The sequence below is a fragment of the Zea mays genome, chromosome 9, assembly GCF_902167145.1.
Source record: "Zea mays cultivar B73 chromosome 9, Zm-B73-REFERENCE-NAM-5.0, whole genome shotgun sequence".
Classification (NCBI taxonomy): domain Eukaryota; kingdom Viridiplantae; phylum Streptophyta; class Magnoliopsida; order Poales; family Poaceae; genus Zea; species Zea mays.
In genome coordinates this window covers 76,497,743-76,641,921 of record NC_050104.1, presented here as the reverse complement: position 1 = coordinate 76,641,921, position 144,179 = coordinate 76,497,743, and positions in this window count along the sequence as shown.

The following is a 144,179-nucleotide window of genomic DNA, read 5'->3' as shown; positions in this document are numbered from 1 at the left end:
GATGGGTCAGAACCTTTATTTTCTTACTTTTCGGTGCAGCCGACACGACATTGGTGGCCGAAGCGGCAGTTTTTCTCTTCTTCCCTTGCCCTCGTAGCGGGTAATGGTAATCAGGGTATACGAAGCCAATAGCATCAAATACCTTGTTTAATCTTTTCTTGCCCCGACCCCCGAAAGATGCAGACAAAGAATTATCTTCGGCCTTGGCGTATGCCCCAAGTAGCTCATCACTAGTAGCTTTAATACACTTTAGCCAGTCATCGTTTGGCTCATCAAATGTCTCCCTAAATCTGAAGGTATACTTCAATCGGACCAGGCCACCCTCAATGGAATCGGCGGTGGTCTCCTTCGGCATATCACAGCTCTCCACAAACGGCCATACCCTGAAGACTACATGCTCTTGAATCAAATCCCTCGTGCCAATGAAGGCACACACACAGTGATAAAGGCCTTCTGACATGCTTCAACAGTGCCATCAATTTCCACCTTCGGCCTTCGGAGGTCGAAGCGAGACTAAATGGGGCGCTGAATGATTTCTTTGATGTCTTCCCTTGTCATTAAATCATTTTTAACGTAAAACCACTCCTCCATCCAGGCCTCGGGCCATCTTTTCCGGAATGTTGGCACAGGGTGGCTTGCATTGGGGCGAGCAATAAATCCATAACAACCGAAGTTGTTACGGTATTGTTCTTCGCCAGTAGCCTTCGTCTCATATAAAAGCTCGTGCATACTGCAGAAGCACTTCGCGCTCGGCTCTAGCCCCTGACTCCTTACAGCCCAGACAAAAATCCCCATCCTAATTATAGCTTCAGCACTTCAACCACAAACTTGCTCAGTGGGAACCGAAGACCTGCCTTTAAGAAGCTTTGGTATATAACAACTTCGTTTTCCTCTGGAGCAGGGGCAGTACTGTCTCCTCCAACTCTGACAATAGACATGTCGCGAAAATATCTCCCCCTCATGGCATCAATATGACTTTGCTTGGTAGTCGATTTTCCGAAGATAGTATGGCTTGGGCTCCACGGCCGATCCTCAGAGTCTTCATCCCCACTTTCCACGTCATAACTATCACTGTCATCATAATCTTCGGATAAACCCTCCATGATCTCCTTAGTAATTTTCTCTATATTTGTTTTTGCCATGGACTCAATAAATCCAGCAATGTAAGGATCCTCAACCTTTTTCTCTTCAAACAGCTTCATCTCCTCGGTTGTTTTCTTCTCTTCAGTCATCTTCTTCTCTCCACTCATCTTCTTCTCTTCAAATTTGGAGCAAACGTGTCTTTAAACTGAAGCTCTAAAATCTTGAAAATCAGGTGAGAGCTAATGAACAAGAGCTAAAAGTTTGAGAAAATAACACAAATGGCAGAAATGGCGTATCAAATGCTGCCGCTATGGTTCATATTTATACACCCAGTGCTTTGCAACTTGGTGGACCCCGTTTGTCACTAACTGTTGCTATTCTAGCAAAGGGAAGGTGTCGGGGACCATAATTAGGGGTACCCCAATACTCCTAATCTCAGCTGGTAACCCCCATCAGCACAAAGCTGCAAAGGCCTGATGGGCGCGATTAAGGTCAAGGCTCAGTCCACTCAAGGGACACGATCTCGCCTCGCCCGAGCCCAGCCTCGGGCAAAGGCAGCCGACCCCGGAGGATTCACGTCTCGCCCGAGGGTCCCCTCAAGCAACGGACGCACCTTCGACTCGCCCGAGGCCCAGCTCGGGCAGGCTTCGCGGAGAAGCAACCTTGGCCAGATCGCCACGCCGACCGACCGTATCGCAGGAGCATTTAATGCAAGGATCGCCTGACACCTTATCCTGACGCGCGCTCCTCAGTCGACAGAGCCGAAGTGACCGCAGTCACTTCGCCGCTCCACTGACCAACCTGACAGGAAAATAGCTCCACCTGCCCTGCTCCGACTGCTGTGCCACTCGACAGAGTGAGGCTGACAGCAGCTAAGTCCAGCCTCGGGTGTCATAGGAAGCTCCGCCTCGCCCGACCCCAGGGCTTGGGCTCAACCTCGACGCCGGACGACGGACTCCGCCTCACCCGACCCTAGGGCTCGGACTCAACCTCGACCTTGGACGACGGACTCCACCTCGCCCGACCCCAGGGCTCGGACTCAACCTCGACCTCGGACGATGGACTCCGCCTCGCCTGACCCTAGGGCTCGAACTCAACCTCGACCTCGGACGACGGACTCCGCCTCGCCCGACCCCAGGGCTCGGACTCAGCCTCGACTCCGGAAGACGGTCTCCGCCTCGCCCGACCCCCGGGCCCAGACTCGACCTCGACCTTGGAGGAGCCTCCGCCTCGCCCGACCTCAGGCTCGGACCGACCACGTCACAGGGGGGCCATCATTACCCTACCCCTAGCTAGCTCAGGCTACAGGGAACAAGACCGGCGTCCCATCTGGCTCGCCCTGGTAAACAAGTAATGATGGCACCCCGCGTGCTCCATGACGACGGCGGCTCTCAGCCCCTTACGAAAGCAAGGAGACGTCAGCAAGGATCTGACGGCCCCGACAGCTGTCCTTCCACAGGGCTCAAGCGCTCCTCCGACGGCCACGACATCACATGAACAGGGCGCCAAAACCTCTCCGACTGCCATGACGACATGTACTAAGGGCTCTAGCTCCTCTCTGCTATACACGTTAGCACACTGCTACACCCCCCATTGTACACTTGGGCCCTCTCCTTACGCCTATAAATGGAAGGTCCAGGGCTCTCGTACGAAAAGGTTGGCCGCGCGGGAGAACGGGCTGGCGGACAGTCTCTCTCTCACCCTCGCGGACGCTTGTAACCCCCTACTGCAAGCGCACCCGACCTAGGCGTAGGACAACACGGAGGCCGCGGGATTCCCCTTTGATGTTTCTCCCCCCTTTGTGCTCCGTCTCGCGCCGACCCATCTGGGCTGGGACACGCGGCGACAATTTACTCGTCGGTCCAGGGACCCCCTAGGGTCGAAACGCCGACAGAAGGTGTTTTTTCGGACCTCCGGCTTAAGGCCTTCGTTCACGTCACAGTCTAAATTTGTTGTTATAACAAATTAATACTGTGAGGGGCTACTGTTGGGGGCCTTCGTCTTCTGAAGGTCCTCAAAAACATGATTAACAATGTTTCCCAAGTGCAATATATGTACAGGAACCTTTGGACTCGGAATGAAGTTGTACACAATATGAAAAGCATGGTCGGGACGAAGGTTGAACCAGCTCCAAAGCTATGCGCAAGGAAGCTTCGGCTCAGTAGCAGAAAAAGAACCGACTTAAAGAGGAAAAGGCTATCTAGTCCTCGATAGATTGTCCTTAAGTCAATAGTAAACATGAAGGGCATGAATGTAATTTTACCCGGGCTGCGTCCCGTGCCTATAAATAGATGAACAGTACCCCCGTACTGTTCACGCTGACTTGTATTCACTCATGCGTCACGCTTGGACTTTTGCCATCTATCAAGCCAAAGGTACAAATGTAATTCAATATTGTCCATGTTTATTCATGATGTTATAGAAAAGATATATTAATGATGCCATATGATGATTCATGTCATTTCTCATGTTTCATATGCTTCTTCTTTTAATATATACTACGATGATGAAGGTACGTCCTTCATAACCTTCATCTGAAGATCATTATATCCCAAGCGAAATAATGCTTGGAAGGACGAAGGACTTTAACCATTAACATTTTGTGTTGCCTTGTTCTTAACTCATAGCATTGGAGAACAAGTCCCCAACAACAGTACTGGGCTCAATTCAGCCCGAGCCAGCCCAATACAGGCAGAACACGCCCGCGCGCGCATCCGCGCTGCCAGTTTTTCACCAGGGACCCTGGTGATTTGAAAAACCTTTAAAGAGTCCGTAGTACTGTTTCTTGTGTCACTGACAATTATGAATAGACCCCTCCCCTTTCTATTCTTTACAACCCGTGAGCCCCGACGGTGAACGGCGACAGGCCGAGCTCCGGCGAGCTCGTACTGGCCGAAATAGGCAACGACTAATCCTTCCCTTTGCTTGACACCAAATTCAACCCTAAACAACCATTTCCCCTCCCGTAATTGCAAGGTTCGAGCTCTTAATCACACTGCCCACGGTGACAGCGCGAGCAACAGACAAACCGAGATGTTCCCGGTGATCCTACAGGTTCTAACTCAACTGGATGGGTCAGGGAGTATCAAGAGCATATCAGAGTAATTAAACGAGGGAACAAAGGGCATGAACGGACTTGTAGCGCGCTGGCCACGGCGAGCTCACACAGTACGATGTTCTGGACCGATTTGGGGGAAGTCTCAAATTGGGGAGCTGTAGGGGATCATTGGAGGTGAGAGCTGGTTCACTGGATGCACAACTACCTAGCGGAGCTGATGGCACACACAATTTATAGGATTCATGAGCGGTGGAGGCTAATTTGGAGAAGACGCGCGGCGACCGGAGAGGGGGAAGAGTACTGGCGCAAAGGATTCGTGGCGTTCACCGGAGCAATGGCTCAAAGGTTGTACTCTTAAGTGTGCCACGATTACTACCGCACAGTAACAAGCCACGGCGTGGCACAACCGAGGTCATCGGAGTTTCCACGGCAACCCGGCGGTCTGGCCATGTTGCAACGGATACAGGCGCGGTGATAAGCCTCCCATGCGACCACATATGCTCCCCAGCGAGATCTTTTACCTCCCCGTGGATATCCACTGTGTGCCAGGCACGAATCACGGCAACCAGCACGAATCCGGGCACGCGGATCACCGGCGGCGAGGGGGACTGAACCCAGGGATATTTCTGCTACTGTACCATCACAGAGTCATTCAGAGCATCTGACATCACGGTTTGCAGCACCCTAATCTCAGATTTTTGTGTGAGAATGTGTTAACCTCTCTGTAACAAAAATGTAGCCCTATAATCCAGCTAAAATCTTGCTATAGTAACTATACTCAATTGATCAGTAGATCCCACTCCAAATCGACCTCCAAGTACTGCCAATGTCACTCGTAACCATAATTCAGTTATCAGTGCAACTGGCAGCTCAACTTTGTGCTCATTTTACTCCAAACTTTGTATGTGATCATGGCTTAGTTACTTAAGCAAAATTGCACTCCTATTATAGCTCTACAAGTTTGATGTGTTGACCCTAGGCAAATTCCTTGTATTTTTAGAAATACAGAGCTCCAAAGTCAGCCTTATGCAACTGAATTCAGACTTAGACACATGGATGTATGGGGTGTCCTTTTTGCAAATAAGTCCAAACATCATCATTTGGCTTGGAAATCCTCAAATGTGAGGAACACATAGTTTGTGGTGTTGTATTCCTTTGATATTTGCACTTGGGTCCAAAAGTGCACAAAGTTTACACTTAGCCCCCTAGGGTTCCAATTTTAGGGTTTTCCAGGGGTCTTTTCAGGGTTTTTTAGTACTTTAGGGTTTTGATGCCACATAAGTCCTTCCAAGGGGATATCTTGGGGTCATTTCTCATATCTTTTGAAGTTTTCTCATGCTTGGGCTTCCCTTATATCCATAAGCCCAGATTTAGGGTTAAGTACTTTACACTAGAGTTGACCACACATCAAGTCATATCAGTACAACATGTTTGAAATTTTTACCTAGTGAATGCACTCTAGGAGTGACAAACACATGATATGCTAATGCTCATGATGTTATGCTCAAGTTTTAGTGACAGTAACACCAGGGGTGTTATAAAGGTGATCATTCATAGCATCAATATTAACATCTCTACATCTAGTGCAAATAGTGACATGCTCAACAGTAGATGTAGAAACATTGCAAACATTCATTTCTTCTATCTTAGCATTTAAACTAGCATTTTCATCTCTAAGACAGGAAATTGAATCATTGCAAATGTTAAGCTCTTTAGCCAAATTCTCACATTTTTCTATTTCAAGAGCATAAGCATTTTTCAACTTAACAATTTTTTTATTTTCCTTAAAGAGCAAGTCCTCTTGGCATTCCAAGAGATCATCCTTCTCGTTAATGGTCTCTATCAATTCATTTATTTTATTCTTTTGGTCCTTGGTAAGGTTAGCAAAACAGAAGTTAAATCATCATTTTCATCACTAAAGCTACCCTCATCATCGGAAGTGGTATATTTGGGGGTATCTTTAGAATGTACCTTTTTCTTTTTGCCGTCCTTAGCCATGAGGCATTTGTGGCCGACGTTGGGGAAGAGAAGACCTTTGTTGATGGCGATGTTGGCGGTGTCCTCGTCGGAGGAGGAGTCGGTGGAGCTTGCGTTAGAATTCCATTCCCGCCCCATGTGTGCCTCGCCACCCTTCTTCTTGTAGTACCTTTTCTTCTCCATCTTTTCTTCCCCTTCTTGTTGTCGTTCCTGTCACTGTCACTTGTATATGGACATTTGGCAATAAAGTGATAGGACATACCACACCACACCCTCTTGGAATGGGGTTTGTAATCCTTCCCCTTCCTTTGTTTGAAGATTTGCCGAAAGCTCTTAATGATAAGAGCCATCTCCTCGTTGTCGAGCTTAGAGGCGTCAATTTGGAGTCTACTTGGTGTAGACTCTTCCTTTTTCTCTTCTGTTGCTTTGAATGCAACGGGTTGCACCTCAGGCGTGGAGGTGGCACCTTGCTCCAAGTTGACAATGTGTTTGGAGTCTTTGATCATAAGTTCAAAGCTCACAAACTTGCCAATTACCGGGGGGACATCTATTTGTATCTAGGATCTCCACAAATTAGTTGAGCTTGAGTAGGATTACGAAAAACAAGAGATCTTACAATAACCTTGACCATTTCATGGCCATCCCATTTGGTGCTCCTGAGGTTGCGGACTTGGTTGACCATCGTTTTGAGCCGGTTGTACATTGCTTATGGCTCATCTCCTTTGTTGAGGACGAATCGACCAAGCTCTCCCTCGACCATCTCGCGCTTGGTGATTTTGGTCACCTCGCCCCCTTCATGCGCCGTTATGAGGACATCCCAAATTTCTTTGGCATTTTCAACCCTTGCACCTTATTATACACCTCTCGACACAAGGAGGCGAGGAGTATAGAAGTTGCTTGGGAATTAAAATGCCTTATTTGGGCAGCCTCATCGGAGTCATAATCGTTGTCACCCACATGTGGTGCCTGCGCTCCAAACTAAACAATATCCCATATGCTTTCGTTGAGTGAGGTTAGATGGTGCCTCATTTTATCACTCCACATACAATAATCTTCACCATCAAAATATGGTGGTTTTACTAGGGGTACGGAAAGTAAAGGGGCGCATTTAGGAATGTGAGGATAGCGTAGAGGCATCTTACTATACTTCTTGCGCTCTTGGCACTTTGAAGTGGAAGACTTGGCGCCGAATGTGGAAGGTGATGAAGAGTCGGTCTCGTAGTAGACCACCTTATTCATTTTCTTTTTATTCTTGTCACTCTTCCTATGTGACTTGATGGAGGAAGCAGATTCCTCCTTATGCTTGTCGCCGGTCTCCTTTGATGGAGTCTATTCCTCATTCTTCCTTCCCGAGCCTTCGGGCTTTTCACCGGTGACCATCTCCCTCTTGGCGTGTTCTCCCGACATCACTTCGAGTTGTTAGACTCTAATGAAGCACCGGGATCTGATTCCAATTGAAAGTCTCCTAGAGGGGGTGAATAGGTGAAACCTGAAAATTATAAACTTTGAACATGCACTATTCTTTGGGTTAGTGTTAGAAATAATTCAGAGTCCGGAAGATAGTTCTCCTTGCTATGAGTTGCTCAATTAATGCGGATAACCTTGGGAGCAAACTCAAATCAATATGAGCAAGGAAACTTTTAGAGAGAGGAAGGAAAGGGAAACCAATCAAGTGGAGATCAACACAAATGAACACAGTGATTTGTTTTACCGAGGTCTGATTCCAACGAACCTAGTCCCCGTTGAGGAGGCCATAAAGGCTGGGTCTATTCCAACCCTTTCCCTCTCTTGATCGGTCACACAGACCGGTGGAGTGCTTCTCTTTAATAACTTGGGTCACTAAGACCTCGCAAGGATCACCACAGTAGGTGTCTCTTGCTAGCTTTTCAAAGCACTTAGAAGAATTAGAATTATAAGGAGAAAGCAATCCAAGCAACAAGAGCAACAAAAGAAACACAAAACACCCTGTTTCAAGTCACTAAGCAATTGAGTTGATTTTGAGGCTTGGAGAGGATTTGATCTTTTGGATGTGTCTTTGAGTGAATGCTTTTGCTCTTGTATTGAATGTGGAGTTCAGAAAACTTGGATCACTTGAATGGAGGTGGTTGGGGGTATTTATAGCCTCCAACCACTTCCTAGCCGTTGGCTGACTTTGCTGCTGACGGGCACACTAGACAGTCCGGTGGTGCACTGGACATGGCACTGTTCACTGTCCGGTGCATGCCACGTCATCGGACCGTTGGGGTTTGGAGCGGTTGACCGTTGAAGTCCTTTGTCCTCTTGCGGCACCAGACAGTCCGGTGGCACACCGGATAGTCCGGTGCGTTCTGACTTCTGACTTGCACATTGTTCACTTTTATTGTACACCGCAGTCGACCGTTGGGCGCAGTTGACCGTTGCTCCATTGGCTCACCGGACATGTCTGGTGCACACCAGACAGTTCGGTGAATTGTAGCGGAGCGACTCGCAAAAAACCCGAGAGCGGCGAGTTCGCGGGTTGCTCGGCCTGGGCACCGAACAGTGTCCGGTGCGCCACTGGCAGCACCAATGCATGTCTTTGCTCCAAACTTTGTAGAGTTCCCCAACTTATTTTCATTGTTGGTTTACATTGAACTTTATGCACCTGAGATAAATGACAACTAGGCAAACTAGTTAGACCACGTGGTTTGTGATGGACGTCAAACACCAAAATCGATTATAGGAAAAAATTAAGCCCATTTCCCTTTCAGCAATACAAATGAGAAGACTTTTCCTTTCGCCTTGTTTTTGAAGGAATCAACCGAAGGTAGAAAGTAGAGCATGAATGAAATATCATAGCGTCTTGAATACCAGAGAATAGTATAATGAATCATGACGAAAATAACAAGGTAGGACATTTCAAATAATTAACTTAATTTCATCTTTTTTTCCTTACGAATGATTACAGAGATACCTTCAACTTTACAAATGAGAATACAAAGGTAGAATGATAAACCTTCAAACTCGGAGAAATTCCAATGCACTCCATTTCTATCGTGCCCTAATGCACGGCACTATTCCTCTATTTATAGTGATGAGGTACAACTTTGTATGAAATTACAAGCATGCCCATTAGTTCTATGAATATGAGCTACAAAACTTGTAGGGCTAATGTTGACTTTTTCTCTCCCATATCGTGCCAACTAATCTTTTGGATCCTTCTCACCCTTTCTGCTTTGTGCGCTAGCGCTTCGGATCCAAAACTTCTTCTCTTCTTCATTACTATTCACCGGTCAATCTGTCGAGGCTAAAGCTCCATAGCTTCATTGCTTCCTTGCATGTTACTTTAGCTGAAAGTTGATGAAGGTTGCCTAGAGGGGGGTGAAGAGGCAAGCGGAAATATTTTCAACAAAAACTAGAAACAAACTGGTTAAAACCGGTTCAACTGGTGTCAAAACAGGTTCAACCAGTCTGCACGGGTCCAACTAAAGAATGAGATATAAAACTGAATTGATCTCAAAATTCACCCAGTTAACTGTTGGAACTGGCTGACACATGGTCAAGCTAGCTCAAACAGTGGGAGAATGAAAACAATTTGATGCTTGCTAACACAATGTATTAGAGCAACAATGTTTTTTTCGTCCCCCGCAATGGTGTTGTACGGAGGTATTTATAGGTAACCAAGGGACGGTTCCACCCTATCAAATACGATTATGCCCCTGGTTACCTACGTTATCCCTGAAATATTCCACTCCCAGGGGTTATTGCGGGTCATTACAATGTGATTATGTACACCCACAGAAAGACACACTATCAACTCTAGCCACACAGATGCTTACAAGTGGGACCCTATGACACGGGGCGGTTTTACACGGTCCCTATTACAATAACGCGCTGATAACAACACGTAGTCTTCGTGCTAAATATGTCCAGCCTTCGGTAGTCGTGGAGGCCTTTGCCATTCCTGGCTATGACGGGAACCGCCAAGGCCTTCGTCTGTTTCGTACGCTCCCTCTGTCACAGGGCTTTCGCTCTTCTAGTCTTCGTCTGCTCTTGCTTTCCCTCCGACATGTGCCGCTTCTACTATGAAAACTATCAAGCGAGGGGGTGTTATGCCTTCGCCCAAACACTTGCCCTTAGAGGGGCTAGTTCAACTAAGTGAGCTAGTGCCGAAGTCTGTCGAGAGATGGCCGAAACGATGCCCTCGCTCGAAGTGGCCCCACGGGGTTTTTGAAATGTGATTGTTGAAAAGAGACGCTTTACTATGGGACTGTTGAGTTCCTGAGGCATTGTCTCTGGCCTATAAAAAGTCGTGCCTGGGCTGCTGGTTTTTTACCCATCTGCGTGCGGAAAAAACCCTAGCTTCCTTGCTCTCTGCTTGCTTGCCCTCTTTCTCTCTCGTGCCACCGGTGATCTGGCCTGCGTCAAGCAAACTGCTTGTCGCCACCGACGGTACATGATCATGCCGTCTTCTTCCTCATCATCATCCGCCATGACTGCATCCTCGAATGTGCCGTCGTCGGAGAAGATGATTAGTGATCCGACAACGGTTGTGGAGCTACAGCATGGGCATACGGTGGAGTTTGGTACATCATGGATTTACTTGGTGTTGGGTCTATGCTTCGTCGCCGAAGGTCTTATAAGAAGAAGCGGTCTTCGGCTGAAGCTGTTTGTATAAGATGGCCGAAGGTTCCTCTTCGTGAAGCTTCGGTATCACAAACCGACTTAAAGATAGAATGACCTTTTAGTCCATAAAGGTCTGAGTCAATGTTGTAAACTTTTATAAGGGGCATACTTGTAATTCCTCACAGGCTGCGTCCTGTGCCTATAAATAGTGAACAGTATTCCTTTACTGTTCACGCTTTTTGGAAATTGCAATCGCATCTTCCGGGAACCAACCTTTGTCAAGGCAGAGGTATTATTGTGTTCAATGATTCAATATATTAAGTGAATATAATATAATTCGTCTATGATTTATTTACCCTTTTATACCCTTTGTCTTATGTTATCTTATACAATTTATTGAAATTTTATTACGAAGACTTGAGCTTCGTAAATTATATTCTCATCAACCTTCGTCCAAGGCTCATTATCCTTAAGGGAATAATGTTTCATGGACGAAGGACGTTAACATTTAACATTTTATGTTGCCTTGTTCTTAATTCATAGCATTTGAGAACAAGTCCCTAACATTGGCGCCCACCTCCAGTGAACTCACTTCCACTTTTTGAGCTGATGGCTTCGTTCAATGATCAAGCTGGAGCTGCTTCGGACCCGAAGCTGGTGCTCCCGATTATAGGCGGTTCGTCCTCAGAGCCAGCCAACAAGAAACAGAAGAAAGAAGCACAGAGAAGGGTACATCATGTTGGGGTGCAAGGACCCTTCATCAAGTCAAGATGGTCTCACATTCCTATTACCTTCTCCCAAGAGGACCTTCAGCTCAAGGATTACCCACACAACGATGCCATGGTTATCTCTTGTGTTATCAAAGGATTTCTGGTCCACAATGTCTTGATTGACACAGGTAGTGCAGCTGATATCATATTTGCTAAGGCCTTCAGACAAATGCAAGAGCCAGAAGATAAGATTCATGATGCTACACATCCTCTCTGTGGCTTCGAAGGAAGACAAATTGTAGCACTAGGCAAGATCACCATGTCAGTGACCTTCGGGTTCATCAACAACACCAGAACTGAGCAAGTTGTGTTTGACATCGTTGACATGGAATACCCTTACAATGCAATTATTGGTCGTGGCACCCTCAATGCTTTCGAAGCAATTCTTCATCCTGCTTATCTCTGCATGAAGATACCTTCGGATCAAGGACCCATCGCTATTCATGGAAGTTAAGAAGCTGCCAGAAGGGCCGAAGGAAACTGGACTGACTCAAAAGCAATCCATAACATAGATGGAGCTGAAGCTTGTGAACAATACAAATTCAGAAGGGAGAAAGCAGCTTCAGCAGATCAACCGAAGCCCATGCTCTTATGTGAGGACATAGCAGAACAGAAGGTGCTGTTGGGCTCTCAATTATCCGAAGAACAAGAGAAAACCTTGATAAGGTTTTTGTTCAACAACAAAGATGTTTTTGCATGGTCAGCCAATGATCTCTGTGGAGTTAATAGGGATGTTATTGAGCACTCGCTCAATGTTGATCCATCCTTCAGACCCAGAAAGCAGAGGCTTCGGAAAATGTCAGATGATAAGGCCGAAGGTGCTCGTAACGAAGTCAAAAGACTCCTCAGTGCAGGAGTTATCAGAGAAGTAAAGTACCCAGAATGGCTAGCTAACACTGTTATGGTAAAAAAGGCCAATGGCAAGTGGCGAATGTGTATCGACTTCACAGATCTTAACAAGGCTTGTCCGAAGGATGAATTCCCATTGCCAAGGATAGACTCTTTAGTTGATGCAGCAGCTTCTTCAGAGCTCATGAGTCTGTTAGACTGTTATTCAGGCTACCACCAAATCTGGATGAAGAAGGAAGATGAGCCGAAGACTAGCTTCATAACCCCAAGTGGCACATATTGCTATCTTCGGATGCCTGAGGGGCTCAAAAACGCTGGAGGAAGTTTCAGTAGAATGACTGCGAAGGTTCTCCAGTCTCAGATAGGCAGGAATGTGTTAACTTATGTTGATGATATCATTGTAAAAAGCACGAAACAGGAGAATCATATTGCTGATTTGCAGGAGACCTTCGCCAGTTTCAGGCAGGCTGGTTTAAAGTTGAATCCAGAAAAATGCGTCTTTGGAGTAAAGAAGGGGAAATTTCTTGGATGCTTGGTTTCAACAAAGGGAATTGAAGCTAATCCAAGTAAAATTGAAGCTATACTTCGGATGGAGCCACCAACTACAAAAAAGGGGGCTCAAAGATTGACAGGAAGATTGGCATCTCTCAATAGATTCATATCCAGATCAGCAGAGAGAAACTTACCATTCTTCGAAGTGCTGAAGTCAGCCGAAGTCTTTCAATGGGGACCAATCCAGCAGAAGGCCTTTGAAGAGCTGAAACAGTATTTGATAGATCTAACAGCATTAACTCCACCTACGCCAGGGGCTCCTTTGTTATTATATGTGGCAGCTTCGCACTCAGCGGTAAGTGCAGCACTTGTCCAGAAGAAGCTTGATGGCCAAGTCAGGAAGCAGGTCCCAGTGTATTTTGTATCTGAAGTTCTTAGTATATCAAAGAAAAACTACACAGAATTAGAGAAGGTGTTATATGCTGTTTTGATGGCATCCAGGAAGCTTCGGCACTATTTTCAAGCTTACAATATAATTGTTCCTTCTTCACAACCTTTGAAGGATATTATGAGGAACCGAGAAGCTACTGGAAGGATTGGAAAATGGGCTGCAGAGCTCAACGAATTTTGTATTGAATATGTTCATAGATCTTCGATTCAGTCCCAGGCGTTAGCAGACTTCATTGCTGACTGGACGCCAGGGGCTCAGGAGAAAGAAACAAATAAAGACGCCGAAGCATGGACAGTGTTTTGCGATGGGTCTTGGGGAACCTTCGGAGCGGGAGCGGCTGCTGTGTTGGTTTCACCTTCCAAAGTTAAAACTTGCTATGCGGCAAAACTTGATTTTAGTTGCACAAATAACATTGCCGAGTACGAAGCCTTGCTTCTGGGTCTTCGGAAGCTAAAAGCAATGGGAATCAGAAGGGCCATACTTAAAACTGATTCCCAGGTTGTTTCGGGTCATATTGACAAGAGTTGCAAGGCTAAAGATCCGAAGCTTGAAAAATATCTGGATATGGTTTGAAGAGTTGAAGCTTCCTTCGAAGGATTTTCTGTCAAAAATATCCCTCGAGGACAAAATGAGCATGCTGATTTGCTAGCTAAGTCAGCAGCACAGGGGCTGCCCTTACCTTCGGATGTGTTCTTCGAGACAATAAAAGCACCTTCGGTGGAACTTCTTGAAAGAGCAGTCCTCAATATATCTCCTGTTTATAGCGAAGATTGGAGAACTGAGATCATCTCTTACCTTCAGGGTAAATTCCTTTCAGATGACGAAGCTTATAACAGGAGGATAGAGGCAAGAGCTCGTCCATATGTCATGATAGAAGGGGAGTTATACAAGCATGGAGTTTGTGCTCCGCTGCTCAAGTGTTTATCTAGAACCGAAGGCGTAGAGTTGATGAAAGAAATACATGCAGGCCTGTGTGGATCTCACATTGGATCTAGGCCGTTACTTGGAAAAGTTTTCCGTCAGGGGTTTTATTGGCCGAAGGCAGCTTCGGACGCGGCGGAATTAGTTCAAAAGTGCGAAGGTTGTCAGAAATGTGCAAGAGATCAAAAACAACCTTCGTCCTTAACACAGCTCATACAACCCATCTGGCCATTGCAAAGGTGGGGCCTTGACTTGTTAGGTCCGTTACCACCGGCCCAAGGGAACCTAAGATATGTTGTAGTGGCGGTGGAATATTTTTCTAAATGGATTGAGGCAAAGCCTTTAGCCACAATAACTTCGGCCACCGTCCAAAAGTTTTTCTGGCAGAATATTGTTTGTCGTTTCGGGGTACCAAAGGCTATTACTGTGGATAATGGAACACAGTTTGACTCCGAAGCTTTCAGGGATTTCTGTGATCAAATTGGTACGAAGATCCATTTTGCATCAGTCAGACATCCGGAGTCAAATGGACTCGTTGAAAGAGCCAATGGCATTATAATGATAGGAATAATGAAGTTAATCTTCAATCAACCCAGGGGAAAGTGGCCAGATCAGTTAACCAAAGTGGTGTGGAGCCACAATACAACAACATCAAGGTCTACAGGCTTTACTCCATTCAAGTTATTATTCGGTGACGAAGCAATAACTCCGGAGGAAGCTAAAACCGGATCAATAAGAGTAGTAGCTTCGGCAGAATCAGATTCCGAAGCTGCTTATTCTGTGGAAAAAGATGCTTTAGAAGGGATCAGGCTGCAAGCCGTGGAGAACATCAACAAATATCAAGCCGAAACAATCAAATGGCGAGATAGAAAGGTTCGGCTAAAGAATATTGAGCCAGGACACTTGGTGCTTCGGAGAGTGGCCAACCCAGAAACAGTGGGCAAGTTGCAGTTGAAATGGGATGGACCTTTCTTAGTAGCATCTTCGTCAAGACCCGGTTCATACAGATTGAAGGATATGGACGGCAACGACATTCCTAGATCTTGGAATGCGGATGAGCTTCGGCGATATTATGTATAACTCGATGTAATTTTTCATATTTTTTATTTTTCTTTCATGGCACCCTTTTCCTTTCTGAAGGGGGAGAAAGGTTTTTAATGGGGCCATCACATGTAATTTCCTTTTTTAGTTCTATAAGAGCAAAATCCCCCAAGGAATGTAAATGTAAAAGCTGAGAACGCACCATCGAGTGCCGAAAAGTAAAGGCGAAGAAGCTCCAAAGTCGTTCCTAAGGGAATGCAGAGCTTACAGCAAAAAGTCAACGCTGATTCCGCCAAAAGTAAAGGCGAAGAAGCTCCAAAGTCGTTCCTAAGGGAATGCAGAGCTTACAGCGAAAAGTCAACGCTGATTCCGCCAAAAGTAAAGGCGAAGAAGCTCCAAAGTCGTTCCTAACGGAATGCAGAGCTGAGGTGTGATTGTTTTTAAGGAAATAATGGCTATGAGTATGGCTTCGGATATGCGTTTGGACATTCATTTGCACATCACATTACATCATAGCATTTGCATTCATAAACATTCATCCAGGCATATGTAGGATAATCATCATCATGGCATAAGTGTTTACTTCGGCAAAAAGAAAAAAAAAAGAAAGGAAGAAAGAGCTTCGTGTACAAAAGGAGAGCTTCGGAAAGAAGGGAAATGTTGTTTTCTATGCTTCGCTGCGTACGAAAAGAAGGGAAGGTGTTTTTTCGCCTTCGGCTCAAAAAAGAAAATTTCGTCCACATCAAAGCACTTCTCATACATCAATGGAAGGATAAGGATATATTACAAGGTATGCACAGAATTCATTAAAGACAAGTTTTAGTTACATTTACAAAAGTTATCTCAAAAAGTTTCTCAAGTACTGTCTACAGTCTACTATTTAATCTCCAAGGAGCTTCAGCTTCGGCGTCATTTTTTAATCATCGGCTTCGGCTTCGTCATCCTACATGAATAAGGTTGTTGTAAGTCAAAATCGAGCTTGCAGGAAGAGGTAAGCACAAGGTATGGTTTCTTACTGGTTCAAGGTGACTCCGAGCTTCGTCTCCAGCCTTTTCTCGCCCACCTTTTGTCCATATCATTTTTACAAATCTATTAGAGATACTTCGGGCGAGATCAGGAATGTCATCTAGGATTGATGGTGATAAAGTGAAATTTGGCCTATTGACAATCTTTCCATGATCGCAGCCAGCTTTTAGGAAAGCTGCAGCGGTGCCCCGAGAAGCCACCCAGGCACAGAAGTCACCGTGCCCAGCTATGACTTCGTCGAGCTCGTCAATCTCACCCTCAATATGTTCGAAGGTCTTCGGTAGATTTTCAGCTGAGGGGGTGAATTTTTCACTGCTGGCTCCAACTGAGTGAAAAATTTTTCTTAATCGTTGAATGCATTTGTTGCTAAATTCCAAACATTTTTCTTGAAGGCTCGTCAAAAGTTTTCTCAAATCTGAATTTTGTTGAGCTTCGGCTTCAAGTTTTGTATTAAGATCTTGCTTTTCTCGTTCGAACTGCTCAGATTGGCGGAGAAGCTTCGTGTTCAGTTCTGTTATTCTTGCTTCAGCTTCCGCCAATAAACCTTCGGTTGCCTGGAGCTCAAAGTTCTTTTTCTCGATAGCATCTGATTGCTCCTTTATTCTGCTTTCCAAATTTTCAATTATAACTTCGTGCTTCTTATCTTCAAAATCTTGCTGCATTTTCAAGGCTTTGCTCAACAGCATACTCTGCACGAAAACAACCTTCGTCAGACATGTTTTCATTATTAGAAACAATAAAAGTTAAGGGAAAAGTAGTTCACCTTGAAATTGGAATAAAATAAACTACCAACGATATGTTGTCGTCGGTAGCGGCTGATGTCTGTTTCTAGCTTCGGAAAACCGATACTCTTTGACAGAGTACCGATAACTTTGGCTCCTGTTTGATCTCGAATACAATCTAATTTTTCATCATCAATGCCTCCGAAGAGGAGTGCTCCAGGTTTGTATCCGCAGGATTTGGCATACTCTCTAAGCTCTTCTATTTTAGCTTTTGACAGTTTTTCTCCAACTAAATTCTGGAACATGAAGGCTTCGTTTTCTGAAGTTTCATCAGCAATTTCCTTCCCTTTCCCCGACGCTGCAGTCACGGCCTCTTCGGCGGCGATGGTAGCTTCTTCTGCAGCCATATCTAGCAGTATTCTATCAATGTGTTCGATTGTGCTCTCCAGGTTCAAATCTTCAGCTGAGGCAGCTTCGGCAGCCGCGACCTCCGAAGGTGTAATTTCAATATCTGTCCCTTCTGCAGCCGCTGGTGTTTTTTGAGCTGAAGTTCTTGGCGGTGTCTTGTCAATTACCTCTGTCACAGTGATAATTCTTTGTCTCTTTGCTTTGATTGTTTTCTTCGATTTTTCGGGCTCCTTGTCCTTCTGAAAAAACTTTGTCAGTTGAGGCCCCAGTGGACTTAGCTTCGCAGGTAAGGATTCAGTCATTACCTTCAGAATTTCCTCAACGTCAGCGGCAGAGGGTGATGCGGGGGTTTCCTCTTCGTCGGACATTTTTTGCTTCGGAGAAGACGTTTTTCTCTTCTTCGGAATTTTCTTCTTTGATGGTTCTTTCTCATCTTCGTTTAAGGCCTCAGTCATCCTTTTTCTTTTTTGGCCCCCAGCACCTTTGTTCAGATTTTCATAATCAGGGTATTCAAAGCCCAGGGCGTCCAGCACTCGGTTCAGTCTTCGCTTCGGACGGGTGCCGAAGGCCGCAGTCATCAATTGATCTTCTTTTTTGGAGTAGTTCCCAAGTATTTCATTACACATTACTTCAATTGTATCCAGCCACTCTTGGCAAGGTGTTTTAAAGTATTTCTTAAATTTGAAATAGTAAGGTAAACGCACAAGTTCACCTTCTTTCTTTTCCCCCTTCAGCTTCGGCATTTCCCATTCTTTTAAACTAGGAAAAACTTTGAAAGCCAAGAACTCCTGGACCAGGTCTCTTGTACTGATATGTTCTGCAATAATTCTGAATTCATTCATTGCTTATTGTGTTGGACCTTCGGGTGTCATGTTGCAGCGAGGTCGGGTTTCTCCGAATATTAGTTCGAGTGGACTTTGCACAAGCTTCTCCTTGTCATCATCAACCTTGACATAGAACCACTCCGACTTCCAGCCTGCTGCCCATTTGCTTCGATAGCTGATTACAGGAAACTTTGTGGTTTTCCGATAGGCAAAGTTATAGCAACCAAAATTGTCGTGCAATCCATCCTTTCTAGCCTTCGTCTGATAATGCAGCTCATGGACCCGGCAAAAGCTGTCCGCAAATGGCTCCACTGCTTGGCTTCGGAGTGCCCAGATATAAACGCTAAGCCTAACGATAGCATTAGGGGTCAGCTGGTGAAAATAGATACCGAACCTCTTCAGTACCTCTGCAATAATCCCATGTAGGGGGAATCTTAATCCAGCCTTTAGAAAGCTTTTGAAAATAACAATTTCATCCTTCTCCGGCTTTGGAGTAGTCTCTTCTCCCCCGAAGCGTAATAGCTTTTTCTGATTTTCATTAAAAAAGCCCGATTTTACCATCTTGGACAGATCAGCCTTCGAAACAGTAGATTTCCTGAAGTCCAAGTGGCTGGGCTTGCTTGGCATGGCAATGCGATAATCATCTTCGGGATCAGTTTCCTCAATATCTTCTTCTTCTGCTTCAGCGATTGCTTGTTCTGCTTGTTCTGCATCATCACTAGGGATCTTTTCTGAAGTCACCAGCCCGGATCGTTGCATGGCTTCGGAGATGGGAACAGTCTCCGAAGCATCAGTTTCGCCCCCCTCACGCTCAACCCTGGCGGTAGAGCGCACTCTGGCCATTTAATTATGAATTTGTGGAAATTTAATACTTTCTTCTTCCGAAGTTTTTTTTCTGACGAAGCAGGCTTCAAGCTAGAGCTTCGTTCGATTCCGACAGACAAGCTTCGGCGATGGTTAAAAAATTTGGCAGCAAAACAGTGCAAATAGCAATGAATGTTGTGGTAACTTCACACCTACTCGTCTGTTTATATAGTACTGCAGGTAAGAAGGCGAAGCGCCAGGATTTTTACACCAGGCGGACACCCGCTCGCACTCGCTGCGTGGTGGACCGCAGAGACCAAACAGTAACTCTGCAAGGTGGGGCCGCTACACGCTGGGAAATTGAATCGTTTCTCGGCAACGAGCTCAGGGAAGGTGTTTTTTAGACCTTCGGCGCTCCGAAGCTTAAGAGACTTTTTCACGGATCAAGCTCGTTACGAAAAACGATCTAGCACCGCGAAAGGGGCTACTGTTGGGTCTATGCTTCGTCGCCGAAGGTCTTATAAGAAGAAGCGGTCTTCGGCTGAAGCTGTTTGTATAAGATGGCCGAAGGTTCCTCTTCGTGAAGCTTCGGTATCACAAACCGACTTAAAGATAGAATGACCTTTTAGTCCATAAAGGTCTGAGTCAATGTTGTAAACTTTTATAAGGGGCATACTTGTAATTCCTCACAGGCTGCGTCCTGTGCCTATAAATAGTGAACAGTATTCCTTTACTGTTCACGCTTTTTGGAAATTGCAATCGCATCTTCTGGGAACCAACCTTTGTCAAGGCAGAGGTATTATTGTGTTCAATGATTCAATATATTAAGTGAATATAATATAATCCGTCTATGATTTATTTACCCTTTTATACCCTTTGTCTTATGTTATCTTATACAATTTATTGAAATTTTATTACGAAGACTTGAGCTTCGTAAATTATATTCTCATCAACCTTCGTCCAAGGCTCATTATCCTTAAGGGAATAATGTTTCATGGACGAAGGACGTTAACATTTAACATTTTATGTTGCCTTGTTCTTAATTCATAGCATTTGAGAACAAGTCCCCAACACTTGGGCTATGTGTGTGGAGGACAGATATCCCTCGGGTGCACTAGAAGGCGAAAACCCTTGCATGGGGCCACGGACCAGTCGCTCCACAAGGTCGTCTCGTCATGGGCCGGACAAAGACTACAATTGAAATCGGCAAACCAAGAAGGCAATGGGCTCGTGCCCGGATCGTCCACGGATTATGCGTAATCTTAAGGGAGCCGTCCGTTTTTCCATGCTCGGTGCCCTCAAACGCCGGAGATAGATCGGGATGAAGCCGTCGGGTTTTCCTTAAGATAAGCTAAGTTAGTTCGCTATTTGCTAGGAGATAAGCTAGAAGAGTGTGATTAGCGTGTGCGCTGGGAGTGTCCCATAGTCGTGTATATAAGGCCTAGGGAGACCCCATCATTTTCATCTCATTAGCACCTCTCCATCCAGGAAACACCACTTGTAAACACATCACACATACAAAGCCACCCCAGGAAGTAGGGTATTACGCCTCTCAAAGCGGCCCAAACCTGTAGAAAATCACCCGACTTTCTCTCTCTCTCTTTCTCTCTCTCTCCCTCTCATGCTTCTGGCACGAACCATCGAGCTACGATCAACAACACCATCCTACCCAAAAGCACCACGAGGGTACCCCTGGGTGTGAGGTCAGACACTAGACACCCACAGCTGGTGTGCCAGGTAGGGGGTGTGTCGTTGGTCAGAGTTAGCTCAATGGCCGTCACCTTTAAGAACAAGATCACACTCAGCCCAGGGGCTATGTTCCGCTTTGGAACCATCTCATGCACAGCGGACATAGAAGGGACCCTACACCGCGTAGCGGATCCACCCGAGAAGAAACCTTCCTCGGGAATCCTAAGAGAAGCCAAAGCAAGACTGTGGACATCGCCCCAACTCACATCTCGGGGGAAGATGGTCCCTTGCAAACCGAGACTCAGGGGCCCTCGGGAGAAGAAAGACCAATCGGTTGGGGTTTCATTAACCCGAAGAACTCCATTGTCCACCTCGCCCACTAAGGAGTGGACATGAATCACTTGGAAGAAGGAAGTAAATGACCCGAGTCGGGGATGGAGAACACACCGAGCCACCTTTCCGATACCTCCACCCTCAAAGGAGGACGGGAAAAAGAACACCGTTATGCGAGCTCCTTTCTACCCTGACGTCCTCTTCATCCAGGGGAGATTAGAGTCAGCGCCAATCTCCGACGATGAGCCTACCATGAAAGTGGAGGAACCTCCCCATCATGATGCCCGGTGACAAAGAAACAGACGCCGAAATGTGCGGCGACATCATGAAGCCGGGGAACGGGATCTGGCGTAGCCCGTGTCTTGGGACTAAGCCTCAGAAGTGGGAGAAACTCCTGACGAATGAGTACACTGAGAAAGACGTAACTCCCGCCGCTTTGATCACCGATAGGCTCAGGATCGGGAGCGAGAGCTAGCCGAACAAGATGCTAGGCTCCAGCGAGAGAACCCTCTCCTCGCTCGAAACCTATACCCCGATTTTGCTCGAGCACTAAACACGCCGAGTGAAGTTGGAGGAGTACTGGCGCATATAGCCGACGGACTCCCGCGAACCCTAGACACGGAAGGTTACCAGAGGCTGCTTACACAGGCGGCCAATCATCTTCTACCCCTCGCTCATCCTGCAAACGACCTACGTCACGCCATTAACGGCCAACGAGACGCACGAAGCACCATCAGCGCTTTGCGCGACCGACGGCATGAAAATGAGATGAGGCGCTGAGAGGAGTATGACCGAGATAACGGTGTACCGGCGCGAAGTGGTGCCACCCGAATTGAGTCGGCGGTAGCTTCGACTAGTGGTCCATTCAGGGGACGGTCGAGACGGCTTACTACCAACTCCTCTCCCCGGGACCGACGGCACAAACATCGGCAGGAGGATACATGCGGAGTTTCTGCACTTACTCCCCGTCTCCGGGCCATCCAATGGCCTCCTAACTTCAAGGCCTCCAACGTCGACAAGAATGAGCCTAAGCAGGACCTAGGAGGTTAGTTGGCCGTCTATACAACCGCCGCCTGGGCTACTGGGGCAAAGGAGGATGTCATGACAGTGTACTTACCAATTGTCTTGGGACATGATGCGCTGTAGTGGCTCCGACACCTGCCTCGACACTGCATCGACGATTGGGGTGACTTCAGTCGTCGATTTATCGCGAACTTCCAGTCTCTCTCCGATACACCAGCACAACCATGGGACCTCAAATCCATTAGGCGCCAAAATGATGAGACCCTCTGATCGTTCCTCAAAAGATTTCAAACGATGAGGAACCGCATCCCCGATGTTGCTGAGGCGGTTGTGATTGAAGGCTTCTATCGAGGATACAACGACTCAGCCTTCGTTTGAGCCATACTCCAAAAGGCGTCGGCCACCTCCGAACAATTGTTCTGGGAGGCAGACACATCACCGTGGATGAGCGGGCCCAGGACCTCATCAGAGGCACAAAATCTGTGCCACCTGCACCATGGCAGGATACAAACCAGCATCCAGAAAAGCACTGGGAAAAAAGGCCTCGTGAGGAGGTGCACACTATCGGGCCACCTACCGCTCGAGCCCGTGGGGCATCTCACGGAGGAGTGCGGACACTGGATGAAATCCTCGACTCCCAGTGTCCGTATCACAAGGACATGCGCCACACCCTTTGGAACTGCAGAGACTTCAAACACTTCATCGGGCATGGCCGACCATTCTAGCCACTACCAACTTCGCGCCACGAGGAGAGCCTGGCGAGCCTAGGCAGCCTCAGCAGTAGGAAGAGGGGAGGGGTGGAGCTTTCCCACGCGTTGACAGGGAGGTCAATGTCATATTTGGAGGCCATGGGGCACAAGAAAACAGGAGACAACAAAAGCTCAACGATCGGCAGGTCCTGGTGGCCACGACCAGTGCTCCGGCCCCTTACCAATTGTCGGAACACGCGATAACCTTAAGCTGAGCTGATCAATGGCTTAATTTTGATCACCCCAGCAAATATCTGCTACTCATTGATCTGGTGATCCGAGAAAGCCAGGTAAAGAAAGTGTTGGTGGACGGGGGAAGCAGCATCAACGTCACCTTCCCCTGGACGCTCCAGGCCCTAGGGGTCGCCATCGAGGACCTCACTAAGTCGGATACTCCCTTCTTTGGCATTGTGCTGACCAAAGGGGAGTGCCCGCTTGGACACATCTACCTGTCCATCACCTTTGGAACCCTAGAGAACTATAGAACCGAGTTCTTAAGGTTTGAGGTGGCACACTTCAACTGTGGGTATAATGCCATCATTGGAAGACCAGGACTGGCGAAATTCATGACTATCCAACACTACCCGTACATGATACTCAAGATGCCAAGACCTCAGGGCATTATTACCGTGTGCGCCGACTTCCAAGGCGCTGCGAAATGCTTTCGAGGCGCCATCCAAACGGCTCTCACTGCTGAGCCCCCAGAAGCGCTTCCCACACAGGCTGGCAGTAGACTACAAGATGAAAATTTCACGATCCTGAAAGGGAAATAGGGTCAAACCTTTTCCTAAATGATTTTGGTGTTTGAATTGCCCAACACAAATAATTGGACTAACTAGTTTGCTCTAGATTATAAGATCTATAGGTGCCAAAGGTTCAACACAAACCAATAAAAAGTCCAAGAAAGGGTTCAAATAAAAAGGACCAAAAGAAACCGAAGGCAGCCCTGGTCTGGCGCACCGGACTGTCCGCTGTGCCACCGGACAGTGTCCGGTGCACCAGGGTGAATCCACTCGAACTGCTCAGCTTTGGGTTTCTAGAAATGCCACTCCGCTATAATTCACTGGACTGTCCGGTGTAGTACCGGACTGTCCGGTGTGCCAGCGGAGCAACGGTCACCAGCGCAACGGTCGAGTTCATCGGTCGGCTGACAACGGTACAGTGCGCGGACTGCGCGCGCAGAGTTAGAGCAGGCGCAGAAGACGCACCGGACAGTGAACAGTGACTGTCCAGTGCACCACCGGACTGTCCGGTGGTCCCACATGTTAGAGCTTCAACGGTTGAACCCTAACGGTTGGGTGACGTGGCTGGCGCATCGGACAGTGTTCGGTGGTGCACTGGACTGCCCGGTGCGCCCTTCGACAGCAGCCTTCCCCAATGGCCTCTTTGGTGGTTGGGGCTATAAATACCCCCAACCACCACACTTCAAGGCATCCAAGTTTTCAGCCAACACATTCAATATAAGAGCTAGTGTATTCAATACAAGACACAAATAGATTGAATCAAAATCTGTCCAAGTCCCAATTCCACTCAAAGCAATTAGTGACTAGAAGAGAGAGTTTTACCGTGTTCTTTTGAGCTCTTGCGCTTGGATCGCTTTTCTTCTTCCCCATTTCTTGTTCTCAACATCTTTGTAATCAAAGCAAGAGACACCAATTGTGTGGTGGTCCTTGTGGGGACCAAGTGTCCCAATTGATTGAGGAGAAAAGCTCACTCGGTCTAAGTGACCGTTTGAGAGAGGGAAAGGGTTGAAAGAGACCCGGTCTTTGTGACCACCTCAACAGGGAGTAGGTTTGCAAGAACCGAACCTCGGTAAAACAAATCATCGTGTCACTCTCTTCATTTGCTTGTGATTTGTTTTCGCCTCTCTTTCGGACTCGACTTTATTTCTAACGCTAACCCCGGCTTGTAGTTGTGCTTAAAGTTTATAAATTTCAGATTCGCCTATTCACCCCCCCTCTAGGTGACTTTCAATTGGTATCAAAGCCAAGTACTTCATTAGATCCTAACCGCTCGAAGTGATGTCGGGAGCTCACGCAAAGAAGGAGATGGTGACCGGCGAGAATCCTGCCACAAGCCACGGGAAAGCTCCATCGGTGGAGTCCGGCAACAAGAAGACGGAGGAATCACCTCCCCGCGTCAAGTCGCAGCGGAGTGGCGACAAGAAGAAGAAAATGAAGAAAGTGGTCTATTATGAGACCGATTCTTCGTCGCCTTCCACCTCCGGCTCCGACACACCGTCCTTCACTTCTAAGCGCCATGAGCGCAAGAAGTTTAGTAAGATCCCCTTACGCTATCCTCGCATTTCCAAACGCACTCCTTTACTTTCTGTCCCACTAGGCAAACCACCGGTTTTTTACGGTAAAGATTATTGTATGTGGAGTGATAAAATGAGGCACCATCTAACCTCACTCCACGCTAGCATTTGGGACATTATTGAATTTGGAGCGCAGGAACCATCTGTGGGGGATGAAGACTATGATTCGGACGAGGTAGCCCAAATCCGGCACTTCAACTCCCAAGCCACTACTATACTCCTCGCCTCTCTAAGTCGATAGGAGTATAATAAGGTGCAAGGGTTGAAGAGTGCCAAAGAGATTTGAGACGTGCTCAAGACCGCGCACTAAGGAGATGAGGTGACCAAGATCACCAAGCAGGAAATGATCGAGGGGGAGCTCGGTCGATTTATGCTCAACCAAGGAGAGGAGCCACAAGACATGTACAACCGGCTCAAGACCTTGGTGAACCAAGTGCGCAACCTCGGGAGCACAAAATGGGATGACCATGAAATGGTCAAGGTTATTCTAAGATCACTCGTTTTTCTTAATCCTACTCAAGTTCAATTAATTCGTGGTGATCCTAGATATAAGCTAATGTCTCCCAAGGAAGTGATAGGAAAGTTTGTGAGCTTTGAGTTGATGATCAAAGGCTCCAAACAAATCATCGAGCGAGGCGCCACCTCCACACCCGAGGTGCAACTCGTTGCCTTCAAAGCAACAGAGGAGAAGAAAGAAGAGTCTACGTCAAGTAGGCTCCCCATCGACGCCTCCAAGCTCGATAATGAGGAGTTGGCACTAATCATCAAAAGCTTTCGCCAAATCCTCAAGCAAAGGAGGGGGAAGATTACAAACCCCGCTCCAAGAAAGTGTGCTACAAATGTGGTAAGCCCGGTCATTTTATTGCTAAATGTCGATTATCTAGTGATAGTGTCAGGGGTGACGACAAGAGGGGAAAGAAGAAGGAGAAGAAGAGGTACTACAAGAAGAAGGGCGGCGATGCCCATGTATGCCGGGAGTGGGACTCCGATGAAAGCTCCACTGACTCCTACGACGAAGACACCACCAACATCGCCGTCAACAAGGGTCTTCTCTTCCCCAACGTCGGCCACAAGTGCCTCATGGCAAAGGACGACAAAAATAAGGTAAAATCTAGAGCCTCCACTAAATATGCAACATCTAGTGATGAGGATAACTCTAGTGATGATGAAGATAATTTACTTGCCCTTTTTGCCAATCTAAACATGCAATAAAAGGAAAAATTAAATGAATTGATAGGTGCTATTCATGAGAAGGATGAACTCTTGGATAGCCAAGAGGACTTCCTTATTAAGGAGAACAAAAAGCATGTTAAGGTTAAAAATGCTTATGCTCAGGAAGTAGAGAAGTGTGAAAATTTGACTAGTGAGCTAAGCACTTGCCATGATATTATCTCAAACCTTAGAAATGAAAATGCAAAATTAATTGCTAAGGTTGAGAAGTTAGATGTTTGTGATGATTCAATTGTTAGTCTTAGAAATGATAATGCTAGTTTGATTACTAAGATTGACAAGTTAAATGCATCACTCTCTAGCCTTAAAATTGAGAATGAAAATTAATTGCTAAGGCCAAAGATTTAAATGTTTGCAATATTTCTATTTCCAATCTTAGAGATGAGAATGCTATTTTGCATGCTAAGATTGATGAATTAAATGCTTGCAAACCCTCTACATCTACTGTTAGTCATGTCTCTATTTGCACTAGATGTAGAGATGTTAATGTTGATGCTATCGATGATCACATTGCTATGATTAAACAACAAAATGATCATATAGCAAAATTAGATGCTAAAATTGTCGAGCATGAATTAGAGAATGAAAAATTTAAATTTGCTCGTAGTATGCTTTATAGTGGGAGACGCCCTGGCATTAAGGATGGCATTGGCTTCCAACAGGGAGGCAATGTCAAACTCAATGCCCCTAAAAGATTGTCTAATTTTGTTAAGGGCAAGGCTCCCATGCCTCAGGATAACGAGGGCTATATTTTATATCCTGCTGGTTATCCTGAGGATAAGATTAGGAGAATTCATGCTAAGAAGACTCATTCTGTTTCTCACCATGCTTTTATTTATAAGAATGAGGCTTCTAGCTCTAAGCGTTCTACCCATGTTAAAATGCCTAAAAAGAAATCTCCTTTTGCATCAAATGATCATAACATTTCATTTAAGACTTTTGATGCTTCATATGTGCTCACTAACAAATTAGGCAAAATAGTTGCCTAATATGTTTGGGGCAAACACAAGGGGTCAAAGACTTGTGTTTGGGTACCCAAGGTGCTTGTTTCTAATGTGAAAGGACCCAAGACCGTTTGGGTACCTAAGAACAAGGCCTAAATTTGTGTTGTAGGTTTATGCATCCGGGGGCTCAAGTTGGATAATTGATAGCGGGTGCACAAACCACATGACTGGGGAGAAAAGAATGTTCTCGTCAGAAAAACCATGGTCCCCAAAGAGCTATCACATTCGGGGATGGAAATCAAGGTTTGGTCAAAGGACTTGGTAAAATTGCTATATCACTTGACCATTCTATTTCCAATGTTTTTCTTGTAGATTCTTTAGACTACAACTTGCTTTCTGTTTCTCAATTATGCAAAATGGGCTAAAATTGTCTTTTTACGGATATAGGTGTTACTGTCTTTAGAAGAAGTGATGATTCAATAGCATTTAAGGGAGTACTCGAGGGTCAGCTATACTTAGTTGATTTCAATAGAGCTCAACTCGATACTTGCTTAATAGCTAAGACTAATATGGGTTGGCTCTGGCACCGCCGACTAGCCCACGTTGGGATGAAGAATCTTCACAAGCTTCTAAAGGGAGAGCACATTTTGGGACTAACAAATGTTCATTTTGAGAAAAACATGGTTTGTAGCGCATGTCAAGCAGGGAAGCAAGTTGGTGTTCATCATCCACACAAAAACATCATGACGACTGACATGCCACTTGAGCTACTCCACATGGATCTATTTGGCCTGATTGCTTACATAAGCATCGACGGGAGTAAGTACTATCTTGTTATTGTGGATGACTATTCTCGCTTCACTTGGGTGTTCTTTTTGTAGGATAAATCTCAAACCCAAGAGACGGGCTCAAAATGAGTTCAACTTAAGGATCAAAAAGATTTGAAGCGACAATGGGACGGAGTTCAAGAACTCTAAAATTGAAGGCTTTCTTGAGGACGAGGGCATCAAGCATGAGTTCTCTTCTCCCTATACGCCACAACAAAATGGTGTAGTGGAGAGGAAGAATAGAACTTTACTCGACATGGCGAGGACCATGCTTGATGAATACAAGACTTCAGACCAGTTTTGGGCGGAAGCAATCAACACCGCTTGCTACGCCAGCAACCGTCTCTACCTTCACCGAATCCTCAAGAAGACATCATATGAACTCCTCACCGGTAAAAAGCCCAATGTTTCATATTTTAGAGTCTTTGGTAGCAAATGCTTTATTCTTGTTAAGAGAGGTAGAAGATCTAAATTTGCTCCTAAGGCTATAGAAGGCTTTTTACTTGGATATGATTCAAACACAAGGGTATATAGAATCTTTAACAAGCCCACTGGACTAGTTAAAGTTTCTTGTGACATTGTGTTTGATGAGACTAACGGCTCTTAAGTAGAGCAAGTTGATCTTGATGAGCTAGATGATGAAGAGGCTCCATACGTCACGCTAAGGAACATGTCCATTGGGGATGTGTGTCCTAAGGAATTCGAAGAGCCTCCAAAAGCACAAGATCAACCTTCATCTTCCTCCATGCAAGCATCTCCACCAACTCAAGATGAGGATTAAGCTCAAGATGATGAAAATGAAAATCAAGAAGAGCCACCTCAAGAGGATGACAATGATCAAGACAAGGAAGATGATGATGGTCCAAGACCGCCACACCCAAGAGTCCACTAGGCGATACAATGAGATCACCCCGTGAACTCCATCCTCGGCGATATTCATAAGGGGGTAACCACTCGATCTTGTGTCGCTTAGTTTTGTGAACATTACTCCTTTGTGTCTTCTATTGAGCCATACAGGATGGAAGACACATTAAGGGATTCGGATTGGGTGTTGGCAATGCAAGAGGAACTCAACAACTTCAAGAGGAATGAGGTATGACATCTTGTTTCGCGTCCTAACCAAAATGTTGTAGGAACCAAGTGGGTATTCCGCAACAAGCAAGATGAGCATGGTGTGGTGACAAGGAACAAAGCCCGACTTGTGGCCAACACTACAGGAATTCACTTAATTCCCGTCGGCCAGAAACCGACGGGAATAAGCCTAAACCGACGGGAATTACTTATTCCCGTCGGTTTAGGGCTTATTCCCGTCGGTTGTCAGCCGCCAGGCGTCCCTTGTCGGGGATAAGTTTATCCCCGTCGGCGGCTGACGGCAATTATTAATTCCCGTCGGCCAATAACTAGCCGACGGGAATTAAGGCTAACTCCCGTCGGTTCCCCAGGCCGACGGGAGTTATTAATTAATTCCCGTCGGTTCCCCAGGCCGACGGGAGTTATTAGTTAATTCCCGTCGGTTCCCCAGGCCGATGGGAATTAACAGGGTCGACGAGAGTTATTAGTTAATTCCCGTCGGTTCGACCATAGCCGACGGGAATTAACTGGGCCGACGAGAATTACCCTATACTGCTACAAAAACAACAATAAATTAGGTCACTATTTCTGCACACATAACATATATCACACATAACATAAATCACAGATAACAGCCACATTACAAACACATGCATTCATAATAAAATCACGCATTACAAACATAACATCCACCAACATTTCAAATATAAGTTCAACCACCAGATCGAGTCAACGAGTACGACATAGTATTCAAATATAAGTACGACATATGTTCAAGTACGACCAAGAGTCAACGAGTTAAGAAACATGTTCAAGTGTTTAGAGATAACCACCACTTGGGTGGTTAGAGCTTTGACCGCTGCCGCCACCACCACCAGGAGGAGGGAACGCGAAGAGCGAGTCAACAAATCGAGTCCCTGCTGCGGGATCAGACCCACTACCACCCGCTTCGGGCGTAACCTATGCAAGTTAGAAAATATCATCACGTTAAATGCAAATATCAAAAAAGTATACAAGTATATAAATTAATGGAGAGTTATCAAACGTACCCTATCTCCAGGTGCAGGTATATGTGTCGGAGGGGTGGTGAACTGTGGCGGTGGAACTGGTGTGTTTGCAAATTGGCTCCATTGTGGTGGCGGTGGAAAATTTGATGTCATGCCCTGTTGCTGCATTAACTGTTAAACACATATGTGTTACTACCGAAGATGTTGTATTGAAATATAATAATTTAGAGTTCAGATTATGTGTACTCACTTGATACATCGCTTGGTTATGTGCATTGCAAGCCTCCATAAATTCGCGTTGTTGTCTCATCTCTTCACGCATCCTCATAATCTCCAACTCCTGCTCGTTCGGTCGACGAGAGCATGAGCTACGGGAAGATGAACCCGTCCTCTGAGATCTCACCGACGACGAGTCAATGAATCCGTCGAAGAGTGCGTATCTATAAGTTATTCAAAAAATGTGATTACTGTATAATCAATTTAGTGTCAACCATATAATTTCATAAGTTAGAGCTTACCGTCCATGCGCTTTGCCACCACCACTTGCGTACACCACCGAGGGATCCACCGGTTCATGGCGCCAGTCGAAGTCAGGGCCATGGCGACGAACCATCTCCTCCCCATATGCCGCATATACATCATTCACAACCTTACAAATGCAGGAATTTATATACTTTGAACGTTTGAACTTTTGAGCCAAAACTCACCAAGCGATCCGTGGCTGTCTGGCTGCAGAGCTGGTCAGGGTTGTTCGGGTCTGGTTCTTTGTGGCCCTCCTGGTAGACCTCAATGTCACTAGGCTTTTGGCCACTCGTAGCTTCCTGTATAAACAAAAAACATTCATAAGCAATCGTATTATTTGCTGATCGACATAGATAGATCAAACTTACCATTCTTTTAGCTTTTCGTATCATGTCGTCATCGCGAAACTTGTGGTTAGGATTGGTTCCTCGACATTGTCTATGATGCGCTGACGCTTTCTGGAAGCCTTCGGAAGCCCAATATCGACACCAAGCATAGTACGCATCAGGCACGGGCACCATCCATAGAACCATCACCTGCACACACAAAATGTTACATATTATATCAATCACAACAATAAATATAAAGGGTAAAACAAATTGAATACTAACCTCACGATATTGATCCTCAGTCAAATATATCTTTGAGGACCCTTCCTTTTTATTCAAGGGGCCTGCTTCTTCTGGATGCTTTTGAAAATACAGGTTTGTAGCCTGAATTCTCGCAGAGTATATGGCATCCTTCACCAGCTTCTTTGCATTGTTTTGGAAGACACGTTCAGCGTGCCCCATGTAATCCTCTCCGTCAGGCAACCGATATCGAAGCTACAACATAAAGAATACAAATACAATGGTATAAGTCATAGATTTACAATATTAAGAAACATAACAAAAATAATAAAGAATTCATACCCAAAAGTCATTACGCACAAGTCCCTGTCTGTCGGTGTGGTTTCGTTCCTTTTTAAACTTGTACTCGTCCCAGGTACTGACGAGCACCTCATCCTCTGTATCACCATTTGACACCTTCACTATACCAGGGTAGTGAAGGCGGCAAAGAGAACCCAACGTAAGGTTAACCTGAGTGTGGTGTCCCTTGCCGTCAAAGGACAGGTCCTCCCAATTCCTGCATTACACCAAAACATTAACAATACACATAATAGTTATATGAGATAAGTTAATATATTACACTCACTGATCTCCATGTGGCATGATTAAAGTCCTATCAGCCTCTCGCTCTATCGCGTGACGAGGCTTTATGTTGGGACCATGCTTCGTCGCCGAAGGTCCTGCAGAAAGAGACAGCTTCGGCTGAAGCTGCTCGTACGTGACGCCGAAGGCACCATTCATGAAGCTTCGGTATTACAGCATATCCGAAGATGAAGGGTCAAACTGTTGGGACCATGCTTCGTCGCCGAAGGTCCTACAGAAAGAGACAGCTTCGGCTGAAGCTGCTCGTACGTGACGCCAAAGGCACCATTCATGAAGCTTCGGTATTACAGCATATCCGAAGATGAAGGGTCGAACCGACTTAAAGATAGAATGACCTTTTAGTACATAAAGGTCTGAGTCAATGTTGTAAACTTTTTATGAGGGGCATGATTGTAATTCCTCACAGGCTGTGTCCTGTGCCTATAAATAGTGAACAATATTCCTTTACTGTTCACGCATTCCCGTAATTGCTAACGCATCATTCGGGAATTATTGCTTGTCAAGGCAAAGGTATAAATGTACCTAAACATTGTATTCAAATATCTTAAATTCATATAATAAGATATGTGAATGATATCGTTTATTTTCAATGTATTTATCTTTAATGTTTCATGTTTTACCTTACTTTGTATTAACTCTATAAGTTTAATTACGAAGGTGAAACCTTCGTAATATCATGCTCGTGACCTTCGTCCGAAGTTCATTAGATCCTTGTGGAGATAATGCTTCGGTGGACGAAGGGCATTGATATTTAACATTTTATGTTTCCTTGTTCTTAATTCATAGCATTTGAGAACAAGTCCCCAACATTGGCGCCCACCTCCGGTGAACTCACTTCCACTTTTTTGAGCTGATGGCTTCGTTCAACAATCAAGCTGGAGCTGCTTCGGCTTCGAAGCTAGTACTTCCGATAACAGGCGGTTCATGCTCAGAGCCAGTCAACAAGAAGCAGAAGAAGGAGGCATAGAGAAGGGTACAACATGTCGGGGTGCAGGGACCCTTCATCAAGTCAAGATGGTCTCACATTCCAATTACCTTCTCCCAAGAGAATCTTCAACTCAAGGATTACCCACACAACGATGCTATGGTTATCTCTTGTGTGATCAAAGGATTACTGGTCCACAATGTTTTGGTTGATATAGGCAGCGCAGCTGATATCATATTTGCTAAAGCCTTCAGACAGATGCAAGAGCCCAAAGACAAAATTCATGATGCCACACATCCCCTTTGTGGCTTCGGAGGAAGGCAGATTGTAGCACTTGGCAAAATCACAATGCCAGTGACCTTCAGATTTATCAACAACACAAGGACTGAACAAGTTGTGTTTGATATTGTTGACATGGAATACCCTTACAATGCAATCATTGGTCGTGGTACTCTCAATGCCTTCGAAGCAATTCTTCATCCAGCTTATCTTTGCATGAAGATACCTTCGGACCAAGGGCCCATTGCTATTCATGGAAGTCAGGAAGCTGTCAGAAGGGCCGAAGGAAATTGGACAGACTCAAAAGCAATCCATAATATAGATGGAGCTGAAGCTTGTGAGCAATACAAGTTTATAAGGGAGAAAGCTGCTTCGGCTGATTAGCCGAAGCCCATGCTCTTATGTGAGGACATAGCAGAGCAGAAGGTGATATTGGGATCTCAACTGTCCGAAGAACAGGAGAAAACCTCGATAAGGTTTTTGTTCAACAATAAAGATGTTTTTGCTTGGTTAGCTAATGATCTTTGCGGAGTTAACAGGGATGTCATTGAGCACTCGCTCAATGTTGATCCATCCTTCAGACCCAGAAAGCAGAGGCTTCGGAAGATGTCTGATGACAAGGCCGAAGGTGCTCGGAATGAAGTGAAAAGACTCCTCAGTGCCGGAGTTATCAGAGAGGTAAAATACCCAGAATGGTTGGCTAACACTGTTATGGTAAAGAAGGCCAATGGTAAATGGAGAATGTGTATCGATTTTACTGATCTCAATAAGGCCTGTCCAAAGGACGAGTTTCCATTGCCAAGGATAGATTCCCTAGTTGATGCAGCAGCTTCATCAGAGCTTATGAGTCTGCTGGATTGTTATTCAGGCTATCACCAAATTTGGATGAAGAAGGAGGATGAACCGAAAACCAGCTTCATAACCCCTAGTGGAACATATTGTTACCTTCGGATGCCTGAGGGGCTTAAGAATGCTGGAGGAAGCTTCAGTAGAATGACAGTGAAGGTTCTTCATTCCCAGATAGGCAGAAATGTGCTAACTTATGTTGATGATATCATTGTAAAAAGCACGAAGCAAGATAATCACATTGCTAATCTGCAGGAGACCTTCGCTAATTTTAGACAGGCTGGTTTAAAGTTGAACCCAGAAAAATGTGTCTTCGGAGTGAAGAAAGGGAAATTTCTTGGCTGTCTAGTCTCAACAAAAGGGATTGAAGCTAATCCAAACAAAATCGAAGCTATCCTTCGAATGGAGCCACCAAGTACAAAGAAGGGGGCTCAAAGATTGACAGGAAGACTGGCATCTCTCAACAGATTTATATCTAGATCAGCAGAGAGAAACTTACCATTTTTCGAAGTACTGAAATCAGCTGAAGTTTTTCAATGGGGACCAGTTCAGCAGAAAGCCTTCGAAGAGCTGAAGCAATATTTGATAGACCTAACAACACTAACTCCACCAACGCCAGGGGCTCCTCTGTTATTATATGTGGCAGCTTCGCACTCAGCGGTAAGTGCAGCACTCGTCCAGAAGAAGCTTATAGGCCAAGTCAAAAAGCAAGCCCCAATATACTTCGTATCAGAAGTTCTTAGTCTATCAAAGAAAAATTATACGGAATTGGAGAAGGTACTGTATGCTGTTTTGATGGCCTCCAGGAAGCTTCGGCATTATTTTCAAGCGTACAATATAATTGTTCCTTCTTCACAACCATTGAAGGACATCATGAGAAATCGAGAAGCTACTGGAAGGATTGGAAAATGGGCTGTAGAGCTCAATGAATTTTGTATTGATTATGTACATAGGTCTTCGATTCAATCCCAAGCGTTGGCAGACTTCATTGCTGACTGGACGCCAGGGGCTCAAGAGGAAGAAACGAATAAAGATGCCAAAGTATGGACAGTGTTTTGCGATGGGTCTTGGGGAACCTTCGGAGCAGGAGCAGCTGCTGTGTTGGTTTCACCTTCCAAAGTTAAAATTTGTTATGCGACAAGACTTGATTTCAGTTGCACAAACAATATTGCTGAGTACGAAGCTCTGCTCTTGGGTCTTCGGAAGTTAAAGGCAATGGAAATCAGAAGGGCCATTCTTAAAACTGATTCCCAAGTTATTTCTGGTCATATTGACAAAAGCTACAAAGCAAGAGATCCGAAGCTTGAAAAATATTTAGATACAGTCCGAAGGATTGAGGCTTCCTTCGAAGGATTCTCTGTTAAAAATATTCCTCGTGGAGAAAATGAATATGCTGATCTATTAGCCAGGTCAGCAGCACAGGGGCTGCCCTTACCTTCGGAAGTATTTTTCGAAACAATAAAAGCACCTTCGGTCGAGCTTCTTGAAAGAGCAGTCCTCAACATATCCCCTGTTTATAGTGAAGATTGGAGAACTGAGATCATCTCTTTCCTTCAGGGCAATTTTCTTTTAGATGACGAAGCTTATAACAGGAGGATAGAAGGAAGAGCTCGACCATATGTCATAATAGAAGGGGAATTATACAAGCGGGGGGTATGTTCCCCGTTACTCAAGTGTTTATCCAGAGCCGAAGGCATAGAATTGATGAAGGAAATACACGCAGGCCTGTGTGGATCTCACATTGGATCTAAGCCTTTGCTCGGAAAAGTTTTTCGTCAAGGATTTTATTGGCCAAAGGCAGCTTCGGATGCAGCGGATTTAGTTCAAAAGTGCGAAGGTTGTCAGAAATGTGCAAGAGATCAAAAACTACCTTCGTCTTTAACTCAATTAATACAACCCACTTGACCGTTGCAAAGGTGGGGCCTTGATTTGCTAGGTCCATTACCACCAGCACAGAGGAACTTAAGATATGTTGTAGTGGCAGTGGAGTATTTTTCTAAGTGGATTGAGGCAAAACCTTTAGCCACAATAACTTCGGTTACTATTCAAAAGTTTTTCTGGCAAAATATTATTTGTCGCTTCGGAGTGCCGAAGGCCATTACTGTAGATAATGGGACACAGTTTGATTCTGAAGCTTTCAGAGAATTTTGCGATCAAATTGGCACGAAGATCCATTTTGCATCAGTTCGACATCCGGAGTCAAACGGACTTGTTGAAAGAGCTAATGGGATCATAATGACAGGGATAATGAAGCTAATCTTCAATCAGCCCAGGGGAAAGTGGCCAAAAGAATTAATCAAAGTGGTGTGGAGCCATAACACAACAGTGTCAAGATCAACAGGTTTTACGCCATTCAAACTATTGTTTGGTGACGAAGCAATAACCCCGGAAGAAGCTAAAGCAGGATCAATAAGAACAGTAGCTTCGGTAGAAGGCGAAGATGCAGTTGATCACTCTGTGGAAAAAGATGCTATAGAAGGGATAAGGCTTTAAGCTATGGAAAACATCAACAAATATCAAGCTGAAACAATAAAATGGCGTGACAGAAAGGTTAGGCTGAAGAACATTGAGCCAGGACACTTGGTGCTTCGAAGAATAGCCAACCCTGAAACAGTAGGCAAATTACAGCTGAAGTGGGAAGGACCTTTTTTGGTAGCATCTTTGTCAAGGTCCGGTTCCTATAGATTGAAGGATATGGACGGCAACGACATTCCTAGATCATGGAATGCGGATGAGCTTCGGCGATATTATGTTTAGCTTGATGTAATTTTCTTTTTCTATTCTTTTTTGTGGCACCCTTTTCCTTTCCAAAGGGGGATAAAGGTTTTTAATGGGGCCACAACATGTAATTTTCCTTATTTTAATTCTATAAGAGTGATATCCCCCAAAAATGTAAATGTAAATGCGAAGGAAAAAGAAAAGAAAACAGGGAGAAGCTCAAAAGTCGTTCCTAAGGGAATGCAGAGCTTACAGCGAAAAATAAATGCTAATTCCGCCGAAAGTAAAAGGCGAAGAAGCTCCTAAGGGAGGCTTACAGCGAAAAATAAACGCTGATTCCGCTGAAAGTAAAAGGCGAAGAAGCTCCTAAGGGAGGCTTACAGCGAAAAGTCAACGCTGATACACCGAAAAGTAAACGGTGAAGCCGAAAAGTAAACAGCCAAAAGATTTGAATCATTCCCAAGGGGATGAAGGGCTATGATTATGGTTTTTGAATATGTGTTTCGATATTCATTTGCACGATACATTACATCATGTCATTTACATCCATAAACATTCATTTAGACATATATAGAATCATCATCATACCACACAAAAAAGACAGATGCTTCGGCAATGAGGAAAAATTTCGAAGAAAGAGAAATTTTTTCATGCTTCGTTGTGTACGAAAAGAAGGGAAGGTGTTTTTCGCCTTCGGCTCAAAATGAGAAGTTTCGTCCACAACAAAGCAGATTGTACACGGATAAAGGAGACAAAATATATGACAAGGTATGTACAAATTTACATAAGTTTTTTCCATAATTATATTACAAAAGATCCCTTCAGAATTTTTTGTAGGAAAGTCTATTATAGCAACTATCAAGCTTCAGGTCGTCATACTTCAGCTTCGTCATACTTCAGCTTCGTCATCCTGCACATATTAAAGAGTAGAATAAGAAAGGTGCAAATTTCAAGGAGAAGGTAAAAGTAACAAATATAAGTTTCTTACTGGCTTAAGGTGACTTCGAGCTTCGTCACCAGCCATCCTTCGCCCGCCATTTACCCAAATCTGGGTCATAAATCTATTTCCGATGCTTCGGGCTTGGCTCGGGATATCAATCAAGTCTGCTGCTGACAAGCTAAAGTTTGGTCTATTCACAATTTTTCCGTGTGTACAGCCAGCCTTCAGAAAAGCGGCAGCTGTGCCTCGAGAAGCTACTAGGGCGCAGAAATCGGCATGCCCACCAATAACTTCGTCAAGAGCATCAACCTCGCCTTCAATATGTTCCAAGGTGCTGGGCAGGTTTTCGGCTGAAGGTGAAAATTTTTCAGAACTGGCTCCGATAGAGTGAAATACGTCCTTCAGCCGCTGCACGCATCGGCTACCGAAATTTAGGCATTTCTCTTGAAGATCCTTTAATGATTTTTGCAAATTTGAATTTTTCTCGACCTCAGTCTTGAGACTTGCTTCAAGTTTCTCCTTTTCTTGCTCATATTTTTCTGACTTTTTCAGTAGTTCATTCTTTAAACTGTCATTTTCGGCTTGGACCTCAGCCAAGGAGCCTTCCATAGACTGAATAATAAAGTCTTTCTTCTCTAAAGCACCTTCGTGTTCTTTAGCCATAATTTCAAGATCTTGAATGGCGAAGTCTTTCTTCTTCAGAACAGCTTCGTAATTTTCAACTTTTTCTTCTAAATCTTTGATGATAGCTTTGTTCTTCTCCTCTTCAAGATCTTGTTGCATTTTTAGCACTTTACTTAATAATATACTCTGCCAAAACAACCTTCGTCAGAAAAAGACATAAAAAATAATAATAATAATAAAATAATAATAATATTTTTACCTTAAAATTCGCATAGAGCAAGCTGCCGGCGACATGATGTCGCTGGTACCTGCAGAGGTCTGCTTCTATCTTCGACAGGCCAACGCTTTTGGAGAGGGTTCTAACAATTTTGGCCTCGGTGCGATTCCGAAGGCATCTTAGCTTCCCTTCGTTGACCCCACCAAATAGCATAGCCCCTGATTTATATCCGCAAGAAATGGCATATTTTTTCAACTCTTCTTTTTCGGCGTCTGTTAACTCTTGTCCAAGCAAATCTTGAAAGTTAAAATCTCCTTCCTCCGAAATTTCATCAATTTGCTCTTTCCCCTTTTCAGTTGTCGTGTTCACCGCAGCCACATCAGCTTCTTCTTCAGCCATTTTTAGAAGTATATTGTCAATAACTTCCAGTGTGGTTTCCATGTTTGAATCTTCGGTGGCCCCTGCTTCGGCTCCGGTAGCTTCGGCTCCGGTAGTTTCAGCGGCTTCGGCTCCGGTAGCTTCGGCTCCGGCAGTTGCAATTTCAGTGGTTTCAGCCCTGGTAGCTTCGGCTGCGGCGGCTTCAGCTTCGGCGGTCTCGGCAATAACAATTTTTGAAGCTGATGCCGGTGGCGGCGTCTGATGAATTACATCTGTCACTTGGATAATTCTGCGTTTTTTGGCTTTGCAGGACTTTCTGCTGTCGAAGCTTTTTTGTCCTTCTGAAAAAACTTTGTCAGTTCCGGTGCCAGCGGACTTAGCTTGATAGGCAAAGATTCAGTCATTACCTTCAGAATTTCTTCTACTTCGGCAGCAGAAGGTGTCGCAGAAACTTCCTCATCTTGAACCAATCTCTTTGGTTCTGGAGATGCAGGCTTTGGAGATGCACCCTTTCTTTTTCTTGGAGCAACTACCTTCGGTTCAAAATTTTCTTTCTTCTTTTTTGGTTGATCTTCGTCGTCTTTAATAAAAGTGCTAGCCACTCTTTTCCTTTTCTGCCCTTTGGCACCCTTGTCTAGCCGCTCATAGTCAGGGTATTCAAAGCCTATAGCATCAAGCACTCTGTTTAGCCTTCGTTTCGGCCGGGTGCCGAAGGCTGCTGTCATCAATTAATCTTCTTTTTTAGAATAATTCCCAAGAATTTCAGTACTCATTACTTCAATTGTTTCGAGCCATTCTTGGCAGGGTGCTTTAAAATACTTCTTGAACTTATATTGGTAGGGCAGGCGGACAAGTTCCCCCTCCTTCTTCTCTCTTTCGAGCTTCGGCATAGCCCATTCCTTCATAGTTGGAAATATTTTGAACGCCAGAAATTCCTGCACTAGATCTCTAGTGCCAATGTGCTCAGCAACAATCCTGAATTTGGCCAACGCAATTTGCATTGGACCTTCTGGTGTCATACTGCATTGGGGTCTGGTCTCTCCGAAGATCAGTTCAAGCGGACTCTGTACCAGCTTCTCCTTGTCATCGTCAACTTTGACGTAGAACCATTCCGATTTCCAGCCTTCCGGCCACTTGCTTCGGTAGATGATCACAGGAAATTTTGTAGTCTTCCGATAGGCAAAATTGTAACAACCAAAATTTTCATGTAACCCATCCTTTCTGGCTTTAGTTTGGTAATGTAGCTCGTGTACACGGCAGAAACCTTCGGCAAATGGCTCCACCCCCTGGCTTCGGAGAGCCCAAATATAAACACTAAGCCTAACAATAGCATTAGGAGTTAGTTGATGAAGATAGATACCAAACTTCTTTAGCACATCGGCAATCATCCTATTTAAAGGAAATCTCAAACCAGCTTTGAGGAAACTCTTGAAAATCACTATTTCATCTTTCTGAGGCTTCGGGGTAGTTTCTTCTCCACCGAAGCAAATCAGCTTTTTCTCATCTTCGCTAAAGTAGCCCGACTTTACCATCTTCGGAAAATCAGCCTTGGAGATGGTTGACTTTCCGAAATCCAGGTGGCTAGGCTTGCTTGGCACTGCGATATTGTGATCACCTTCAGAATCAGTCTCTTCAATATCTGCTTGTTCTGCTTCGGCAGCAGGGGTGTCTTCTGATGTCACTAACCCAGATCGCCTCATTGTTTCCGAGATAGGGACAGTTTCCGCAGCTTCGGCTTCGTCTCCTTCGCGCTCAGCTCTAGCAGTAGAGCGCACTCTGCCATTTGATTTTGAATTTCTTGAAAATTGCTTGGAAATTAATAACCTTTCTTCCGAAGCTCTTCTTCTGACGAAGCAGACACTAAACTGGAGCTTCGTTTGAATGCGAAAGTCAAGCTTCGGCTATGGTTAAAATTTTTTGCAGCAAAATAGTGCAATAGCAATGAATGCTGTGGTAACTTCACACCTACCCGTCTGTTTATATAGTGCTGCAGGTAAGAAGGTGAATCGTCAGGATTTTTACACCAGGCAAACAGTTGCTCGCACCCGCTGCACGGTGGGCCGCAAAAACCAAAATAGTGAACCTGCATGGTGGGACCGCTACGCGCTCGAAAACTGTATCGTTTCTCGACAACGAGCTCAGGGAAGGTGTTTTTTGGACCTTCGGATTCCTGAAGCCTAAGAGACTTTTTTCACGGATCAAGCTCGTTACGAAAAACGATCTAGCACCACGAAGGGGCTACTGTTGGGACCATGCTTCGTCGCCGAAGGTCCTGCAGAAAGAGACAGCTTCGGCTAAAGCTGCTCGTACGTGACGCCGAAGGCACCATTCATGAAGCTTCGGTATTACAGCATATCCGAAGATGAAGGGTCGAACCGACTTAAAGATAGAATGACCTTTTAGTCCATAAAGGTCTGAGTCAATGTTGTAAACTTTTTATGAGGGGCATGAATGTAATTCCTCACAGGCTGTGTCCTGTGCCTATAAATAGTGAACAGTATTCCTTTACTATTCACGCATTCCTGTAATTGCTAACGCATCATTCAGGAATTATTGCTTGTCAAGGCAAAGGTATAATGTACCTAAACATTGTATTCAAATATCTTAAATTCATATAATAAATATGTGAATGATATCGTTTATTTTCAATGTATTTATCTTTAATGTTTCATGTTTTACTTTACTTTGTATTAACTCTATAAGTTTAATTATGAAGGTGAAACCTTCGTAATATCATGCTCGTGACCTTCGCCCGAAGTTCATTAGATCCTTGTGGAGATAATGCTTCGGCGGATGAAGGGCATTGATATTTAACATTTTATGTTGCCTTGTTCTTAATTTATAGCATTTGAGAACAAGTCCCCAACACTTTACTGAGTGGCTTTTTCTTGAGCGACGTGTGCGTGTCGCTGAAGAGCCTCCCGAGCCAGCATCCATCGGGTTGTCAGCCAGTTCTCCCTGTTGGCCCCACTGGTCCCACGCCTGTTGCTGCTCTCTCTGGTGATCCCACTGGTCCCATGGCTGGTGATGCTGTGCGGCCTGGTCCCATGTCACGTGCTCCACCTCCTCATTGTGCTCCACCTCCTCATTGTGCTGCTCAGCCTCATTGTGCTGCTCCTCAATGTGCTGCTCCTCAGTGTGCTGCTCATCCTGGTACATACAACTCAAGATTTATTTGTAAATATGTAAACAAATTTATTTGTACAAGATATGTTACCTCATCTCCATGTACCGCGCTCAACAGCTCTCGACGTTTGATGCTGCTCGAAGAACTGCCCTGAAAAAGGCCCAGGCCCTTGAACAGCCCCTTCACTGACTTCTTTGATTTTGGCGGCATGCTGCATAAAAAATAAGAAATTATTCATTAGTGCATCAAAAATGACATAATACTTAAAATATAAACAAATGAAATAACAAAACAACTTTACTTGTTAAATATCATCAAAATCAGGATCTATTTGTTCTCTTCTATGCAGAGGTCGCCATGTAACTTTGCTCCTAACAGGTTGTCTTCTCCGTGTCTCGGGAAAAGTTAAGTCGTTAACGTCTTTAACTAGTGAATCTAATGCCGGTGCATGATCAATATGAAAACTAGTTGGCAACTCTTCTTCTTGAAACACCTCATCAACTTGCTCAAGGTGACCAATTTGATATTCGTCCTCACCAGGAGTGTATAGGCGTTCGCGGGGATTTACATTGTACACAACCCTCCATTTAGACAACTTTTTGCATGGATATGTCGAGAAATAAACTTGGTCTGCTTGATGGGCAAGGATATACGTGTCGTGTCCTTGAAGCAATTTTTCAGGTTGGATCTGTGTCATCCCAAATTTGGTCCTATAATACTTCGGGTCATACCATTTACACTCAAAGAAAACTAGCGCTAAAGGCTTATTTCCAGCAAATGTAATCTCGATTATATTTTTGATTTTCCCGTAATAGCAGGCTTCGTGTCCTTCCATGTCGGTTGCCCTAGTAACGACTCCACTATTTTGAGTGGTGGCCATAGGATGACTTGATTCGAAAATGCTTGAACGAAAGCGATATCCATTGACGTCGTAACGTTCATAGCTTTTGGCAGTTATGCTTCCAATAGATAACTGACGTAAGTCATCATTCAAATTCATTTCCTCCCCAAACTGTCAATTATGCCACAAAGCATTAGCAAATTCTGTAATATGAGTTAATTGAAATTAGCACTCGGAGCCACATAATTAATACTTACATGGTCCCGAAGCCACATAATGAAATTAGGTCGCCCATGCATACCATCGCGTCGCAATTTGTCTATGTCTCTCGTTGTTGGCCTACCGAGACACCTCATGTTTTGTTCATCAAACTCGCAGTCAAATATTATTGTATGACATGAGATATTTGATAACATAAACTAATTCACATATGAATAGTTTAAGAAAATAAGTCTTACACAAAGTATTTCTCCACCTCAGGCATATTCGTGAACATGTACAGTAAAGCAGACTTCCGTTCTTCCATACTGAGGTGATATGCCTTGGGTGGACCAACGGCTTTGCCGTTTGTCTGAAAAATCGAAAGATCACTACATGGAGGCATCTCTCGTTCATCATCATGGTACCTTTTCTTTCGAGCAAATACATTATGTTCTTCTGCAATGTAACAACTTGTGAAGTGTGCTACCTCCTTTAGTTTAAATTGTTCCGCAATACATCCTTCAACTCTTGCCTTATTGCCCACCATTGCTCTAAGCTTCTTTAATGCTCTTTCTATATGAAACATCCACCTATACTGAATAGGACCATCGACCTTAGCCTCATATGGAAGATGTATAAAGAGATGCTGCATAGGATTGAAGAAACCCGGTGGAAATATTTTTTCCAGTTTGCACAAAAGCACCGGTGCCTCTTTCTCTAGCTGTTCCATCACATCTCTTCTGATTTCTTTAGCACACAACTGTCTGTAGAAATAGCTAACTTCAGCTAACGTTTTCCACACAGCTTCAGAAATGTACCCACGAAACATTACAGGCATGAGCCTCTCCATAATTATGTGGAAGTCATGGCTCTTCAGTCCATTCATCTTCATTGTCTTCAAGTTCACAGATCTTCTAAAACCAGCAGCATAACCATCGGGGAATTTAATATCCTTCATCCACTTCATCACTTCTTTCTGTTGCTTAGATTTCAGACAATAGTCAGCTTTTGGTTTGCCTCCGTTTTCTCTAAGCACTTGGGTTGGACGATCACATATCACTGCTAAGTCCATGCGTGCCTTGTCATTGTCTTTCATTTTATCAGGGAAATCCATGCATGTATTTATGAGGGCTTGGCAAAAGTTACTCTCTTGATGCATGACGTCGATGTTGTGCATCAAAATCAATGACTTAGCATAAGGAAGCTCCCACAAGCCACATATGTGAGTCCAGTTATGCTCCTCACCAAAACCTTGATACCTTTTCCCACTCTCGTGTAGGACAAGTTTTATATGCTCTTCTATAATTTCTATCCCACTACATCTCTTGGGCGGTCCCTTCGTGACAATGGTGCCCTTCCTAAATTCCTTTCTCTGCCTTCTAAAGGAGTGATTGAAGGGTAGAAAACATCTATGGCAATCAAAGTAACATATCTTGCCACCAGCACTAAGACGAAAACAATCTGTATCTTTAGCACAATAAGGACACGTCAATCTACCATGCACGCTCCATCCAGAGAAAATACCATACGCCACAAAATCATGAACCGAGAACAGATATGCAACACGAAGATTGAATTTCTGCTTCTTGAAGCAGTCATAGGCTTCCACACCTTGCCATAGCTTCTTTAACTCTTCAATCAGTGGTTGAAGCATCACATTGAGGCGTACGCCAGGATGCTCAGGCCCAGGTATAACAAGACATAGGAACATAAACTCATATTTCATGCAAAGAGCAGGTGGAAGGTTGTACGGTATGGCAATGACAGGCCAACATGAATACGACACAACGGTCATATTGAACGGCGTGAAACCATCAGTTGCCAAGCCGATACGAACGTTTCTTGCATCGCTGGCAAAATCTGGATAAATTTGTCAAGAGCCTTCCATGCATCACCATCTGACGGGTGCACAATTAACCCATCTTGTCTGTCCGTACAATCTTTATGCCACCTCATGTGCATAGCGGTCTTCCTCGAGAGAAACAAACGTTTCACTCTAGGAGTGAGAGGCATGTACCGAAGCTGTTTATGTGCAACCTTTGTCACCACCTTCTCCCCATCTTCATTTACAAGCTCCACGTACCTCGACTTCCCACATTTTAAGCATTTCTGTTCTCTGCCATGTTCCTTCCAAAAAAGCATACAGTTGTCTTGGCAAACATCAATCTTCTCATACTCCATACCAAGACCTTCAAGCAATTTCTTGGACTGGTACATGTCTTTGGGCATCTTGTGACCCGTAGGAAGAACCTCGCTAATCAAATCCACAAGCTCCATGTAACAATTAATTGAGAATGCAAACTTGGACTTGATTGACATCAGCCGGGTCACGAATTCGAGTACGGTCACGTCAGTGTGCCCGTGAAGAGGCTCTTCTGACGCTTTGAGTAGGTCGAAGAACTTCTGAGCCTCCGGTGTAGGTGAATCATGATGATATGGTGCCAGTTCAGGCTGCAGATCCTCAAGCATCTGGTCCATCCTATCAACATCATCTTCACCATCATCAACTTCTACTTCTGTTGCTTGTTCAACATCTTCACCGTGGAGATACCAGACCTTATAGCCTGGCACGAAACCATATGAGCACAGGTGTAGTGTGACCTGCCTCTTGGTGTGGCTCGTCATATTTCTACATTTACTGCATGGACACCTAATATTATCTATTTGTGATAAAGCAGCTGCATGGTCCAGAAATATCTACGTCTTGGCAAACCATTCACTTGTGTGACACCCACCCTTCTTGAAACCTTCATACATCCAATCACGTCTATCACCCATTATTGCGGCTGTGTGTACGAGTAAAGAGTGTGTGTGAGACAATCACGTTTCTACACGTCACACATACATCTATAGGTAAGTAGTAAAACTATATATATACATAAATAACTATATATATACATAAATAACTATATATATACATAAATAACATTAAATTTATCAATATCAAAACCTTTATACAACCTAATATTATAAGTTAAATCTAATTATTAAATAACATCAAATTCAACAATTCAATAGCATAAGTTAAATCTATTATAATAATAGAATTAATACTTACCTAATATCAAGCCACACATGTGATATTAAACTAACTCTAATCACACTCTAATCACATGTGATATTAAACTAACTCTAATCACATGAAAGTTAACTCTCGTCGGCCATAAAAAACCGACAAAAATAAGCATGTATACACAAATTTAACAATCACACTCGCATTTACATTAACAATCGCACTCGCATTTACATTCAATAATGCATAAAGTCATATGAAAACTAAAAACACTATAAATTAACAATTTTAAACTAACTCTAATCACATAAAAGTTAACTCCCGTCGGCCACAAAAAACCGACGAAAATAATCAATACTTATTTACATATAGATAGAATTATACCTCAGTTACTGATTCCCGTCGGGGCACCAGCGGACGGTGGACGACGACGGGCTGGGGACGACGACGCTCGGGGTACGAGGAGCTCGAGAGCTTGTGGTGGCACTCGGGCGGCGGCGGCGCTCGAGCAGGGCGGCGGCGGCGCTCGGGCGGGGCGGCCTCGGGCAGGGCGGCGGCGCTCGGCCAGGGCGCCGCTCGGGCAGGCGGCAGCTCGGGCGGGTCGGCTCGGGCGGGGGCGGGGGCGGCCTCGCCGGCGGCGCTCGGGCAGGCGGCGCTCGGGCAGGGGCGGCTCGGGCGGCGGTCTGGCAGCGTGGCGGTCGAGCAGGGGCGGCGGTCGGGCAGAGATTGTGCGAACAGAGAAGAAATGAGCCCGCGCGGCTGCGGCCTGGCTCTAAAAAGATTAATCCCCATCGGCTAGTATACGGGGCCAACGGGAATTAACTTATTCCCGTCGGCCAGAGCACAAGGCCGACGGGGATTAGTTAATCCCCGTGGGCTTGGGACGAAGCCGGCGGGAATTAAAATAATGACCGTCGGCTATTCTGTGGCCGACGGGAATTAGTCTATTCTCGTCGGCTTTGGCTCTGGCTGACGGGAATTACCCTGGCCGACGGGAATCAGTAGAATTCCTGTAGTGCAAGGGATATTCACAAGTAGAATTCCTGTAGTGCAAGGAATCAGTAGAATTAGTCTATTCCTGCAGTGTTACTAGTAGATCTGATCTTTGGAGCACCCAGATTAACATTCGAAAGCATAGCCGAAGCAGAAGCAACTAGGCTAGAGGACATCGACGTACTAGAGAAAGAACGACTAAATGTGGTCATTCAGTTGACCAGATTCCAGCAGACACTAAGGCGCTATCACAACAAAGCAGTATTCAATCGATCCATCGTTGTAGGAGATTTGGTCCTCCATCGAGTGTTGACGGGACAAGGACGACACAAATTGTCACCACCGTGGGAAGACCGATTCATCGTTGCAGAGGCTACCTGGCTAGTGTAACACCCCAGGTGTTACCTGAGGCCCTGGCTCAATACATGCACTCATGACCTATTATCACATGTGTTTACCTGAGGCCCTGGCTCAATACATGCACTCATGACCTATTATCATGACCTGAGCACCAAAACTTTGGAAACCATGGGTTAACTAAGGAATGTTCATGACAAAAGCAATACCCAAGAATTTTATGCAATTCTCACATTGGACAAAAGAGGCTCAAACCCTAGACCCCCCTCTTGAGCCATTAGACCCCCAAACACTGGATTAATGGAAAGGATAAGCAAATGAACATTTCATGACTTAAACCCTTTACCAAAGTTTAAGTACATTAATATATGTACAAAATATAGTCAGAGAAATATTACATAAAGACCCCACAAAGACCTCAAATTCATCCCTCAAGAGAAGAACACCCTAGGGCAACAAATTTTTCTCTATGTCAAAAACCAGCCCTCTTCCAAAGATCAGAGATGTTCACCTAGTTGCTGGCGCCAAATCCATAAGGTCCAATTGACAAAAGGGAGCTAAATTACCTATGGAACACACTGGAAAAGTTTGAACCAAAGCCAAGACCGTTTGACACGAGTTGACACCTGTTTTGTCTTGGGTTGAACAGTGCCAACAGCACTGACTTGGCGCCTCCATATCTCCCAAGCCAGGGCATATCTCCCCTTGGAACTCACATGAACTAGGTAGCTCTAGGTGCAGGGAAGAAATCTTACACAAGCCATATGGCAAGATTCGCACGTTTGGGTGCTCAGCAGGCGCAAGAACTTGGGCAGAATAACACAGCCAAGTGTTCGACGCGCCCTGGCAACGCCAGAGCACGCCCCAGCGCTCGAACCTGCGCGCGCCGCGCCATGCCAAGCAAGACCCCGCGCCCACGCCCTCGCCTATAAAGTCGACCGAGGCCTCGACCGTACGCCCCCGCTAGCTCTCAACCTCGCCGGAGCGCAAGAACACCGGCGATTGCTCTGCGCACGGTGTGCCAGCGACCGCCTGAGACCCGACCACCGTAGACTAGCCACCCTAGCCATTTCCCACCCCGTCCGACCCTCGAGATAGCCTCGGCGTGCCTCGGTGAAGCTTCCAGAGCCAGGAATTGAACTATACCCCGCCAGAGACACCGGATCAACCTCGCCGGACTTCACCCGACCGCCGGCGTACGTACACTGAGCTCCACGGTGAGTCTTTCTTCGATTCCTTGCATGGGTAGTTTCCTTAGCACCCCATGAATCTCCCTGTGCCCTTGGATTGAACTCTACCGCCATGAGCAGGCCAGAGCACATGCCGCCGACGAGCCCGCCCGCCTGCGCACGTGGCCCGACCGATTCCGGCCATCACCGTCGACAAGCCGTACCTCGACGTGACCAACAGGACCTCCCAGATCTAACCCCGCCCTTCGCGCCGCCCTGTTTACTTCCGCGGTTACTGTTTCAAAGAGGGGAGGGATCTCGAGGAAAAAGAAGAAGAAGCCGGGGGGGTTTTTGAATAGTCAGAGACTCAGGTGAATAGTTCCGCGGGGGCATAAGTTGAAGACTTGGTTTAGGAAAAGCCCAGGGGTCTCGGTGTAAACTGGTTTTTTTCATAAAACCTTTTAAACATTATTCATTTAAATGTAAACATAGCTTGTAAAATTCATAACTTCAGTTTTATTCAACCAAATTTGTTCAAACCAATTTTACTAGGTTCTAAATAATATGAACTACTTAGGAAAAATACAAAACACCCTAAGTATTGCAGGAAATTTTAAAGTTTTGATTTAAATAGTAAACTGGCCAAAAGCTAAATAAAGAAGGAAAAAATAGCTACACTTTTAGACTGGGGTTAAGAAAAATCAGAGAGGTACTAAACCACTACCTAGCCTAGTTAAAAATAATAAACCCCTCAGTACACCAGATTAGGGAAGGGTTTACCATTTAAACTCATTTTGACTCAAAGATAAAGAAAATAGAATAGGGAGTTTAAAATAAGAACCAGGGGACAACCACATTTTTTGCTAGCTCACTTATTTAACATAGTTTATTGGAAAATTTTGTTAGACCCTCTGTTAGTACAAAAGAAATGCACTACCTTTATTGCATGAAAACAATGAAAGCTTAGAAAAAACCTTAGAAAAAAATCCTGAGGAGAACCCACCCCAAACCTTGGGATAACTAATAATATGTTATTATGAATCTTGGAAAAATAGAAGTTCTATTGATTGACATTTTTCAAATAACAAGTTAGTTATAAGTACCTTTTTGGCATTAAACTTTAGAAAATCACAACTAAATATCCAGTAGGTCTTTTTCTGTGATTTTTAACACAAAAACCTATTATCCCATAGGAATCTTGGCAAAATAAATGTTGACCCCACAAACCCCACCGAAATTAGATCTATAGTGTAAAGTGCCCTTTTACCCTTACTTTTGCCATTTTTTGCCCAAGGAAAATATGAATTGGTTTCCACCTCAAACTTCTAGGATGAAACCCAGAGGTCAATGTCTATCCACTGCAATTTTTATAACATTTTTGGAAAATTCTAACTTGCCATGGTATTTCAAAAATACTTAATAAGAAGCACAATAGGAAGAAAAATGGGAATTTTGGGAGAACTAGATAATGTACAACTAAAACCTTCTAAGAATCTCATGAAACCTAAAGATGTAATTAAAGATTGTAAGTTCATTCAAACCCCCAAAAATGAAGGTATAAAACCCTTAAGGATAACCAAAGGAAACCCTAGAGTACCACTAAATTTAGTTCTGTTTTGCTATGCATAGCAATTACAAATTTCCCCATCATTAATATGCATACGTCTTATTCATTGCATTCGATAGACTGTAATCTTGCTGATGGGGAATACATCCTCGTTCCGGAGCAAGGAGTTGCTCAGGAGGTAGCCCAGGAGCCAGCACCAGAGCCTACCATCGAGGATCTGCCTGCCCCAGCCTTAGAAGGCAAGCCCCGATTTTATGCATAACCTATTCTATATGCTATTTTACTGCACTTAATGTTTGTAGGTTTGTACTGTGCACTTAAGTGTAGGAGTTGACTGAAACCTTAGTTGCATAAACTCGGGTTTTTTTGTTGTGATGGATACTAGTATGCTAGGTCGAGTAGTTGCTTTACTAATTAGGGATCTTGGTAGAAGTCGAGTGATTTTTCTAGCACTCGCGCGAGGTCAGGAATTGGTTGTATCCATTTTCATATCGTAATGATGATGGTCTGTGGACAACGATCCATGGGGATTGGTTGTCTACAAGACAGAAATGGAATAAGGATTAAGGTGTGGTACCATGTGACAAGCGTTTGAACGTACTAAACACATGCCGAGAAATATGGTAAATCGGTAAGCCTAGTACTTGAGTGAACCTGCCCGTAGACTTTACCCCTCACGCGACCTGAGACGTGGTCTCCCATTCCGGTTATGGTGGGTACAAGTGCTGTTACTGCACGACGGCAGTCGGGGTCAGTGAGGCATTGTACGCCAAGGCGGTGAGCCCTGATCTGTTGCTAGGGAATCGATGTGGACGGTTGATGTGTGTGGGGACGGAGTGCCTCGCCACGTCGTGTGTTTAGGTTTACGTTGCAAGGTTTAAAAACTCGATTCGAATCGTCTGCTTCTCGCAGCTAATGAGACTGCTTGATCAATGCTGCTACATTGAGTAACAAGTGGAAATGTGTTGATTTGGCAAAATATGTTGATTGCTAAATGCTTGATACCATGCATGATTAGATAGATACACATTTAGTCTTAAGAGAGTCACACTAAAACTTGAAAAGCTAAAACTTGATTTTAGACTCAGCTAGTGCTTTTTGGCAAACCAAACCCCTCAGCCAAACAGCTGCATGTCTAGAGGTAGAGGAGTAGACTCCTCACACCGGGTAAGTCTAGCTGAGTATTAGTATACTTAGCCTTGCTTGTGGCATAAATTTTTACAGGTTCTCTATAGGACATGGTTGCTGGAGTGACTTGGCCGTCCATCTTGCCACCGGGTTGGACAGTCGAGTGGGACCCTACCTCGGCAGAGGAGGAGCATGAGGAGTGATGGGATAGGCTTCCCTATCCCTCCGTTTATTTACCGTTAGTTGTATTCCGCTGCATTCCGAACAATGATCACTACTTTTGATAAACTCCGATGATGTTGTAATAAATTAAATACTCCTTAATGTATGGTTTTATGCTTTATTGTATTTGCTCTGTGCCTCGCCTTCAAGTGAGTACGTGGTACTTGATTCTGTTAGTGGCCTCGTCGGACTAGATCCGAGGGACTGATGTTTTATTCCTATTTAAGTGTGGTCTAGCCTTTAAGGTGGGACTTAGGCACTTAAGTTGGAATAATTCGGGCGGTTCCGCCACAGCTGGTATTGGAGCTTGTACCACCACAGAGGAATCAATAAACCATAATTACCATCCTTTTCAAAAAGTAAAATTTGTTAGAAACCAATGTTGGATAAATCGGTAAGGCGATAGGGATGGACATAGAGCGTGAAGCCTTGGGATACTAGAGCGGTAGCTAGGTGGCTATTTGAATGCGCCCTACAGGCTACTATAAGGGGTGGGGATTTCTCTATTCCCCATAGGTTGATGTGAGGTCGCTTAGGACGAGCATGCATGCATTATTTTAATCAAACTACATAGTAAGTGGTCAAAAAAAATTTTAAAAAAAACTATGTGACCCGGTAATGATCTCCACATAACCCTGGGAAAGCCAAGCTCCAATCCACTTTTATTTTGTTAATTCTTTTTATTTTTTTCGCTTACGCTTACCCTTACATAGATGACTTCTCACGAGTCCTCGGAAGGAGGGAACGCACATTCCCACACGGACAGACTTGCGCGAGAGGGTTTTCCCCGCATTTCGTGGGAGGTGCTGCAGGGAGCCGGTTATACGACGCCTCCCCAGTATGCGGTGCAGTTGTTCGAGGAGCACCGGGTACCCCGCTGTAGGGTGAGGATGACCTTGGAGCCTCATCCCTTGCAGCTGGGCTGGCGTTCGTTGGACTCCGAGTCTTTTGGATACCGGGCTAAAGACACTCTTGAGGCCATCGCTCTCCACGGGCTGACGATCTTTTGTGGCTTTCACCCCTTGGAGCTGTCCACTCATCCCATTGGCTTGTTCCCCGCTGAAAAGGAGGATGACCCAATGTGGAAGGATCGAGTGGAGCATGCCAAGGATGTGTGGGCTCTTTACCTAGGGCAGACTGCTCACCTGACGGTGTGATGCATGAATTCCCTGTACCGTCTGCAAGCAGTGCGAGGTGAGGCAATGTCTCAGCTGATGGGCCTGGTGGAGGCTACCAAGATCACCCTGGATAACAGGGAGGACCTTGTGGTAGACCTGTCCACTGAGCTGGTGGAGAAGGACCTCCTGGTGGAGCAGATGGCCACCCAGATCCAAGAGCTTGAGGAGCAAGTAGGAGCCAGGGAGAACACCATCGAGGTTCTTGAGGATCAGCTCCTAAATACTCAGCAGCAACTTGAGGAAGCCAACCAGCACCTGGATATGCACCATCAGGAAATCCAAGACATGGAGGCCGAAAGGGCCGACGAGGATGTTGACATCGAGGGAGGAGAGGAGACGGAGCCTGCATCCAGCTTGGACACTGCTGGCTCGGGAAGACCACCTTCCCCCGAATCCAGTGTTGCCTCATTTTCCCATTAGGTTTTAGAAGTTGGGATAGAAATGTGCGGCAGTAGAACTCCCCAAAGCTAGCTTAGCTATTGCACCTTTGGGTTACTAGGCTAGAAAGAGTTGAGTCTTTTGAACACTGTTGTACCCGTTAGAAAACTCTTTTGGATTTATAAATGATGGATGAGGTCAACTTTAAGTTATGAAGAAAGTTTTATGTCATGTGGTATCTTTTATGAAAAATGCAAGGAAATGTTTGGCATTCTACAAACTTTGTCCTTTCAAATATTTTACCATGTATGAACCCTGATGTCAAAAGTATGATATTAAGAGCATCCTAAATTTTCAGATGGCAGGAAGAGCGCGCCGTGGACAGAATGTGTGCATTCCTCCACTGCCGCCGCCACCTCCTACCATGCAAGAACTGATGGCTCAGCAGAATGAGAGTCTGCGACAGTTGGCTCAGCGTCAGCCACCACCTCAGCACTATGGTGGTGGTGATCACCATCAGCGTCCCCCAGCAGCGACCACTTATCAGGAGTTCCTCAGCACTCAGCCGTCGTTGTTCACTCGGGCAGAGGATCCCCTTGATGCTGATGTATGGCTTAGAGTGGTGGAATCCAAATTCCCACTGCTTAATGGAGTTTGTTCAGATGTGGCTAAGGTCCGTTTCGCCACCCAGCAGCTTCGCGGACCCGCGCGGACATGGTGGGATCACTTCCTTGCTATGCAGCCAATTGACCATGTGGTGGAATGGGGAGAATTCAAGGCAGCATTTAGAGGACATCACATACCGGCAGGCATCATGGACCACAAGTTTAATGAGTTTCTGGCACTTATTCAGAGGAGTCGTACAGTGTTACAGTACGCTCAAGCCTTCAATGACCTGTGTCAGTACGCAGGCTATCATGCTAACACAGATGAGAAGAAGAGAGACAGGTTCAGGAGGGGCCTCAGTACTAAGCTCCGCGACCGTCTCAATACAGTCAGGCCAACAGCTACAATGAGTTAGTCAACATGGCCATTCCTCAGGAAGACTGCATCACAGCCCGCCAGGCAGAAAAGAAGAGGAAGACCCCTATGGCAGGACCTTTAGCTCAGCCTCAGCGCTTCAGGATTGTGTCTAACACTCAGAACAGGGGGCCTCAGCAGCAAGGACGATGGGTGATCCGACCACAACAACAGCAGTAGGCACCCAACCGCTCTCAGCCCCCAGTTCAGAGGAACAACAACCAGCCACAGCAGCAGTACCGTCAGGCCAATGACAACAGATGTTTCACTTGTGGCAGCGTTGGACACTACGCTAAGAATTGCCCCAAGAACCAGTAGAGGCAGGGGCAAAATTCCAATCAAAACAAAGGCAAGAGGCAGAAGGTGCAAGTGAGGCAAGGCAGGCTGAACTTCACCACTATAGCTGACATTCCAGAGGGAGCACCCGTCATGACAGATATCTTTTCTGTTTTGAATTATCCTGCAGTCATTCTTTTTTATTCTGGTGCATCCCACAGTTTTATCAGTGCAAAATTTAGTGCCAAATGCCAGTTGCCTCATCACACCAATGGGGCATTACAATTTCAACACCAGGAGGCAGGGTTGCCACCTATCAAATCAACAGGCATGTGCCTATAAAATTTGGTAGTCTTATAATTAAAACCACCCTCCTTATCTTGGGATTGGATAGTGCGGATATCACATTAGGAACTGACTGGTTATCAAGGCATCACGCAGTGATTGATATCGCAGCAAGGGCCATTAAGATACACTCACCTACTTGTGGTGAAATCACGTTATATTTGCCTAACCAAGGTTGTACCCGTTCCTGTGCCTTCGTCCTGATAGAGTCACCTATTGAGAAAATTCCAGTGGTTTGTGAGTACCCAGATGTTTTTCCAGAAGAATTGCTAGGGATGCCGCCCGACAGAGACATAGAGTTTGCAATTAAGCTACAACCCGGAACTACACCTATATCCAAGAGACCCTATAGGATGCCTTCAGCAGAGTTGGTAGAATTGAAAAAGCAGTTACAAGAGTTGTTGGACAAGGGATTCATTCGCCCAAATACTTCACCATGGGGATGTCCGGCCTTGTTCATGAAAAAGAAGGATAAGAGTTTGAGGTTGTGTGTTGATTACCGCTCTCTCAATGCGGTGACAATCAAAAATAAGTATCCATTGCCCCGCATTGATGTATTGTTTGATCAGTTGGTGGGAGCCAAGGTATTTTCCAAGATAGACCTTCGCTCCGGCTATCATCAGATCAAGATCAGAGCCAGCGATATTCCAAAGATGGCTTTCTCTACCCGATATGGACTTTATGAGTACTTGGTGATGTCTTTCGGACTGACCAATGCTCCGGCATATTTCATGTATTTGATGAACTCAGTATTTTTGCCAGAACTGGATAAGTTTGTAGTGGTCTTCATTGACGATATCTTGGTATACTCAAGAATGAAGACGATCATATCAAGCACTTGCATACAGTACTTCAGAGACTGCGCGATCATCGTTTATATGCTAAGTTGTCCAAATGTGATTTCTGGCTGAAGGAAATAAAATTTTTGGGTCACACCATTTCTCAGGATGGGGTATCAGTTGATCTTGAGAAAGTGCAAGAAGTGATGGATTGGAAGCCTCCTACCACCGTGCGGCAGATTCGGAGTTTTCTAGGATTGGCAGGGTATTATCGGTGATTCATTCCGGATTTCTCCAGGATTGCCAAGCCAATGACTGAATTGTTGAAGAAAGGAGTAAAGTATGAATGGAGTCAGAAATGTGAGGATGCCTTTCATGTATTGAGGCAGCATCTGACAACAGCACTTGTGCTAGCACAACCTGACAACACAAAACCCTTTGAGGTTTATTGTGATGCTTCAGGCACTAGATTGGGATGTGTCTTGATGCAAGACAACAGAGTTATTGTTTATGCACCCCGAGCATTCTGGCCTCATGAGCAGAATTACCCCACACATGATCTAGAGTTAGCAGCCGTAGTCCATGCTCTAAAGCTATGGAGACATTATCTGATGGGAGCTCATTGTAATATCTATACTGACCACAAGAGTCTCAAGTATATTTTCACTCAGGCTGATCTTAATATGAGGCAGAGAAGATGGTTGGAATTAATCAAGGACTATGATTTGGAAGTGCATTACCATCCTGGCAAGGCCAATGTTGTGGTAGATGCCTTAAGTTGGAAGGCCCAGTGCAACTGTGTAACTATGGACTCTAAGATCGCCACTCTGTGTGACAAGTTATGCAAGCTGAACATGGAAGTTGTTTCCTCAGGCACCTTAAATTATATCTTAGTGGAGCCCACTTTACATGAGCAGATAATCATGGCACAAATTGGTGACAAGGGTGTTCAAGTCATCAAGGATATGCTCGAACAGAAGGTGGATAAGTACAAATGCTTCCGTCAGGACAGCAAGGGAGTTCTATGGTTTGAAGACCGGTTGGTTGTTCCTAAGAATTCTGAACTCAGGAAGAAAATATTGGATGAAGCTCATCTTTCCAAATTTTCCATGCACCCCGGCAGTAACAAGATGTATCATGATCTCAAACATTTGTATTGGTCGACCAGAATGAAGAGGGAAATTGCTAAGTACGTATCTGAATGCGACACTTGCCAAAGAGTCAAGACCAGTCATTTGAAGGTAGCAGGTACCTTATAGCCCTTCCCATACCATCTTGGAAATGGGAGGATCTCAGCATGGATTTTATTGTGGGTTTACCCAACACATCCCGACACCACGATTCTATTTGGGTCATCGTGGACAGGCTAACTAAGACAACTCATTTCTTGGCAGTACATACCACCCATGGGGCAGAAAAGTATGCAGAAATCTATATTGACCAGATAGTGCGTCTACATGGGATACCAAAGACTATCGTGTCAGATAGAGGAGCACCGTTCATAGCACGTTTCTAGGAGCAGCTGCAAGAGTCACTGGGAACTCAGGTGATAAGGAGCTCGGCATACCATCCTCAGACAGATGGTTAGACAGAAAGGGTAAATCAGATTTTGGAAGACATGTTGAGGGCATGTGTGCTGCACTATGGGAAGAATTGGGACAAGTGCCTTTCCTTGGCAGAATTCTCTTATAACAACAACTACCAGTCCAGCCTAAAGATGGCACCGTTCGAAGCCTTGTATGGGAGACGGTGTAGAACACCGCTAAATTGGTCACAAGCTGGAGAGAGGGAAATATTTGGACCTGACCTAGTGCTTGAAGCCGAGGAGAAAGTCAGTCATTAAGAAGAACCTAGAAGCTGCTCAGGCCAGACAAAAGAGATATCATGATAAGAGGAGGGGGCCTCTATAATTTGAAGTGGGAGATCATGTTTATCTTAAGGTGTCACCCACAAAAGGTGTTCAGAGATTTGGAATCAAGGGCAAGTTAGCTCCTCGCTACATTGGGCCCTATGAAATCAGAGAGACTTGTGGACCTGTAGCATATCAATTGAAGTTGCCACCTCATATGTCAGCAATCCATGATGTATTCCACATATCTCAGCTACGAAAGTGTGTCTGCTTACCCACGGAAGTGCTACTTGAACCAGAATTGGAGATCGAACCAGACTTGTCTTATCAAGAGAACCCCGTCAAGGTATTGGACCAAAACGAAAGATCAACTCGAGCAAGGCCAATTCGAATGTAAAAGATTCAGTGGAGCAACCACACAGAAGAAGAGGCTACGTGGGAGACTGAGGATTTTCTACGTTCTCGCTTCCCCGACCTTCTGCCTAAAGGAGTCAGTACGTAACCCAAAACACCCACCCCCACCTGCCCTTTGAATCTAAATATACGAAAAACCTAGTTCTTAAGAGTAGAGTGAGTTGAGGAAACAAATCTAGAAGGGCTTCCTTCTGAAGTTGCAAAGAGAATGACATTTGAAGAGCAGTTAATTAGAGAAAGTTGGGTAAAGGAAACTGCAACACACCAACTTACACCTTCTTGGTACCCCACTAAAGGATCCCTACCCAATCTCGGGGCGAGATTCCTTTAAGGGGGGAGGGTTGTAACACCCTAGGTGTTACCTGAGGCCCTGGCTCAATACATGCACTCATGACCTATTATCACATGTGTTTAAGTGGAGGAGAAGGAGCACCAAAACTTTGCAAACCATGGGTTAACTAAGGAATGTTCATGACAAAAGCAATACCCACGAATTTTATGCAATTCTCACCTTGGACAAAAGAGGCTCAAACCCTAGACCCCCCTCTTGAGCCATTAGACCCCCAAACACTGGATTAATGGAAAGGATAAGCAAATGAACATTTCATGACTTAAACCCTTTACCAAAGTTTAAGTACATTAATATATCTACAAAATACAGTAAGGGAATATTACATAAAGACCCCACAAAGACCTCAAATTCAGCCCTCAAGAGAAGAACACCCTAGGGCAACAAATTTTTCTCTAAGTCAAAAACCAGCCCTCTTCCAAAGATCAGAGATGTTCACCTAGTTGCTGGCGCCAAATCCATAAGGTCCAATTGACAAAAGGGAGCCAAATTACCTAAGGAACACAATGGAAAAGTTTGAACCAAAGCCAAGACCGTTTGACACGAGTTGACACCTGTTTTGTCTCGGGTTGAACAGTGCCGACAACAGTGACTTGGCGCCTCCATATCTCCCAAGCCAGGGCATATCTCCCCTTGGAACTCGTATGATCTAGGTAGCACTAGGTGCAGGGAAGAAATCTTACACAAGCCATATGGCAAGATTCGCACGTTTGGGTGCTCAGCAGGCGCAAGAACTTGGGCAGAATAACACTGCCACGTGTTCGATGCGCCCTGGCAACGCCAGGGCACGCCCCAGCGCTCGGCCCCGCACGCGCCACGCCACGCCAAGAACAACCCCGCGCCCACGCCCACGCCCGTGCCCGCACCTATAAAGCAGACCGAGGCCTCGACCGTACGCCCCCGCTCGCTCTCAACCTCGCCGGAGCGCAAGATCACCGGCGATCGCTCTGCGCACGGTGTGACAGCGGTCGCCCGAGACCCGACCACCATAGACCGGCCACCCTAGCCATTCCCCGCCCTGTCCGACCCTCGAGATAGCCTCTGCGTGCCTTGGTGAAGCTTCCAGAGCCAGGAATCGAACTATACCTCACCAGAGACACCGGATCAACCTCGCCGGACTTCACCCGACCACTGGTGTACGTAGACCGAGCTCCACGGTGAGTCTTTCTTCGATTCCTTGCATGGGTAGTTTCCTTAGCACCCCATGAAGCTCCCTGTGCCCTTGGATTGAACTCTACCACCGTGAGCAGGCCGGAGCACACGCCGCCGACGAGCCTGCCCGCCTGCGCACGTGGTCCGACCGATTCCGGCCATCACCGTCGACAAGCCGTACCTCGACGTGACCGCTAGGACCTCCCGGATCTAACCCCACCCTTCGTCGGACCTCCCTCACTGCCGGTAAGCCGCGCCGCCCTGTTTACTTCCGCGGTTACTGTTTCAAAGAGGGGAGGGATCTCGGGGAAAAAGAAGAAGAAGTCAGGGGGGGTTTTGAATAGTCAGAGACTCAGGTGAATAGTTCCGCAGGGGCATAAGTTGAAGACTTGGTTTATGAAAAGCTCAGGGGTCTCGGTGTAAACTGTTTTTTTTCATAAAACCTTTTAAACATTATTCATTTAAATGTATACAGAGCTTGTAAAATTCATAACTTCAGCTTTATTCAACCAAATTTGTTCAAACCAATTTCACTAGGTTCCAAATAATATGAACTACTTAGGAAAAATACAAAACACCCTAAGTATTGCAAAAAAATTTAAAGTTTTGATTTAAATAGTAAACTGGCCAAAAGCTAAATAAAGAAGGGAAAAATAGCTACACTTTTAGACTAGGGTTAAGAAAAATCAGAGAGGTACTAAACCACTACATAGCCTGGTTAAAAATAATAAACCCCTCAGTACACCAGATTAGGGAAGGGTTTACCATTTAAACTCATTTTGACTCAAAGTTAAAGAAAATAGAAAAGGGAGTTTAAAATAAGAACCAGGGGGCAACCACATTTTTGCTACCTCACTTATTTAACATAGTTCACTGGAAGTTTTTGTTAGACCCTCTGTTAGTACAAAAGAAATGCACTACCTTTTATTGCATGAAAACAATGAAAGCTTAGAAAAACCTTAGAAAAATAATCCTGAGGAGAACCCACCCCAAACCTTGGGATAACTAATAATATGTTATTATGAATCTTGGAAAAATAGTAGTTCTGTTGTTTGACATTTTTCAAATAACAAGTTAGTTATAAGTACCTTTTTGGCATTAAACTTTAGAAAATCACAACTAAATATCCAGCATGTCTTTTCTGTGATTTTTAACACAAAAACCTATTATCCTTTAGGAATCTTGGCAAAAATAAATGTTGACCCAGAAACCCTACTGAAATTAGATCTATAGTGTAAAGTGCCCTTTTACCCTTACTTTTGCCATTTTTTGCCCAAGAAAAATATGAATTGGTTTCCACCTCAAACTTGTAGGATGAAACCAAGAGGTCAATGTCTACCCACTGCAATTTTTATAACATTTTTGGAAAATTCTAACTTGCCATGGTATTTTAAAAATACTTAATAAGAAGCACAATAGGAAGAAAAATGGGAATTTTGGGAGAACTAGATAATGTACAACTAAAACCTTCAAAGAATCCCATGAAACCTAAGGATGTAATTAAAGATTGTAAGTTCATTCAAAACCCCAAAAATGAAGGTATAAACCCCTTAAGGATAACCAAAGGAAACCCTAGAGTACCACTAAATTTAGTATTGTTTTGCTATGCATAGCATTTACAAATTTCCCCATCATTAATATGCATACATCTTATTCATTGCATTCGATAGACTGTAATCTTGCTGATGGGGTATACATCCTCGTTCCAGAGCAAGGAGTTGCTCAGGAGGTAGCCCAGGAGCCAGCACCAGAGCTTGCCATCGAGGATCTGCCTGCCCCAGCCTTGGAAGGCAAGCCCCGATTTTATGCATAACCTATTCTATATGCTATTTTACTGCACTTAATGTTTGTAGGTTTGTAGTATGCACTTAAGTGTAGGAGTTGACTGAAACCTTAGTTGCATGAACTCAGGTTTTTCCCTTGTGATGGATACTAGTATGCTAGGTCGAGTAGGTGCTTTACTAATTAGGAATCTCAGTAGAAGTCGAGTGATTTTTCTAGCACTCGCACGAGGTCAGGAATTGGTTGTATCCATTTTCATATCGTAATGATGATGGTCTGTGGACAACGATCCATGGGGATTGGTTGTCTACGAGACGGAAATTAGAATAAGGATTAAGGTGTGGTACCGTGTGTCTAGCGTTTGAACGTACTAAACACATGCCGAGAAATATGGTAAATCGGTAAGCCGAGTACCTGAGTGAACCTTCCCGCAGACTTTACCCCCTCACGCGACCTGAGACGTGGTCTCCCATTCCGGTTATGGTGGGTACAAGTGCTGTCACTGCACGACGGCACTCGGGGTCAGTGACGCATTGTACACCAAGGCGGTGAGCCCTGATCTATTGTCAGGGAATCGATGGGGACGGTTGATGTGTGTGGGGACGGAGTGCCTCGCCACGTCGTGTGTTTAGGTTTACCTTGCAAGGTTTAAAAACTCGATTCGAATCGTTTGCTTCTCGCAGCTAATGAGACTGCTTGATCCATGCTGCTACATTGAGTAACAAATGGAAATGTGTTGATTTGGCAAAAGATGTTGATTGCTAAATGCTTGATACCATGCATGATTAGATAGATACACATTTAGTCTTAAGGGAGTCACACTAAAACTTGAAAAGCTAAAACTTGATTTTAGACTCAGCTAGTGCTTTTTGGCAAACCAAACCCCTCAGCCAAACAACTACATGTCTAGAGGTAGAGGAGTACACTCCTCACATCGGGTAAGTCTAGCTGAGTATTAGTATACTCAGCCTTGCTTGTGGCATAAATTTTTACAGGTTCTCTAGAGGACATGGTTGCTGGAGTGACATGGCCATCCATCTTGCCACCGGGTTGGACAGTCGAGTGGGACCCTACCTCGGCAGAGGAGGAGCGTGAGGAGTGATGGGACAGGCTTCCCTATCCCTCTGTTTATTTACCGTTAGTTGTATTCCGCTGCATTCCGAACAATGATCACTACTTTTGATAAACTCCGACGATGTTGTAATAAATTTAATACTCCTTAATGTATGGTTTTATGCTTTATTATATTTGCTCTGTGCCTCGCCTTCGAGTGAGTACGTGGTACTTGATCATGTTAGTGGCCTCGTCGGACTAGATCCGAGGGACTGACGTTTTATTCCTATTTAAGTGTGGTCTAGCCTTTAAGGTGGGACTTAGGCACTTAAGTTGGAATAATTCGGGCGGTTCCACCATAGCTAGGATCCTACCGGCTCACTCAAATGGATGGCACCAAAGTGGGAAATTCGTGGAATATTGAGCACCTCGGGAAATTCTACCCATAGTAATGCCTCAAAGCTCTTGGGGGCGAGTTGTAATTTGTAAGCAGAAGATTTCATTTTCAATAAAGCTTGCATGTTCCAAGGCATATGAGTTCTTGATCAACAACTGACCTAGGTCAAGCTCAACTTAAAAACGGCACGACACTCTTACACGACTTAGGGTGATCACTATACCCTACTAACGGAGCAATCGGCTTAAGTCAAAAACGCCTTAAGTCGGTGCGACATGCTCACGCTTACGTGACTTAGGGTGATCACTATACTCTACTAACTGAGCAATCAGCTTAAGTCCGAAATGCCTTAAGTCAGTGCGACATGCTCATGCTTATGTGACTTAGGGTGATCACGATACCCTAATAATAGAGCAATCGGCTTAAGTCGGAAACACCTTAAGTCAGTGCGACATGCTCACGCTTACACGACTCAGGGTGATCACTATACCCTGTTAACAGGAGCAATCGACTTAAGTCGGAAACGCCTTAAGTCGACGCGACATGCTCATGATTTCATGAATAGGGGTGATTACTATACCCTACTAACAAAATAGTCAGCCCAAATCAAGGAGCGCCTCAAAGTAAAACAACATGCTCACAAATTCGAGGGTGGTCTCAGCGCCCTGCTAACAGAACAATCAATTCAAGAGTAACGTAGTTACATGCACATGAAATCCATGATACACTGCCTCACTAAAGAATACTAACTCAATAAAAAAGTATTTTCTCATCCGAATGAATCACTGTGCAGGAGCATTTTTGCAGGAAGCCTCGCCAGCTAGAGTAGCAGAGGAAGAAGGTTTGCTCACGACAACAGGTGCAGCGAGAACGACGGCAACAATGTCCTTAGGCACCACAACACCAGGCCTTCTCATCCGGATTCGCCCAGCGCGAACAGCCCGGGTGTATCGCACGGAATTTTCATGATTTTCTGAAGAGGTGATACCCACAAAATATACGTAATGAATGTACCGCGACAAAAAGAGGAGATCGGCTGAAACGGGAGGAAGCCCAAATGTGGTTACTGAAGCGCAAGTCCAATCAACAGAAGCATTAAAGTATAGGGCAGAGTGGTGTCCAGCTGAAGGCCCTCTGTCTCAACTAGCCAGATGTCCAACATGTCACCGATCAAATTTATTCTAGACCTAACAAGGCACGGACAGATGGCATCGCCTGGTTATTCTAAAAATGATTTCAAAAGCATAAAGATGAAGACCTTTGAATGGATTACTTCTAAAATCCACTCAAAGCTCGGGGGCTACACCACCCAACAACAGTACAAAAAATCAGGCCATGCAACGAACCCATAGGCAGGACCAGGAACCTTTGAGTCGATTATTTCAAAATCAACTCAAACATTGGGGGCTTGTGGGGGATATATATCCCTCAGGTCCACTAGAAGGCAAAAACTCATGCATGGGGTCACGGACTAGTCGCCCCACAAGGTCGTCTCGTCGTGGGCCGGGCAAAAACTACAATTGAAATGGGCCAACCCAAGAAGGCAATGGGCTCGTGCCCGGATCGTCCGTGGATTATGTGTAATCTTAAGGGAGCCGTCTGTTTTTCTGCTCCCGACGCCCTCAAACGCCGGAGATAGATCGGGATGAAGCCGTCGGGTTTTCCTTAAGATAAGCTAAGTTAGTTAGCTATTTGCTAAGAGATAAGCTGGAAGAGTGTGATCAGCGTGTGCATAGGGAGTGTCCCACGGTTGTGTATATAATGCCTAGGGGTGACCCCATCATTTTCATCTCATTAGCACCTCCCCATTCGGGAAACACCACATGTAAACACATCACACATACAAAGCCACCCCAGGAAGTAGGGTATTACGCATCTCAAAGCGGCCCGAACCTGTAGAAAATCGCCTGACTCTCTCTCTCTCCCTCTCGTGCTTCAAGCACAAACCATTGAGGTACGATCAACAACCGTCCTACCCAAAAGCACCACGAGGGTACTCCGGGTGTGCGGTCGGACACTAGACACCGATAGTGTTCTCAAGATGCAACGTCTGGTTTATTTTGGGAACGGAGTTGGGAGGGCGCTGGGGGCTGAAGATGTCCCGGAGCCAAAGGGGGAGTTGGTTGTGTTGGAGGCATTTTTCGTTGTTGGCCTTCGCTTAACGGCGCATCAATTCATAGTGGAAGTTTGAAATTCAAATTCATGAGTTGACACCGAATGCACCATTGGTAGACATACGTCCATTAAGGATGGTGTTAGTGAAAGTCAAAGAAAAAAGAGCCATCAGGCCCCAAACTTCATTAAGGAGAAGGGAAGGCGCATATGGCTAATAGTGTTCATTCTTGCAAGAACCTTGCTTACATTTATCCTAAGAATGTTTACCATGCTACTAACAATGTTGATGATTCTAGTATTGTTCATATTCGTGTGTCATGATGTTGTTTTTGCCTCTCATGCCATGATTGCATCTTCTAGTAGTTCATATTGTGCTCATGGTATGAGTACACATAGGTGTAATGATTTTCATTCTAGACGCAATGTTTCTCATGTGCATAAGTCTAGGAATGCTTCATATGGTCATTTGATTTCATATTCCACTAATGATGTTGCCTATATTCTTTATTGTAGGTTTGGAAAGTAGTGGCTTCTCATGTGGGACCTAGGTGCAAGGGTGGTAAGACTTGTGTATAGGTACCAAAATCATTTGTGGCTAACCTGATAGGACCCAACACTAGTTGGTAGCTAAACCCCAAGCCTAATTCATTTTGTAGGTTTATGCATCCGGTGGCTCAAGTTGGATCATTGATAGCGGATCCATAAACCACATAACGGGGGAGAAGAGGATGTTCTCTTCCTACGTCAAGAGCAAGGATTCCCACAACACGATCATCTTTGGTGATAGGAATCAAGGAAAGGTAAAGGGGTTGGGTAAGATTGCTATAACTACCGAGCATTCAATTTCTAATGTCTTTCTGGTAGAATTTCTTGGTTTTAACCTGCTTTCTATTAGCTAGCATTGCAACATGGTTTATAATTGCTTATTCACAAACTTAGATGTAACAATCTTTAGACGGAGTGATGGTGTAATACCCAAATCATAAAGCTTATAAAAGAGTTGATCTCCTTATGTGATTTGCCATCTCCTTTTGAGACATGTGACTAATCATGTTTAAAAGTGAATAATTCTTTACTAAAACACAAATAAACCATGCATCATATTGGATTTTTGTTTGTGCATTTAATAATAATAATAACACTAATAGGAATATAACAATGCTTTGAGATTTGGGTTGAACACTAAATTGAAACTTAGGATTTGAAAATAGAAATTGACAAAAAGGAGTCAAAAGAAAAAGAGAAAGGATATAAAAATATAAATAATATATATATATCTCCAAATTGGTACTTTTATGGCGCAGTATAATCTGAGGATAAAATTGTCACAAGTTGGAATTTAAACTAGAAACTACATTTGAATTTAGAAAGGAAGAAAAGAAAATAGAAAAAATAAAAACAAAAGGCAAAACCTCGCCTGGCCCGCTATCTCCATCACTTCGGCCCACTTGAGAATCACCTTGGCCCACTCCGCGCGCGCTCCTGCTGTCCAAAGGATTGCGCCGACACGTGGGCCCCACCGGCCAGTCACCTCTCTCGCGCTCGTTTCTTTTCCGTTCGCTGATGCGTGGACCCGAGACCGCGTTTTCAGTTCTCCATCGCTGCCATGCGGGCCCAAGTTGTCAGCTCTCTCTTCCATCAACGAATTTGCCGAGCATGGCGACATGCGCAGACTTCGCGCGATCCGTTGATGCGCCTGGCCACGTTCGCGTCCATATGGGGAGCACGACCTGGGTTCGCCTCTTCCTCCTCTTTCTCCTACCTTCGTGACCACCACCGTAGAGAGAGATTGGGGAACGAAGCTGAGAGAGAGAGTGTGCCACCTCGCGGCCGCCGACAGTGGGATCCCTGCTGCGCTTGCGCCCCATCCGTGGACTGCGGTCGGGTAGAGTCGCTAGGGCCTGGGGAAGTCATCCGTGCCTCGGGGAAGTGAACGAGCCCGTGGGGCGCGGTTAATCGCTCGCCGGAAATCGTGAGCGCCGCGGTGACCCCCTGCGCCGTGGACAGCACCTCTGCGCACACAAACCCGAGTGAGTACCCTATCCTATGGATCGCTAGGTTCTCCACATCGTGTAGTAGGCCTCGTAGCAAAGAATCACATAGTTAATCGCCGGTTTGCGTGGCTCCGGCGAACTGCGCGACCGTGCTAGGGAGGGTGGCGCCGCCGTCGCATTGGAGGAATGGGGATGGGATTCGGACCGTAGATCTAGAAATAAATGGTCCGGATTAGATTACGTCATACCAGTTCGGATGGGAGAAATCCTGGTCGTCGTGTGCCGATCGTATGGTTCTGTTGGGCGCTGGGGTTATTTAAATCCGCACCGCTAGATTGCGATGACGCCGATGAGACGGGGGACGTTAGGTACTGGTTCAGGTGACGATAGATCTAATCCGGGCGCTAGATTCCTGATCAGACGATCGTAATCTGTGAATACCCCTTCGGCTCTGCCGATTGATAAATAAGCTCCTGCATTTGTTTAAATAGAACTCGCCGTCCACCGTAATAGTAACCTGTGTCTGGGGTATTTTGCGCTATAAGCCCTGCACTTCTAGGGACTTGACATGCAGTCTAGAGCATAGTAAAAATAGAGAATTAATTATGGAAATTGATTTCTAATACAAAAATAAATCTAGAAACTTATATATATCATATTAAATTCATTTTAACTCCAAATTGACCCATTCCAGTGGCATAAATTTTGTTTAAATATTGTTTATCACCTAGTAATTTTGTTTAGCCATGAAACTTGAACTAAAATTGTTCACATGAATTGTGCTATTCTAGGTATTAAATCACTTCGGAAATTCATAATAAATAACTATAATTCCAAATTTAGTGATTCTTGTTCCTACGATCTCGTTACGTAGCGTAGAATATTATCATGCATTATGTTCTATTGTTTGGTGTGATGTTAATTTTTGCTACACTATGTATATTTGTATTGATGAGACGAGCAAGCCACAGAGGATCCAGGGGTTCAGCAGGTAGAGATTGCTGAGCAGGAGCTCGTTGAAGGCAAGTTGTGCCCTTGATCACTTCTTTTTACCCACTCATGTTTTTATTAATCATAATGATCTGCATAGGTTAATTTTGATGGGACCTAATAGGTCACCCTAGTTTGACTATCTTTATACCTTGTTTAGCACTGAATTTTTGGATAGTACTTGCTATTGCTTTATGTGGTTTTGGGTATGGAGATATACATTATTCATGATCACACTTTTATTATCAGATTGTTATTTACTATTCATGATAAGATCATTATGTTAATTGGAACATGGAGAACAACCACCCGGGAAAACAGTGCTACCACAAGGGTGGTATGGGACGCCCTTGGCTGACTAATTAGGAAAGCTAGTGGAGGACTACCTTACCCGAAAGGGGCAAGGGCAGTAGGGGAGTGGTCAGTGTAGGAAGGCCCTTGGGTTGATTTTGCTGCGATGGCGGTCAGGCGAGGGGTCCCTGAATTGGAGCTTCCTAGAAACTGTAGCGAGTTTTTTTGAAGCTAGTGGAACTTTGTAGAGGCCTCGTTGTGTTACCCTGCCTCGCTTCCTCGGAAGAGGTGTATGAGTGTAACACCCCAGGTGTTACTTAGGGTTTTCACCCAAGACTACACAAGTAAGCCATCATCACATGTGACTTAAGTTGGGAAAATTACACCAAAGTGGGAGCTCAAGATCCTAAGTAAGTGCAACTCACCTTAGAAGTCATGCCTTGGCTTGTTATGCACATATAAGGGGTGAGAATTGCCCAAACCTTAATTCAAACCCCTTTGGACAAGTGGAGCACTAGAAGTAAGCATGAACAAAAGGGTATGAAAACCACATGATCATGACTTGGGCCAATTATAAAAGATGTAGTACACTTAATACCCTACAAATGATAGTAAGGAAGTGACCCCAAAAAGAATTCAGAAAAACCCCAAAAGGTTCACCAAAAGGGTGAGCACAAAAGAAAAATCAGAATTCTTCTAAGTCCAAAACCACCCCCTTTTCAAAGATCAAACATGTTCACCTTGATCCCAAACTCAAAACCATTTGGCCCCATTGACAAAGTGGCGCCAAAATACCTCTAGAACACCCTGGAGAAGTTTGAACCCAACCCTAAATCGTTTGACACGACTTGGCACAAGTTTTGTCTCGGTTTGGACAGCTAGGATAGTGACAACTTCCCACCCTCATATCTCTCTAACCCGACCACATATCCCCTTGGAACTCACATGAACTAGGTAGCCCTAGGTGCAGGGAAGAGATCTCTCACAGGTCTTAGGGCAAGATTCGCACGTTTTGGCTGCTCAGTAGAGAGTAGAACACGAACAGAAGGAAAGAGCCACGTGTTCGACGCGATCTGAGCTCGCCAGAGCACGCCCGACGCGCGCCCCCGCATGCCCCGTGTCGCGCCAAAGCCGAGCCGGCGCCGTTGCCCGCGCCCGCGCCTATAAAGCCCCCATAGACGTCAACCGTACTCCTCCGCGCACGCTCGACCTCACCAGAGCCAGAGATCACCGGCGTTTGCCCTGTTGAAGAAAGGAGTCAAGTATAATTGGAGCCAGAAGTGTGAGGATGCCGGAATTAGCCGTGGATTAGCCAGAAGTGCCGTTTAATTGAACTAGATCCCAATCCCGTGGAGCTCATCGTGCCGTTTAATTGAACTAGATCGCCGTGGATTAGCCGGAATTGTTGAAGAAAGGAGTCAAGTATAATTGGAGCCAGAAGTGTGAGGATGCCTTTCATACACTAAGGCAGCACTTGACAACAGCACCAGTGCTAGCTCAACCTGACAACACCAAGCCCTTCGAAGTTTATTGCGATGCTTCCGGTACAGGATTGGGATGTGTCTTAATGCAAGACAACAGAATCATTGCTTATGCCTCCAGAGCACTTAGACCCCATGAGCAGAACTACCCCACACATGATCTGGAATTAGCAGCTGTGGTTCATGCTCTCAAGATATGGAGACATTACCTGATGGGAGCTCACTGCAACATTTACACTGATCATAAGAGTCTCAAATACATTTTCACTCAAGCGGATCTTAATATGAGGCAGAGGAGATGGTTAGAGCTAATCAAGGACTATGATTTGGAGGTGCATTACCATCCTGGCAAGGCCAATGTTGTGGCAGATGCCTTAAGCAGGAAAGCCCAATGCAATTGTATGAACATGGATGCAAGAGTCGCCACCCTGTGTGATGAGTTGTGCAAACTAAACCTAGAGGTTGTTTCCTCGGGTGCTTTAAATTATATTTCAGTGGAGCCCACATTACAAGAGCAAATAGTCAGGGCACAGATCGAAGACAGGGGTGTTCAGGTCATTAAGGAAATGATCAAGCAGAAAGCAGAAAAATACAAATGCTTCCGTTAGGACAGCAAAGGAATCCTATGGTTTGGAGACCGATTAGTTGTTCCCAAGAACCCTGAGCTCAGAAAGAAGACATTGGATGAAGCTCACCTTTCAAAATTCTCCATGCACCCCGGCAGTAACAAGATGTATCATGATATCAGATCCTTATACTGGTGGACCAGAATGAAGAGGGAAATTGCCAAGTACATATCCGAATGCGACACGTGCCAGAGAATCAAGGCCAGTCATTTGAAGGTAGCAGGCCCTTTGCAATCCCTTCCCATACCATCTTGGAAATTGGAGGACATTTGCATGGATTTTATCGTGGGATTGCCCAATACCTCCCGGCACCATGATTCCATTTGGGTCATTATGGACAGATTGACCAAGACAGCTCACTTCTTGCCAGTACACACCACCCACAGGACGGAGAAGTATGCAGAAATCTACATTGACCAGATAGTTCGCTTGCATGGAATACCAAGGACTATAGTGTCGGACAGAGGAGCACCATTCATGGCACGATTTTGGGAGCAATTACAAGAATCACTTGGGACCCATGTAATAAGAAGCTCATCATACCATCCTCAAACGGATGGCCAGACAGAAAGGGTAAATCAGATCTTGGAAGACATGTTGAGAGCCTGTGTGCTACACTATGGAAAGGATTGGGACAAGTGCCTTTCCTTGGCAGAATTCTCCTATAATAACAGCTACCAGTCCAGTTTGAAGATGGCACCTTTTGAAGCCTTGTATGGGAGAAGGTGTAGGACCCCGCAGAATTGGTCTCAAGCAGGAGAGAGGGAAATATTTGGACCAGACTTGGTACTTGAAGCAGAGAAAAAGGTCAGAGTTATTAAGAAGAACCTAGAAGCTGCCCAGGCCAGGAAAAAGAGCTATCATGACAAGAGAAGGAAGCCCCTGCAGTTTGAAGTGGGAGACCATGTTTATCTTAAGGTATCACCCACCAAAGGTGTCCAAAGATTTGGAATCAAGGGCAAGTTAGCTCCTCGCTACATTGGACCCTATGAGATCAAGGAAACTTGTGGACCTGTAGCATATCAATTGAAGTTGCCACCCCACATGTTAGCTGTTCATGATGTGTTCCATGTATCTCAGCTTCGAAAATGTGTCCGCTTACCCACTGAAGTGCTACCTGAACCAGAAATTGAGATAGAACCAGACTTATCTTATCAAGAGTACCCCGTCAAGATATTGGATCAGAAGGAGAGATCAACGCGGGCAAGGTCGATCAGAATGTATAAGGTTTAGTGGAGTCACCATTCAGTAGAAGAAGCTACATGGGAGACTGAGGATTTTCTACGCTCTCGCTTCCCCGACCTTCTGCCCAAGGGAGTCGGTACGTAACCTAAAACCTCACCCCCACCTGCCCTTTGAATCTAAATATAAGAAAAACTTAGATGATAAAGGTGTAGTAAGCTTTAGAAATGACTTAAAAAGGACTTCCTTCTGAAGTCGCAAAGAGAATGACATTCGAAGAGCAATAACTAGAGAAACTTGGACAAAGGAAGAAACCACACACCAACACACTTTCACGACACTCCTCCAAAGGACTCTACTTAAAATCTCGGGACGAGATTCCTTTAAGGGGAGGGCTGTAACACCCTAGGTGTTACTTAGGGTTTTCACCCAAAACTACACGAGTAAGCCATCATCACATGTGACTTAAGTTGGGAAAATTACACCAAAGTGGGAGCTCAAGATCCTAAGTAAGTGCAACTCACCTTAGAAGTCATGCCTTGGCTTGTTATGCACATATAAGGGAGGAGAATTGCCCAAACCTTAATTCAAACCCTTTTGGACAAGTGGAGCACTAGAAGTAAGCATGAACAAAAGGGTATGAAAACCACATGATCATGACTTGGGCCAATTATAAAAGATGTAGTACACTTAATACCCTACAAATGATAGTAAGGAAGTGACCCCAAAAAGAATTCAGAAAAACCCCAAAAGGTTCACCAAAAGGGTGAGCACAAAAGAAAAATCAGAATTCTTCTAAGTCCAAAACCACCCCCTTTTCAAAGATCAAACATGTTCACCTTGATCCCAAACTCAAAACCATTTGGCCCCATTGACAAAGTGGCGCCAAAATACCTCTAGAACACCCTGGAGAAGTTTGAACCCAACCCTAAATCGTTTAACACAACTTGGCACAAGTTTTGTCTCGGTTTGGACAACTAGGACAGAGACAACTTCCCACCCCCATATCTCTCTAACCCTACCACATCTCCCCTTGGAACTCACATGAACTAGGTAGCCCTAGGTGCAGGGAAGAGATCTCTCACAGGTCTTAGGGCAAGATTCGCACGTTTTGGCCGCTCAGCAGAGGGTAGAACACAAACAGAAGCAAAGAGCCACGTGTTCGACGCGCTCTTAGCTCGCTAGAGCACGCCCGACGCGCGCCCCCGCGTGCCCCGCGTCGCGCCAAAGCCGAGCTGGCACCGTTGCCCACGCCCGCGCCTATAAAGCCTCCATAGACGTCAACTGTACTCCTCCGCGCACGCTCGACCTCACCGGAGCCAGAGATCACCGGCGTTTGCCCTGCAAACGGCGTGCCTGCAGCCACCCGATCCCCGCCACCGTAGACCGGCCTGCAGAGCCCTTCCCAGCCACGCTCGACCCTCGGAAGAGACCGTGCATGCCTCGGTGAAGCTCCCCGAGCAAGGAATCGGACTTTGCCTCGCTGGAGAAGCCAGTCCACGGTCGTCGGACTTCACCTGACCGCCGGTGAACGTAGACCGGGTAAGCCTCTGCCCCATTTTTCGATTCCTTGCGCACATAGCCTCTACATCATCCCGTGGAGCTCATCGTGCCGTTTAATTGAACTAGATCACCGTGGATTAGCCGAAGCACCCGCCGCCGACGAGTTCACCCGCCTGCGCACGTGGACCGGCCGATTCCGGCCACCACCGTCGTCGAGCCGTACCTCGCTGTGACTGCCAGGACCTCCCAAAGCCAACCCCACCCCTCGCCGGACCTCTCTCACCGCCGGTAAGCCGCGCTGCCCTTTTCCTGTCCGCGGGTACTGTTTACATAAGGGGAGGGACCTCGGGGGGGAAGAAGGAAAGGCCAGGGGGTTTTGTGCGCTGTCAGTGACTCAGGGGAATAGTAGCGCAGGGGTAGAAATGAATGGATTGATTTAGAGAGAACCCAGGGTCTTCGGTGCAAAGTAGTTTTCCAGGAAACCTTTTAAAATATTCTGATTTAAATCCAAATAGAACTTGAAAAATTCATAACTTCAGTTTGGTTTACCCAAATCGAGTCAAACCAATTTTGCTAGATCCTAAATAATGCAAACTACTTAGGAAAAATACAAAACCCCTAAGTGTTACAGAAAGCTTTAAAGTTTTGATTTAATTGATTAACTAGTCAGAAATTAAAAGAAATAAGGAAAAATAGTTACACTATTTGACTGAGGTTAAGAAAATTTACAAAAGTACTTAATCACTTCCTAACCTGTTTAAAAATAATAAACCCCTCTGTACACCAAGTTAAGGTAGAGTTTACCATTTAAATCATTTTTGGTCTAAAGTTAGAGAAAATATTAAAGGTGGTTTAAATAAAGAACCAGGGAGCACCCATATTTTTGTTAGTTTACTTATTCAGTATAGTTCACTAGAAAAATTTATTATACCCTTGTTTAGTACAAAATAAATGAGATACCTTTTATTTTAGGAAAACAAGGAGAACTTAGAAAAACCCTAGAAAAATAACCCCAAGGAGAAAACACCCCAAACCTTGGGATAACTAATGTTTTGTTATTAAGAACATAGAAAAAATATGAAATCTGTTGTTTGACATTTTTCAAATAACAAGATAGTAGTAAGTGCCTTTTTAACATTAAAATTTAGAAAATCACAACTAAATAACCACCAAATATCCTTCTGTGATATTTGGCACAGAAGCATGTTATTACTTTTATATACCAGCAAAAATGACCCTTAGGACAGAACCCACTTCTAGTTAAGAGTTGTAGTGCAAAGTGACCCCTTTGCCCCAACTTTTGTTATTTTTGTCCAGGGCATATTTTATTTATTCTGGACCTCAAATTTATAGGACAGCCTGCAGTAACAAATAGTAACCCACTGTAATTTTTATAGAATTTTTGGAACAAGTTAAACCACTGATGTAGTTCAAACCCACACTAGAATTCATAAATAGAAAATGAAAAAGGGGAATTAATAATGGAGATTAATGTCATCATAACCCAACCAGCAAAACCCATTAAATGCCTACTAAAACATCTAAGGGAAAACCCAAGTATTAATCCACTATGCTTAGGCAAGAACCTCAAACCTAAATTAATAAGCCTAAAACCCTAAGAGCCTTTTTTGACAAAGAAACCCTAAAATGATTAACTAACTTAGTTTTCTGCACCAAGGCATAATTGTTATTAAATTATACATATCATAGCATGCATATATCTTATTCATTGCATTCGATAGATGGCAACCTCGCGGACGGAGAGTACATCCTCGTGCCGGAGCAAGGAGTTACTCAGGAGGTAGCCCCGGATCTAGCACCAGAGCCTGCCCAGAGGATCTGCCTGCCCCAGCTTTGGAAGGCAAGCCCCGGTTTTATGCATAACCTATTTATTATGCTATTTTACTACACTTAATGATTGTAGGATTGAGTGTGCACTTAAGTGTAGGAGTTGTTTGAACCCCTAGTTGCATGATCTCAGGAATCCCTTTGTAATGAATACTAGTATGCTAGGTCGAGTAGCTGCTTTATTAATTAGGGATCTCGGTAGAAGTCGAGTGATTTTTCTAGCACTCGCGCGAGGTCAGGAATTGGTTGTACCCACTTTCATATCATAATAATGTTGGTCTGTGGACAACAATCCAGGGGGATTGGTTGTCTACGAGATGGAAATTTGAATAAGGATTAAGGTGTGGTACCGTGTGTTAAGCGTTTGAACGTACTAAACACATGCCGAGAAATATGGTAAATCGGTAAACCTAGTACCTGAGTGAACCTGCCCGCTGATTGCCCTCCTCACGCGACCTGAGATGTGGTCTCCCATTCCGGTTATGGTGGGTACAAGTGCGGTCACTGCACGACGACAGTCGGGGTCAGTGAGGCATTGTATGCCAAGGCAGTGAGCCCCTTTCTGTTGCCAGGGAATCGATGGGGACGGTTGATGTGTGTGGGGACAGAGTGCCTCGCCACATCGTGTGTTTAGGTTTACCTTGCAAGGTTAAAACTCGATTCGAATCGTCTGCTTCTCGCAGCTAATGAGACTGCTTGATCCATGCTGCTACATTGAGTAACAAGTGGAAATGTGATGACTTGGCAAAAGTTGTTGATTGCTAATGTTTGATACCATGTATGAGTAGATAGGTATACATTTAGTCTTAAGAGAGTCACACTAAAACTTGACAAAGCTAAAACTTGATTTACAAACTCAGCTAGTGCTTTTGGCAACCAAACCCCCAGCCAAACAGCTGCATGTCTAGAGGTAGAGGAGTAGACTCCTCACACCGGGTAAGTCTAGCTGAGTATTAGTATACTCAGCCTTGCTTGTGGCATAATTTTTACAGGTTCTCTGGAGGACATGGTTGCTGGAGTGACTTGGCTGTCCATCTTGCCACCGGGTTGGACAGTCGAGTGGGACCCTGCCTCGGCTGAGGAGGAGCATGATGAGTGATGGGACAGGCTTCCCCATCTCTCTGTTTATTTATCGTTAGTTTTATTCCGCTGCATTCCTAACAATGATGGCTACTTTTGCAAAAACTCCGATGATGATGTAATAAGTTTAATACTCCTTAATGTATGGTTTATGCTTTATTGTATTTGCTCTATGCCTCACCATCGAGTGAGTACGTGTTATTCCGAGGGATTGACGTGTTATTCCCATTTAAGTGTGGTCTAGCCTCTAAGGCGGGACTTAGGCACTTAAGTTGGAATAATTCGGGCAGTTCCGCCACAATGAGAAGTCGTGATCCCTTGGCAGATGGGTAACATGACTTGTGGGTAAAGATGCGCAACCTCTGCAAAGTGTAAAACTGGTATACTAGTCGTGCTCACGGTCATGAGCAGCTCAGACACTCACATGATTAACTTATGGAATTAAATTCAATTTGTCATTTGCATCGCATTGGGATTATTTATTATTACTTTTATTTATTATTACTATGGTTTGGTATTTACTTACACTTAGTAACTGCTAATAAAATTTTGACCAACTTATAAAAGCAATGCTCAGCTTCAACCTTTATTTTATTGATCAGCCTTACACTTCAGATGAACTCCCACCTTTGGTGAGTTCATGCATATTATTCCCCACAACTTGTTGAGCGATGAACATATGTGAGCTCACCCTTGCTGCCTCACACCCCCACAGGAGAAGAACAGGTGGTCGAAGAGGAGCCGCATAACGAGGAGTTCGACTTGATCTAGGTGGCGTCTCCCAGTCAGCTTTGTGGCGCTAGGGAAATAATATTTAGTTCGTTTTATATTTATTATTTATTTTGTAAGACTTCTGCTATGTAATAAGTATATTTATGATATGTATGACATTTATCTCTATATATTCTGTTATTATATGTGTTGTTCTTCCTTGGTGCACATATGAGACGCACCCGACTTTATCCCTTAAATCCGGGTGTGACAGAAGTGGTATCAGAGGAAATGTTGACTGTAGGATGAAACCTAAATAGAAATGGACAAAACCCTTACCTACTTACCTTACTCTCATTCTTTCTATACTTATCTTGATCATGTCTCACCTTCTACTGTTCTACTCTGATTAATCTTATCTTTTCTACTCTGAGACAAGATGGATTTCACACCTTGGAATCCTACATCCATGACCCTCTAAAGAGATAGGAGACCCAAGTCAAAATTAAAATTATTTTCTCTACTTAAAATTATTGGATGTTTGTTCATATGGTAAATGCTTGATTTGCTTCTTTGATTGATTGAATCAGTATAGCAGGGCATTTTAGCATGTACCACCATAAGGTAATGTATTAGCTTTAGTAGGTGACACACTTAGCTAATAAATCCCCCAAAGTAACATGCCTCATAATTACTCACCTTGCCTACAATTCTTTCTTTCTTACCATGTGTTTCTAACTCAGATGGTCAATACCAGGAAGGGAGGAGGAATTGATTTACCCCCCAATCGACACAACCAGAGGGTACTTAGACAACAACAACAACAAGCTGAGATGGATCCTCCAAATCCTCCACCAGCCGGAGCTGACCTAGCTGTTGCAGCCCAGATGCGGATAATGCAACAGATGGCAGATACTATGATGGATATGTATGCACAGATGCGGCAGGAACGCCAAGAGATGCGCCAAGAGAGAGAGGAGATGTGTCAGGAGAGGAGGGTGCAACAGCAGCAAGCACCACTGCCACCACCGCCACCACCACTTCCACCTCGGGACAAGCACCGGGAATTAAAGAGCCACAAGCCGCCTACCTTCGCTAGCTCACCAGATCCACTACATGTTGATGATTGGTTGAAATCGATGGAGAAAATGCTAAATATTGCTCAGTGCTCTGAGCAGGAGAAGGTTCTCTATGCTTCTGGTCGTCTGACTGGTCCTGCTGCTGACTGGTGGGATTCTTATGTTGCTGCCCATGACACTGCTGACACTATTACTTGGGCTGAATTCACCACTCAATTCAGAAACTACAACATTCCTGCGGGGTTGATGAAGATCAAGAAGAAGGAATTTCTATCATTGAAGCAAGGCAACATGTCCATCAGCGAGTATCGTGACAAATTCATTCAGCTATCAAGATATGCTCCTAATGAGGTGGCTGATGATGAGAGAAAGCAAGAGCACTTCATAGAAGCACTCAATGGGCCACTACAGTATGCATTGGTTGCTCATACCTTCCCATCATTTCAGAGGCTGCTTGATAAAGCTCTAGCTATTGAACACAAGCATGTTCAACTGGGAGACTTGAAGAGGAAGGCCATTGCCCAAGGGCAGGGCAGCAGCAGTATTCGTCCTCACTGCATTCCGCCCCAGGGTACACCAGCTCGTCCAGGAGGAGGACCACGCCCAGCTCAGTACGCTCCACAGGGGACTCCACAGACACGCAACACTCGTCAGGCTGCCCCCACTGGCACCTCGGCGAGGCCTACAGGACAGAAGACAGGCCCTACATGCTTCAAGTGCAGTCAGGTTGGGCATTATGCAAATGCTTGTCCGGTAGGGAATTCCTGTGCATCAGCTCCAAACAAGCAACAAACTCGTGGCAAGGGATTCAGCATTGCCAGGGTTAATCAAGTTAGTGCTGAGGCCACTACTGACGTTGCTGACATCGCACTAGGTATGTTTTATATTAATGCAATTCCTGCAACAATATTATTTGATTCTGGTGCTACACATTCATTTATGTCTACTCGTTATGCCAACACAAATGAGTTACAACTAAAAAATATGAAGACACCAATGGTAGTAATTGCACCTAAAGGGCCTGTTGTGGCAAACTAGATGACACATAGATTGAGATTGACAATTATGGGAAGAGAATTTTGGGCTACCCCTATAATATTAGAGGAAAGCAGTATAGATCTGATCCTTGGTATGTCATGGTTAAGAAAGGCAAAGGCCGTTATACAATGTGGTGGGGGTACTGTAGAATTCACTAGCCCTAAAGGAGAAAGATTTGAAGTTGAAATTACAGTAACTACCTCTACCAAACGTGCGGTATTCTTAGTAGATGGGAAGTTTGTTGGTGACAACATCCAAGTGGTTAGGGATTTTCCAGATGTCTTTCAAGAGGAGTTGCCAGGGATGCCACCAGATAGGAAAGTTGAGTTTGTTATTGATCTCTTACCTGGGACTGCTCCTATTTCTAAATGGCCATACAGGATGTCCGTAGAAGAACTAAAGGAACTTAAGAAGCAGTTAACGAAGTTACAGGATGGTGGGTACATTCGTCAGAGTTCCTCACCTAGGGGAGCACCAGTTCTGTTTGTACAGAAGAAAGATGGATCGCAAAGGATGTGTGTGGATTATAGATCCCTTAATGATGTTACTGTGAAGAACAAGTATCTGTTACCCCGCATTGAGGATTTATTTGATCAGATGAGAGGTGCAAGGGTATTCTCGAAGATTGATCTCCGATCGGGTTACCATCAAATGAAGATTAGGCCATTTGATATTCCCAAGACGACTTTCTCAACCCGATATGGTTTATATGAATTCACAGTTATGTCATTTGGACTAACTAATGCACTAGCCTATTTTATGAATCTGAAGAATAAGGTGTTCATGGAGTATCTTAACAGATTCGTCATGGTTTTCATCGACGATATTCTTATTTATTCCAAGAATGATAGTGATCATGAGGAACATCTGAGATTGGTGCTACAAAAGCTATGGGATAATCAACTCTACGCCAAGTATAGCAAATGCGAGTTCTGGATTGACGAAGTGCTATTTCTTGGACATATCATTTCTAATGGTGGGATATCAGTGGATCCTGCTAAAGTCAAGGAGATAGTGGAGTGGAGTATACCCAATACAGTTACCGATGTCCGGAGTTTCTTGGGACTTGCAGGATATTATCGGTGATTTATTGAAGGGTTCTCTAAGATTGCTAAGCCTATGACCTCACTTCTAGAGAAGGGGAGAGAGTTTAAGTGGGATGAGAAGTGCCAAGATAGCTTTAATCAATTAAAGTCGAGATTGATGTCACCCCCAGTGTTGGTTATGCTAGATCAGAAGGGATTTAATATCTATTGTGATGCATGTGGTCAAGGCTTGGGATGTGTTCTTATGCAAGAAGGACACGTGATTGCATACGGATCTCGTCCGTTGCAGAAACTCGAGTTGAACTATCCCACTCATGACTTAGAACTGGTAGCCGTAGTGCATGTGCTCAAAATATGGAGACATTATATTATGGGAACCAAGTGCCAAGTATACACCGATCACAAGAGTTTGAAATACATATTCACTAAGAAGGATCTCAACCTTAGGCAAAGCCGATGGTTGGAGCTCATTAAGGATTATGATTTGGATATTCATTATCATCCGAGCAAGGCAAATCTGGTTGCAGATGCCTTGAATCGAAAGGAACATATCCATTAAGCTATTGTTGCCCAGCTACCCGATGAGATTGTTGAAGATTTTAGGAGACTCAACCTGGGAATTGTTGCACACACTGAAGGAGACACCATTGAATTGGAACCTACCTTGGAGCAAGAAATCCGTAAGGGTCAGATTGGTGATGCTAAAATTCAAGAGATCAAGGATCTTATTACTGAAGGTAGAGGTCCAGAATTCACGGAGGATGAGCAAGGCACAGTATGGTTCAAGGGCCGGATATGTGTACCTGAGATTGATAGCCTTCGTGAGACTATATTGAAGGAAGCCCATGATTCTGATTACTCTATTCACCTTGGTAGCACTAAGATGTATCAGGATTTGAAGCAGAAGTACTGGTGGTATGGGCTGAAAAGAGATGTGGCTACACACGTGGCTATGTGTGATGTGTGTCAAAGAGTCAAGGCCGAACATCAAAGACTAGCTGGACTATTGCACCCGCTTAAGATACCTGAGTGGAAATGGGAAGAAATTGGCATGGATTTCATTTTTGGACTACCCCGCACTCCTGCAGGGTGTAACTCCATTTGGGTGATTGTGGACAGACTGACAAAAGTGGCTCACTTCATACCTGTGAGAACTAATTACACAGGAGCTAAGCTAGCAAAGTTGTATATGGCTCGGATAGTTTGTCTACATGGGGTGCCTAAGAAGATCGTGTCAGACCGAGGATCACAGTTTACTTCTCGGTTTTGGCAGAAGTTGCACGAGTGCTTGGACACACATTTGAATTTCAGTTCGGCCTACCATCCTCAGACTGATGGGCAGGCCGAGAGAACCAACCAAGTACTGGAGGATATGTTAAGAGCTTGTGTCTTAAACATGGTGGTAGTTGGGATAAGAGCTTACCATATGTGGAGTTCTCTTACAATAATAGCTACCAGGCCAGTTTGAAGATGTCTCCGTTCGAGGCTTTATATGGCAGAAAATGTAGGACTCCACTGTATTGGGATCAAACTGGTGAAAGGCAGTTCTTTGGGCTAGAAATTATACAAGAGGCAGAAGAACAAGTCCGAATGATAAGGGAGAATTTGAGAACTGTGCAGTCAAGACAGAAAAGTCATGCGGATACCCGGAGAAGGCTACTAGAGTTTAAGGTGGGTGATCACGTGTAGTTGAAGGTGTCACCAATCCGGGGTATGCGAAGATTTAAAGTTAAAGGGAAGTTGTCCCCTCGCTTTATTGGACCCTTCTTGATCATGAAGCGAGTGGGAGAAGTTGCCTATCAACTAGAACAACCCGATCATCTTGCGAATGTACATGATGTCTTCCATGTATCACAATTGAAGAAGTGTCTCAGGCTACCTAAAGAGCAGCTACCAATGGAGGACCTTAGTGTTCAAGATGATCTGACTTATACAGAGTATCCTATTAAGATTCTTAATACTTTGACACGTGTCACGAGAAGTAAAGTGATTAAAATGTGCAAAGTGCAATGTAGTCACCATGGAGAAGATGAAGCTACATGGGAAAGAGAAGAAGAACTACGCATAGACTTTCCCCACCTTTTTCCTAGTTCTACCTAAATCTCGAGGACGAGATTCTTTGTAAGGGGGTAGGATTGTAATACCCAAATCATAAAGCTTATAAAGAGCTGATCTCCTTATGTGATTTGCCATCTCCCTTTGAGACATGTGACTAATAATGTTTAAAAGTGAATAATTCTTTACTAAAACACAAATAAACCATGCATCATATTGGATTTTTGTTTGTGCATTTAATAATAATAATAATACTAATAGGAATATAACAATGCTTTGAGATTTGGGTTGAACACTAAATTGAAATTTAGGATTTGAAAATAGAAATTGAGAAAAAGGAGTGAAAAGAAAAAGAGAAAGGATATAAAAATATAAATAATATATATATAAATATATCTCCAAATTGGTATTCTTTATGGCGCAATATAATCTGAGGATAAAATTGTCACAAGTTGGAATTTAAACTTGAAACTACATTTGAATTTAGAAAGGAAGAAAAGAAAATAGAAAAAAGAAAAAGAAAAGGCAAAATCTCACTTGGGCCGCTTTCTCCCTCACTTCGGCCCACTTGAGAATCGCCTCGGCCCACTCCGCGCGTGCTCCTGCCGGCCAAAGGATTGCGCCGACACGCGGGTCCCACCGGCCAGTCACCTCTCTCGTGCTCGTTTCTTTTCCGTTTGCTAGCGCGTGGACCCGGGACCGCGTTTTCAGTTCTCCGTCACTGCCTTACGGGCCCAAGTTGTCAGCTCTCTCTTCCGTCAATGAATTCGCCGAACATGGCGGCATGCGCAGACTTCGCGCGATCCATTGATGCGCCTGGCCACGTCCGCGTCCATATAGGGAGGACAACCTTGGTTCGCCTCTTCCTCCTCTTTCTCCTACCTTTGCGACCACCACCATAGAGAGAGATTGGGGAACGAAGCTGAGAGAGAGAACGCCACCTCACGACCACCGACGGTGGGATCCCTGTTGCGCTTGTGCCCTGTTGTAGAACCTCCCAAGTTATTGGGCCCACATGCACCTGTCCTTGTCTCAAAGACCTCAGAAGGCTATGCATGTGCACAAAATAACTTAACAGGATCCGTCCGAGTGTCCCAAGGACCCCTGATAAACCACTTACAACCAAGATCGCAAGATTAAGTAAACACAAATCACACACCAACAATTTGTAGCGGAAATCTTATTACCAAATTTTACAAGTTACATCAAGTTTACATTGTACCTGATCGGAGTGATTACAAGGTGATTCAAAGAAATAACTTTGAATTGTTATAATTTACTTGTAAGTTTGAAATATATGCTAGCTTAAGTGATCATCCTCAATAAGAAGTATAGAAGAAGTACTTAGACTTATAAGAAGGCGGAGCCCACCGGCACTTAGCACCATCCACAGCAACACACATCTATTTTCGGTTCTTCCTCCTGCTTGGGAACCACCTTTCCACAAAAGTAGCAAAGCTCTGTAGGCTCTTCACCAAAAACAACATGGGACAAAGCCCTGAATACAAAGTGTACTTTCGCAAGTCTTACCCGACTAAGGAAAAAGACTCTCAAGGATATGCTGGATTTAGGAATCAAGGAGAGGCTCTTAGCAAGAATCAACTTAGATACTTTTGCAGAAATAGCTTACTAAAGTGAGTCCTTACTTTCAATATTTTAACACCAGGTTAAATATTAATAGACTCTAGTTGCACCTAGTCTAATTTCACCATCTCATCAATACAACATCATTTTTACTCATAATGTTTACATCCTGACTTAGGTTGTAGGTTGGAGATCAAGTCTCCACTCTTCAGGGATATAAGGCGATCTGAATCGATTTACTCAGCTGAAGATCTCTAACCACACGACATATGTAGCACTTAATCCTTGCATATGTCAACCGTTCCCATAGATCCTCCACAACGTGAACCGGTCCGCGCTACCCGGGAGCATAGTACTCCTCCATCCAGCCTCTAGCCAGAAGGGTTCACGCTACTCCCACCATCTCCCACACCTAGTGCGTGGTTGTCTTTTCATGTATGGAATAGTCGGGTTCAAGCTTACCCTGTCCCATATCTAGGGCATGTGGCTAGTTAAGATAGTCCTTGATCATACAGGCCTACATACGCATCCAATCCTTAATTAACCTCTGTGGAGCATCACCTGTTCCTAGCCCAAGTCTCGAGTTAAGTACTTCCACCCTTAGGATTGTTTTGTGTTCCTAAGGATGAAAACAGCATTATAGGGAACTTTGCAGTAAGATCCCACCATGCTCCCAATGAAAATATTCTTGCAGGTAGAAGTCATCCTTCCTCGGGAAAAACCTGAGCTAGGCATAAGTGCAAAGGACAAACTCTATCTGCTTATAAGCAGGGCTAAGCATTTTTTTGTAAATCATATTTTGATACTTCACCAGAAGTATCTACAATTGGGATGGATTTCAAGGTAGCCAATGCATCAAAGGGTTTTCAAGCAACTCCTATAAACCTAATGCACATTCACTAGACTTAAAGTGTGTAAAAATAATTTAAAAACACAAGGAAGGGGTTGCATGCACCGGGGCTTTCCTGGATAACACTAGGTTAGTGTTGTTAGACGACGTCCACTTGACGACCATATTTTGTTCTGATACTTGTTTCGTTTGTCCATCTCCAGTTCCGTCCATCAGCATCATCTTGTGGTCGACTCAGTTCTGGTCCTCCGCATCACGATTAATTAACGTTCCCGAATGATATGCATAATGCATATGAACGAGTAGGAACAAGAATAGCAATGACTAAATATGGCCACAACGAAGGGGATCAAACATTTAGAGGTGAGACATTACAACACTCAAGCAATACTAGATATTTTTAACTCACTAAATAAAACAATCATGTTCCTTCAGCTTGCCCGATCCAAATTAACCATTAAGAAATAATAACTATGTATACGGTCTACGTGTCTTAGTTAAAGTTGGACACCAAAAACATAATAATTCTAAATTCATTGGTCTAAGACATTTAAACCTTAGAACAAGAATAGAAGCACATCAACTTTCTAAACTACCAGACCGGACGTGTTTGCATAACCCGCCAGCTAATTAGAATGTCTATTAGCAAAGCATTAATTTATTTAAGCAAACTAAATCGGCACGACAACGTCATCCAAACTTATTAGCTAGCTAGATAAAATACTTAACCTATCTTTCGCATCATAAACTAACCACGCTACGTATACAAGTCTTCCAACACATGCCTCATATCATTAATACCTAAAATCTATACTTCACCACATATCGCAACTACTTCACGACCAGATATACAACTAACTACTACATGGAATGAGACGCCTCTATACGCATTTTATGTGTTATTAAAATATAAAAAGAAAACAAAGGAAGGGAGATCCTTCCTAAAACGCTTCGGAGGATCAGCAACAAGTACGACTACCGATCTAGAAGTCGTCACACAATGTGCCTATGCTAACGACAAGAAAAATCATCGTGGCTATATAACTATCCAATTCAATTAACTGAAATAATAAATTGGCTAACCACGATCGAATTGATTTGATAACCGCGAGGGCGACGACGGTCCTCAGTTTAAACATCCGGTCGAGCTCTTGGCAAATGTTGCATCACATGGGATTCGTTGCTTTATTCAAACTCTTGGGATTTTTCGACAACACAAAGGATGTCGACGAGTTGGAGACTTGTAAGGTCGAGCATGATAGAGAGCTTTGGATCCCAACGCAAGTAGTGTGCAATTGAAAGATAGATCGGCGGGGTCGACGAGCATGTCACGGACGCGATGTGGATTGACGACGAGGAACAAGGGGGTGTCACAACACAAAAAGGGTGACACGAAGATGTTGGGCACCGTCTATGACGTGTTTAGATTCCTGGGACTCGACAAGCTGCGCAGAGTAGAGAGCTAACCCCGCGTTGCATCAACGGCAGCACGACTCTAGCGAGACGCCGTGTCCGTACGGGTCGACAGCATGGACGAGCAGACACGACACGGAGGTGCGAGTCCACCAAGGACGCGAACTTGAAGGGCAGCATAGTTTATAACGAAACCTTGCTTAGCAAAGAACAACGACCGGCAAGGCAAAGCCTAACGACGAGGTCGAGTAGGGATGGCGAGCGCGAGCGCATGCCGGGACTTGCCAAAAACACGAAGATGATGGCGTGTTGTGCACATGACTCAAAGAGAAACGACCGCAACTCCACGATAGCTTCACGAACGCGGCGAGGACGCAGAGCGCGGCAATATGGGACTAGACTCGAAGAGGGAACTCGACGTGCGCAGGAGGGAGATAAGCAGGGGATCCGGAGGGAGATGGGGCGCACGCGGCACCAGAGCAGGAGGGCGCGCGGCCACCATGGCAAGCGCAAGGGCGAACTGGACTGAACCCGAGCTAGAGGAAAGAGGAGGAACGGCTGGGCAAGGCCGCGGCACAGGAAAACAGCGGCGACCATGGAAAAAGGGACTCTGTCGTGGGAGAAACAGAGCAGGGGCTGGGTGAGCTCGAAGCCGACCATGGGAAGGTGAGGGGAAGGAGCTCGGACTGGAGAAGCAAGGGGAGTGTTTGAACCAAAAAAGAGCTGGCGGACGGTCCGGCCCTGAGGCCAGACAGTCCGCGGTCCGGACAGTCCGTGCCTGTGGGTCGGACGGTCCGCGCGTGCGCAGAACAGATTAGGGTTCCGAGTTTTGTGCTACGGTTGTTAGCTATATTCGCGGAATTAGCTCGGAATCATTTGTGTAAAGGGTCCAGCCCCCCTCCTCTATAAATAGAGAGGTCTATGGCCGATTTGTAATCATCAATCGAATCAATACAACTTCTATTCACATTTATTTCCAGTACAATTAGGAGTAGTTCTAGTCTAGTTCTAGTTTAGCCTCTCGATCCCCAAATTCTCCGCCTCTCCTCAACTCTATGTCGATTAGAGGAGTCTAGGTCGGCCTGCCCGAGCCTAGACAACCCCTAGGATCTCTCCTCCCCGACGGGGTCCCTCTCGGGAGCGAGATCCAGGCGCCACCGGCGATCTTCCGCCGCCCCTGCGCACGCGCGGACCGTCCGGCCCTAGGGCGCGGACCGTCCGGCCGTCAGGCAGGAAACCCTTGCCTCTGCGCCAGGTCGCGGACCGTCCGGCCCCAGGCCGCGGACCGTCCGAGCCTGACCAGAGAGCACCGCCGCCGGTTCTTCTTGAGTATTTGGCGCTCCAAAAAAGCGTCAACATACTTTTTGGCGACTCCGCTGGGGAAGACCAATATAGACGCATCAAATCAGCCCTCAATGGCCGGTTCAAGAGATAGCTCTGATATTTCCCCAAGCAACATCATAGAGCCGACTTGGGAGACCTTGCCGGCTGACGAACAGCTGCAATTCGAGGAGCACAAGGAGCGTATGATCCAGGAGGCAAAAGCAAAATTCTTGGCCGACTTTAAAGTGGACAGGAACAACAAGGTCGTCCGACATCGGGCGACAGATCCGGCTTCGCTCCAACCCACACCAAATATCCCCAATGTAAGTAATACCAACGATCTGCAATCCCTTAGAAATTATGTAGAAGATCAGCGTGAACAAATGCAGAACATCATAGGGGGTATGCAAAGCGATCTTAAGAGACTAGTGCGTGCATTTGATAAATCTAGTATCACAAATTTTCCTTCGCATGAGGTTGAGTTAGGAGGTAACACGCGTAACACATCGGCTACAGGTTGTCACGACCAGTCTGTTGGGTCTATGCTTCGTCGCCGAAGGTCTTCAAGGGAGAAGCGGCTTTATAATGTGTGAGCAGGTATCTTCGGACTCGTATCAGAAAGGGAGAAGCTCAAAAGATACAAAGGTTGACACAGCGCCGAAGCTGTGAAGCAGGAAAGCTTCGGCATGTTCGCAGAAAAGGGAACCGACTTAAAGATGAAAAGGCCATTTAGACCTCGATAGATTGCTATAGAATTATCACCAAATGTAAAGGGCATGTATGTAATTTTGTATGGGTTGTACCCCGTGCCTATAAATAGGTGAACAGTACCCCCGTACTGTTCACGCTGATTTGGTGTTCACTTTTGCGTCACGCTGGTACTTTCATTTCCTTCAAATTGAAGGTACATCTGTAATCCAATGTTATTTTTATTTATATATAATAATGATATATGATGATCTACGTAATCCTTTATGTTTCTTGTAATTCATTCTTCGTTAATATGTAATGCATTTATAATGGTTCGCCCTTTGTGACCTTCGTCCGAGAATCATTATTTCCCAAGGGAAATAATGCTTCGTAGGACGAAGGACTTAACCGATTAACATTTTCTGTGTTGCCTTGTTCTTGAAGCATTTGAGAACAAGTCCCCAACATTGGCGCCCACCTCCGGTGAACTCACTTCCACTTTTCGAGCTGATGGCTTCGTTCAATGACCGAGCTGAAGCTGCTTCGGACCCGAAGCTGGTGCTCCCGATCACAGGTGGTTCGACCTCAGAACCAGTTAACAAGAAACAAAAGAAGGAAGCACAGAGAAGGGTACAGCATGTTGGGGTGCAAGGACCCTTCATCAAGTCAAGATGGTCTCACATTCCTATTACCTTCTCTCAAGAGGACCTTCAGCTCAAAGATTATCCACACAACGATGCCATGGTTATCTCTTGTGTTATCAAAGGATTTCTGGTTCACAATGTCTTGGTTGACACAGGTAGTGCAGCTGACATCATATTTGCTAAAGCCTTCAGGCAAATGCAAGAGCCAGAAGATAAGATTCATGATGCTACACATCCTCTTTGTGGCTTCGGAGGGAGACAGATTGTAGCACTGGGAAAGATCACCATGTCAGTGACCTTCGGATTCATCAATAACACTAGAACTGAGCAAATTGTGTTTGACATTGTTGACATGGAATACCCTTATAATGCAGTTATTGGTCGTGGTACCCTCAATGCCTTCGAAGCAATCCTTCACCCTGCTTATCTTTGCATGAAGATACCTTCGGATCAGGGACCCATCGCTATTCATGGAAGCCAGGAAGCTGCCAGAAGGGCCGAAGGAAACTGGACTGATTCAAAAGCAATCCATAACATAGATGGAGCTGAAGCTTGCGAACAATACAAATTCAGAAGGGAGAAAGCAGCTTCAGCAGATCAGCCGAAGCCCATGCTCTTATGTGAGGATGTAGCAGAACAGAAGGTGCTGTTGGGCTCTCAGTTATCCGAAGCACAAGAGAAAACCTTGCTAAGGTTCTTGTTCAACAACAAAGATGTTTTTGCATGGTCAGCCAATGATCTCTGCGGAGTTAATAGGGACGTTATTGAGCATTCGCTCAATGTCGATCCATCCTTCAGACCCAGAAAGCAAAGGCTTCGGAAAATGTCAGATGATAAGGCCGAAGGTGCTCGTAATGAAGTCAAAAGACTCCTCAGTGCAGGAGTTATCAGAGAAATAAAGTATCCAGAGTGGCTAGCCAATACTGTTATGGTAAAAAAGGCCAATGGCAAGTGGCGAATGTGTATCGATTTTATAGATCTGAACAAGGCTTGTCCGAAGGATGAATTCCCATTGCCTAGGATAGATTCTTTAGTTGATGCAGCAGCTTCTTCAGAGCTCATGAGTTTGTTAGACTGCTATTCAGGCTATCATCAAATCTGGATGAAGAAGGAAGATGAGCCGAAGACTAGCTTCATAACTCCAAGTGGCACGTATTGCTATCTTCGGATGCCTGAGGGGCTCAAAAATGCTGGAGGAAGTTTTAGCAGAATGACTGCGAAGGTTCTCCAGTCTCAGATAGGCAGAAATGTGCTAACTTATGTTGATGACATCATTGTAAAAAGCACGAAACAGGAGAATCATATTGCTGATTTGCAGGAGACCTTCGCCAAATTCAGACAAGCTGGCTTAAAATTGAATCCAGAAAAATGTGTTTTTGGAGTAAAGAAGGGGAAATTTCTTGGATGTTTGGTTTCAACAAAGGGAATCGAAGCTAATCCAAGTAAAATCGAAGCTATACTTCGGATGGAGCCACCAACTACAAAAAAAGGGGCTCAAAGATTGACAGGAAGATTGGCATCTCTCAATAGATTCATATCCAGATCAGCAGAAAGAAACTTACCATTCTTCGAAGTGTTGAAGTCAACCGAAGTCTTTCAATGGGGACCAATCCAGCAGAAGGCCTTCGAAGAGCTGAAGCAGTATTTAATAGATCTAACAACATTGACTCCACCAATGCCAGGAGCTCCTTTGTTATTATATGTGGCAGCTTCGCACTCAGCGGTAAGTGCAGCGCTTGTCCAGGAGAAGCTTGATGGCCAGGTTAAAAAGCAGGTTCCAGTGTATTTTGTATCTGAAGTTCTTAGTGTATCAAAGAAAAATTACACAGAATTGGAGAAGGTGTTGTATGCTGTTTTGATGGCATCCAGGAAGCTTCGGCACTACTTTCAAGCATATAATATTGTTGTTCCTTCTTCACAACCGTTGAAGGACATTATGAGAAATAGAGAAGCTACTGGAAGGATTGGAAAATGGGCTGCAGAACTCAACGAATTCTGTATTGAATATGTTCATAGATCTTCGATTCAGTCTCAGGCATTAGCAGATTTCATTGCTGACTGGACGCCAGGGGCTCAGGAGGAAGAAACAAATAAAGATGCCGAAGCATGGACAGTGTTTTGCGATGGATCTTGGGGAACCTTCGGAGCAGGAGCGGCTGCTGTGTTGGTTTCACCTTCCAAGGTTAAAACTTGTTATGCGGCAAAGCTTGACTTTAGTTGCACAAATAACATTGCCGAGTACGAAGCCTTGCTTTTAGGTCTTCGGAAGTTAAAAGCAATGGGAATAAGAAGGGCCATACTTAAAACTGATTCCCAGATTGTTTCGGGTCATGTTGACAAGAGTTGTAAGGCTAAGGATCCGAAGCTTGAAAAATATCTGGATATGGTTCGAAGAGTTGAAGCTTCCTTCGAAGGGTTTTCTGTCAAAAATATCCCTAGAGGCCAAAATGAACATGCTGATTTACTAGCTAAGTCAGCAGCACAGGGGCTGCCCTTACCTTCGGATGTATTCTTTGAAACAATAAAAGCTCCTTCGGTAGAACTTCTTGAAAGAGCAGTTCTCAACATATCTCCTGTTTATAGCGAGGATTGGAGAACTGAGATCATCTCTTACCTTCAGGGAAAATTCCTTTCAGATGACGAAGCTTATAACAGGAGGATAGAGGCAAGGGCCCGTCCATATGTCATGATAGAAGGAGAATTGTACAAGCATGGAGTTTGTGCTCCGCTACTCAAATGTTTATCCAGAACCGAAGGAATTGAGTTGATGAAAGAAATACATGCAGGCCTCTGCGGATCTCACATTGGATCCAGGCCATTGCTTGGAAAAATTTTCCGCCAAGGATTTTATTGGCCGAAGGCAGCTTCGGATGCAGCGGAGTTAGTTCAAAAGTGTGAAGGTTGTCAGAAATGTGCACGAGATCAAAAACAACATTCGTCCTTAACACAACTCATACAACCCATTTGGCCATTGCAAAGGTGGGGCCTTGACTTGTTAGGTCCGTTACCACCGGCCCAAGGGAACCTAAGATATGTTGTAGTGGCGGTGGAATATTTTTCTAAGTGGATTGAGGCAAAGCCTTTAGCTACAATAACTTCGGCCACCGTCCAAAAGTTTTTCTGGCAGAATATTGTTTGTCGTTTCGGGGTACCAAAGGCTATCACTGTGGATAATGGAACACAGTTTGACTCCGAAGCTTTTAGGGATTTCTGTGATCAAATTGGTACGAAGATTCATTTTGCATCAGTCAGACATCCGGAGTCAAATGGACTTGTTCAAAGAGCCAATGGTATTATAATGACAGGAATAATGAAGTCAATTTTCAATCAACCAAGGGGAAAGTGGCCAGATCAGTTAACCAAAGTGGTGTGGAGCCATAATACAACAACATCAAGGTCTACCGGCTTTACCCCATTCAAGATATTATTTGGTGACGAAGCAATAACTCCAGAAGAAGCTAAAACTGGATCAATAAGGGTAATAGCTTCGGCAGCATCAGGTTCCGAAGCTGATTATTCTGTGGAAAAAGATGCTTTAGAAGGGATCAGGTTGCAGGCCGTGGAAAACATCAACAAATATCAAGCTGAAACAATTAAATGGCGAGATAGAAAGGTTCGACTAAAGAATATTGAGCCAGGACACTTGGTGCTTCGGAGAGTAGCCAACCCAGAAACAGTGGGCAAGTTACAATTGAAATGGGATGGACCTTTCTTAGTGGCATCTTCGTCAAGACCCGGTTCGTACAGATTGAAGGATATGGACGGCAACGACATTCCTAGATCTTGGAATGCGGATGAGCTTCGGCGATATTATGTATAATTCGATGTAATTTTTCATATTTTTTATTTTTTATTTTTTCTTTCATGGCACCCTTTTCCTTTCCGAAGGGGGAGAAAGGTTTTTAATGGGGCCATCACGTGTAATTTTCTTTTTTAGTTCTATAAGAGCAAAATCCCCCAAAGAATGTAAATGTAAAAGCTGAGAACGCACCATCGAGTGCCAAAAAGTAAAAACGAAGCTCCAAAGTCGTTCCTAAGGGAATGCAGAGCTTACAGCGAAAAGTCAACGCTGATTCCGCCAAAAGTAAAGGCGAAGAAGCTCCAAAGTCGTTCCTAAGGGAATGCAGAGCTGAGGTGTGATTGTTCTTAAAATGGTTACGAATATGACTTCGGATACGTGTTTGGCCATGCATTTGCACATCACATTACATCATAACATTTGCATTCATAAACATTCATCTAGGCATAAGTAGGATAGTCATCTTCATGGCATAAATGGTTGTTTCAGCAAAAAGAGGAAAAAGAAGGGGAAGAAGGAGCTTCGTGCACAAAAAAAAAGAGAGCTTCGGAAAATGTTGTTCTCTATGCTTCGCTGCGTACGAAAAGAAGGGAAGGTGTTTTTTCGCCGAATGCTCAAAAAAAGAAAAATTTCGTCCACATCAAAGCATTTCCTATACAGCAATGGGAGGGTAAGGATATATAATAAGGTATGAACAGAATTCATTAAAGACCTTCGGCATTGTTTACATTTACAAAAGTTACGTTTACAAAAGCTCTCAAAAGTTTCTCAAGCATTGTTTACAGTCTACTATCTAATCCTCAAAGAGCTTCGGCTTCGGCGGCTTCGGCGGCTTCGTCATCCTACATGAATAAGATCGTTGTAAGTCAAAATCGAGCTTACAAGAAAAGGTAAACACAAAGTATGATTTCTTACTGGTTCAAGGTGGCTACGAGCTTCGTCTCCTGCCTTTTCTCGCCCACCTTTTGTCCATATCATTTTTATAAATCTATTCGAGATGCTTCGGGCAAGATCAGGAATGTCGTCCAGGATTGATGGCGACAAAGTAAAATTTGGCCTATTCACAACCCTTCCATGCTCGCAGCCAGCCTTCAGGAAAGCCGCAGCAGTGCCTCGAGAAGCCACCCAGGCACAGAAGTCACCATGCCCAGCTATAACTTCGTCGAGCTCGTCAATCTCCCCCTCAATATGTTCGAAGGTTTTTGGTAAATCTTCAGCTGAGGGGGTAAATTTTCCACTGCTGGCTCCAACTGAGTAAAAAATCTTTTTTAACCGATGAATGCATCTGTTGCTGAATTCCAAGCAGTTTTCTTGAAGACTTGCCAGTAGTTTTCTCAAATCTGAATTCTTTTGAGCTTCGGCTTTAAGTTTTGCATTAAGATCTTGTTTTTCTTGTTCGAACTGCTCAGACTGGCGGAGAAGCTTTGTGTTCAGTTCTGTTATTTTTGCTTCAGCTTCCGCCAATAGTCCTTCGGTTGCCTGGAGCTCAAAGTTCTTTTTCTCGAAGGCATCTGATTGTTCCTTTATTTTGCTTTCCAAATTTTCAATTATGACTTCGTGCTTTTTGTCTTCAAAATCTTGTTGCATCTGCAAGGCTTTGCTCAGAAGCATACTCTGCACGAAAACAACCTTCGTCAGACATGTTTTCGTTCTTAGAAATAATAAAGGTTACGGGAAAAGCAGTTCACCTTGAAGTTGGAATAAAATAAACTGCCAACGACATGTTGTCGTCGGTAGCGGCTGATGTCCGTTTCTAGCTTCGGAAATCCGATATTCTTGGACAGAGTACTGATAATTTTTGCTCCAGTTTGATCTCGGATACAGCCCAATTTTTCATCATCAACGCCTCCGAAGAGGAGCGCTCCAGGCTTGTATCCGCAGGATTTGGCGTATTCTTTAAGCTCTTTTATTTCCGCTTTTGATAATTGTTCTCCGATTAAATTCCGGAACATGAAAGTTTCGTTCTCCGAAGCTTCATCAGCAATTTCTTTCCCTTTCGCCGACGCTACGATCGTGGCCTCTTCGGCGGTGGTGGTAACTTCTTCTGCAGTCATGTCTAGCAGCATTTGGTCAATATGTTCAAACGTGCTCTCTAGGTTCAGATCTTCAACTGAGGCAGCTTCGGCGGCTGTGACCTCCGAAGGTGCAATTTCAATATTTGTCTCTTCCGCAGCCGCTGGTATTTTTTGAGCTGAAGCTCTTGGCGGTGTCTTGTCGATAACTTCTGTCACACCGATCATCCTCTGTCTTTTTACTTTAGTTGTTTTCTTCATTCTTTCGGGCTCCTTTTCCTTCGGAAAAAATTTTGTCAGTCGAGGCCCTAGTGGACTTAGCTTCGCAGGCATGGATTCAGTCATTACCTGCAGAATGGCCTCTACATCAGTGGTAGAGGGTGATGCGGGGGATTTTTCTTCATCAGATATTTTTTGTTTCGGAGAAGATGCTTTCTTCTTCTTTGGAATCTTCTTCTTCGGTGTCTCTTCTTCATATTTGATTGAAGCTTCGGTCGTCCTCTTCCTTTTCTGGCCTCCGGCATTTTTGTTCAAATTCTCATAGTCTGGGTATTCAAACTCCAGAGCGTCCAACACTCGATTTAGCCTTCGCTTCGGACGAGTGCCGAAGGCTGCGGTCATCAATTGATCTTCTTTTTTGGAATAATTGCCAAGTATTTCATTACACATTGCTTCAATCGTATCTAGCCACTCTTGGCAAGGTGCTTTAAAGTACTTTTTAAACTTGAAATAGTAAGGTAAACGTACGAGTTCACCTTCTTTCTTTTCCCCCTGTAGCTTCGGCATTTCCCATTCTTTCAAACTGGGAAAAACTTTGAATGCTAAAAACTCTTGAACCAGGTCCCTTGTGCTGATATGCTCTGCAATAATTCTGAATTCACTCATTGCTTGTTGTGTTGGACCTTCGGGTGTCATGTTGCAGCGAGGTCGGGTTTCTCCGAAGATTAATTCCAGCGGGCTTTGTACAAGCTTTTCCTTGTCGTCATCAACCTTGACATAGAACCACTCTGATTTCCAGCCTGCTGCCCACTTGCTTCGGTAGCTAATTACAGGGAACTTTGTAGTTTTCCGATAGGCAAAGTTATAGCAACCAAAATTATCGTGCAATCCATCTTTTCTAGCCTTTGTTTGATAATGCAGCTCGTGAACCCGGCAGAAGCTGTCCGCAAATGGTTCCACTGCTTGGCTTCGGAGTGCCCAGATATAAACAATAAGCCTAACGATAGCGTTAGGGGTCAGCTGATGAAAATAGATACCGAACCTCTTCAGCACCTCTCCAATGATCCCATGTAGGGGGAATCTTAGTCCAGCCTTTAAAAAGCTCTTGAAAATAACAATTTCATCTTTCTCCGGTTTTGGGGTAGTCTCTTCTCCCCCGAAGCGCAAAAGCTTCTTCTGATTTTCAGTGAAAAAGCCCGATTTTACCATCTTGGATAGATCAGCCTTCGAAACAGTAGATTTTCCGAAGTCCAAGTGGCTCGGCTTGCTTGGCATGGCAATGCGATAATCATCTTCGGAATCAGTTTCCTCAATATCTTCTTCCTCTGCTTCAGCGATTGCTTGTTTTGCTTGTTCTGCATCATCATGAGGGATCTTTTCCGAAGTCACTAGACCCGATCGTTGCATGGCTTCGGAGATGGGGAGAGTCTCCGAAGCTTCAGTTTCTTCTCCCTCGCGCTCAACCCTGGCGGTAGAGCGGACTCTGGCCATTTAATTATGAACTTGTGAAACTTTAAAATTTTCTTCCTCCGAAGCAGGTTTCAAACTGGAGCTTCGTTCGATTCTAACAGACAAGCTTCGGTGATGGTTAAAAATTTTGGCAGGAAAACAGTGCAAATAGCAATGAATGCGGTGGTAACTTCACACCTACTCGTCTGTTTATATAGTGCTGCAGGTAAGAAGGCGAAGCGCCAGAGTTTTTACACCAGGCGCACACCCGCTTGCGCTCGCTGCGCAGTGGACCGCAGGGACAAACAGTAAACTCTGCAAGGTGGGACCGCTACGTGCTGGGAAATTAAATCGTTTCTCGGCAACGAGCTCAGGGAAGGTGTTTTTTGGACCTTCGGCTCCCCGAAGCTTAAGAGACTTTTTTCACGGATCAAGCTCGTTACGAAAAACGATCTAGCACCGCGAAAGGGGCTACTGTTGGGTCTATGCTTCGTCGCCGAAGGTCTTCAAGGGAGAAGCGGCTTTATAATGTGTGAGCAGGTATCTTCGGACTCGTATCAGAAAGGGAGAAGCTCAAAAGATACAAAGGTTGACACAACGCCGAAGCTGTGAAGCAGGAAAGCTTCGGCATGTTCGCAGAAAAGGGAACCGACTTAAAGATGAAAAGGCCATTTAGACCTCGATAGATTGCTATAGAATTATCACCAAATGTAAAGGGCATGTATGTAATTTTGTATGGGTTGTACCCCGTGCCTATAAATAGGTGAACAGTACCCCCGTACTGTTCACGCTGATTTGGTGTTCACTTTTGCGTCACGCTGGTACTTTCATTTCCTTCAAATTGAAGGTACATCTGTAATCCAATGTTATTTTTATTTATATATAATAATGATATATGATGATCTACGTAATCCTTTATGTTTCTTGTAATTCATTCTTCGTTAATATGTAATGCATTTATAATGGTTCGCCCTTTGTGACCTTCGTCCGAGAATCATTATTTCCCAAGGGAAATAATGCTTCGTAGGACGAAGGACTTAACCGATTAACATTTTCTGTGTTGCCTTGTTCTTGAAGCATTTGAGAACAAGTCCCCAACAGTCACAACCCCTTTATGGGATGCCGATGGACACATACCCTGAGCAACCGCAAATCGGCAGCAAATCAGCCGATCTGCACATGCCCGGACCGTCCGCACGTGAGCGCGGACCGTTCGGGCCAGCAACAGTCGGGCCCATTTTTAATGAAGTACCCAGATACGCACCCGAGCCACCAGATATGACACAGAACCCAAACTACCCAGTCGGACGGTCCGCATACAACGACGGACGGTCCGCATATAACCACGGACGGTCCGGGTACGTAGTCGGACAGTCCGCGCATGAGTCTTTTGAGGAGGATTATTACCTGAATCTTCGCTCGTCCCAGCAACACTTCCCATCACACTATGCAATGCACCAGCCCATTAATTCAGGATCCAGAGCCCAGGAAAGCTTTCCGGCCCCACCTAGAAGGTCGGAAAGAAACGATCAAACCTATGAGCCATATAGGGCAAATGGAAATGCACCACGTAGCTCAAACCAATGGGGGGAACGACAACATACTAATATGCAACCAACCCCACCTATGTTTGACCAGAGAGTCGGTGGTCTTGCACTGGCTGCCATTGATATAGTGAGGGAGGAAATAGCCGGGGCGTTCCGAGATAAGCTCGGAGTAAGTATGATCCCTGGGGGGGCAATCATATCGGAAACCTTATGACAGCCGATTTGATCACCACCCGTACCCACAGGAAACTAGAATACCCGAATTCGCAAAATTTTTGGGTGATCAAGGGAAAAACATGCGCGAACATATAGGCCAGTTCTTAGCACAATTGGGAGAATTGGCCGACACAGAGGCATTTCGCGTGCGTTTATTTTCATTATCGCTAACAGGAACCGTGTTTGCATGGTATGCCACTTTACCTCCTAATTCCATTTCATCATGGGGGGATCTAGAACAAAAATTTCATGATCATTTTTTCTCCGGTGACTATGAGTTAGATTTGGTAGATTTAGTGTCATTGTGACAGACAAAAGATGAATCGGTTAATGATTACATCCGGAGATTCCGAGATACAAGAAACCGATGCTTTCAAATTCATTTAGCAGAAAAATAGCTAGTAGGATTAGCCTTTAATGGTCTACGATAATATTTAAAAGAGAGATTAGAAGGCATCCAATTTTTTACACTAGCACAGTTACACCAGAGAGCTTCGGCTTGTGAAAGCCGAAGCAAAGAATCTGCTAAAGCAATTCGTCATAACGTACATATAATAGAGTGCGATCAAAGTAGCTCAGAGGACGAGTCAACAGAAATATATGCTGCTGAAATGGTTTGGCCAAAGCAGGCCAAATCTTCGGCTTGTGCTTCCCTACAGCCGATTCAAAAGAAACGGCAGGAGGATGTAAAGTTTACATTTAATGTTGGCAAGTGTGATAAAATATTTGATGAATTACTCAAAAATGGCAACATTAAAATAAATCATACTGTTCCATCTGCCGATGAGCTAAAACGTCGTGCATACTACAAGTGGCATAATTCATTTTCTCATGCCACTAATGATTGTAATGTATTTCGGCGACAGATTCAATCAGCCATTAACGAGGGACAATTGAAATTTCAGGAAATGCAGGTGGATACAGAGCCCTTTCCTATGAACATGATTGACTTCGAGGGCAAGAAAGTCCTAGTTCGGCCAAACACAGTCGATAAAGACAAAGGCAAAGAGACAATCATATGCAATGCTAAAGAGGCCGATGGGGATCGTAAAGTTTCTTGCAGGAAAGTGGTAGCCGAGAAGACTCCAGATGGAGGGGAGACCCTAAAGGTGACCATCACAGCCTCCAGTACTGGGGAGCAAGCGCAGACAGGGAGACAGATGCAGGAACCCGTGCTGCGTATCCCGGACGGTCCGACACGTAGGCGCGGACGGTCCGGGACCCCACCGGACGGTCCGGAGAGCTCCGGCGGACGGTCTGGCCGTACTCAGGACTCACAACGTCCACGTACTTTCAAACCACGACGACCAGAGATAGGTACGTGAAAAACAAATACGTTCAAGGCAGCTGGTCGGTTGGTTAAAGCCGGCCCAACTTTTGATCAATTATTGTCTAAATACGTAAAAAAGAAGGTCGGCCCCAGTGACCGGCCAGCAAAGCGACCCCGCTCACCCATTCGTGAGCAGCGTCAGGTCAGGCCGATTGGACCACCCCACCAATCGGAAGAAATGAAAGGTCATACTGTACAAGTGAGACCTAACATACCTGCATGGACACCTCCACCTCCATATCCACCTATGCCATATCCATACACATATTTACCTCCGCCATATGTCCCAAATCAAATGTGGGGCATGCCACCATATCCATTTGGGATGCCACAGTACCCCGCCTGGGGGGCACCCCAAACATCTGTTTTTGACAGGTTGACGCCACCAGTACAAGACCGATTGAGCACTGCTCAATCCGGTCACCAGGCACAAACCCAACAGGATTGCCGGACTACTCGGCCTTCCAGGCCGACCAATCCGGCAGGGGGGCATATGCCTGCAGCAACTCAAAAAACAACAAAAAAGGACATCATCAAAATAGGCACTGCAGATGTTGTCATACAAGAAGATAATAAAGGGCCGATGATTTTCGGCGAATCGGCCAACACAACCGAAAAGGATACGGCTACCATCAAAACAGCCGATCCAAAATACTCCATGCCTCGATGGTGCCCAGCGGGATTGACACAATCCCAAAAGAGAAAATTACAGCGCCTAAGAGCAAAGGAGAGCCAGGAGAAGGAGGCGGAAAAGACATTTAATGACACACATCCACTATACCCGCCACCGCAAAAGAAATGGAGACCGAAGGCCGTTGAGAAAAAACAAACGGCCACAGAAATAAAAAGTCAATCTGCACCAGGCGCGGACCGTCCGGCCCCTGCGCGCGGACCGTCCGCCGTTCACCAGGAAGTCTCTGGACAACCTGCACCAGGCGCGGACCGTCCGGCCCCTGCACGGGGACCGTCCGCCGTTCACCAGGAAGCCTCCAACGACACGACAACATCAATGGAAGAGGACGACCTGCTGGGAGAAGACCTGGTCGACTATGAGGCTTCTCCAGAACGCCCAGGTATGGATGTAAATATTATTACATTTTCTGCCGATTGTACTATTATCGGCAACGATGAACCTGTTGTTGCCCAGTTTGATTTCGGTCCTAAATAAGCCGCCTTTACTAAACCAAAGGAATCGGTAAATCATTTAAAGCCGCTCTTCGTGCGCGGTCACATTGATGGAATACCGATTGCTAAGATGTTGGTAGATGGAGGGGCGGCTATAAATCTAATGCCTTATTCATTATATAGAAATATAGGTAAACAAGATGACGAACTTGTCAAAACCAACATGACCCTCAGCGGTGTTGGGGATAGTTCGATTAAAGCCAGGGGAGTCACGTCCGTTGAATTAACCATCGGGACTAAGACCCTTGCTGCTGCATTCTTCGTCGCTGATGTAGAAGGGAATTACAGTTTAATTCTAGGCAGAGATTGGATTCATGCCAATCAATGTTTACCTTCTACATTACATCAAATGCTAATACAATGGGTAGGCGATGAGATAGAACAAGTACATGCTGATGTATCGGCCTGCATCGCTGTGGCTGATGCCCCTGTACTCTGGACTTATGAGACTGCTACATGTCTCACAGGAGTAGATTTTTCTGATTATCAGTTCATAAGTATAGATAAGAAAGGTTTCATTCCTGTAATGCTGGAGCCGATGGAGAATCGACTAAATCCTAAATAAAGTTTAAATGATGAATACACACAGAGTTCATGAGTCGTTGATCACTGACAATTCGGCTCTCAAAGCCGGATGGTCCGGTCTTTCACAAAACGGTTCGGACTTTAAGACCGAATATATATCACATCAAAAGGATAGTATTATGGATGATCCGGTCCCCGAGACCGGAAAGTCCGCCGTCATACAAAGATCATCTAATTCCTCTGTGGGGAACATGATAGAGGAATTCAGAGATCTTGATAAACTAGGACAGGGGTTTACATCGGCCGATCCTTTGGAGGAGATTGACATAGGAGATGGTAAAACTCCAAGGCTGACTTTTGTAAACAAGACCCTGGAGACCGATCCTAGAGATGAGATGATCGGTCTATTGAAGGAATATTTAGATTGCTTTGCTTGGAATTACACTGAGATGCCTGGATTAAGCCGAGAGATCGTAGAGCATCGGCTGCCTATTAAATCTGGTTTCAGACCTTTCAAGCAGAAAGCTAGAACATTTCGTCCAGATCTTCTCCCACGCATCAAGGACGAAATCCACCGGCTGCTAGAAGCTGATTTTATCAGACCTTGCAGATACGCAGAGTGGGTCTCCAATATTGTGCCGATGGAGAAGGAGTCAGGTAAGCTTAGAGTATGCATTGATTTTCGTAATTTAAATAGAGCAACTCCTAAAGATGAATATCCCATGCCCATAGCCGACACATTAATCAATAATGCATCAGGAAATAGAATTATTAGCTTCCTTGATGGTAATGCCGGATATAATCAGATTTTCATGGCCGAAGAAGATGCATCTAAAACAGCCTTTATATGTCCAGGCTTCATTGGTTTATTTGAATGGGTTGTCATGACGTTCGGTCTTAAAAATGCTGGTGCTACTTATCAGAGGGCTATGAATCTGATCTTCCATGAGTTGTTAGGAAACACTGTGGAAGTCTACATTGATGATATTGTAGTCAAATCGGCTGAGTTTATTTCTCATATAGCTGATTTGCGCAAAGCCTTTGATAAAATGCGTCAGTATGGTTTGAAAATGAACCCACGTAAATGTGCTTTTGGAGTGTCGGCTGGTAAGTTTTTAGGATTTGTCATCCATGAACATGGTATAGAAATAGACCCAGACCGAATCAAGTCTATTCGGAATGTGGGGCCTCTGACTTGTAAGGTCGAAGTGTAGAGGTTTCTCGGCAAGGTGAATTATTTATGAAGGTTTACTTCTAACCTAGCCGGGAAGATTGATGCCTTCACCCCTATCCTTTGGCTTAAGAATGATGCTGAATTCACTTGGGGGGCAGAGCAGCAGGAAGCATTTGATCTCATTAAAAAATACTTGTCTTCGGCTCCCGTGTTAAAAGCACCACAAGTAGGAGCACCATTCAGATTATACATTGCAGCTGAAGATAAGGTTATTGGGGCTGTTCTGACACAAGAAGCTAAAGGAAAGGAGCATGTGGTGACATATCTAAGTAGGAGGTTGGTGGATGCTGAAACAAGGTACACTTTTATTGAAAGGTTATGCTTATGCTTGTTTTATGCATGCACAAAGTGTAGATGTTATTTACTGTCTAGTCATTGCACTGTTTCTGGTCAAGCCGATGTAATCAAATACATGTTGCATGACCCAATTATGAGTGGTAGAATTGGTAAGTGGGTTTATGCACTTATAGAATATGACTTGGCCTATGAACCATTGAAATCTATGAAAGGCCAGGTCGTAGCGGATTTTATTGTAGAACATCGGATTAATGATATCCGTAAACTAGACATAACATACCTCACCATTGCTCCTTGGACTTTATATTTTGATGGATCGGTTTGCAATGAAGGGCAAGGCATTGGCATCGTACTTGTTTCACCAAGTGATGTCTCCTTCGACTTCTCTAGCCGATTGAAAACTTATTGCACTAATAATCAAGCCGAATATGAGGCCCTCTTATTCGGTTTGGAACTCTTAAATTGTATGGGAGTAAAACATGTGAAGGCATTTGGTGATTCTCAGCTGGTCGTCCAACAGGTGTTAGAAGAATATCAGTGTTTTGATGGTACTTTAAATAGTTACCTTGAAAAATGTTGGAGCATAATCCATTCTTTTGACGAATTCAGTATTCGGCATATCTCTAGAGTTGAGAATCATAGAGCCAACAATTTGGCACAAGATGCATCAGGTTATCGGATAAAGCGAGGGAGATTTCACAGCACTGAAAATCTGATAACCAGTGCAGGGCCAAATCAACAGGCCGCGGACCGTCCGCGTGAAGGCGCCGGACCGTCCGAGGTTGCCAGGAAGGTTCTCCTAGTCGATTCGGCTGATAATGAAGCCGATGCAAGTGATTGGAGAACGCCCATAACAAATTATTTACGAAATCCCAATGTCAGGACAGATAAGAATATTCGGCGTACAACTTTCAAGTATGTTTTGATGAGTGATGAACTCTACCGCCGAACAGTCAACAACGTCCTGCTTAAGTGCTTGGGCCCAGATGATGCTATATTAGCCATGGCCGAAGTGCATGAAGGAATTTGTGGTACCCATCAATCGACTCCAAAGATGAAATGGCTGTTGCGAAGGTCTGGTTTTTATTGGCCTAACATGATAGCTGATTGTTTCAAGTACTACAAGGGTTGTCAAGTGTGTCAAAAATTCGGTGACCTACAGTTGGTCCCTGCAGCCGAATTACATCCTATCATCAAGCCTTGGCCTTTCAGAGGATGGGGATTATACTTTATTGGAGAAATTCATCCTTCATCATCAAAGGGGCATCGGTTCGTGTTAGTTGCCACTGACTACTTTACCAAATGGACTGAAGCCGTTGCTCTGAAAAACATGACACACAAGGAGGTAATTGAGTTCATAACTGAGCATATTATTCATAGATTCGGCATTCCCCAGACCTTGACTACAAATCAAGGGACTTCTTTTATGTCAAAGGAGGTACGTGAATTTGCTGAATTATACAGAATTAAGCTGCTTAATTCATCTCCATATTATGCTCAGGCCAATGGACAGGCCGAGTCTAGTAATAGGACATTGATTAGTTTGATAAAAAAGAAGATATCTGATAATCCTAAACATTGGCATAAGATTTTGTCCGAAGCTTTATGGGCTCATAGAATATCTAAACATAGTGCAACTAAAGTATCTCCTTTTGAGCTTGTCTATGGGCAGGAAGCAGTATTGCCTATGGAAATAAGTTTGAATGCTGTCAGGTTCGCCAGACAAAACGATCTAACTGTCACTGATTATTTGTTGGGACCATGCTTCGTCGCCGAAGGTCCAGCAGGAAGAAACAGCTTCGGCTGAAGCTGTCCGCATGTGATGACCGAAGGTTCCTCTTCATGAAGCTTCGGAACTACGAATCGACTTAAAAGTAGAATGACCTTTTAGTCCATAAATGTTTGAGTCGTTGTTGTAAACTTTTATGAGGGGCATGATTGTAATTCCTCACAGGCTGTGTTCTGTGCCTATAAATAGTGAACAGTACTCCTTTACTGTTCACGCATTCTTGTAATTGCAATTGCATCACTCAGGAATCAATCTTTGCCAAGGCATAGGTATATATGTATCTAATATTCGAATACATTAAGTTAATATAATATAAAAATGATGTTGTTCATTTATAATTTATTTGTCTTTGATGCTTCATATTCCGTATTAATTTTATATAATCCATTGGAATTCAATTACGAAAGTTTAACCTTCGTAACTGTATCATCTCTAACCTTCGTCCGAAGTTTATTAATCCTTAAAGGAATAATGCTTCATCGGACGAAGGACATTAACATTTAACATTTTATGTTGCCTTGTTCTTAATTCATAGCATTTGAGAACAAGTCCCCAACATTGGCGCCCACCTCCGGTGAACTCACTTCCACTTTTCTGAGCTAATGGCTTCGTTCAAATTTCAAGCTGGAGTTGCTTCGGTTCCGAAGCTGGTACTCCCGATAACGGGCGGTTCATGTTCAGAACCAGCCAACAAGAAACAGAAGAAGGAAGCACAGAGAAGGGTAGAACATGTCGGGGTGCAAGGACCCTTCGTCAAGTCAAGATGGTCTCACATTCCTATTACCTTTTCCCAAGAGGACCTTCAACTCAAGGATTACCCACACAATGATGCTATGGTTATCTCTTGTGTTATTAAAGGATTTCTGGTCCACAATGTTTTGGTTGATACAGGCAGTGCAGCTGATATCATATTTGCTAAGGCCTTCAGACAGATGCAAGAGCCCAAAGATAAAATTCTTGATGCCACACATCCCCTCTGCGGCTTCGGAGGAAGGCAGATTGTAGCACTTGGCAAAATCTCAATGTCAGTGGCCTTCGGATTCATCAACAACACAAGGACTGAGCAAGTTATGTTTGATATTGTTGACATGGAGTACCCTTACAATGCAATCATTGGTCGTGGTACTCTTAACGCCTTCGAAGCAATTCTGCATCCAGCTTATCTTTGCATGAAGATACCTTCGGACCAAGGGCCCATTGCTATTCATGGAAGTCGAGAAGCTGCCAGAAGGGCTGAAGGAAAATGGACAGACTCAAAGGCAATCCATAATATAGATGGAACTGAAGCTTGTGAGCAGTACAAGTTCAGAAGGGAAAAGCTGCTTCGGCTGATCAGCCGAAACCCATGCTCTTGTGTGAAGATATAGCAGACCAGAAGGTGCTATTGGGATCGCAATTGTCCGAAGAGCAGGAGAAAACCTTGATAAGGTTTTTGTTCAACAATAAAGATGTTTTTGCTTGGTCAGCAAATGATCTTTGCGGAGTTAACAGGGATGTTATCGAGCACTCGCTCAATGTTGATCCATCCTTCAGACCCAGGAAGCTGAGGCTTCGGAAGATGTCTGATGATAAGGCCGAAGGTGCTCGGAATGAAGTCAAACGACTCCTCAGTGCCGGAGTTATTAGAGAGGTAAAATACCCAGAATGGTTAGCTAACACTGTTATGGTGAAGAAGGCCAATGGTAAATGGAGAATGTGCATCGATTTTACTGATCTCAATAAGGCCTGCCCGAAGGATGAGTTCCCATTGCCAAGGATAGATTCTTTAGTCGATGCAGCAGCTTCATCAGAACTTATGAGTTTGCTGGATTGCTATTCAGGCTATCATCAAATTTGGATGAAGAAGGAGGATGAACCAAAAACTAGCTTCATAACCCCTAGTGGGACATACTGTTACCTTCGGATGCCTGAAGGGCTTAAGAATGCTGGAGGAAGCTTCAGCAGAATGACAGCAAAGGTTCTCCATTCTCAGATAGGCAGGAATGTACTAACTTATGTTGATGATATCATTGTAAAGAGCACAAAGCAGGATAACCACATTGCTGATTTACAAGAGACCTTTGCTAATTTTAGACAGGCTGGTCTAAAGCTGAATCCAGAAAAATGTGTCTTCGGAGTAAAGAAGGGGAAATTTCTTGGTTGCTTAGTTTCAACAAAGAGAATTGAGGCCAACCCAAGTAAAATCGAAGCTATACTTCGAATGGAGCCACCAAGTACAAAAAAGGGGGCTCAAAGATTGACAGGAAGGCTGGCATCTCTCAATAGATTCATATCCAGATCAGCAGAAAGAAACCTACCATTCTTCGAAGTGCTGAAGTCAGCCGAAGTCTTTCAATGGGGACCAATCCAGCAGAAGGCCTTTGAAGAGCTGAAACAGTATTTGATAGATCTGACAACACTAACTCCACCTACGCCAGGGGCCCCTTTGTTATTATATGTGGCAGCTTCGCACTCAGCGGTAAGTGCAGCACTTGTTCAGGAGAAGCTTGAAGGCCAAGTTAAGAGGCAGGCCCCAATATATTTTGTATCCGAGGTTCTTAGTTTGTCAAAGAAAAATTATATAGAGTTGGAGAAGGTACTATATGCTGTCTTGATGGCCTCCAGGAAGCTTCGGCACTATTTTCAAGCTTACAACATAATTGTTCCTTCTTCACAACCTCTGAAGGATATTATGAGGAACCGAGAAGCTACTGGAAGGATTGGAAAATGGGCTGCAGAGCTCAATGAATTTTGTATTGAATATGTTCATAGATCTTCGATTCAGTCCCAGGCATTAGCAGACTTCATTGCTGACTGGACGCCAGGGGCTCAGGAGGAAGAAACAAATAAAGACGCCGAAGCATGGACAGTGTTTTGCGATGGGTCTTGGGGAACCTTCGGAGCGGGAGCGGCTGCTGTGTTGATTTCACCTTCCAAAGTTAAAACTTGTTATGCGGCAAAACTTGATTTTAGTTGCACAAATAACATCGCCGAGTATGAAGCTCTGCTTTTGGGTCTTCAGAAATTAAAGGCAATGGGAATCAGAAGGGCTATCCTTAAAACTGATTCCCAAGTTATTTCTGGTCATATTGACAAAAGTTACAAAGCAAAAGACCCGAAGCTTGAAAAGTATCTAGATACAGTCCGAAGGATTGAGGCTTCCTTCGAAGGTTTCTCTGTCAAAAATATTCCTCGTGGAGAAAATGAATACGCTGATCTATTGGCTAAGTCAGCAGCCCAGGGGCTGCCTGTACCTTCGGAAGTATTTTTCAAAACAATAAAAGCACCTTCGGTCGAGCTTCTTGAAAGAGCAATCCTTAACATATCCCCTGTTTATAGTGAAGATTGGAGAACTGAGATCATTTCCTTCCTTCAGGGTAATTTTCTATCAGACGACGAAGCTTATAACAGGAGAATAGAAACAAGAGCTCGACCATATGTCGTAATAGAAGGGGAGCTATATAAGCGTGGGGTCTGTTCCCCACTTCTCAAGTGCTTATCCAGATCCGAAGGTATAGAATTAATGAAGGACATACATGCAGGCCTGTGTGGATCTCACATTGGATCTAGACCTTTGCTTGGAAAGGTTTTTCGCCAAGGATTTTATTGGGCAAAGGCAGCTTCGGATGCAGCGGATTTAGTCCAAAAGTGCGAAGGTTGTCAGAAATGTGCAAGAGATCAAAAACAACCTTCGTCTTTAACTCAGTTAATACAACCCACTTGGCCGTTGCAAAGGTGGGGTCTGGATTTGCTAGGTCCATTACCACCAGCACAGGGGAACATAAGATACGTGGTGGTGGCAGTGGAATATTTTTCCAAATGGATTGAGGCGAAGCCCTTAGCCACAATAACTTCGCTTACTATTCAAAAGTTTTTCTGGCAAAACATTGTTTGTCGCTTCGGAGTGCCGAAGGCTATCACTGTGGATAATGGAACACAATTTGATTCTGAAGCCTTCAGAGAATTTTGTAATCAAATCGGCACGAAGATCCATTTTGCATCAGTCCGACACCTAGAATCAAATGGACTTGTTGAAACAGCCAATGGGATCATAATGACAGGAATAATGAAGTCAATCTTCAATCAGCCGAGGGGAAAGTGGCTAGACGAGTTAATCAAAGTGGTGTGGAGTCATAACACAACCATCTCAAGATCAACAGGCTTTACACCCTTGAAACTATTATTTGGTGACGAAGCAATAACCCCAGAAGAGGCTAAAAAAGGATCAATAAGGACAATAGCTTCGGCAGAGGGCGAAAACGAAGCTGATTGCTCTGTAGAAAAAAGATGCCATTGAAGGGATCAGACTCCAAGCTGTGGAAAACATCAATAAATATCAAGCTGAAACAATAAAATGGCGCGATAGAAAGGTCAAGTTGAAGAACATTGAACCAGGACACTTGGTACTTCGAAGAGTAGCTAACCCCAAAACAGTAGGCAAATTACAGCTGAAGTGGGAAGGTCCCTTTTTGGTAGTATCTTCGTCAAGACCTGGTTCCTACAGGTTGAAGGATTTGGACGACAATGACATTCCTAGATCGTGGAATGCGGATGAGCTTCGGAGATATTATGTTTAGTTTGATGTAATTTTTTATATTCTTTTTTGTGGCACCCTTTTCCTTTCCAAAGGGGGAGAAAGGTTTTTAATGGGGCCACAACATGTAATTTTTCTTTTCCTTATTTCAATTCTATAAGAGTGATATCCCCCAAAAATGTAAATGTAAAAGCTGAGAACGCACCCTCGAGTGCAAAGAGAAAGAAAAGAAAACAGGGAGAAGCTCAAAAGTCGTTCCTAAGGGAATGCAGAGCTTACAGCGAAAAATAAACGCTGGTTCCGCCGAAAGTAAAAGGCGAAGAAGCTCCTAAGGGAGGCTTACAGCGAAAAATAAACGCTGATTCCGCCGAAAGTAAAAGGCGAAGAAGCTCCTAAGGGAGGCTTACAGCGAAAAGTCAACGCTGATACACCGAAAAGTAAACGGTGAAGCCGAAAAGTAAACAGCAAAAAGATTTTTATCATTCTTGAGGGGACGAAGGGCTGTGCTTATGGTTTTTTGAGCATGTGTTCTAATATTCATTTGCACATAACATATCATCATGTCATTTGCATTCATAAACATCCATTTAGACATATATAGAATCATCATCATGCTACACAAAAAAGATAGATGCTTCAGAAAAAAAGAAGGGAAGGAAAAGATTCGAAGGAAAAATTTTCTATGCTTCGTTGTGTACGAAAAGAAGGGAAGGTGTTTTTCGCCTTCGGCTCAAAAGAGAAGTTTCGTCCACAGCAAAGCAGACTGGATGCGGTTAAAGGAGACAAAATATATTACAAGGTATGTACAAGTTTACATAAGTTACTCCATATCTATATTACAAGAGTTTCTCCAAGAATTTTTGCAGGAAAGCACATTATAAGCAATTTTAAGCTACAGCTAAGGCTTCGTCTTCAGTTTTGTCAAACTTCAGCACTGTCGATCTTCAGCTTCGTCATCCTGTATATATCAAACAGCACAGTAAGAAAGGTACAAATTTCAAAGGAGAAGGTAAAAGTAACAAACATAAGTTTTTTACCGGCTTAAGATGGCTTCGAGCTTCGTCGCCTGCCATTTTCCGCCCGCCACTTACCCAGATCTGGGTCATGAATCTATTTCCGATGCTTCTGGCTAGGCTTGGGATATCTAACAAATTTGAAGATGACAGGCTGAAGTTTGGTCTGTTCACAGTGTTTCCATGTGTGCAGCCAACCTTCAAAAAAGCAGCAGCTGTGCCCCGAGAAGCTACCAGGGCGCAGAAGTCAGCGTGCCCACCAATAACTTCGTCAAGGGCATCAACTTCGCCTTCAATATGTTCTAATGTTCTTGGCAAGTTTTTAGCTGAAGGTGTAAATTTCGAAGAGCTAGCTCCGACAGAGTGAAACACGTCCTTCAGCCGCTGCACACATCGGATGCCGAAGCTTAAGCATTTTTCCTGAAGTTCGGTAAAGGATTTCTGCAGATTTGAGTATTTATCCACTTCAGTCTTCAGGCTTGCTTCAAAATATTTCTTTTCTTGCTCGAATTTTTCTGATTGACGGAGCAATTCATTCTTTAATTTGTCATTTTCTGTTTGGATTTCAGCCAAAGAGCACTCCATGGTCTGAATAATAAAATCCTTCTTTTCTAGTGCACCTTCGTGCTCTTTGACCATGATTTCAAGATCTTGAATTGCGACGTCTTTCTTTTTCAGATTGGCTTCATGATTTTCAACTTTTTCGGCCAAATCTTGAATGACGGTTTTGTTTTTCTCTTCCTCCAGATCTTGTTGCATCTTCAGAACCTTGCTTAATAATATGCTCTGTCGAAATAATCTTCGTCAGAACACGACACAAAAGTTAATAATAATAGTAATAAAATAACAAAAATATTTGTTACCTTGAAGTTAGCATAAAGCAAGCTTCCGGCGATGTGGTGTCGTTGATAGCGACACAAGTCTGCTTCCAGCTTCGGCAAGCCAATGCTTTTGGAAAGAGTTCTAACAATTTTGGCTTCGGTGCGGTTCCGAAGGCATCTTAATTTCCCTTCGTTGACCCCACCAAAAAGCATAGTCCCTAATTTGTATCCGCAAGATATGGCATATTTTTTCAATTCCTCTTTTTCGGCGTTCGTTAATTCTTGTCCGAGCAAATCTTGAAAGTTAAAATCTTCTTCTTCTGAAGTTTCATCAATTTGCTCTTTCCCCTTCTCAGTTGCCGTATTCACTGTAGCCACGGTAGCTTCCTCTTCAGCCATTTTCAGCAGTATGTTGTCAATAACCTCAAGTGTGGTTTCCAAGTTCGACTCTTCGGTGGCTCTGGCTTCGGCCCCGGTAGCTTCGGCTTCGCCGGATTCAGCTTCAGCAGTTTTCATTTCAGTAGCTTCGGCTTCGGCAGTTTCAGCAAAAACAATTTTTGACACCGTTGCCGGTGGCGGCGTCTTATGGATCACATCTGTTACTTGAATAATTCTCCGTTTTTTTGGCTTCGCAGGACTTTCTACTGCCAAAGCTGCCTTGTCCTTCTGAAAAAACTTCGTCAGTTCCAGTGCCAGCAGACTTAACCTGAAAGGCAAAGGTTCAGTCATTACCTTCATAATTTCTTCTACTTCAATAGCAGAAGGAGAAGCAGGAGTGTCTTCTTCTTGGACCGGCGTTTCCGGCTCTGGGGATGCACTTTTTCTCTTTTTTGTCGTAGGCACCTTCGGCTCAGGATTTAACTCTTCAGCGCTAATGTTATCAGAATCTTTCTTTTTCTTTTTTGCTGCCTTGACGACTTCTTCGTCAGTAGTGCTAGCAATCCTTTTTCGCTTCGGGCCCCCAACATCTCTGCCCAGTCGGCCATAGTCAGCATAATCAAAACCTATGGCATCAAGCACCCTGTTCAGCCTTTGTTTCGGCCGAGTGTCGAAGGCCGCTATCATCAGTTGGTCCTCTTTCTTAGAGTAATTCCCAAGAATTTCATTGCTCATTATTTCAATTGTATCAAGCCATTCTTGGCAGGGTACTTTAAAGTATTTCTTGAATTTATAATGGTAGGGCAGTCAGACGAGTTCCCCCTTCTTCTTTTCCCCTTTGAGCTTCGGCATTGTCCACTCTTTCATAGTTGGAAAAACCCTAAAGGCCAGGAATTCCTGCACTAAATCTCTAGTGCCAATATGTTCTGCAATAATTTTGAATTCGCCCAGAGCAGCCCAAGTTGGACCTTCTACTTCCATTTTGCATCGGGGTCTTGTTTCTCCGAAGGTTAGTTCAAGAGGGCTCTGAACCAGATTCTCTTTGTCTTCGTCAACTTTGACATAAAACCATTCTGATTTCTAGCCGGCCGGCCATTTGCTTCGGTAGCTGATCACGGGAAACTTCGTGGTTTTCCGATAAGCAAAGTTATAGCAACCAAAATTTTCATGCAATCCATCTTTTCTGGCTTTTGTTTGGTAATGCAGCTCATGAGCTCGGCAGAAGCTGTCGGCAAATGGCTCCACCGCCTAGCTTCGGAGAGCCCAGATATAGACGCTGAGCCTGACAATCGCGTTGGGAGTCAGTTGGTGAAAATAGATGCCAAATCTTTGCAGCACATCAGAGATCATCCTATTTAAGGGAAATCTCAATCCAGCTTTTAGGAAGCTCTTGAAAATGACTATTTCATCCTTTCCTGGCTTCGGGGTAGTTTCTTCCCCCCCCCCCCCCGAAGCGAAGTAGCTTCTTCTCATTCTCACTGAAATAACCTGACTTCACCATCTTGGAGAGATCAGCCTTGGAGACAGTCGACTTTCCGAAGTCCAAGTGACTGGGCTTGCTTGGCACGGCAATATGGTAATCATCATCGGGATCAGCCTCCTCAATATTTCCTTCTTCTGCTTCGGTAGCAACTTGTTCTGTCTCAGCAACAGTCTGCTCTGTCGTTTCGGCAGTACGAATTTCTTCCGAGATCACCAGTCCGGATCGTTGCATCGCTTCGGAGATAGGAACAGTCTCCGCTCCTTCGGCTTCGCCTCCCTCACGCTCAACTCTAGCGGTAGAACGCACTCTGGCCATTTAAATCTGAATTTTTTGGGGAAATAAAAAACTTTTCCTTCCGAAGTTTTTTCTTCTGACGAAGTATGCTTTAAACTAGAGATTCGTCTGATTGCGAGAGTCAAGCTTCGGCTATGGTTAAAATTTTTGGCAGCAAAACAGTGCAATAGCAATGAATGCTGTGGTAACTTCACACCTACCCGTCTGTTTATATAGTGTTGCAGGTAAGAAGGTGAATCGTCAGGATTTTTACACCAGGCGAACAGCTGCTTACACCCGCTGCGCGGTGGACCGCAGAGACCAAATAGTAACTCTGCAGGGTGGGACCGCTACGCGCTCGGAAACTGAATCGTTTCTCAACAACGAGCTCAGGGAAGGTGTTTTTCGGACCTTAGGCTTCCTGAAGCCTAAGAGACTTTTTTCACGGATCAAGCTCGTTACGAAAAACGATCTAGCACCGCGAAGGGGCTACTGTTGGGACCATGCTTCGTCGTCGAAGGTCCTGCAGGAAGAAACAGCTTCGGCTGAAGCTGTCCGCATGTGATGACCGAAGGTTCCTCTTCATGAATCTTCGGAACTACGAACCGACTTAAAAGTAGAATGACCTTTTAGTCCATAAATGTTTGAGTCGTTGTTGTAAACTTTTATGAGGGGCATGATTGTAATTCCTCACAGGTTGTGTTCTGTGCCTATAAATAGTGAACAGTACTCCTTTACTGTTCACGCATTCTTGTAATTGCAATTGCATCACTCACGAATCAATCTTTGCCAAGGCATAGGTATATATGTATCTAATATTCGAATACATTAAATTAATATAATATAAAAATGATGTTGTTCATTTATAATTTATTTGTCTTTGATGCTTCATATTCCGTATTAATTTTATATAATCCATTGGAATTCAATTACGAAAGTTTAACCTTCATAACTGTATCATCTCTAACCTTCGTCCGAAGTTTATTAATCCTTAAAGGAATAATGCTTCATCGGACGAAGGACATTAACATTTAACATTTTATGTTGCCTTGTTCTTAATTCATAGCATTTGAGAACAAGTCCCCAACATTATTATAATTCAATGATGGATAATATTGATGAGGTGACCGACAAGAGGGTGATAGCTTTGGGAGCAATAGAAAAGGACAAGATTATGGTAGCCAGGGCCTACAATAAGAAGGTCAAAGCAAAGTCATTTCAAGTAGGGGATCTGATGTGGAAGACCATCTTGCCTCTAAGGAATAAAGACCGGAAGTTTGGGAAATGGTCACCAAGCTGGGAGGGTCCTTATAAAGTAAAACAGGTAATGTCTGGTAACGCCTATTTGCTACAAACATTACAAGGCAAGGATTTACCAAAGGCTTTGAATGGGCGTTTCCTCAAACAGTACCATCCTAGTATGTGACAAGATGCCTAAGAGAACCGATGTGATCACATCGAGTTAGTTGCTTTTGGTTCGCCTAGCTACACCAAAAGGCAGGGGGGCATATGTTTGAACCAAAAAAGAGCTGGCGGACGGTCCGACCCTGAGGCCGGACGGTCCGCGCGTGCGCAGAACAGATTAGGGTTCCGAGTTTTGTGCTACAGTTGTTAGCTATATTCGTGGAATTAGCTCGGAATCAGTTGTGTAAAGGGTCCAGCCCCCCTCCTCTATAAATAGAGAGGTCTACGGCCGATTTGTAATCATCAATCGAATCAATACAACTTCTATTCGCATTTATTTCCAGTACAATTAGGAGTAGTTCTAGTCTAGTTCTAGTTTAGCCTCTCGATCCCCAAATTCTCCGCCTCTCCTCGACTCTACGTCGATTAGAGGAGTCTAGGTCGGCCTGCCCGAGCCTAGACAACCCCTAGGATCTCTCCTCCCCGACGGGGTCCCTCCCGGGAGCGAGATCCAGGCGCCGCCGGCGATCTTCCGCCGCCCCTGCGCACGCGCGGACCGTCCGGCCATAGGGCGCGGACCGTCCGGCCGTCAGGCAGGAAACCCTTGCCCCTGCGCCAGGTCGCAGACCGTCCGGCCCTAGGCCGCGGACCGTCTGCGCCTGACCAGAGAGCACCGCCGCCGGTTCTTCTTGAGTATTTGGCGCTCCGAAAAAGCGTCAACAGGGAGTAAGCAGCTGGCGCGACATCCATGGAAGCAGGGGCGCGCGCCATAGCTAGAGCAGGAGCACGCCGGCGAGCTCGCGCGGCCAACGAGCAGAGCAGGACGGAGCTCCGCGAGCTGGGCGAGCATGGACGGACGAGCGCGCCAAGGAGCTCGGCTGCGCGCTAGGAACTTGAGGAGCGCGTGACGGGTGGAGCCGAGCTGCGTGCGGGGAGAGAGGAGCGGCTGGGTGCTCAGCAAGGAGGAGCGCCAGAGAGCAGGCACTCCAGCAGAGAGAACGCGCAGGGGAGGACGAAGATGAGCAGGGGCTGGGGCGCCACAAATCCAAGGAACGCAAGAACCGAGGGTCATGCACGCGCTGCGTGCAGGGGAAGGGAGAGGAGCGTGCTGGCTGGGGAAGGAGCCCAGGGGCCAAACTCGGCCAGGAAGAATGCCGATGGGTGGGAGGGTGGGAAGAAGAACAACCAAGTGCAGGAAATATCACGGCTGGATGGCTGAAGAAGAGATGAAGAGCGACGTGGGGATAAGCTCCCTGGGATATTTTCTCCTCTTCCTCCTTTTTTATACAAAAATCTGCGTACATTCATGCTCTAAGATGCAGATCAAAACGAGATGCAATCGGATCGAATCACATCATCGGCTTCGATATTTTAATTTGCATTTGATTCAGTTGAATTTAGACGAATTTCCCCCGATATCCGAATATTCGATCAGAGAATAATTCAACAATGAGCTGGCGCATCGTTTTTCTCGGACAACACGTAATCAGACAGATTCAATATTTAAGACACACTGGTTTGGTCGAAATCAGATAAAAATTTATCCGTCACCAAAACAGAGTTAAGTTGATTATCCTAAAGTGTGGGCTAAAGAACAAATTGGATCATAACCTCGCACACGATTTCTCTCAGACACTAAGCGACTCAGATTATTTAGCCCCGAACATTTTAGTCGTCGAGTTCAAATTAATTTGCCCGGGATAAAAGTCATCCAAGTGGGTCGGGCTTCCGAATTCATATTCGAGCGAGCGATGAATTTTAAATAATCACTGGACGCACCCACAAAAATTTAGGAAGAGCCCGGATAAATAAAAATAAAAACGATGTCGCACTCGCGACAGATGAAATAGATGCGATATTGAAATCGCAATAGGCGAAGATGATTAGAGCTTAGTGTCCGTTTTATTTACTGATATCACGTGCTTAAATCCATACTCGTTGTCGAGCAGATGATAAACACCTAGGGTGTTACAACCCTCCCCTCTACAAGAATCTCGTCCCGAGATTCGGAGCGAAAGACTTTTAAGAGTAGAGCAGCATGTAACCCATGTCCATATCAGCGATAATCGTGAGACATTTCTAAATAAATGCGAGTGTCTCAGGATGTTGTTTCTCTAGTGGACATATCATATATCGCCTTAGGCTAATTTAGAAATGTCCAACGATAGAGACGATGTCTGCCAGAAGAACACATAAGGTTCTGTCGGGGACCATAATTAGGGGTACCCTCAAGACTCCTAATCTCAGCTGGTAACCCCCATCAGCACAAAGCTGCAAAGGCCTGATGGGTACAATTAAGTCAAGGCTCGGTCCACTCAAGGGACACGATCTCGCCTCGCCCGAGCCCAGCCTCGGGCAAGGGCAGCCGACCCCGGAGGATTCACGTCTCGCCCGAGGACCCCCTCAAGCAACGGACACACCTTCGGCTCGCCCGAGGCCCAGTCTTCGCCAAGAAGCAACCTTGGCCAAGTCGCCACGTCGACCGACCGTATCGCAGGAGCATTTAATGCAAAGGTGGCCTGACACCTTATCCTGACGCGTGCCCTTCAGTCGACAGAGCCGAAGTGACCGCGGTCACTTCGCCGCTCCACTGACCGGCCTGACAAGAGGACAGCGCCGCCTGCGCTGCTCCGACTGCTGTGCCACTCGACAGAGTGAGGCTGACAGCAGCCAAGTCCGACCTCAGGCGCCATAGGAAACTCCGCATCGTCTGAATGGCTCGGACACGGGCTCAGCCCCGGAAGACGACGAACTCCGCTTCGCCCGACCCTAGGGCTCAGACTCGGGCTCAGCCCCAGAAGACGACGAACTCCGCATCACCAGACCCCAGGGCTCGGACTCGGGCTCAGCCCCGGAAGACGACAAACTCCGCATCGCCCCACACCAGGGCTCGGACTTGGGCTCAGCCCCGGAAGACGACGAACTCCGCATCACCCGACCCCAGGGCTCGGACTCAGCCCTGATCTCAGCCGACGGTCTCCGCCTCACCCGACCCAGGGGCTCGGACTCGACCTCGGCCTCGGAAGACAGACTCGACCTCGACCTCGGAGGAGCTCCACCTCGCCCAACCCAGGGCTCGGACCGACCACGTCACAGGAGGCGCCATCATTACCCTACCCCAAGCTTACTCAGGCTACGGGGAACAAGACCGGCGTCCCATCTGGCTTGCCCCGGTAAACAAGTAATGATGGCGCCCCGCATGCTCTATGACGACGGCGGCTCTCAGCCCCTTTACGGAAGCAAGGAGACGTCAGCAAGGACTCGACAGCCTCGATAGTTGTCCTTTCGCCAGGCTCCAGCGCTCCTCCGACGGCCACGACACCACACGAACCGGGTGCCAAAACCTCTCCGGCTGCCACGATGGCATGTACTCAGGGCACTAGCTCTTCCCTGCTAGACACGTTAGCACACTGCTACACCTCCCATTGTACACCTGGATCCTCTCCTTACGCCTATAAAAGGAAGGTCTAGGGCCCTCTTACGGAGGGTTTGCCGCGCGGGGAAGGACGGGACGGCGCTCGCGTAAGCCTCTCGCTCCCTCCCGCGTGGACGCTTGTAACCCCCTACTGCAAGCGCACCCGACCTGGGCGCGGGACAAACACGAAGGTCGTGGGTTTCCCCTTTTACGCCTGTCTCCCTCCGGCTTTTTCCCCCCTTCGCGCTCCGTCTCGCGCCGACCCATCTGGGCTGGGGCACGCGGCGACAATTTACTCGTCGGCCCAGGGACCCCCCGGGTTCAAAACGCCGATAGTTGGCGCGCCAGGTAGGGGCCTGCTGCGTGTTGACGAATAGCTTCCCGTCAAGCTCCAGATGGGCAGTCTCCAGCAACCTTTCCAGCCCGGGACGGTGCTCCATTTCGGGAGTCTTGAGTTCATGTCCCTCGACGGTAGCTACGACATGATACTCCTTCCCCCGCCGCGCGACAGCGACAATGGCGGCCGACAACCCGCCCGCCGGCGGCGAAATCGACGACGTCTTCCCCACATGGTGGAAGAACAACATTCGGGCTTGTCCCATCCCCTCCCCCGCCGACGGAGGAGGAGGCGGGGCAACCAAGGCCAAGCAGGAGGCGGCACCTCGTCGGCTGTCGAGCGAGTCGACGGCGCCGGCGCCCCAACGGGGGGCACGTCGGGCATCAACCTCACGTCTGAGACGAAGACGAGCGACGTCTCCCCGCAACACGCCAACCCCAAGCAAACGGACGACGCCAGCACGCTCGCAAAGGACTTGCTGGGCGTCACCCTCGTACCTGAGATGACGGTGCAGTCTGCCCCTGACGTGACTTCGTCACCGCCCGTCGACCAAGAGGTACCGACCGATTCCCATCTCGTGCCTTTTGGATTCAGCCTTGACCCACCAAGCGACTTCGCTTTGGTGGACGCTCTCATAGAGGTGCATCCAAACCCTCTGGGGTATCGTATGCGGTCACCCTGGGACCGGCTGACGGCCGTCTCGACCTACGGGCCCTCGGGTTCCGAGGAAGATGACGAGCTCAACTTTAGTTGGGATTTCTCCGGACTTGGTAACCCCAGTGCCATACGGGACTTTATGACCGCATGCGACTACTGCCTTTCCGACTGTTCCGACGGTAGCCGCAGCCTCGGCGGCGAGGACTGTGGCCCAAGTCGTGAATGTTTCCACGTCGATCTAGGGGGTCCCGACGAAGGCAACCATCTTGGTATGCCGGAGAACGGTGATCCCCCTAGGCCTGTGCCTCGCGTTGACATCCTTCGGGAGCTAGCTGTGGTCCCCGTCCCGGCAGGGGGTCATGACCCACAGCTCGAGCAAATCCGTGAGATGCAGGCCAGGCTTGACGAGGGAGCAGGAACACTTGAGTCGTTCCGCCGGGACATCGGGCAGGAATGGGCGGGCCAACTTCCGGCCGGAGAAGTGCGTCATCTACCCCAGGGCATCCAGCACCGCATCGCCGACGATGTCAGGGTAAGGCCGCCACTGGTTTCCAGTGGGGTCGGCCAGAACCTGGCTGCAGCGGCAATACTTCTCCGCGCGATGCCGGAGCCATCAACCACCGAGGGGCGGTGTATCCAGGGAGAGCTCAAGAATCTCCTGGAGGATGCCGCGGTCCGACGGGCCGAAAGCTCTACCTCCCGAAGGCAGGGGTACCCCTCGGAACATCGCGCCGCGACTTCCCGATTCATGTGGGAAGCCTCGGTCCACACCGGGCGCACGCGCAACACAGCGCCTGCGGCCCCGGGTCGCCTTGGCAACGAACACCCTCACCGCAACCGTCGAACCCACCTCGACGAGAGGGTGCACCGAGGCTACCACCCCAGGCGTGGGGGACGCTACGACAGTGGGGAGGATCGAAGTCCCTCGCCCGAACCACCCGGTCCGCAGGCTTTCAGCCGGGCCATACGACGGGCGCCGTTCCCGACCCGGTTCCGAACCCCGACTACTATCACAAAGTACTCGGGGGAGACGAGAATAGAACTGTGGCTCGCAGACTACCGGCTGGCCTGCCACCTGGGTGGAACGGACGATGACAACCTCATCGTCCGCAACCTCCCCCTGTTCCTCTCCGATACCGCTCGGGCCTGGCTGGAGCACCTGCCTCCGGGGCAGATCTCCAACTGGGACGACCTGGTCCAAGCCTTCGCCGGCAATTTCCAGGGCACGTACGTGCGCCCAAGGAACTCCTGGGATCTCCGAAGCTGCCGCCAGCAGCCAGGGGAGTCTCTCCGGGACTACATCCGGCGATTCTCGAAGCAGCGCACCGAGTTGCCCAACGTCACTGATTCGGATGTCATCGGCGCGTTCCTCGCCGGCACCACCTGCCACGACCTAGTGAGCAAGCTGGGTCGCAAGACCCCCACCAGGGCAAGCGAGCTGATGGACATCGCCACCAAGTTCGCCTCTGGCCAGGAGGCGGTCGAGGCCATCTTCCGGAAGGACAAGCAGCCCCAGGGCCGCCCACCGGAAGATGTCCCCGAGGCGTCAACTCAGCGCGGCACCAAGAAGAAAGGCAAGAAGAAGTCGCAAGCGAAACGCGACGCCGCTGACGCGGACCTTGTTGCCGCCGCCGAGTACAAGAACCCTCGGAAACCTCCCGGAGGTGCCAATCTCTTCGACAAGATGCTCAAGGAGCTGTGCCCCTATCATCAGGGGCCCGTCAAGCACACCCTTGAGGAGTGCGCCATGCTTCGGCGCCACTTTCACAAGGCCGGGTCACCTGCGGAAGGTGGCAGGGCCCGCGACGACGATAGGAAGGAGGATCACAAGGCAGGAGAGTTCCCCGAGGTCCACGACTGCTTCATGATCTACGGTGGGCAAGTGGCGAACGCCTCGGCTCGGCACCGCAAGCAAGAGCGTCAGGAGGTCTGCTCGGTAAAGGTGGCGGCGCCAGTCTACCTAGACTGGTCCGACAAGCCCATCACCTTCGACCCGGGCGACCATCCCGACCGCGTGCCGAGCCCGGGGAAATATCCGCTTGTTGTCGACCCCGTCATCGGCAACGTCAGGCTCACCAAGGTCCTCATGAACGGAGGCAGCAGCCTCAACATCATCTACGCTGAGACCCTCGGGCTCCTGCGGATCGATCTGTCCTTGGTCCGGGCAGGTGCTGCGTCTTTTCACGGGATCATCCCAAGGAAACGCGTCCAGCCCCTCGGACAACTCGATCTACCCGTCTGCTTTGGGACACCCTCCAACTTCCGAAGGGAGACCCTCACGTTCGAGGTGGTCGGGTTTCGAGGAACCTACCACGCAGTGCTGGGGAGGCCATGCTACGCCAAGTTCATGGCCGTCCCCAACTACACCTACCTCAAGCTCAAGATGTCGGGCCCTAATGGGGTCATCACCGTCGGCCCCATGTACCGACACGCGTATGAATGCGACATGGAGTGCGTGGAGTACGCCGAGGCCCTCATCGCCGACTTGGAGAGCCTCTCCAAGGAGGCGCCAGACGTGAAGCGCCATGCCAGCAACTTCGAGCCAGCGGAGACGGTTAAGTCCTTCCCTCTCAACCCCAGCAACGACGCCTCCAAGCAGATCTGGATTGGCTCCGAGCTCGACCCCAAATAGGAAGCAGTGCTCGTCGACTTCCTCCGCGCAAACGCCGATGTTTTCGCGTGGAGTCACTCGGACATGCCCGGCATACCGAGGGATGTCGCCAAGCACTCACTGGATATCCGAGCTGGAGCTCGACCCGTGAAGCAGCATCTGCGCCGATTCGATGAAGAAAAGCGCAGAGCCATAGGCGAGGAGATCCACAAGCTAATGGCGGCAGGGTTCATCAAAGAGGTATTCCATCCCGAATGGCTTGCCAACCCTGTGCTTGTGAGAAAGAAAGGAGGGAAATGGCGGATGTGTGTAGACTACACTGGTCTAAACAAAGCATGTCCGAAAGTTCCCTACCCTCTGCCTCGCATCGATCAAATCGTGGATTCCACTGCTGGGTGTGAAACCCTGTCTTTCCTCGATGCCTACTCAGGGTATCACCAAATCAGGATGAAAGAGTCCGACTAGCTCGCAACTTCTTTCATCACACCCTTCGGCATGTACTGCTATGTTACCATGCCGTTCGGTTTGAGGAATGCGGGTGCGACATACCAAAGGTGCATGAACCACGTGTTCGGCGAACACATTGGTCGAACTGTTGAGGCCTACGTCGATGACATTGTAGTCAAGACGAGGAAAGCCTCCGACCTCCTTTCTGACCATGAAACGACATTTCGGTGTCTCAAGGAGAAAGGCGTAAAGCTCAATCCCGAGAAGTGTGTCTTCGGGGTCTCCCGAGGCATGCTCTTGGGGTTCATCGTCTCCGAGCGGGGCATCGAGGCCAACCCGGAGAAAATCGCGGCCATCACCAGCATGGGGCCCATCAAGGACTTGAAAGGCGTACAGAGGGTCACGGGATGCCTTGCGGCTCTGAGCCGTTTCATCTCGCGCCTCGGCGAAAGAGGCCTGCCTCTGTACCGCCTCTTAAGAAAGGCCGAGTGCTTCACTTGGACCCCTGAGGCCAAGGAAGCCCTCGGGAACCTGAAGGCGCTCCTCACGAACGCGCCCATCTTGGTGCCCCCCGCTGCCGGAGAAGCCCTCTTGATCTATGTCACCGCTACCACTCAGGTGGTTAGCACCGCGATCGTGGTTGAGAGACGAGAAGAGGGGCATGCATTGCCCGTCTAGAGACCAGTCTACTTCATCAGTGAAGTACTGTCCGAGACCAAGATCCGCTACCCACAAATTCAGAAGCTGCTGTACGCGGTGATCCTGACGTGGCGGAAGTTGCGACACTACTTCGAGTCTCATCCGGTAACTATGGTGTCATCCTTCCCCTGGGGGAGATCATCCAGTGCCGAGAGGCCTCGGGTAGAATTGCAAAGTGGGCGGTGGAAATCATGGGCGAGACGATCTCGTTCGCCCCTCGGAAGGCCATCAAGTCCCAGGTCTTGGCGGACTTTGTGGCTGAATGGGTCGACACCCAGCTCCCAACCGCTCCGATCCAACCGGAACTCTGGACCATGTTTTTCGACGGGTCGCTGATGAAGCCAGGAGCAGGCGCGGGCCTGCTCTTCATCTCGCCCCTTGGAAAGCACCTACGCTACGTGCTACGCCTCCATTTCCCGGCGTCCAACAATGTGGCCGAGTACGAGGCTCTGGTCAACGGGTTGCGCATCGCCATCGAGCTAGGTGTCCGATGCCTCGACGCTCACGGTGACTCGCAGCTCGTCATCGACCAAGTCATGAAGAACTCCCACTGCCGCGAACCCGAAGATGGAAGCCTACTGCGATGAGGTTCGGCGCCTGGAAGACAAGTTCTACGGGCTCGAGCTCAATCACATCGCCCGACGCTACAACAAGACTGCGGACGAGCTAGCTAAAATAGCCTCGGGGCGAACAACGGTTCCCCGGACGTCTTCTCCCGAGACCTGCATCAATCCTCCGTCAATACCGACGACACGCCCGAGCCCGAGAAGGCCTCGGCCCAGCCCGAGGCACCCTCGGCTCGGCCCGAGGCACCCTCGGCTCGGCCCGAGGCACCCTCGGCTCGGCCCGAGGTACCCTCGGCCCCCGAGGGTGAGGCACTGCGCGTCGAGGAGGAGTGGAGCGGGGTCACGCCTAATCGAAACTGGCAGACCCCGTACCTGCAATATCTCCACCGAGGAGAGCTACCCCTCGACCAAGCCGAAGCTCGGCGGTTGGCGCGGCGCGCCAAGTCGTTCGTCTTGCTGGGAGATGGGAAGGAGCTCTACCACCGCAGCCCCTCAGGCATCCTCCAGCGATGCATTTCCATCGCCGAAGGCCAGGAGCTCTTACAAGAGATACACTCGGGGGCTTGCGGCCATCACACAGCGCCTCAAGCCCTTGTTGGAAACGCCTTCCGACAAGGCTTCTACTGGCCGACCGCGGTGGCCGACGACACTAGAATTGTCCGCACCTGCCAAGGGTGTCAATTCTATGCAAGGCAGGCCCACCTGCCCGCTCAGGCTCTACAGACCATACCCATCACCTGGTCGTTTGCTGTGTGGGTTCTGGACCTCGTCGGCCCCATGCAGAAGGCACCCGGGGGCTACGTGCACCTGCTGGTCGCCATCGACAAATTCTCCAAGTGGATCGAGGTCCGACCCCTAAACAGCATCAGGTCCGAACAGGCGGTGGCGTTCTTCACCAACATCATCCATCACTTTGGGGTCCCGAACTCCATCATCACCGACAACGGCACCCAGTTCACCGATAGAAAGTTCCTGGACTTCTGCGAGGATCACCACATCCGGGTGGACTGGGCAGCCGTGGCTCACCCCATGACGAATGGGCAAGTAGAGCGTGCCAACGTCCTGCAAGGGCTCAAGCCGTGGATCTACAACAACCTCAACAACTTCGGCAAGCGATGGATGAAGGAGCTCCCCTCGGTGGTCTGGAGTCTGAGGACAACGCCGAGCCGAGCCATGGGCTTCACACCGTTCTTTCTAGTCTATGGGGTCGAGGTCGTCTTGCCCATAGACTTAGAATACGGTTCCCCGAGGGCGAGGGCCTACGATGACCAAAGCAATCGAGCTAACCGAGAAGACTCACTGGACCAGCTGGGAGAGGCTCGGGACATGGCCTTGCTACACTCGGCGCGGTATCAACAGTTCCTACGACGCTACCACGCCCGAGGGGTTCGATCCCGAGACCTCCAGGTGGGCGACTTGGTGCTTCGGCTGCGACAAGACGCCCGAGGGCGACACAAGCTCATGCCTCCCTGGGAAGGGCCGTTTGTCATCACCAAAGTTCTGAAGCCCGAGACGTACAAGCTGGCCAACAGTCAAGGCGAGGTCTACAGCAACGCTTGGAACATCCGACAGCTACGTCGTTTCTACCCTTAAGATGCTTTCAAGTCGTTCATACACCTCGCTCATACACAAAGTCTAGTCATCAAGGAAGGGTCAGCTTTGCCTCAGCAAAGCCCGACCCTCCCTCGGGGGCTAGAAGGGGGGAACCCCCTCTGCGTCAAAATTTTCCTCGGAAAAAGATCTTTTCTGCCAGAATGTCTTTCGTGCTTCTCGACTACTTCGAAAGTGGGATCCTGAAAACGACGGAGTACACATAAGCAGCCAAGGATGACCGAGCCGAGGGACTCCTACGCCTCCGGGATACGGATACCTCACTCATCACCTTCTGCGATAAGTAACTCACGCTTGGATAGGTGATTCCGCAGACCGAACAAGTCTTCACACTCGAAAACTCTTCTGCCAAAACGATTTTTCGGGCCTTCTCGAGTATATCGATGGCAGAACCCTATGGACGAGTAAGAGTACACGTAAGCGGCAAGGCCGACCGAGCCGAGGGACTCCTACGCCTCCGGGATACGGATACCTCACTCATCACCTTCCGTGAAAAGTAACTCTCGCTCGGACAAACAATTCTGTTACCGACAAATAAGTCCAGATACTCGAAACAAGAGAAAAAGAAATGCAGCTTTACAACACGACGACAGTGTGTTTGGGCCGCGGCGGCCGCAGAAAACATACACACACTACAAGATAACCCGATCCTGCAAGCTCGGACATTGACAGTTGAAGGGAGCAGCAGCACCCTCGGCGTCAACTACACCTTCGGCAAAGTCCAGCCTAGCCTCGGACGGCGACGCGGTCGAAGGATCTCCACCCCGAAGGACGACATCAGCACCACGCCCGGACCATCGCCGGCGGGGTCTTCTCCAGGAATCCGGCTCGAGCAGACGGCTCGGCCGGCCACCCCGAAGCCTCAGCCAGCTGTCCCCCGAGGACATCAGCCAGGCTCCTGGCCTCGGCAACTCGACTCCGGTGTCAGTCCCGCCAGTGGACGGCCCAGCCAGGCTCCGGCCGACGAAGTCTTCTTTTCGAGCCAACTCTGCCTCTGTCCGTGCTGACACCGCTACCTCCGGCTTCGGCTCATCGAAGAGCGGCCGAGGGTTCCTTTAACTAAGCAAGAGAAGCCTCGGACAGCAAGGCCGACCGAGCCGAGGGACTCCTATGCCTCCGGGATACGGATACCTCACTCGTCACCTTCGCACGAGGCAACTCACGCTTGGTGAAGCAGTTCAGATAGCCGACAGGCGAGTCTTAGTGCTCGAAATGAGGAAAAAACACGGCTCCATGCCGAAGATACATACATGTTCAGGCCCCGACAGCCACAATGAACAAGACACCGGCACTCAAGGTGCCATTACAAATGGAACTCCGGTTCCACCTCCGCAGGAACAAACAACCCCACACGATTGGAGGGCCCGCGGAGCAACAGAAGGCCGACGGGTGGCTCGCAGCCGCCCGCTCCAACAGCGACGACGACGACTTCTGCCCCGAGGGGCCGAACAGCAGCAGCGATGACCTCAGGGCGGATGCTGCTTCCATAAGGCCCTCGCCCACGTCCTCACTCGAGAGGCGAGGACAAGCAGAAGGCCGTAGAGTTGGAGGTCAGTCCGTGGGCGGCACCGGCTATCTCGTCGGCGGAGAAACCTCTTCCGGCTGCCATGGCGGAAGGTGACACCGGAAGCAGCTCTGAAGCCGCTCGGGTCGGAGAGCCGGGCACGCGGCAGCTGCCAGCGCCACGAACGGTGAACGCCCTTCCCCCCGATCACTGAGGGAAGGAGCGGGCCGATGCCCGCACAGAGACCGACCCAACTCGACGCACTCCCCTCCCCAGCACTGATGATGAACATCTTTGAAGCTGAGGGAGGGGCAGAGGCCGCAGCCCGGCTTGCTTCTCCCCACCCAGGGGCTGGTGGTCACCGTCTTGGGTGACCACCGGCGAGGGGATGCGGCCGAGCTGCCTGATGAAAATCCTTGAAGCCGAACGATGGTTGAAAGGTACCAACTTCCGCGAAGTTGCGTTCCTCCAACGACAAGGCGGAAGGATTGCGAGTGTTCCCCATCCGGGGACCCGGAAGGTGGAAAGACGTGATGCATAAGGGAGCGTGAAGACATGGTTGCCTTTCAAGGGGGTAACCCTCCTTTTAAAGGCAACTCTCCCCACTTGCGTCCTCAGCCATCACGGGCTGAGTCTTCTCCAACACGCTCCAAGGTCCTCCCCCTACGACGCGGGGGCTGGGTCCCACGCGTCATGCAAGCTAGCCCAGGGCAGAAGAGGCCAAACCGCCGCGTGCGGTGCGCGCAACATCCCAGCGGTTACAAGCATTCCTCCACTTTTGCCCAGACCAGCGGTTGAAAGGGCGGACAGCCATGCAGTCGGCATGCAACCGCGCCAAGTGGGCGCACCCCTTCGACTCCAACGCGCCCAGCATGGAGGCCCAGGCCCACACGGCATGCAACCGGCGCGCCGGTTGCTACGTGCGAGCAACTGCACCGCCCCTCGCGCCACTACCGCGCCTCCTCGACTGCGGAACCAGTACCGCGACTCGAGGCAACCCTGCGTATGACCCAACAGTGCCAGCCAGGCGCATCGGTCACGAGCCAGTCAGCCGCGGGAAAAGGCGCGACGGTCGATGCGGCCAAAAATGGGCCGGCAGTAATGGCGGTGGTAGGCGGGTGGAAGCAGCGGTCACGTCGTCAGCCAAGCTCACGTCCCCTCATGGGACAGCGAGAGAACCCTCTCCCACGGCGTGAAGACGGCGCGCCCGTGTTCCGTTCCTCGAACGGCTCGCTCACGCGCAACGGCTGCCCCGCGAACCACTCGCCCCGTCGCATTAACTCCGCGGCGGGACAGGCGGCACCTTTGGCAGGAGAAGCGGGCGACGCTTCGCCTTCGCCATAACGACCGCGTCAAAAATGGTGTGCCACGTCATTCGATTTCGTATCCTTTTCCTTTTCCTCTTTCTCTCTCTTACAACAGGGACCGGGAAAGGGGATACCCCGAAAGGGATCCTTCTCCGTGAAGGAAACGGGCTCCTAGCCCCCCTACTGATCAGAGGTTCGAAGGCTGGCCCCTCGGAGGGGTTCAACAGCCGCCTCAGAGCGCTCGGGCTTCGCGCCCACTACTGGTCAGAGGTTCAAAGGCCGCCCCCTCAGAAGGGTTCAACGACCGCCTCAGGCCACTCGGGCTCCGCGCCCACTACTGATCAGGGGTTCGTAGGCTGGCCCTCAAAGGGTTCACAGCCGCCTCAGACGCAGAGCGAGGGATGACCCTAGGTACGTTCGATACATAACCAAGGCTCGGGCTACGCTCCCGAGGTACCCTAGGACATTTCCGAGACCAGCGGGAACGATCTTGTAACGGAATCCCATCAGAGGGAGGCATCGAGCCCTCGGACCCCGTCAAAAGGGGACCGAGTCCGGCAAATCACCCGCAGGTACTTTTGGAGCGCGCCTCCGGGCCTCTAGCCGACCCCTAACAAATGGGGCACGGGCGTCCACTCGGATTACCCGTTAGTAGTTCACTGGAGACACCATGTTCAGCGCCCTCCAAGGGCAACATGGCGCTTTCCCCCCCCCCCCCCTCCTCCTTGCGGAAAGGCGACGCAGGGGCGTATGTAAAAAAGTCGAGTCTGTCCTTGACCGTCCTCTCGCTCTGTGCGGAGGCTCGGGGGCTGCTCTCGCAAACCCGGCTCCGCCCAAACCATTGACAGCGTCGACATACCAGCCCGAGAACTTGGGACCCGACCGTGCACCCGGGCTACGGCCAGCTCGCATGAGGGAACAACCAGACCGATCGAAGCATCGCGAAACGCATTAAGACCTCGAAGGAGTCAAACCACTCCTCTGAGGCCTCGGGGGCTACACCCGGCGGGTGCGCTCGCACGCACCCACCAGAACAAAACGCAACCGAGAAAGGCCGGTCCCCTTGCAAAAAAGTGCGACAAAAGACTCCAAGCGAGTATTAACACTCCCTTCGAGGCTCGGGGGCTACTGTCGGGGACCATAATTAGGGGTACCCTCAAGACTCCTAATCTCAGCTGGTAACCCCCATCAGCACAAAGCTGCAAAGGCCTGATGGGTACAATTAAGTCAAGGCTCGGTCCACTCAAGGGACACGATCTAGCCTCGCCCGAGCCCAGCCTCGGGCAAGGGCAGCCGACCCCGGAGGATTCACGTCTCGCCCGAGGACCCCCTCAAGCAACGGACACACCTTCAGCTCGCCCGAGGCCCAGTCTTCGCCAAGAAGCAACCTTGGCCAAGTCGCCACGCCGACCGACCGTATCGCAGGAGCATTTAATGCAAAGGTGGCCTGACATCTTATCCTGACGCGCGCCCTTCAGTCGACAGAGCCGAAGTGACCGCGGTCACTTCGCCGCTCCACTGACCGGCCTAACAAGAGGACAGCGCCGCCTGCGCCGCTCCGACTGCTGTGCCACTCGACAGAGTGAGGCTGACAGCAGCCAAGTCTAGCCTCAGGCGCCATAGGAAACTCCGCATCGCCCGAAGGACTCGGACTCGGGCTCAGCCCCGGAAGACGATGAATTCCGCTTCGCCCGACCCCAGGGCTCGGACTCGGGCTCAGCCCCGGAAGACGACGAACTCCGCATCGCCCGACCCCAGGGCTCGGACTCGGGCTCAGCCCCGGAAGACGACGAACTCCGCATCGCCCGACCCCAGGGCTCGGACTCGGGCTCAGCCCTGGAAGACGACGAACTCCGCATCGCCCGACCCCAGGGCTCGGACTCGGGCTCAGCCCCGGAAGACGACGAACTCCGCATCGCCCGACCCTAGGGCTCAGACTCGGGCTCAGCCCCGGAAGACGACGAACTCCGCTTCGCCCGACCCCAGGGCTCGGACTCGGGCTCAGCCCCGGAAGACGACAAACTCCGCATCACCCGACCCCAGGGTTCGGACTCAGCCCTGGCCTCAGCCGACGGTCTCCGCCTCGCCCGACCCAGGGGCTCAGACTCGACCTCGGCCTCGGAGGACAGACTCGACCTCGACCTCGGAGGAGCCTCCACCTCGCCCAACCTAGGGCTCGGACCGACCACGTCACAGGAGGCACCATCATTACCCTACCCCAAGCTAACTCAGGCTACGGGGAACAAGACCGGCGTCCCATCTGGCTTGCCCCGGTAAACAAGTAATGATGGCGCCCCACATGCTCTATGACGACGGCGGCACTCAGCCCCCTTACGGAAGCAAGGAGACGTCAGCAAGGACTCGACAGCCCCGACAGCTGTCCTTCCACTAGGCTCCAGCGCTCCTCCGACGGCCACGACACCACACGAACCGGGTGCCAAAACCTCTCCGGCTGCCACGATGGCATGTACTCAGGGCACTAGCTCTTCCCTGCTAGACACGTTAGCACACTGCTACACCTCCCATTGTACACCTGGATCCTCTCTTTACGCCTATAGAAGGAAGGTCTAGGGCCCTCTTACGGAGGGTTGGCCACGCGGGGAAGGACGGGACGGCGCTCGCGTAAGCCTCTCGCTGTAATACTCAAAGTTGTATACAAAGAGTAATAGAGAGAGCACCTCAGTTTGTGTGACTTATTTGCATCATAAAAAAAAGCACCTATGTAATTGAGAGTGACTAAATAAAACAATTATTCTAAAATAAAGAAAAAAAAGTGCATTTGTTGGAGTTTTTATGTTTGTGCATTAAATAAAAATAACAATAATATAAAATGACTAGAAATTTGATTAAGCCCTACATTGAAAACTAGGGTTTAAAAGCAAGAAGAGAAATGATATGAAAATAAAAATAATATAAATATATTTCTAGAATTTGTACTTTTCCTTTCATAATATGATTCGATAACAAATTTGTACAAGGTTTGAAACTAAATTTGAATTCAAACTAAAAACCTTAGAAATAAAGAAAATAGAAAGAAAAATAAAAAGAAAAAGAATAACAGCTTACCTGGGCCGGCTACTTCGTTTTTGGCCCACTTCCGTTTTCACAGCGCGCTGCCCACTACTCACCATTGGCGCCGACATTGGGGCCCCACCTGTCTGTCCCTCGCGCTCGCGCCCGCTCTCTGACTCATGGACCCAAGCCGCCAGACTCTTTTTCATCTCGCGCGCTCACTGAGTTGCGGGTCCAACCAGTCCGCCTCAAAGCTGCTTCCCACGCCGACTGCCTTTCACCGCAACTGGGACCCCCATGTCAGAACCTTCTCCCCCAACTTCGCAACGGCTGGCCGATTTCACCGCTACTCGGCGCGATTTTTTCCCGTTGACCACGAACGGGGACTCGTCCACGGACTGGGCGAGCGGGAGAACGTTAAGCCAAACCCAGGACGGCAGCACCCCTCACCCACCCCCGCTCCGAGCGCCGCGTCGGGCGGACCCAATGACCACGCGAGCCCCTCACCAGGAATGTCGGCATGGTTGTTGCACACGATTGCCAACGAACTCGCGCTTGCCGTGCCCTTCGCAGCTGGATAAAGGCAACTACGCCCGCTTTCCTGCACTCAGAAGTTCCCAGGAAAGAAATCGCCGCACAACCCAAGCCACCGCCGCGTTGCCGCAGAGTGAACGTTTGCGTGACCTCCACCGTGGATTGGCACCTACGCGCCTATTCAACCAACCTGGTCGAGCTTTGGCGCTTCGCTGTGCCACGGCGGAGGTGGTAGAGGAGGAATTAGGGGCCGCCTGTGACCAGGTGGGGTGGAATTTCTCACCGGTGTGAGAAGCTCGCCGCGGGATACCCCCATCTCGTGGGCAGAGACTCTTCGGCCGCCGTCATTGGTAAGCTCACCCCCCCGACCGCTCCGCTTTCCTCTACACTTTGCCTGGTGTCAATTCGAACTAGGATTAGGGTCTGGGGTTACCGGAATTTGCTCGCCGGAGTGCGCTGGCCGTGGCCTCCGGCGGCGCTGTACTGGCGAGGTCACGAACTTGGGGATGATATATCCGCCGTCCGTTTCGTGATGTGCGGCTGTGGTTAGAGTGGATGAATCTCTTCGCGTAGGTGAGTGGACACCGTGGATCTTCAATCCTACGGTGTGGATTGCGCCTCGCTTCATTAAATTGCGACCGTCGATCCCAAGTCCAATGGCCATATCCGCATGTCGCTACAGGAAGCAGTCTAAGTCTAATCGGGAGCATTGAAATCTAACCGGACGGTCCATAACCTGCGATACCCCTTCGGCCTGCACCTTTTTCTAAAGAGACCCTAGGGTTATCCGAAATGAACCCGCCGTCCACACCTGGGGTTTCCTGAGTCTTAGATACTCTTACACCGAGACCCCTATGTTTCCTGGTATTTGTGGCCCAATCCAGAGAACGTTGAAAATTAGAAATTAATATCAGAAATCGATTTTTAGTGCATAAATAAATGTTAAAACTTGTATAATTCATAGAAAATGCATATGAACTCCAAATTGGTCCATTCCAGTTCCTAAATTTTTATAATAATATTGTCTACCCATTAGTGCCTCTGTTCTGACATGACAAACACATTAAAACTATTCTTTCACTTAATCTTGTAATAAATGCATAGACCTTAGAAAATCCATAACTTAAAATATATAACTCCAAATTTAATGATTCCAGTTCCAGTAATCTTATTTTAATGTCTAGTTTACTACTGTATATTCTATTTGCATGTTTGATGTGATGTTAATTTATGCTATGCTATGTATGAATTGTATTGATGCGAGTAGACGAGCAAGCCACCGTGGAAACTGAGGTTCAACAAGTAGAGATAGCTGAGCAGGAGCTCGTGGAAGGCAAGTTGTGCCCTTGATCACTTACTTTCCCAGCCATGTTCTTATTAATTTTAATGATCTGCATAGGATAATTTTGATGGGAGCCTTTATGTTACCCCAGTTTTGATTACCTCTATACCTTGTTCACCCCTGAAATATTTTTGGGTAGTACTTGCTATTGCTTTATGTGGATTGGGTATGGAGATACACTATTCATGATTATGCTGTTATTAACTTGTTATTATTATTGTTCATGTTAAGATCATTAAATTAATGGGAACATGGAGCGACCACCCGGGAAAACAGTGCTACCACAAGGGTTTAATGGGACGCCCTTGGCTGACTAACTAGGAAAGCTAGTGGAAGACTACCTTACCCGAAAGGGGCAAGGGCAGTAGGGGAGAGGTCAGTGCGGGGAGGTCCCTGGTTGATTTTGCTGCGATGGCTGTCAGCCAGGAACCCTGTACTGGATCTTCCTATAAACTGTAGCGGGTTTTCGGAAGCTAGTGGAACTTTGTAAAGGCCTCGTAGTGGATCCCTAGCCATTCACCTCGGTAGTGTCTAAGGGCCTTGCAAACCCAGGCGACATGGGATACACGACTTGTGGGTAAAGATGCGCAACCTCTGCAGAGTGTAAAACTAGTATACTAGCCGTGCTCACGGTCAAGAGCGGCTCGGACCCTCACATGATTAAATATGGAACTTAAATTCAATTTGACATTTGCATCGCATTTGGGATTATTTTACTATTACTGTTCTTTATTATTAAGGTTTGGTATTTACTTACACTTAGTAATTGCTAATAAAATTTTGACCAACTTATAAAAGCAATGCTCAGCCTCAGCCTTTATTCCATTGATTAGCCTTACACTACATGAACTCCCACCTTTGGTGAGTTTATGCCACATTATTCCCCACAACTTGTTGAGCGATGAACGTATGTGAGCTCACTCTTGCTGTCTCACACCCCCCCACAGGAGAAGATCAGGTGGTTCAGGAGGAGCTGCCTAACACTGAGGAGTTCGATCTGATCTAGGTGGCGTTTTCTCAGTCGACATTGGCGCCGACGATCCTTAGTTCGTTTTATGTTACACTTTTATTTTGTAATAAGTCTTCCGCTATGTAATAAATACTCTGATGTTTTATGACATTTATCTCTATACACTCTGTTATTATATATGTTGTCTTCTTGGCGCATGTATGAGATGCACCCGGCTTTGTCCTTTAAAACCGGGTGTTACAGAAGTGGTATCAGAGGAAATGTTGACTGTAGGACGAAACCTAGATAGAAATGGACAAAACCCTTACCTACTTACCTTCTTCTGATTCATTCTATACTTACCTTACTCTGATTCTCTCTATACTTATCTTGATCCTGTCTCACCTTCTACTGTTTTACTCTGATCATTCTTACCTTTTCTATTCTGATACAAGACGGATTTCACACCTTGGAATCCTACATTTATGAACTTTTTAAGAGATAGGAGACCTAAGACAAAAATTAAAACTATTTTCTCTATAAAAAAATGTTGGTTGATTGTTCTGATGATAAATGCTTGATTTGCTTCTTTGATTGATTGAAATAGTATAGACGGGCATCTTAGCATGTTCCACCATAAGGTAATGTATTAGCATTAGTAGGTGACACACTAATCTACTTAGCTAATAAATCCCTCGAAGTAACATGCTTCGTAATCACTGCCTTGTCTACAATTCTTCCTTTCTTACCCTGTATTTCTATCCCAGATGGACTACCCCTATAGTGTTAGAAGAGAGCACTATATGCATGATCCTTGGTATGTCATGGTTAAAAAAAAAAGAGGGCAAAGACAGTTTATACACTGCGCTAAGGGAACCGTAGCACTCACCAGTTCCAAAGGACAAAGATTTGAAGTTGAAGTTGCAGTAACTACCCCCATCAGACTAGCGACATTCTTAGTCGATGAGAAGTTTGTTGGTGACAACATCCGTGTGGTTAAGGATTTTCCGGATGTCTTTCCAGAGGAGTTACCAGGGATGCCACCCGATACGGAAGTTGAGTTGGTCATTGATCTCTTACCTGAGACTGCTCATATTTCTAAACGGCTATATAGGATGTCCGTAGGAGAACTAAAGGAACTTAAGAAGCAATTAATGGAATTACAAGAGGCTGGATATATTCATCTGAATTCTTCACCTTGTGGAGCACCGGTTCTAATTGTACAAAAGAAAGAAGGATCACAAGGGATGTACGTGGATTATAGGTCCCTTAACGATGTCACTATGAAGGACAATTGTCCATTACCCCGCATGGAAGATTTAATTGATCAGATGAGAGGTGCTAGAGTATTCTCGAACATTGATCTCCGATCGGGTTATCACCAAATGAAGATTAGGTCATCGGATATCCCCAAGACGGCTTTCTCGACTCGATATGGATTATATGAGTTTACTGTTATGTCATTTGGACTAACCAATGCACCAGCTTACTTCATGAATTTGATGAATAAGGTGTTTATGGAGTATTTGGACAGATTCGTCGTGGTATTCATCGACGATATTCTTATCTATTCTAAGAATGAAAGTGATCATGAACAACATCTAAGGTTGGTGCTACAGAAGCTACGAGATAATCAACTCTATGCCAAGTTCAGCAAGTGCGAGTTTTGGATTGGCGAGGTGCCATTTCTTGGTCATATTATTTCTAATGGAGGAATTTCAGTGGATCCTGCTAAAGTTAAGGAGATAATGGAGTGGAGAGTACCCACTACAGTTACTGAGATTCGGAGTTTCTTGGGATTAGCAGGATATTATCGGAGATTTATTGAAGGATTTTCTAAGATCGCTAAGCCTATGACCTCGCTTTTGGAGAAAGGAAAAGAATTTAAGTGGGACGAGAAGTGTCAAGACAGCTTTGATCTATTGAAGAAGAGATTGATGTCACCTCCAGTATTGATTATGCCAGATCTGCAGAAGGGATTTGATATTTACTGTGATGCATGTGGCCAAGGACTTGGATGTGTGCTTATGCAAGATGGTCATGTGATTGCCTATGCATCTCGTCAGTTGCGGAAGCATGAACTGAACTACCCCACTCATGACTTGGAATTGGCAGCAGTTGTGCATGCACTTAAGATTCGGAGACACTACATTATGGGAACTAAGTGCCAAGTATATACGGATCATAAGAGTTTGAAGTACATTTTCACTCAGAAGGATCTCAACCTTAGGCAACGCCGTTGGTTGGAGCTCATTAAGGATTATGATTTGGAGACTCACTATCACCCGGGCAAGGCAAATTTGGTTACAGATGCCTTGAATCGAAAGGAGCATGTTCACTCCGCTTTCGTTGTCCAACTACCCGATGAATTGGCAAAAGATTTTGAGAAGCTCAACCTGGGAATTGTTACTCACACTGAAGGAGTCACCATTGAGTTGGAACCTACCTTGGAGCAAGAGATTCGTAAAGGTCAGGTTGGTGATGCTAAGATTCAAGAGATTAAGGATCTAATCACGGAAGGTCGAGTTCCGGAATTCACGGAGGATGAGCAAGGTACTATATGGTTCAAAGATCGGATATGTGTTCCAGAGATTGATAGCCTCCGTGAGACTATATTGAAAGAAGCCCATGACTTGGATTATTCTATTCACCCTGGTAGTACCGAGATGTATCAGGATTCGAAGCAGAAATACTGGTGGTATGGATTGAAAAGAGATGCGGCTGCACATGTGGCTATGTGCAATGTATGTCAAAGAGTTAAGGCTGAACATCAGAGGCCAGCTGGATTATTACATCCACTGAAGATACCCGAGTGGAAGTGGGAAGAGATTGGTATGGATTTCATTACTGGATTGCCTCGCACCCAGAAAGGATATGATGCTATATGGGTGATTGTGGATAGATTGACTAAAGTGGCTCACTTTATTCCTGTGAAGACTACTTATAAAGGTTCTCAGCTAGCAGAGTTATATATGGCTCGGATTGTGTGTTTACATGGAGTGCCAAAGAAGATCGTGTCTGATCGAGGTTCACAGTTTACCTCAAGGTTTTGGAGAAGCTTTCATGAGAATATGAGTACAAAGTTGAATTTCAGTACAGCTTATCACCCTCAGACTGATGGACAAACTGAAAGGACTAACCAAGTGCTGGAAGATATGTTAAGAGCTTGTGCTCTTAAACATGGTGGTAGTTGGGAGAAGAGCTTACCCTATGCTGAGTTTTCTTATAATAATAGCTATCAGGCCAGTTTGAAGATGTCACCATTTGAGGCTCTGTATGGCAGAAAGTGCAGGACACCACTGTATTGGGATCAAACTGGAGAAAGACAGTTCTTTGGGCCTGAACTTATTCAAGAGGCAGAAGAACACGTTCGAATGATAAGGGAAAATTTGAGAATCGCACAATCCAGGCAGAAGAGCTATGCTGATAATAGGAGAAGACTACTGGAGTTCAAGGAGGGTGATCATGTCTATTTGAAGGTGTCACCACTCCGGGGTATGAGGAGATTTAAAGTTAAAGGAAAGCTGTCCCCTCGCTTTATTGGACCCTTCTTGATCTTAAAGCGAGTGGGTGAAGTTGCATATCAACTGGAGTTACCCGATCATCTGTCAGATGTACATGATGTATTCCATGTGTCTCAGCTGAAGAAGTGCCTTAGGGTACCTGAGGAGCAGTTACCACTGGAGGACCTCAGTGTTCAAGATGATCTGACTTATGCGGAATACCCGATCAAGATTTTGGATACTTTGACTCGAGTTACAAGAAATAAGGTGATAAAGATGTGCAAAGTTCAATGGAGTCACCACGGTGAAGATGAAGCAACGTGGGAAAGAGAAGAAGAGCTTCGTATAGACTTCCCCCACCTTTTCCCTAGATCTTCATAAATCTCGAGGACGAGATTCTTTTTTAAGGGGGGTAGGATTTGTAATACTCAAAGTTGTATACAAAGAGTAATAGAGAGAGCACCTCAGTTTGTGTGACTTATTTGCATCATAAAAAAAGCACCTATGTAATTGAGAGTGACTAAATAAAACAATTATTCTAAAATAAAGAAAAAAAAGTGCATTTGTTGGAGTTTTTATGTTTGTGCATTAAATAAAAATAACAATAATATAAAATGACTAGAAATTTGATTAAGCCCTACATTGAAAACTAGGGTTTAAAAGCAAGAAGAGAAATGATATGAAAATAAAAATAATATAAATATATTTCTAGAATTTGTACTTTTCCTTTCATAATATGATTCGATAACAAATTTGTACAAGGTTTGAAACTAAATTTGAATTCAAACTAAAAACCTTAGAAATAAAGAAAATAGAAAGAAAAATAAAAAGAAAAAGAATAACAGCTTACCTGGGCCGGCTACTTCGTTTTTGGCCCACTTCCGTTTTCACAGCGCGCTGCCCACTACTCACCATTGGCGCCGACATTGGGGCCCCACCTGTCTGTCCCTCGCGCTCGCGCCCGCTCTCTGACTCATGGACCCAAGCCGCCAGACTCTTTTTCATCTCGCGCGCTCACTGAGTTGCGGGTCCAACCAGTCCGCCTCAAAGCTGCTTCCCACGCCGACTGCCTTTCACCGCAACTGGGACCCCCATGTCAGAACCTTCTCCCCCAACTTCGCAACGGCTGGCCGATTTCACCGCTACTCGGCGCGATTTTTTCCCGTTGACCACGAACGGGGACTCGTCCACGGACTGGGCGAGCGGGAGAACGTTAAGCCAAACCCAGGACGGCAGCACCCCTCACCCACCCCCGCTCCGAGCGCCGCGTCGGGCGGACCCAATGACCACGCGAGCCCCTCACCAGGAATGTCGGCATGGTTGTTGCACACGATTGCCAACGAACTCGCGCTTGCCGTGCCCTTCGCAGCTGGATAAAGGCAACTACGCCCGCTTTCCTGCACTCAGAAGTTCCCAGGAAAGAAATCGCCGCACAACCCAAGCCACCGCCGCGTTGCCGCAGAGTGAACGTTTGCGTGACCTCCACCGTGGATTGGCACCTACGCGCCTATTCAACCAACCTGGTCGAGCTTTGGCGCTTCGCTGTGCCACGGCGGAGGTGGTAGAGGAGGAATTAGGGGCCGCCTGTGACCAGGTGGGGTGGAATTTCTCACCGGTGTGAGAAGCTCGCCGCGGGATACCCCCATCTCGTGGGCAGAGACTCTTCGGCCGCCGTCATTGGTAAGCTCACCCCCCCGACCGCTCCGCTTTCCTCTACACTTTGCCTGGTGTCAATTCGAACTAGGATTAGGGTCTGGGGTTACCGGAATTTGCTCGCCGGAGTGCGCTGGCCGTGGCCTCCGGCGGCGCTGTACTGGCGAGGTCACGAACTTGGGGATGAGATATCCGCCGTCCGTTTCGTGATGTGCGGCTGTGGTTAGAGTGGATGAATCTCTTCGCGTAGGTGAGTGGACACCGTGGATCTTCAATCCTACGGTGTGGATTGCGCCTCGCTTCATTAAATTGCGACCGTCGATCCCAAGTCCAATGGCCATATCCGCATGTCGCTACAGGAAGCAGTCTAAGTCTAATCGGGAGCATTGAAATCTAACCGGACGGTCCATAACCTGCGATACCCCTTCGGCCTGCACCTTTTTCTAAAGAGACCCTAGGGTTATCCGAAATGAACCCGCCGTCCACACCTGGGGTTTCCTGAGTCTTAGATACTCTTACACCGAGACCCCTATGTTTCCTGGTATTTGTGGCCCAATCCAGAGAACGTTGAAAATTAGAAATTAATATCAGAAATCGATTTTTAGTGCATAAATAAATGTTAAAACTTGTATAATTCATAGAAAATGCATATGAACTCCAAATTGGTCCATTCCAGTTCCTAAATTTTTATAATAATATTGTCTACCCATTAGTGCCTCTGTTCTGACATGACAAACACATTAAAACTATTCTTTCACTTAATCTTGTAATAAATGCATAGACCTTAGAAAATCCATAACTTAAAATATATAACTCCAAATTTAATGATTCCAGTTCCAGTAATCTTATTTTAATGTCTAGTTTACTACTGTATATTCTATTTGCATGTTTGATGTGATGTTAATTTATGCTATGCTATGTATGAATTGTATTGATGCGAGTAGACGAGCAAGCCACCGTGGAAACTGAGGTTCAACAAGTAGAGATAGCTGAGCAGGAGCTCGTGGAAGGCAAGTTGTGCCCTTGATCACTTACTTTCCCAGCCATGTTCTTATTAATTTTAATGATCTGCATAGGATAATTTTGATGGGAGCCTTTATGTTACCCCAGTTTTGATTACCTCTATACCTTGTTCACCCCTGAAATATTTTTGGGTAGTACTTGCTATTGCTTTATGTGGATTGGGTATGGAGATACACTATTCATGATTATGCTGTTATTAACTTGTTATTATTATTGTTCATGTTAAGATCATTAAATTAATGGGAACATGGAGCGACCACCCGGGAAAACAGTGCTACCACAAGGGTTTAATGGGACGCCCTTGGCTGACTAACTAGGAAAGCTAGTGGAAGACTACCTTACCCGAAAGGGGCAAGGGCAGTAGGGGAGAGGTCAGTGCGGGGAGGTCCCTGGTTGATTTTGCTGCGATGGCTGTCAGCCAGGAACCCTGTACTGGATCTTCCTATAAACTGTAGCGGGTTTTCGGAAGCTAGTGGAACTTTGTAAAGGCCTCGTAGTGGATCCCTAGCCATTCACCTCGGTAGTGTCTAAGGGCCTTGCAAACCCAGGCGACATGGGATACACGACTTGTGGGTAAAGATGCGCAACCTCTGCAGAGTGTAAAACTAGTATACTAGCCGTGCTCACGGTCAAGAGCGGCTCGGACCCTCACATGATTAAATATGGAACTTAAATTCAATTTGACATTTGCATCGCATTTGGGATTATTTTACTATTACTGTTCTTTATTATTAAGGTTTGGTATTTACTTACACTTAGTAATTGCTAATAAAATTTTGACCAACTTATAAAAGCAATGCTCAGCCTCAGCCTTTATTCCATTGATTAGCCTTACACTACATGAACTCCCACCTTTGGTGAGTTTATGCCACATTATTCCCCACAACTTGTTGAGCGATGAACGTATGTGAGCTCACTCTTGCTGTCTCACACCCCCCCACAGGAGAAGATCAGGTGGTTCAGGAGGAGCTGCCTAACACTGAGGAGTTCGATCTGATCTAGGTGGCGTTTTCTCAGTCGACATTGGCGCCGACGATCCTTAGTTCGTTTTATGTTACACTTTTATTTTGTAATAAGTCTTCCGCTATGTAATAAATACTCTGATGTTTTATGACATTTATCTCTATACACTCTGTTATTATATATGTTGTCTTCTTGGCGCATGTATGAGATGCACCCGGCTTTGTCCTTTAAAACCGGGTGTTACACTCGCTCCCTCCCGCGTGGACGCTTGTAACCCCCTACTGCAAGCGCACCCGACCTCGGCGCGGGACAAACACGAAGGCCGCGCGTTTCCCCTTTTATGCTTGTCTCCCTCCGGCTTTTCCCCCCTTCGCGCTCTGTCTCGCGCCGACCCATCTGGGCCGGGGCACGCGGCGACAATGTCGGCGTTTCGAGACCGGGGGGGTCCCTCGGGCCGACGAGTGAGTGTCGCCGCGTGCCCCAGCCCAAATGGGTCGAGCACGTGGGCGAGCGCGAAGGGGGGAAGGAGCGAGGCGGCCGGCGTCCGGCGTGAGAGAGGTGGGAATCCCGCGGCCTTCGTGTTCGTCCCGCGCCCAGGTCGGGTGCGCTTGCAGTAGGGGGTTACAAGCGTCCACGCGGGAGAGTGAAGCGAGCGGCCCCAAGAGAGCGCCTGTCCCGTCCTCGTCCCCGCGCGGCCAACCTTCTCTAAGAGGGCCCTGGTCCTTCCTTTTATAGGCGTAAGGAGAGGATCCAGGTGTACAATGGGGGTGTAGCAGAGTGCTACGTGTCTAGCGGGGGAGAGCTAGCGCCCTAAGTACATGCCGATGTGGCAGCCGGAGAGATTTTGGCACCCTGCTGGTGTGATGTCGTGGCCGTCGGAGGAGCGACGGAGCCTGGCGGAGGGACAGCTGTCGGAGCGGTTGAGTCCTTGCTGACGTCCTCCTACTTCCGTAAGAGAGCTGAGAGCCGCCGTCGTCACAGAGCATGCGGGGCGCCATCATCGCCTATCTGGCGGAGCTAGCCAGATGGGACACCGATCTTGTTCTCTGCGGCCCGAGTCAGCTCGGGGTAGGGTGATGATGGCGCTTCCTGTTGACATGGCTGGCCTACGCCCTAGGTTGGGCGACGTGGAGGCTCCTCCGAAGCCGAGGTCGAGTCTGTCTTCCATGGCCGAGGCCGAGCCCGAGCCCCGGGGTCGGGCGAGGCGGAGGTCATTCGGCAGAGGCCAGGGCGGAGTCCGAGCCCTGGGGTCGGGCGAAGCGGAGTTCGTCATCTTCCGGGGCTGAGCCCGAGTCCGAGCCCTAGGTCGGGCGGAGCAGAGTTCGTCGTCTTCTGGGGCTGAGCCCGAGTCCAAGCCCTAGGGTCGGGCGGAGCGGAGTTCGCCGTCTTCCGGGACCTAGCCCGAGTCCGAGCCCTGGGTCGGGCGGAGCGGAGTTCGCCGTCTTCCGGGACTTAGCCCGAGTCCGAGCCCTGGGTCGGGCGGAGCGGAGTTCGCCGTCTTCCGGGACCTAGCCCGAGTCTGAGCCCTGGGTCGGGCGGAGCAGAGTTCGCCGTCTTCCGGGACTTAGCCCGAGTCCGAGCCCTGGGTCGGGCGTAGCGGAGCTTCCTATGGTGCCTTTGGCAGGGCCTGACTGCCTGTCAGTCTCACTCTGTCAAGTGGCACTGCAGTCGGAGTGGCGCAGGCAGCGCTGTCCTTTTGTCAGGCCGGTCAGTGGAGCGGCGAAGTGACGGCGGTCACTTCGGCTCTCCCGGGGGGCGTGCGTCAGGATAAAGGTGTCAGGCCACCTTTGCGTTAAATGCTCCTGCGATTCGGTTGGTCGGTGCGGCGATTTAGTCAGGGTTGCTTCTTAGCGAAGGCAGGGCCTCGGGCGAGCCGGAGATGTGTCCGCCGTTGGAGGGGGGCCTCGGGCGAGACGGAAATCCTCCGGGGTCGGCTGCCCTTGTCCGAGGCTAGGCTCGGGTGAGGCATGATCGAGTCGCTCGAATGGACTGATCCCTGACTTAATCGCACCCATCAGGCCTTTGCAGCTTTATGCTGATGGGGGTTACCAGCTGAGAATTAGGAGTCTTGAGGGTACCCCTAATTATGGTCCCCGACAGTAGCCCCCGAGCCTCGAAGGGAGTGTTAGCACTCGCTTGGAGGCTTTCGTCGCACTTTTTTGCAAGGGGACCAGCCTTTCCCGGTTGCATTTTGTTCCGGTGGGTGCGCGCGAGCGCACCCGCCGGGTGTAGCCCCCGAGGCCTCGGAGGAGTGGTTTCACTCCTCCGAGGTCTTAATGCCTTGCGTAACGCTTCGGCCGGTCTGGTTGTTCCCTCATGCGAACTGGTCGTAGCCCGGGTGTACGGTCGGGGCCCAAGTTCTCGGGCTGGTATGTTGACGCTGTCAACGGTTCGGCCGGAGCCGGGTTTGCGAGAGCAGCCCCCGAGCCTCTGCACAGGGCGAGAGGGCGATCAGGGACAGACTCGGCTTTTTTACATACGCCCCTGCGTCGCCTTTCCGCAAGGAGGAGGGGGGAAAGCGCCATGTTGCCCTCGATGGGCGCCGAACATGGTGTCTCCAGTGAGCTGCAAGCGGGTAATCCGAGTGGACGTCCGTGCCCCGTTCGTTAGGGGTCGGCTAGGGGCCCAGAGGGACGCCCAAAAGTACCTGCGGGTGATCTGCCGGACCCGGGCCCCTGGTGTAACACCCTAATTCGTCAATTGAAAATAACTTATTTATATTATTAATTTCTAGCAGAAAGAAAAAAATTATGTTTTCAAATAATGAAATGATGATTTCCTGATTAGATAAAATTTTGTTAAGTGTTTGATGCATTCATGTCGATACACACATTTTGTTAAGTGTTTAATGCATTCATGTCGATGCACACATTTTGTTTGATTTTATTCCCTTATATAAAGTCTCTTTTTTTTAATAATAGAAATTGCCTAAAAATTATTTAGTAAGAACTTTAATTATTATAATATTATTATTAGATTTCTTATACTTTTGAAATATTTAAAACATATTTATTAACGAATAAGATATTTAAAAAATAAAAGAAATGAATTTTGAAATTAAGAAAAAGAAAACAACTCAACTCAACACATTCACGTACACATCTATTAAAAAAAGAAAAAATATATAAAACTAAATGCTTGGACGTCCGCTGGGGCCAACAGCCTCTAGCCCATCTGCCCATGCGTGACGCTGACGCACCTCTCCCTCTCTTTTCCAATGTATGACATACGGGCCCCACTCTAGCACTGTTCTTCTTTTTTATTCTTCTCGCACGAACGGTCGCGCTTCGCCGTCTCTCTCCCTGCTGCAAGCGCGAGCAGCCGCTGTCCGCTCGCCTCCCATCGCCTGAGCTCCTGCCGCGACCCGTCGCCTCCTCCTCCACTTGCTGCGATATTTCTGTTCGTTCTTTCCTCTCCATTAAACACCTGTTGTTCTTCCAGCCATTAATGGTCGCGGCTGTTTCTTCGAGTAGGTAACGCTGTCCTTCAATCTGCATCAATGGAGTATTAAATCTGGCCGCAAACCACTCTCCTCCCTCGCCTATAAAGCTTGAGCTGTGCTTGCTTCCTACCTCCTGCTCCCTTCAACTTCCTCTAGCCGATCCATTTCTTCTCTGCTTCATTGCCTGTGCGCGAACCTGCTGTTGAGTTGTGCGTGCCGCCGTTTGCCGAATCCCCAACCCCGTGTGGAGCTCACGTAGCAACCCCACCGTCGATGATTTACTGCTCTACTTGTGGAACGCTATCGCGGCGCCATATTTATTTCTTTGCTCGTGCCATCTCCGCTCCTCGCGTGTTCTGCTCGCTGTTGTTGCGCACACAGCGGCTCGCCATTGTCACGCCACGCCACGATGATCTGTTTTCTATCCACAATCTGAAGGTAAAATAAAGGTCCAAATTTTCTTATACGCTACCTCCTATCATCTACGTTTAATTTTGAGCTAACCACTGCGATAATTTTTCTCATTCTAAAATACGCATGTGAGACTGAAATAAATTAAATATTAATTTATTAACTTCGTAAATTTATGTTAAATATTTGAAATTAGTGTTCGCAATAATTTACATATTTTCACAAATAAATTTGAATTATATTTGCTATAATCGATTTATGTGTATTTAATATTCAAATAAATTAAATACTATTGAGATAGTTATGTGTTAGTGTGCTGATTAGTTTTAATTGATAGTTGCAGCGATTTACTTATTTTTTTTGTAAACTAATTTGTATTATGTTTGTTGTAACGTGTAGTTTTTAAATTTAAAAAAATAAAAAGAATTATAGCCCTATGTTTTATTACAAAGAAAACAAGAGATGATTATTTATAATGATATATGTATACAAAAATATAAATATATCAACTACCCCTAGATGGTTATAGATAAATAGAAGCTAGCCCTACGCCGGTTTTAACTATATAATTTTGATTATTTAGAATCTAAACAATTTAGAAACAGTTCGATTAATTTCATAATTATGTGATTGGCAGTTTCAATTGATATTTACACTGATTTTTGTATTTTAGCACGTATGTTTCTATCAACAAAAATATAATATAGTCATTT